The sequence below is a fragment of the Acipenser ruthenus genome, chromosome 11 (genome assembly GCF_902713425.1).
Source record: "Acipenser ruthenus chromosome 11, fAciRut3.2 maternal haplotype, whole genome shotgun sequence".
Lineage (NCBI taxonomy): Eukaryota > Metazoa > Chordata > Actinopteri > Acipenseriformes > Acipenseridae > Acipenser > Acipenser ruthenus.
The window spans coordinates 7,020,756-7,130,469 of NC_081199.1; the positions used below are offsets into that span (position 1 = coordinate 7,020,756).

At 39.4% G+C, this 109,714-nt stretch overlaps 9 protein-coding genes across 17 annotated transcripts; 8 read left to right on the forward strand and 1 right to left on the reverse strand.

Moving 5' to 3' along the window:
- The first annotated feature begins 6,243 nt into the window (after window positions 1-6,243).
- Window positions 6,244-31,011, forward strand: LOC117426123 (stromelysin-3-like). Of its 2 annotated transcripts, none has more exons than XM_059033159.1 (8): window positions 6,244-6,442; window positions 14,390-14,652; window positions 19,370-19,513; window positions 22,466-22,599; window positions 23,044-23,297; window positions 25,019-25,223; window positions 27,787-28,047; window positions 28,554-31,011. In XM_059033159.1, the coding sequence occupies exons 1-8, from the start codon at window positions 6,335-6,337 to the stop codon at window positions 28,682-28,684; spliced, it is 1,500 nt and encodes a 499-aa protein (XP_058889142.1). In that variant the 5' UTR covers window positions 6,244-6,334; the 3' UTR covers window positions 28,685-31,011. The 2 variants fall into 2 exon arrangements, with proteins under 2 accessions (XP_058889142.1, XP_058889143.1); XM_059033160.1 differs by having other exon boundaries at window positions 23,044-23,261.
- A 1,215-nt stretch (window positions 31,012-32,226) lies between these two features.
- On the forward strand, window positions 32,227-37,593 carry LOC117426946 (derlin-2-like). The gene is made up of 7 exons (XM_034924948.2): window positions 32,227-32,451; window positions 33,178-33,243; window positions 33,369-33,442; window positions 34,121-34,214; window positions 34,864-35,059; window positions 35,400-35,490; window positions 36,027-37,593. The coding sequence occupies exons 1-7, from the start codon at window positions 32,362-32,364 to the stop codon at window positions 36,199-36,201; spliced, it is 786 nt and encodes a 261-aa protein (XP_034780839.1). The 5' UTR covers window positions 32,227-32,361; the 3' UTR covers window positions 36,202-37,593.
- Window positions 37,594-37,965: 372 nt separating this feature from the next.
- LOC117426944 (SWI/SNF-related matrix-associated actin-dependent regulator of chromatin subfamily B member 1) lies at window positions 37,966-49,409 on the reverse strand. Of its 4 annotated transcripts, none has more exons than XM_059033161.1 (9): window positions 49,248-49,409; window positions 48,214-48,325; window positions 47,527-47,656; window positions 47,272-47,409; window positions 45,512-45,645; window positions 45,065-45,243; window positions 43,587-43,777; window positions 39,641-39,772; window positions 37,966-38,988 (listed from the first exon to the last, which is right to left on the reverse strand). In XM_059033161.1, the coding sequence occupies exons 1-9, from the start codon at window positions 49,329-49,331 to the stop codon at window positions 38,949-38,951; spliced, it is 1,140 nt and encodes a 379-aa protein (XP_058889144.1). In that variant the 5' UTR covers window positions 49,332-49,409; the 3' UTR covers window positions 37,966-38,948. The 4 variants fall into 4 exon arrangements, with proteins under 4 accessions (XP_058889144.1, XP_058889145.1, XP_058889146.1 ...); XM_059033162.1 differs by having other exon boundaries at window positions 45,518-45,645; window positions 49,248-49,408; XM_059033163.1 differs by having other exon boundaries at window positions 45,077-45,243; window positions 49,248-49,408.
- Window positions 49,410-55,969: 6,560 nt separating this feature from the next.
- slc2a11a (solute carrier family 2 member 11a) lies at window positions 55,970-64,466 on the forward strand. Of its 4 annotated transcripts, none has more exons than XM_059033165.1 (14): window positions 55,970-56,112; window positions 56,343-56,400; window positions 57,240-57,338; window positions 58,054-58,214; window positions 58,545-58,669; window positions 59,498-59,627; window positions 60,149-60,297; window positions 60,393-60,580; window positions 61,062-61,172; window positions 61,577-61,678; window positions 62,085-62,160; window positions 62,254-62,381; window positions 62,907-63,175; window positions 63,725-64,466. In XM_059033165.1, exons 2-13 carry the CDS (start codon window positions 56,359-56,361, stop codon window positions 63,165-63,167), a joined length of 1,572 nt encoding a protein of 523 aa, XP_058889148.1. In that variant the 5' UTR covers window positions 55,970-56,112; window positions 56,343-56,358; the 3' UTR covers window positions 63,168-63,175; window positions 63,725-64,466. The 4 variants fall into 4 exon arrangements, with proteins under 4 accessions (XP_058889148.1, XP_058889150.1, XP_058889147.1 ...); XM_059033167.1 differs by lacking the exon at window positions 63,725-64,466 and adding an exon at window positions 62,744-62,802 and having other exon boundaries at window positions 62,907-63,024; XM_059033164.1 differs by lacking the exon at window positions 63,725-64,466 and having other exon boundaries at window positions 62,907-63,615.
- Window positions 64,467-66,166: 1,700 nt separating this feature from the next.
- Window positions 66,167-72,211, forward strand: LOC117963182 (solute carrier family 2, facilitated glucose transporter member 11-like; the record flags this gene model as incomplete). The annotated part of the gene is made up of 11 exons (XM_059033168.1): window positions 66,167-66,274; window positions 67,027-67,187; window positions 67,671-67,795; window positions 68,196-68,325; window positions 68,684-68,832; window positions 69,055-69,242; window positions 69,567-69,677; window positions 69,815-69,916; window positions 70,183-70,258; window positions 70,441-70,568; window positions 71,176-72,211. Coding segments are annotated over 11 exons (1,482 nt in total), but the record flags the coding sequence as incomplete, so codon positions are not given.
- A 2,220-nt stretch (window positions 72,212-74,431) lies between these two features.
- Window positions 74,432-80,375, forward strand: LOC117428567 (solute carrier family 2, facilitated glucose transporter member 11-like). Its single transcript, XM_059033169.1, has 12 exons — window positions 74,432-74,517; window positions 74,788-74,886; window positions 75,409-75,569; window positions 75,809-75,933; window positions 76,255-76,384; window positions 76,566-76,714; window positions 77,059-77,246; window positions 77,688-77,798; window positions 78,247-78,348; window positions 78,694-78,769; window positions 79,084-79,211; window positions 79,541-80,375. Exons 1-12 carry the CDS (start codon window positions 74,494-74,496, stop codon window positions 79,751-79,753), a joined length of 1,506 nt encoding a protein of 501 aa, XP_058889152.1. The 5' UTR covers window positions 74,432-74,493; the 3' UTR covers window positions 79,754-80,375.
- Window positions 80,376-81,022: 647 nt separating this feature from the next.
- Window positions 81,023-83,308, forward strand: LOC117428476 (macrophage migration inhibitory factor-like). The gene is made up of 3 exons (XM_034047527.3): window positions 81,023-81,266; window positions 81,958-82,130; window positions 83,077-83,308. Exons 1-3 carry the CDS (start codon window positions 81,159-81,161, stop codon window positions 83,141-83,143), a joined length of 348 nt encoding a protein of 115 aa, XP_033903418.2. The 5' UTR covers window positions 81,023-81,158; the 3' UTR covers window positions 83,144-83,308.
- A 122-nt stretch (window positions 83,309-83,430) lies between these two features.
- Window positions 83,431-93,768, forward strand: LOC117962637 (ATP-dependent RNA helicase DDX51-like). Of its 2 annotated transcripts, XM_034043480.3 has the most exons (16): window positions 83,431-84,275; window positions 84,751-85,196; window positions 85,428-85,693; window positions 85,812-85,962; window positions 86,440-86,585; window positions 87,032-87,103; window positions 87,706-87,812; window positions 88,276-88,384; window positions 88,653-88,798; window positions 89,582-89,792; window positions 90,138-90,253; window positions 90,406-90,522; window positions 91,146-91,247; window positions 91,587-91,650; window positions 92,435-92,569; window positions 93,456-93,768. In XM_034043480.3, the coding sequence occupies exons 1-16, from the start codon at window positions 84,253-84,255 to the stop codon at window positions 93,480-93,482; spliced, it is 2,238 nt and encodes a 745-aa protein (XP_033899371.3). In that variant the 5' UTR covers window positions 83,431-84,252; the 3' UTR covers window positions 93,483-93,768. The 2 variants fall into 2 exon arrangements, with proteins under 2 accessions (XP_033899371.3, XP_058889153.1); XM_059033170.1 differs by lacking the exons at window positions 91,146-91,247; window positions 91,587-91,650; window positions 92,435-92,569; window positions 93,456-93,768 and having other exon boundaries at window positions 90,376-90,509.
- A 2,455-nt stretch (window positions 93,769-96,223) lies between these two features.
- On the forward strand, window positions 96,224-101,674 carry LOC117426452 (glutathione S-transferase theta-3-like). Its single transcript, XM_059033171.1, has 5 exons — window positions 96,224-96,441; window positions 97,663-97,750; window positions 98,828-98,978; window positions 100,127-100,303; window positions 101,098-101,674. The coding sequence occupies exons 1-5, from the start codon at window positions 96,330-96,332 to the stop codon at window positions 101,296-101,298; spliced, it is 729 nt and encodes a 242-aa protein (XP_058889154.1). The 5' UTR covers window positions 96,224-96,329; the 3' UTR covers window positions 101,299-101,674.
- Window positions 101,675-109,714: the final 8,040 nt, after the last annotated feature.

Consider the following 109,714-nt stretch of genomic DNA (forward strand, 5'->3'; position numbering starts at 1 on the left):
CTTCACCATCTTTAGAACTACTTACAACACTTACAGTATCTCAACACACTGCACATCGATTTGCACACTTCTGTTTAGATGCTTTCAAGGGGGAGCATTGACTGAAGCTGTTGAAGCACATTACTTTTTTCTTTTCATTTTTTCTTCTTTTCAAAATCTCCTGTTGGAGCTCATGACCTGGGCTGGAATTCCATTTAGTCTTTGCCAAATTATCCCTTTTCAGGCTCCCAACTACATACAGTAAATGTTGATTTGGGATCCCACATCCCTGTATTTCTGGTTTTTAAACCACTATATTTCAGCGTAATCCTCCTAAAACTGTTTACAGTGATACAATGAAGCTATGGGTCAGTCAAGGAAATACAGTGAAAGAGTACAAACTTTCTGCCTATTATCTGTGGTAGCCTGGACACAGGCAACGACATGGTGTAGGTTTGCTGTAAATCTTCAAAGAGCAGCATGGTGTGGGCCCCTTGCAACACTGGCTGTAATAAATACCGCATAGAACAATGGGTTGCCCCAAATGTACTTGGAGATTACACTTGATTCTAGGAGATCTATATACATCATAGCAAGAAGAATTACAACAAGATCAATAAATTAAGTTAAGATTGATTAGTCCCTGTAGTATTAATAGAGGTGCCAAACTTCCCTACATCCTGCTACAAACATCAGATATGAATCCCGTAGCAGGTCAGGCTGATGAAGGGTCCTAGTCCTGGTCTTGCCTATATCAGCAAGTTCTTACGCCAGTGAAAAATAGAAGAGAGCTCTGCCCCTGACAAAGAGACATTTATATGGCAGTAGTTCTGGAGCAATAACTTCAGGAGCAACCTTCAATTTATTCTGAAAATGGGTAAACACATATCAAAACAATTCCGTTTGTGTTTAAAGGAATAAATAAATAAATAGACAACAATACCGTAGAGGCAGGAACAGTTAGTGGTGTTTCTTTGGGCTTTGATACATCCGGCACCTTGCAGGTGGGCATCCATTTGTTTTAATGAGCTGCTGTGAGATCTCATATAGAGAGGAAAACGCTACTTAGAGAACTTGCGCCTGCAAAGCACCATCAGGTGATTCCGTGGCAAGAAGTTTTTTTCCCCACCTGGCTCTTTAAAAACCCATTTCCTGGTTGAGCATTTACTGTATATCCCCTTCTTCCCATCAGTTAGAACTTTAATGTGGTTTTTCCTGCAACAGGAATGTTTCTTTTGAAACCTTGCAATGGGGGGTTATTTAAATCTGCCATTTAATAAGAGGGACTCTTAGCGCCTACGCTTCGCTTTCATTTTCTAATGCTAATTGTCCTGAAATGCCTCTTCAGAGAAGGCTTGGCTGCACACCAGTATCCTTTGTTGTGGCTTTCGCTGCGGAGGTCTTGGTGAGCTGACTGTATAAAGGTGCAGGAGTCCGTTCATGAGGTACAGCTGATAGCTGATAACGTGCTGAAAATCATTTCATTATTTGGTTCCTACTTTGTATACTGCTCTATTAACTTTTTATGAAGTTTGCATTAATTCCGAGTGCTTCTTATTGCAATTACTCAGATATTGTGTTTTTTTTGTGTGTGTGTGTCTGTGTTAAGGTGCTTTGTGGAGTCCAGGAGCTGCCCATCAGTTCTAGTTACTTATCACAGACTTATATTTCCCAGGTTAGTACAACCAAAGTGTCTTTATAGAAGTAAGTGCCATCTCTGTATGGTGCATATATCATGGATGGGACCATCTGAAAGGAAGAATTTTAGAAAAGAACAGTTGTCAGCTTTGAATATTTTATATAAGTATGAAGGGTTACTTTTGATGAAATATGGTAGTTTGATGTTTTTTTAGGGGTATTAATAAACATGTTTTTTTGATCAGAGCTCTTTCCTATAGCCGTAAGCAGTGTCATTTAAATTGGGGTGGGGGGAGTGTAACACACAACTGTATGGGGCACCTATATTGGCCTGACCAGTGTAGTTTCAATGTTCAGCTAACTCGGCAAAGCAGAAAGGAGTGGCGGGTCACTAGTTCAGTGTCTGTTGTCTTCGTTTAGCTACAGGCAATAATTAAAAGATATGCCATACAAATCCTGCCTCCATTCAAACCTCCCAGGATCCTTTCATTTAAAGTAGGGAGCTCTAAAGTTAAGTGCTCAAGAATGGTATTATCCTAAGGTATGATTATTACTGTACTTACTCAAACATTTCAGTGGTTGAAGTTAACATGTAAAGCAGTCATTCGATTATCTGGGTGTGTTGAGGCAACTCAAATCCCAGGAGGAAGGGTTTTGGTTGACTTTTGAAGCTATTTAATGGATAACCTTTTAATAGTTTGCAGTTATCGCTGTGTTCTTGTAGTGGTGAAGCCAGCATTCTTTTCAATGTAATATTCCAGCCTGCTTGTGATCCTGTTAAGCTAAACAGCATGCCTCACATGTATTCTATCATATAGAAAAGCAGCATGTCTCCAATAAAAGTCAGTTCCAGTCAACAGAGCTGGCAAGCTATTCTGCAGAACTGACTTACAAACCAAGTATCCCTGAGGGATCTGAAGATGGGAAATACTGAGGAACAGTCAAGTATCCTGCCATAACAACATAAACAGAGTATTTAGAGCTGAAATTGAAGCCCCTCAACACTTGATGGCACTATTGGTAAATATTGCGATTCCTTTCTGCTTGCAAAAATTCCATTTGGTTTATTCTGAGCTGAGCTGAAAGCTGTTATCACACGGTACTGGAATCATATTAATGTTACCTTTCATACTAGGGTTTGCTGTTTAAATAATATGTAGATGAAGGAATACTATGTCAGTTGCATGTAAAAAAAAACCAATGTGACCCTTATACAGTAAAAGCATAGCAAAGTATAATAAATCCCAGATAAGCATTGTAAAGCTCAGAAAGGTATGGCAAAGCATATAAAAAATATGGCAAGCCACAGTAAACCCTGGTAAATGCATAACATAACCATGGTAAAAGCAAAGGTAAACTGCAAAATCGGCATGCAGATTTTCTGTAATAAACTTCGAAAAGGGGTACATCATATTGCAATGAAGAATGAGGAAATTGACCAACGTTTGCATGCATGCAACCATCTTTTCAATCTCAACAAACTAACCCTTCACAATTCAACACTGCCACGCGTCAAAGTGATTTTACAACACTCGTATTGCAGGGTCATATTCCACTTCATTGAATATAAAGATAAATGGCATGTGTCATAAAAAGCATATGCCTACACTCAAAACGCATTATCAGATAAAAACCTTCGCAGTGCTCTGGGCTATTCGAGAGCCAGATGAAAGTCAAACCCTGCTCATATATCTTTAATACATGACAAGCTGGAACTCTTAACAGATAGGTTATCACATTTTTTATAAAGCAGAAAAGTGCATGTACAGTATACTGTAACTGTTTTGATTATAATATGTAGCATTACATTGAAAAATGAATAGTGTTTCTTTGGAGTATAATTAGTTCTTGGATTGTATGCAGTATATTGCCAAAAGCAACATAGGCGCTGTCTGATCTGTTGTTTCCTTTGGCTCAGATTAACCAGTGAAACTATATCATGAATTAATACAGGAGCTTTAGTTTGCTTTCAAGTCAGCTGTCATAAGTATTAGAGTCATCTTCTATGCATTGACTTTTAATGAAAATGCATAGAAGCTATAAAATAAAATATTAACACAGCAAGAGGAAAATGCATACACAACAGCAGACTCCATTAGCCTCTCATACATTTTGCCCTCACTGCACACTATTCCACATCACAGCATGATTCGGCCCGATTGGTGGTCTGTGCTTCACAGAGGCCCAGATGTGCATGTCAGGACGGGGTTGATGAGGTCAGGATGGAGGTCTTGTGGGGCTGCAGCGTGTCTGACAGGAGCCAGTTTAGCTTTTTATGAGCACAACATTCATTAGCTCCAAAGAAAAAAAAAGCATCGAAAAGTGTAGGCAAGTATGGCAAAGAACAGAGAAGTGTGGTAAAGCACGGTAACATACAGCAAAATGAGAAAGTGGGAGAGTTACATCTTGGAGTCTCCAATAAGGAACACCGTGGCATGCTGACTAATCACATGATTAGACTGGGAATTTTTGCAAATCTTTTATAACTGACTGCTGTAATCGTGGAGTCAGAAGGGTCCCTGGGCATTCTATAAAGAACCACATCCTGACCTGGAAGAACACAGGGTTCTATATAATGGGTTCTAGAACCATTTGATCCAATAGAACCCTTAATAAGGGTTCCAATTGTAGTGCTTCATGTTTAAAACTTTATTAGGTTTCAAATGAAGAATCTGGTTATAGAACCCCTTCTATAGAACCCTCTGTTTGAAATATAAGATGTGTTCTTTGCATAGAAAACAAAAATGGGTCAACACAAACTTGAAAGCTAAAAATCAAAGAGACTCCCCCAGCCAAGCTGAGCTCAGAGGCTAAAGGCAAGTGACTTCGCTGTCAGATTAATGGAAACAACACAAACACTAATTAGATGAATATGAATCTTCTCATCACACTTTCAAACAGCTGTCCTGTAATCTAACATATACTCACATCTACCAGGGACAATAGTGCCTCCAGCAAGATCTGAAAATGCAAAACGAAGACTAGAAGCTTTCTTGGAATTAGATACAGTGCCTTAATACTGAATGGGTGTCAAACCTAACACTGCCGTCGTTAGCAATGTTTCTGGGGATCTGAGGGCACTCAACATCACTTAAAACCCATCCTGCCCAAATTCTCAAATGGAATAAATGAGCTGTTACTGTTTTCTCTTATGAGGCCTCTTTTAGGTGTTTTGGGTGATGGGTTGACACTTAGGCATATTAATGTGTGAGTAATATTTTACATTCTGTGTAGGAGTGTGTGGTTTGAAATTGGTTGAACTTCATCCAATGTACACCCCAGTCTCTGTAGAAACATTTGGTTTCTTTGGAACCCCTATCATGCTTAGTTTGGCATCCTTATCTAAATATGAAGCATGAAATTGTGGCCTCTGTATACACACATTCCATATGAACCCATTATATGTAACAATCTGTTGTCCAGTTCCAGTCCAAATGGACTACTGGTTCTATATAGAACGTCCAGTATAGTAGAATACATGTGCAAAGATCTTCCCGAGTCCCAGGTCAAGATTTTCAAATGATTTTGTTCCGGGGAGAAATTTGAAACATGATCTTGTTTTTCTAAAAGTAAAAGCCAAGTGGAAAAACAGTTTACACATTGGTCCAAAATTGCAAATCTGGCCTCGGGAAACTGTTTTCAATAAAAAAAATATATATATATAATAATCAAACACAACATGACAGGACAAATGACTGACGTCACTGGTGTCTTTGAAAGTTCGGGTTTGAACCCCATTCATTCACGGGAAGTGATCGAGTGGCAAGCCCCACGTCCATTAGGTTTGTTTTTTTATGCTTCGTCTTGCTTCAACGATAAGACTATCCCGTTAAAAAAGAAAAGTAAGAAAACTGTAGCCTACCCTGCATAACTATTGTGCGCTGTGCCATGGAAAACCCCATCCACTCCCGATCCCCCGTCTCTTATCAATTCTCAATGCATTACTCAGCGGTGCTTGAGACAAAGAGTGCCAGCACACAAGACAGTAAATGCAATCACTGCACTCAGTAATTATTGAAGGTTAGCCGCTGGAATGCAATAACCTACACATTCCAAACCATACTTAAAAACAGTGGATATTAGAGTGAAGCAACACAAAGAGATAACTTTGATTGAACGATTAATTTACAATACTTCTGTAAAACCAGCATGTTTTTTTTTTATCGCCTGGGCAATGAACTATTAAAAGTTACTGTACCAAGCAGACCTGTTGTACATAACATTTCTTCCTGTTGTTAGATGCCACAGTACACGTTGGAAGAACACGCAAACTACATTCACAGATAAACCAAGCTAATTCACATTCACAAAATGTCGGAAGAACTTGTGCATAATAATAATAATAATAATAATAATAATAATAATAATAATAATAATAATAATAATAATAATAACCACCTATTTCCAAACTATAATATATATATATATATATATATATATATATATATATATATATATATATATATATATATTTTTTTTTTTTTTTTTAAATAAGCCGTTGTCGTGGAGCAGCAAAGTGTTTCAAAAAAGTCACGTGGCAGCCGAAGTTGTCACTCAGCCCATAAAAAGTGTCATTTGAAGAAAGAGAACAAAGGAATCGCAGACGCTATAAAAGGCTCTTCAGGACATCCCTCTTCAGCTCAGTGGCTCCTAAGCAGGCTTCTCACCCGCATAGTCAGATCGCAGCCAGAGCAGCGCTGCTCACTCGAGTGAAAGGATGAAGGTCTCTGCTCGGCTTCTGTCAAGTGTTTTCGCCTTGCATTTCATTTGCATTCATTCCGTGCCAATACCAGAGTGGAAGAACAGCAGGCACAAAGCACTGCCGGTGAGTGAAAGACAGTATTTCAGAAATCTTTTCCAGTCCCAACAATTCCAGATGCCGCCGCTAACTAGAGTGTTATAGCTTTGCACTAAGTGCATTGTAAAAAGTTATTCAGATAGGAATATGCTTATTTGATCTGGCGTTGTGTTTTATTTCTACATTTTAAATCTATTTTGTAGCATTACGGGAAAAAAAGAACAACTTCTTGCGGTCCTATTTTGTGCACTGATGTCGTTTGTATTAATATTTCTAGCAGGTATTGCTTCAGGGCAATATACTTGTTGTTTTACTTATTCAGCAATCTAAACAGATACATACCTGCTGCAATTGAACTTGGTGTGCAGGGAACTGAAGCAAAATATTTAAGTTGCTGTAATTGGCCACTTGCAAGAATGGACCACTTACATTGGTATTATTATCGTTATGCCAAACATTTCACACATACCACATTCTGACAGAACAAGTAAAAATGATGAAGAAATAACCGGAATGAAAGACTGGTGGTATCAGCTAAGGGTGCAGCACAATGCTAATGACGTGTTATACCGCTGATTAAATGGCTTATTATACTGTACAAAGAGTAAAGTGCTGTGCAATACAAAGGTACTAGGCATTCATATGTTTACTTGTTTTCTTAAAACAAACAAACCTCAACCCTAGCAACAAGTCGCCTATGCCTACAACAAAACTTGCTATTTTGTGCGCACACAGGTTAACGTGTATAATCGTCTATATTTTGGACTCCGCTTGTGATTTTCTTCATCCTGTGTTGGAAATGGGTTGGGGGTGACAGCGGGACAAACATAAGCACAGTATTTAGTAGAGTGTAACTGCTGTTCTCTGGCTGAGATGTCAAAGTTAACATCTCGCCACAAAGACTCTGACAATGACTGAAACGCTTGTGTTTGAGTTTCTTTTAAGCATAACTGTCTCGCTGTTCTCCGCATCACCGTAACCTCATACGATGGGATTAAAACGGGTTTCCTTCTGATGTGTACACGTTAATAGAGGCAAGTGGGTACTGTAATTAGGTTAGCGTGCAGAATAGGGGTTATGTCAGTTCATTCTCTTCAAATAAAACAAACACAAAACTAAATCGTGCAACTTCAGCGTTTTCTTTTTACTTGGAGCTGGGTCTGCTATTAAATCCTCATTCTGTGGTGCAAGTGATTTGTTTGTGAATGCTGACCGGGGATCTGTAGGATGCAGGCAGGGGCATGTTTGCTGAGGTATTTTCTGGAAGATGCATTGAAAGACTTATTTGCTGAAATAAAGATATAGAACAGAACCAGAGGGATTGCTGTCCCTCATCAGGCCAGGGATAATACCTGCAGTTAAAGCTTGTCATTCCAGCAACATCGGATACTCTCTGCTTATTACCTGCGCATGTGCCTCGGGTTATTAAGTAACCAAAGATGGGAAGCAGATATTTTGTGTTGTTGAGCTTTGTTTGCATTATCATGAAATTCAATCCAGAATTGAAATAATCCTCAACCAGCATTTTTCTCAAAGATGGGGCACAAATGCCCCCCTAACAGGTTTGGCCAATAGATAAACAAAACTGTAGTACCACACTGTGGGTTTGATCCATGACCAGCGCATATACTGCAGCCTGCTTTTTTCAAGAGCCTGTAAACCACATGTAATTCACATGTAATATGAGAACCACATGTCAACCACACAGGGACTGCATCAGTAATTAGAATTCTAATTGTACCCTGACAAGGCATGAAGGGTATGTCTCCTGCCACAAGATGTTATGTAAAACAGGTGTCATAAATTGATTTATAGTCATTGAATGATGTAGTGGTTAAGTAATGCCAGTATTTTCAATATATGAACATGTTGTTGAGATTACCTTATCAGAAGTATTGTGTGAAGTGGTAATCCATTTCAGTACCATTGCTCCATATGTACAGCTTTGGCCAAAAGTTTAGCATCACCTAGAATTTTAGGATTGAGACATCATTTAAAAAAAAAAAAAAAAAAAAATTATATGAACATAAATTAGATATTTTATTTAACATTATTGTATAAGTCTACTGGAAGACATAATAGTAGTACAGTATTTTATGTTACATTTCTAAATGTCACATTTTTTAAATTTTGTGTTTTTTCATGGAAAACTCCAAAGCGGTATGTTATTCAATATGTTAATATAACATTATTCAGCAGTTTTCATTTGACTTTATAAAGCAAAATTAGTTAATTCTATAGGGTGATGCAAAACATTTGGCCATAGCTGTAGCACCAATGTGCCAGTGTACTGAATAAGGACCACTTTGCCACAATTATTTGCTCAGCATCCTGCATTCTTGTCATGAAACGTGTGCCACAAAGCAGATAGCCTGTGTGGGGTGGGCGTGTTCTCGATTACATTTACCTAATATGCAAGCGGCATATAACACAATCTCTGCAGGAATGAGGAGAATTTAGCGTTTTGCTGATTAAGATCTGGCTGATTCACAGACTGTGGATGCTGTTTTAACTGTAAACAAAGCCTCCAGTATCTTCCTTATTCCAGCTCTCCACCGGGGTCTGTTTCGAGAGAGATTGGATCAGGTGAGAGGAGTGGCATTGGAAGTGATATCTTGCTGTGTGAGGATTAACAGGTTAACAGGCAGCGCTGGCAGGGGAGCTCCGAGCGAGAGAGATTGGATCAGGTGAGAGAAGTGGCATTGGAAGTGATATCTTGCTGTGTGACGATTAACAGGTTAACAGGAAACGCTGGCAGGGGAGCTCATGCATTAGGAAGGGGTGCTGCATCTCTGGACAAAGGGGACTGAAAGATTTGAGGAAATGCCTTGATTTACATCTTTGTTTGGGGTGTTTTGTGATGATACAAAGAGAAGACAGTCACAGGCGAAACTGAGTTTATTTCCTAAGATAAAGCACTATATCTTCTGTTGTTATTATTATTATTATTATTATTATTATTATTATTATTATTATTATTATTATTATTATTATTATAAATTAGGAAATATTTAATGAGACCACTTTAAGTTTCCCAGACTTCCCAGCTGTAGTTTTCATCATGCAAGGTTTTGCTTTCAAAGTTTTTTAAAAAAAACCCAATATTTAATACTGCATATCTGTTTGATTTCTGGAAATCAAAAACGCAACTATAAACTACACCATTATATTATAATGAGGTGCAAGAATCAAGCATTCATTTCCTTATGCATGTATGGCATTCTTGCTAAGCCAACATTTTGAGTAAATGCTGTGATCTTCAAACTGCTTGGTTCCTTCGAAGACGCCAAGCATACTTCAGACTGATATTGAAATCAAATTGAGTGCAGGGGAGCATTGTTTTAATCTACTCATATAAGAAATGATTTGGAAAGGTTGGGGCTGGATGCTGAATCCACGCAAAGTAGGATAAGTTCCACTGTTCATCATCAAAGAGAGAATTGTGAGGGACTGCCAATAGAGAGGTATTTATACAGGGCCCTTGTGTAGGCATGTTGAATTCACACATGCACAACATTGCTTTTTCATACATTTATAACCACAATATCCAGGCTTCCTGATGGGCTAGACAGCTAACCTGACAAACTTTGATTTATAGGACTGTTTGTGGGTGCTCAGTTGGCAGGTGCTTCCAGCTGCAAGACTGCATAATGTATTGATGTTCCATGAATGAATACTGTTGTCTCAAAAGAACAGACTTTGCTGCAGGTCCACCCCTAACCTCCCCGAAGGAACTGGAGTCTTTAATCATTGAGGAAAGATCACGGTCACTCCGGAACAATCAAACACTTAAGTTGTCACATCATTGCCCTGACCGCGCACCATTAGCCATCAAAGCTTGTGATATCTTCTGTCTTGCTGCTTGTGCCCGAACCTGTTTTGCAACATGCATCTTTTATATATTACAGAGTAAATGATAGAGGTGCATCGCAAATTATTCAGCCATTCGAGGGACTGACAATTTGTGTGTGATATATGAAGCCAGTTTTGTGTCCATGTATCATTCATAATATAATAAGATTCTGTCTGTCGCTTTTAGGTGGCATGCTGTGCACAGTGTATTAAAGTTCACGTAACAACATGCATCCTCAAAGCTACAAAACCCTGGAGTTTATCACCTGGAGGCAGGTGGGGTGGGGCGTCTGTCAGGTAATAAATTCTACTGCAAGAACAAAAGCTGCTCCTCCAGCAGCTCTCCAAGACACCTTGAACTGAAGCACTTTTGTGTCTGCCGAGAAATCCAGTCATAAATTAGACTTCAGATATTCCATGTTGAAGGTAGGAGAGAGGGATACAGTGGCAGTCACTAATTCACCCCTTTACTAATGGTGTAAATCTGACTTATTGATGGAGTAAGACTAATAATAATAATAATAATAATAATAATAATAATAATAATAATAATAATAATAATCAATGCACACAGTTACTGTATGTAAAGTCTTCTTCAAGGATAATCTACAAGAAGGAGTGAGCTGTCGAAGCTAACCAAGCTCACACTTACGTCTTGGTTACTAGTATTAAAGGTCACAAGTTCATCGAGTGTCTGTTTTGAAGAAATTGTTTTAAATCTCCGTACTATACCGCTTCTGGAAAAGCTGCATTTGATTTTCTTATCTTTTTGTAATACAGGAATGTTTGCTTGCATGAAGTTGAAAGCTTGCAGGGAAATTAAGTATTTAGCTTCAGGGTAATGCCAAGGTCAAGTTATTGCTCAAGACTTGAACCATTTGCCGTTCTGCCACTGTGTCTTTATTATTCATGTGCTGTGCAGACCTGACACTGACTGTCATAGCTGAAAGAAGAAGCTAGAAATATCAGCAGCACTGCTGGGAATCCACAGCTTACCTACAGACAGTTGCTGACTCTCAGTCAAGTAAGAAACATAAGAACAAGAAAGTTTACAAACGAGAGGGGGCCATTCGGCCATTCCAGGATCTCATCAAGCAGCTTCTTGAAGGATCCCAGGGGGTCAGCTTCAAGTTCAGTTCAGTAGTGTCAACCATTGAAGCCAGGTAATATATAGGAGATGCTGAGAAATGCCTGTACTGGTGCTTCTTACTAAATAGATGTAGAACTATGGGTTTACAATGTTTCTTTGTTTCTTTTGTCCTTCTGTTTCCTCACTGACACTAATATCAAAATGTCATATGCATCACAGTATGTAGGTAACACAATGTACTTTCTATGGTGTGTAATATAGTAAGAAGATCAAATATCATTAAAGATCAAGTCCAGTTAAGTTTAGAGTAATGCGAAAAGGTATAAAAAAAAGAGCTCTGTACAGTAGCTGGTATGTTCTGAAAAATCTGTCTTACAGATGTGCACGCTGAATATGGCTCTGCGCTCAAATCCAGTGATAAATCTCCATTACAACAACATTGTACTTGCAATGCATGTTAAGCACTGTAGATGAGCTGAGATGATGTCAATAGGAATGACTGTCATGCCTGTATGTACGTGGTGTGTTTGTAATTTGCCAGTGCCCTCTGGGACGACTAGAGATCATTGCAGTCACTGCTAAACAGCTCAAATAAATAAATACAGTACGGTATATTGAAGGCGAAACCCATTTGAGAGCAGTGGTTTCACTCACTTTCCATACTCACATTTTGTGAGACACCATCTCAAGCTGATTGGTTTTAAAAAGAACACATTCTCTTCTGCACTTTTCAACTTTGTTCTTTTAGAATTCAGCAATCCCCTTTTTTTTTCAAGAACTACCGATGAAATACTTTTTTTTGTTCTTGGAGAAATTGTGTAAATGCAGGTGTAATTGTTTGCGCAAATAGGCATATCCTTGTTCTGAACAGTCTTGAAATGCAGTAGATTTAGTGTGTAGACCACAGCATTACCAGCTGTGACATCACAATGAATTGAAACAAAGAGCGTATCAGGACCACACTGCCACATACTGTATGGAACTTCTGCACAGTTCTGCAGTGTGTATTGGAATAGCATTGCAACACCATGTGTATATCAACATGTGTTATACTGTTATCACTGTACTGTACAGTAGTTAACCTTGTTCTACCATTGTCCACCTTTAGTACACCATTGTAGTGCCATTGAAGATAGTTTGGGAAGGCAATGGAACATGCTGTAGTTTAAACCTGTGTAACGTGCTATCTATTAGCTACTGTACCTCTTTATTTTTCATTACTGTGGATGACTCACAGAAATAGTGTTTTCCCTTGACCATGTAATGTAAAACTGTTGCGAAATAAAAATTAAAAATTCCTGTTTTTTTTTCCTAAGTGCACTCCCTCCCTCTTTAAAATCCAGTCCTAATTACTGTGTCTCACATGATACATATTTACTTGACTGTTACAAAAAAACAAAGAAAAGAGCTTTTATGTACAGATGAATTGCTGAGACACCTTCCAGGGGGTGTAGGTTCATGGATTAAAACTGTGAGGCAAGTCAAAACACTTAACAAAGGGGGCAGATCCAGCACTTGTTTGTACAATTCTTTCTGAGCCTGGGCTCTGTGCCATACACAGAGCCGTGGGACCTACTGGAAGACAGTTTTGTAGATGCAAGGCATGGGGTCTGTCTGATTGATCTATACAGTGGCAATCCTCATACTTTACTAGTAAAGACTATAGAGTCTACTGCCAGACGAGGAACAACCCTGTTGTCTGCAGTTCCATAATGTATCGACCCTCTGAAACTCCAGTTGACATAAAAATTCAAATTTTAGAGAGGCTAACTGCCCACAGAGTCTGTACTCTGGACTGTCCCAGTAGAGTTGTCACAACCAAAGAAGAAAGCTTGCTGACCCCCTCTTCCTTCTCTTCTTAAAGCTGCATTATAGTACCTGTTGCTGTGGCTCTTTCTAGTGTGCTCCTCCTCCTCCTCCCCATCTCTTCTCCTTTCGCTCAGTCTCAGTGGCTTGCTATGCTACTGTGCGTACCGCTGTTGAGGCCCAAAGACTGTACCAAACCTCCCACTGTCATGTGAGTGAGGTAGAGTAGAGCGGGCTCTACATCAAGGTCTACCCTCCTTTATGCATGATTGAATGTGTTTATTGGATAGATCTATATGCTTGGGCATTACTGTTTAGAGCTTATGCTACTTGATTTGTCCTGCCCCTGATTGAATCATTTGTTATTTATTTATAACTTTAGGGTTTAACTTGAAGGGCTGATCATCACAGTGGGGTAAATGTATTGGGGGGGGGGGGGGGGGGGGCTTAACTATTGCTAAAAGAAATGGGACATTTTAAACCTTGTGAAGATGCCAAGGTTTTCATGATAAGTAATGTTGTTTCTCTTACATCCACTGTGTAAGTGATTCCCTTTGTGAAACGATGCTAGTCAGCTACTGGAATTGCATTCTCTTCTGAGAGGATACTAAATTACAGCTGTTACATTTTCCACTGGGGAGCGGATATGTGTTGAAAGTCCAACAAAGTTTCCGAAGCTTTACAGATGCTGTACAGTAAACAACAATAAATCAACACTGACTTCACCCGCTCTGGACGCTAAAGTGGATTTTATTCGGTTTGTTTTCTTTCCTAGTCAATTTGCAAAAGTATTTCCTTAAAATTCTGCAAAGGAAATTGACTGTGATAATTAATGCTGGGTTATCAGGGCCTTGCAAGCTCAGCATTGTTGAGGAATTCCAGGGGAAAGCGAGCCAAAAGTATTGTCTTTCAGTAAAACTGTATAAGCACTCTTTGTGTGTTTGTGAAGGAAAATCCAGGTTCTCCGCTCCCTTTCAGCTTTAAGGAGTGCCAAGCAATGTTTTAAAATCCATTATAGAGTCAAGTCTATAGCAAAAATCACACGTTGTAGTTCAGACTCACTCCAGTGATCTAGCTGCATGCAACCAGACCATGTGACCTACAGGTGCATTTGAAATACTGAAGCTAATAGGATAGTTATCCGTGGCTCCTGTAGAGTTGGGCTTTTATAAGAGAAGACTATTGTTGCGTTGAATATTCTGTTTGATTCTCTTGGTTTAACTCAGGGATGGCTGCAGAAGTTTGATTTCTACAATGTGAAGAAAGGAAGCAGGCAGTTCCACACTCAGGACACTGTGAAGGAGGTGTTGACGGGGAACAGCAGCCTTGCTGGTCTACTCCAGCATGGGAACGCCTCTGACTTGTGGAAGCGGCCGCGCTGTGGCGTTCCTGACTACCCCCTACAGAAGGGCATGCATGGCAAGCTGCACCGGCAGAAGAGATTCGTGCTGTTCGGAGGACGCTGGGAGAAGACTGACCTGACTTACAAGTAAACATGTCAGCCTTTTACAGAAACGCTGTTACGCCATATTTGTAAAACCCTATCTAACACCATTCAGTATGTCTTTTTGTCCTCCGCCACAGTGATATAGTGGTGGCGCTCATTCATTTTAAAAGAACTGCTGTATGATATGTCTGCCTGTCTGTCTAACTACACTGTATGTCACACTTACATTTTTTTCTTATCAAATTGTCTAGAGATTTGGTTATGTCATTTTTTTTTAGCACAAGCTTTTGAGAGTCTGGGGTAAATGGAGGAACCTGTCTCTCCGTCCGTATGTTGATCTGCTTGTTCAGGATACAGATAATAACACGGCTGGTATCCTTGAAAACTGTTTTGACTGTTCAAAGAGAGTTTATTCTCAAAACAACTGGTCCTTCTCATGGTCCGCTTTCCATATGTGCTATTCCCAGCCTGTGCTTTTGCTAATCAGTATGATGGTGACAGGTCAGCTTTAATGTGGGGATAGTCTGGAAATGGGCAGCGGCAGCAATAGCAGAACATTTCCACAATGCGCAGCTGGACTGCAGCGAAAGGACAAGGTCACACGGTCCTTGAGTCTGCTCCCATGCTATTAAACACCTGCCCTAGATCAGTGGAACTGGAACTAGCATTTATATAGCGGCTTTCATCCACAAAGGATACAAAAAGCACTTAACAAACACTCATTGCACAGCCACTGAAGTGAAGCCACCTCTGGTGTGGAGGGAACCCAGCCCTCATTCACAGTGTACTTTCCATTTACCTGCCTGTCCTGTGGTGTGCTGGATATCCAGCCAGGCATATGGAAAGTATGGGTTTATTACCACCACAAAGCCCACCCTGGAGAGATCACACTGAAACACACAGCACACTGTCCTGGAGAGGGTGGGACTGTGGGGTTCCAGTTTAAAGGGTCATTGGACACCTCAATCCATCGCTGAAGATTGAAATAGATGATCACAGATTGTAAGTACCACACTATAGAGCTTTTCATTCATTCTTTAAGAAACTACTCAATATGGAGAGCACAGTTTCTTGAAAGAGACCGTTTCTTCAAGTTATTATAATGTTTTTGGCTGCTGCTGACAATATAAAGAGGGGCTGCACACTATGCAGGCATCAAAAGGAGCCAACATAGATTGCTCTCTAATGATTATAGACAGAAAAAAAGGAAAGCAGAGAAATGAAAGAAACATTATGGCTCCATCATGCTGAGCCCTTTTTACAGCCAATGTAATTAATTATTCCACAGTTTAGACCGCCCAGGCTACTGTTGGTTACAGAGAGGACATTTTCTTTATTCTTCTGCCAGAGAGTTGTAAAGATGTGAACCCCAGAAAGGAGCTTGCCCCCAATTTCTTTGTGCTTCCCCTTTCCACAAAAACCCAGTGCAAAAAAGGCATCTCCACTGTGACCTAACTTTTAAAAAACAAATAGGATTCTTAATGTATGCAATTATGTAAGTTTCATATATTTATAAAGGTGGAAGCTTACACAAAATTGAAAGCAAATCGAAATCTTTAACTTTGGCAGAGTTTTTTGTATACAAAACAAAACATGCAACCACACCTCCCACTCGTCCTGTAGACACATCTGCTTGGAAATACCTTTTATTGCACTCAGTCATTCACGTCCCGCTTTATCACTTCTGGTACATTATCAGTCTGGTAAAGCTCACAACTTAGCCCTGGTTTCCAGAATTTGAAAACTGGGAAACTTTTATTTCATGGAAAAGTTATAACACTGCAATGGTTACTTATAAGAACACATACTCCTGCCGTGTCTAGGCTGGTAAGTGGATTGAGGAGCTTGTGGGCTGCTTTTGGGATAAAAGGTTCAGAGAAGCATTTTATATAGGATCTCATTCCGGTCAGAACTGAGTGAAAAGCAAGGAGATACAGAGATGGAATGTTGCAATTGTCTATATCATAAAGAGTCTTGGTAATCTGCTTTACTACAGTACTGACACCTGTATGTTTATTTTACTTGCACATCCTTGTTTTACCTGTGTCTCCATCCTCAACCATTTTCAATTGAAGCCCTCAGTTAATGCAAAGTAACATCTACTGTGCTCATATTGCTGCATAGCATTGTACAGTTCCGGGTTTCACTTTAAGCTTAATTAATTCATACCTGAGCCTAATTAGACATATCGTGGAAGCCATAGGCTTGAGTGTGACAAATTGAGTGTAATGTTAAAGCCTGCATGTTACTTTCATACTATATTTTGAAGTAGATGCAGGCACATTTTTTGAATAAAGAATAAAACATTTGTAATGTTATAAAACTAGAAAGAACCAGTTCAGTTGCAGGTAAAAGCAGTTATTGTACCGTTTAATTAATGTTATTCTTCTCCTAAAAATATCCTTTAACTTAACACTTCCTCGTGTTTATATGTGCTCTTAAATGGCTTTTCTTAAATATATTTGTTTTGTTTAAATATGTGTTTCGGCATTTGCACTTTTTCTTAACAAGTAGTCTGCTCTGTAAAAACAGCCCTGTTCACCAGTGTGGGCCAGGCACTGCCGACTCTGAATAGACCATTGTGTGGGAGAGTAGTTTCATGTGAGTTTTGTTCTGCTGTTGTCAATGAAAGCTCCTTTCTTTGTGCCAGATAGGCTGTTGAAAACAATTCCGACTAAACCACAGGCTCTCGAGATTAATAATTGTGGTGGTAACTGTGTCCCTACATGTATCTCTCTAAAGCACTGCGGTCTCCCAGATTCAGCAACCTGGCATCCTTGTCTGGACTTGCTGGGATTCACAGCAGTATGCGATTTGAGAAGGGAAAGCTGTCCCTGTTGTTTTTCCCCTTGGTAATTATAAAGCTGTCTATAAAACTAGTATGTCAGTAACTCACAAATCCCCTGACACAGTCTTAATTAGAAAATCTGAGAAATCACGAGATCTGAATCTGCACATGTAAGTATGGATGACATCTGAATCCGTGGTGTGTACATGTAAGTATGGATGACATCTGAATCCGCAGTGTGTACATGTAAGTATGGATGACATGCTTTCAGACAGGCATCTTCATATCCCCACAATCCGATTCCAGATACTCCCACAAACTTGGCTGAAAAACTCTCTTTACAAATGTATACGGTTTGCCCTCAATAATTAGCCCCGATGTTTTTAGCTTGAATGCATTCGTACAGACATACTTCCTAAAGGGTCATTACTCTAGACCAGAGTATCTGCTGATCTGTCAGGAATCCTTTCATCATTATCATTATGGTCACCCTCGTTGAGTAATAGCCGGCACTAACCCAGCGCTGCCTCGTATTTACTAAACAAACATGTATTATACAAGGGATCTAATGAGCCTTGAGCTTTTAACTTTTTGAAAATGATAGGCTTGTCTTTAAACACTGTGTTTTGTATAAACGTTTGCCACCTTGACATGTTACTTATAGTGCTATCCAATGCTTTATGAATATGGACCTAGAAGGGCTCAGATTCATAGCGGAAACAAAACCTTTCTTTCTAGTCTTGGGGGCTCTGAATGGCTAAATTGTGTCTGCTAATACAATACCATTACTGTGCAAGGTTGTGTTTCCTTCTGTTTTCTGTAAAGGTTCTATTATAGTATTATATCAGTTAAAGCTGTTCAATTCAGTGTGCTTGACCCTTATTGTATTTAATCCCGGAGAGTCTCGGTGTTTCTCTGCTGTAACCTGCCTGTCTAACTGGGTGGCAGAGGGATTAGTTCCTGCTGAAAAAGCAACAGCTCCTCAACTAAACAGAGGGTACACCTGGGTTTCACAACAGCGGATTATTATTGCCACTGTAATTGAAAAAGCCTTGACCTTGTGAAGCAATTCAACAGACCTGCTTTGGAGCCTGCACTCCGGCAAAACAGGTTTTCGAATAGCACTATTACTATAGTATTGAATAATTTATATTAAACAAGACCCCATAAGTTAGTACCGTATATGACTCCTGCACATACATGTGCAAATCAAATATATCACATTTACATTTTCGGGAATATTTTGGTATGGCATTCCTTAGAATACGTTCTTGAGTGAATCCCAGTGGATAACTGTTTAAGTCATTTCAGGCTACCATGATCTTATCTGTCAAATCATACAGGTCCTGTATACTCTAAGCTCATAGTAAAGCCTGAAGAATCCTTCACTGCTATGCAATGGTATTCTTCTCTGTTATCATGGTACGAAAAGTGTGTAAATGACTCAAATCAAACCAAAAGACAGGATGTCTGTATTAGGACCAGTGATAACCTGAAAACGAAGCCATGTCTTGCCATTCTGTATAGAGACACTTGCTTGATGTGTTGCTTCCCAATCTCTGTATCATAATGGCAAAACACTGTTCTTGTCTGAAGGGTTTTGACACCTGTCAGTCTGTAATAGGAAATGGATAACACGTTAAAACAAATGATCTTGACAATGGCAGCATACGTTGCGCTGCTGGGCAATGGTAACACAGAGACAGCTACAATGATACAAGGCTGCCATTGATAGAATGGTACAGCAGTGGTAATATATTTGGTATGATACTGGTAATCAGTTACACCTACAATATCCATGCTAACATATTAAAATGAAATGTTTGTTTCTCGATTCTATTGTATTTGCATGGGATGTCCTGCCGAGTGTCAATGTACTTTATGTGCTGCTGTGGACAAAGTTCTTCCCTCCCATTACCTCTCACCTCCTATTCGGCAGGCACTAGATGCACACTGTGTTCTGTTTTTTAGGATCATGCGTTTTCCATGGCAGATGAGCAAAGCGAAGGTGCAGCAGATTCTCACGGAGGCCCTGAAGGTTTGGAGTGACGTCACGCCTCTGACTTTCACAGAAATTAGCGAAGGAAGGGCGGACATTATCATTGATTTCACAAGGTAAATAAAAATAAAACCAAGCAGAGTTAGAAGGATGCCATGTGGGAATTAGATTTTACTTAGCAGGGAGAATACTGTAAATGAAACAGGAGCTGAACCATCTGACATGACAGTCTGTGTCCATACAGAACAGTGGCAATGGTTCTTTGGTAAGAGGTGATGGTAACACAAGAGAACTTATGATATTAGCCATTGGTAAACACTGGTTACATTTGTATATTTTGACATGCAGTAGCAATGGAATCCCAAAGGTAGAAACAATACATCCATCCATTGTAGTTCCATGGTACAGATATTGGTATAGAAGTGCTGCTGTATAATCTGTCCTGGATCAGAAATGTAATGCTTTGAAGTTTTAACTTCTTAAGATAACTCCAAGCCAAATATAGTTCCTTGACTTTAAAAAAAAATAAAAACTGCAAAAGCCATCTTATCTGCTTGTTATACAGTAAGTGCAGAGCTTTCAAAGCTGTTTAAATGTAGTGTGTATGCAATTAGCAAATAAAAATGCACCCTTAACAATCAGCTGTGAACGTTATCACCAGTCCGGAGGGGCTTGGTTTCCCTTTATGAAACGGTGATTGCCAGCCATCAATAAAGACACACCCTGGCCCTGGTCCAGCCAGCACACATGAACGGATCCCAGGGGTTCCTAGCGGAGGTATTTCCAGCTTGTGGTCGGCGGTTTTAGACGCAAATAAAGCTACACCTGAGGAGTTCAAGGGTTTAATGGTTTTGGTCAAGACACGGTTGACTTGAGTCATAAACATTCACCCAATGCAATAAACCATGTTGTTAAATTAAAGGTGAAGTACCCAATATAGTATAAAAAAGTAACAACTTTCTTAAAATAAATATCTAAGGAATGTGATCCCTTTACAGAGCTTGGAGGTGTCTATAACCTCTAACAGCTGCAAGTAGTAAAGGAGCCTGCCTTGTTGGCTCACATTCAATTTCACAATTCAGTTCAATTTGAATTATGGTGCTGCTGTCTTTATAGCGCCTTTTACAGAAAGTACCAAGTAACATGTGATAACACAGAAATAAAATGTGATGAAAGTTGATTTCTGTGCTATTTGATAAAAAAGATAAGGATCGGCATGAATAAAATGCAGTGCTAGAGATAGTGGCAAGCCGGTTTCAAGAGGAGAACCACTCCTTGTCACTCCAGGTCTGGATGTGAACAAGGTTCTGTAAATGGGAAGCAAACCCAGCACCCAGCGAACTGGAAAATTAAAAAATCCTTAAACAGATGTGCATTAAGGACTGTACTGTATCTGTTGCCTTCTAGCTAGTTCAGCCCTAATTCTGCCCTAAATTACCATATAAAATTGCAAAAAAACAATATAACCCACCTCCTGGAGCTGGCTTATGTGCATGTGTGCGTGCGTGCGAGCATACCGTGCGCGCTGTATTGTGTGTTGGTCAGTGAAGGCGAATGCCCAGCCTGGCATTAGTGTTTGTGGTTAGTATTGTTTTGTTTAAATCTTTATTTTGGCCCTGTTTGTTTGTTCCATTTTTATTTAATTTTTTTGTTTCTTTAACAGCACTTTAAAACTGCAGCTTTCTGTCTCAGGGTCTAATTCCTGCTGGTAGCCAGCCTGGGTTGTGGTGCTACCCTGTCACAATTACCTACTACGATTTTCTTGTTGTCACTTTAGCCTGAAAAAAACCCTCTTGTCATCCAATGCTTGTTGTACTAGTTTGGTGTACATTTCTTATTTGCCAACTGGAAATAATTGGCATTCTGCCCGCCTTAGCACTCCCCAGTGGTCAGCATTCTCAATATCCAAACCCGCCTCTATCGCTAGAGGTAACAGGTTTAATACTATTTAGATCCTTACAGTCGCCCTCACCCCTGTACAGTATATGAAAAGGCTGCAGCAACTTTCAATCACCTAACAGTCATATCTGAATGCAGTATGATGGACTTCAGTATTTTCCACTACAGTGTGACTTATTTTCCTAAATCCTTTGTGAATTCATTTTTTATATGGGAGGAACAAAAAACATTGGTATGCATAGTTAATGCACAAATTACGATCCCTCAATCACTTGGCACCTACTCCCTGAAGAGTGCCCAGCTTTCTATGTGGTTTTATGAAGATGTCTCTAGACTACTGGCAAGCTGAAAACCGACAAACAGCAGTGTTTTTCTTATTAGTTTTTTTTTCTCTGAAATACCTTTCCACCCGCTCCACGTTAACATAGTTTGGCTGCCTTTGCCTTTGTCAGCAAATGGACAAAGACTGCCGCACGTGTTCTTGCATGCCTGCAGGATGTTGATAACAGAGTCAGAAGTGGATAAGGAGAAACTCACTGCTGCAAAGTATGTATCACCCAGCACTGCTGTTTCATAGCAGGTCACTTACACGACCACCATTGTTTTTCAGCTGATCCCCTGGACCTGTGCCTGCTCTTGGTGAGACTGCATGGTCAATTTCACCTGGAGAGCATTCTGTGATAAAAGCAGCCCAAACGCTTTCAGAGAAACTGTAATTTGTGAAGCCGTGTAATGCATCATTGACTGAAACAGCTTAAAAACAACTGGGAACAGCATCTGATCATATGTGCCTCATGCACTGTGGTTTATAACTCGTTTCCCTTGGGATCAGTCTCACGACTGTGGCGAAACTCACATCACAATTCCCTCTAATTACTAAAGCCTTTGAAAAATTACTGTAGCAGCACTAAGAATATACCAGGTTTAAAAATGTATGACTGATGCCACAATTCAGCATGAATACCTCAACACCAGCGTTGCAAGTTGTATTTAACAACAGTGGATCTAAATCCACCATAATGTAAAGCTCTTTCAGAAGGTGGTCAATAAACACATACAAAATGTATAGGATTAATATGGATCTGTCACTGTTAAATAGACCCAAAAGAGTTTAGAATAATCCAAAACTGTTGGGACATTTCTTTGAGTTAACCCTTCTGTCTTGTCAGGTACTGGCATGGAGACAACCTCCCCTTTGATGGCCCTGGTGGGATTCTGGCCCATGCCTTCTTCCCCAGGACGCATAGGGAAGGAGACGTCCACTTCGACTATGACGAGACCTGGACAGTTGGGAACAACATGGGTAAGTGCAGGGCGGGGGAGCCTTCTGTAATAGGACAGGTCATTATGGTGCCTAGAAATGGAGGTTATTAGAGATCGTGGCTAATCCATTACAGATGATGACACAGCATGGGAAAGTGGCCGAGAAACCCCAAGTGTGTCCAGAAGCAATCCAATGCTAACTTTCATCTTGAACTGGATGAAATCTGACCGGCTTTTAATGGTAAAGGAATAGAAGGCACTTAGGGCCCAGGTAGGTGGTTTTGAACAAAACAATATTCCTTGATCACCAACTATATTTTAATTTTGAAACTTACTGCATATTATAAAGATATATGCGGTGTGTGGTGTGACTGGTACCGTTCCTGTCAGGAATACAAAGTGCCCCTGGAGCTCCTGGTCTGGGGCTGCTGAGCAATGCTTTGGATCTGTGAAAATGACCTCTTCTTCTTCTCTCCTGTGCCAGGTACAGACCTCCTTCAGGTGGCGGCTCACGAGTTTGGCCACGTTCTGGGGCTGCAGCATTCCCTGGAGCCGGGTGCAGTGATGTCACCCTTCTACAGCTTCTCATACCCACTGATGCTGAGCGAGGACGACAAGCGTGGGATCCAGTACCTGTACGGCCTGCCTCCCCACCCGGCCCCGCCCCAAACCACCACTGAGACCAATGAGATCATCCTAGCAGTGAGTACTGACACGTCCACTCAACACTTCAACCAGGTAATCAGTAGATCAGTTCAATTAAATTGAGTCCCCTTTCAGCTTCTGGCAATGAGTTCTTACACAGCTTACAAACAATTCAGATATAATCTATATAGGATTTGAAACAGTCGCAACAGGGATCAGAGATAGCAGCTTAGTCCTATTACTTCAGCTAATGAGGAGATCAGCACAGTCAATTGTACAAGCCCAATGAGATTTACTGTAGCTGAGAAAAAGTGACCACCCTTTGCCTTCAAAACAGGATCAATTCTTTTAGGTACACTTGCAAAGTTTTTGAAGGAACTCGGCAGGTAGGTTGGCCCAAACATCTTGGAGAACTAACCACAGTTCTTCTGTGGATTTAGGCAGCCTCAGTTGCTTCTCTCTCTTTATGTAATCCCAGACAGACTCGATGATGTTGAGATCAGGGCTCTGTGGGGGCCATACCATCACTTCCAGGACTCCTTGTTCTTCTTTACGCTGAAGATAGTTTTTAATGACTTTTGCTGTATGTTTGGGGTCGTTGTCATGCTGCAGAATAAATTTGGGGCCAATCAGATGCCTCCCTGATGGTATTGCATGATGGATAAGTATCTGCCTGTACTTCTCAGCATTGAGGAGACCATTAATTCTGACCAAATCCCCAACTCCATTTGCAGAAATGCAGCCCCAAACTTGCAAGGAACCTCCACCATGCTTCACTGTTGCCTGCAGACACTCATTCGTGTACCGCTGTCCAGCCCTTCGGCGAACAAACTGCCTTCTGCTACAGCCAAATATTTCAAATTTTGACTCATCAGTCCAGAGCACCTGCTGCCATTTTTCTGCACCCCAGTTCCTGTGTTCTCGTGCATAGTTGAGTCGCTTGGCCTTGTTTCCACGTCGGAGGTATGGCTTTTTGGCCGCAAGTCTTCCATGAAGGCCACTTCAGACCAGACTTCTCCGGACAGTAGATGGGTGTACCAGGGTCCCACTGTTTTCTGCCAATTCTGAGCTGATGGCACTGCTGGACATCTTCCGATTGCGAAGGGAAGTAAGCATGATGTGTCTTTCATCTGCTGCAGTAAGTTTCCGTGGCCGACCACTGCGTCTACGGTCCTCAACGTTGCCCGTTTCTTTGTGCTTCTTCAAAAGAGCTTGGACAGCACATCTGGAAACCCCTGTCTGCCTTGAAATTTCTGCCTGGGAGAGACCTTGCTGATGCAGTATAAGTACCTTGTGTCTTGTTGCTGTGCTCAGTCTTGCCATGGTGTATGACTTTTGACAGTAAATTGTCTTCAGCAACCTCACCTTGTTAGCTGAGTTTGGCTGTTCCTCACCCAGTTGTATTCCTCCTACACAGCTGTTTCTGTTTCAGTTAATGATTGTGTTTCAACCTACATATTGAATTGATGATCTTTAGCACCTGTTTGGTATAATTGTTTAATCATACACCTGAATATATGCCTACAAAATCCCTGACTTTGTGCAAGTGTACCTAGAAGAATTGATGCTGTTTTGAAGGCAAAGGGTGGTCACACCAAACATGGATTTGATTTAGATTTTTCTTCTGTTCACTCACTTTGCATTTAGTTAATTGATAAATATAATCTATTAACATGTCTATTTTTGAAAGCATTCTTACTTTACAGCATTTTTTCACACCTGTCTAAAACTTTTGCACAGTACTGTATATATATACTGATGAAACTGCCACCCCACTCATTAATATGGAAAGCGCTCTTTTGCCCTCTCTGCAGCCGGACGCCTGTGAGACTAACTTTGACGCAGTGTCGATGATCCGGGGCGAGCTCTTCTTCTTCAGGTCGCGCTACGTGTGGCGCATCAGGAACGGGCGGCTGCAGGAGGGCTACCCTGCGCTGGCATCGCGTCACTGGAGGGGCATTCCGGAGCACATCGACGCTGCCTTTGAAGACGGGTCTGGGAATATCTGGTTCTTTCAAGGTGGGCGAGGAGGAGGAGGAGGAGTGAGCTTGCAGTGGGTTTAAGGTTGTCTTAGGAGAACAAGATCAGGCTGGTTGTTTCACTTAAGAAATGCGGTACTGTTGAGTGAGGGAAGCTTTCAACAAAACTTGCTTATGTTTATATGAACACTGCAAACCACACAGGACAATAGGACTTATTGGTTTATTTCTTAAAGAAACCAGAGGCATGCCAAGGCTTTGTTACTTTCTTAAACATTTTGTTTTTCTACTTCTTTGTCAAAGCATCACCTGTTGATCTTCCAGCGATTCACTGTAATTTCCTTGCCAGTGATTTTCTTTGAAATTGTACGCATAGTAGGTTGGTTTAGGGTGTTAAAGTGGCATATATGCTTATTTACTTTCATTAGAAAAACAGGGAGGGGAATTGTACAGCTTTTAACCAGGCTTTACACTTCTAAACTTCTACTGTTTGCGCTCTGTGCCAGGCCTTCTCACCCAGGGTGGCCTTATTAAGAACCCATTTTTCAGCTAGACTGAGCCCTTTTAGTCAGTTTAATTGCTATAAGGGATTTTGAGAACTTTACAACCTGGAAACTCAATTCCTGTTTTTCCATATGCAGTAACTTTGAGAAAGAGTCCAGCAGGATCGGATCAGAACACTTCACGTGTTAAACTTTTAACATTGTAAATTGACATAATAATGTTCCCATTCTTGTGCTATGCATTGAGTACAGAGTTGTGTTCCACAGTTTCCCATGCTTCCCATGGTTTATTGTCATACGTGCTCTGTCTTTCAACATGAAGCAAAATTAGTTAATTCTATAGGGTGTATGCAAAACGTTTGGCCATATCTGTGGAGAAGGCCATTTCATTTTAAAATGGTCTGCGATTATTATTATTATTATTATTATTATTATTATTATTATTATTATTATTATTATTATTATTATTATTATTATTATTATTGTTGTTATTATTATTATTATTTGGGGGATAAAACATGCTCCTGTTCTTCCTCTGTTTGACTCGCTTGCAGACTGTGGATCAGTTCTGGTAACAGCTTCTCCTGCTAGAGGGGAAGCATGCTAAGTGAAATCCATGCAGTGTATGGAGCTTCCTTCATGTTCAAGTTGAAGTTCTATGTCTGATACGTTCAGTGTGCCCCTCTGCACCAGGATCACTGTCATCTGGTTCCAATACAGAACTCTACACTGGCCACTGTAACTAATGCATAACCTCTTTAATCTGAAAGTTGCAGTGGGTGCAGGAAGCCTTGCAGATTGATGACATGGCAATGTTATTGTTTAAATCAGGACAGACAACAATGGCAGAACTGATTGGGGGTTAAGGGGTTAAATGGTAGCATTTGTTTCTCATCACTTATATAAGAATACAGGGTTGACAGATCTAACATTGACACTGCACTTGACCTTTAACCAAAGAATAACACGGGCATCAACAAATGCACTGAAACACATTCTCCTCAGTAACACAGTGCTGCTTAATAACTGAGCTTGTCGCCCTCTTCTGGACAAGTGAAGTGTGCCATGTACACTGGGGAAAACAGATCAAGGTAAAGTGATACCAGGGCAGGGTTGAGCAGTTTTAAATTAGTAACTAGCAGATAGAACTTCTTCTTTCAATACACTTCCAATATGACTTTCCTTCAGTCTTAGAACACAATCTATTACATAGCCTTTGGTAATTTGACCAATTAAACTTGCAATGCAAACCTACAGAAATATTTTGTCATTCATGTATGTACAATACTGTATACCAGTTGTATTCTATTTTAATGTTTACTGTTATACTTTGAAATGAGTTGGCATCTCACCCATTGAATTGAATGAAATGGTAAGGGCTGGACGTGAACCACCAAGCATACGGTTCAAAGACAAATGCCTTATATTTAAATATACCATTTTATTTGAAGGTAACACTTGAAAGTAATGCATTCAAATGGAATATCACAGGACTCATATTGGAACAGCATATAGAGTGCGTAGGAAATCATATTGTTAAAAATAAAAAAAAATCCAATTTTTAACTTGGTAGCATTCACACCATTGAGATGTGCATGCTTTGTTCAGCTGGAATAAACTGTACCTGTGTGTGGCTGTGTCTGCTGTCTGGGCAGGTACAGTGAATGGCTGTGGGGCTCCCCTGACCCGGACAGCCAGCTGCACTTCATTAGTGATAGGCATGCCTGGACCTGACACTGTCTTTCCCAGCCTCTAGGGAGGGGGTCTGTCTGGGACCCTCTAGCAGGTTCAGATTTTCTGATTAGCATTTGCTGTTACATCCCCATAGAGGCCAAGGTCATCAAAAAGAGTGTGATTTATAATAAAATTAAATTAAAAAAATTTAGAAGCAAGTTTTTAAATACGTAATTAGGTCAAGGGAACTGAATTGATTGGGGTAGTCTTGATTGTAGTCTTGAAATCTTAAAAGGAGTTGACAACCCTAGCTAATACTTTAGGGCAGCACAGAAACGAGGACCAGAGGACACAGTTGGAAATGAAGTGGAGACTTAGAAGGGGGTGGTTCTCATGTGTTAACTCTTGTTGCTTGTTTGCCCTCAGGTCATAGCTACTGGATCTACGATGGGGAAAGGCAGGTTTCAGGGCCTAACTCGGTGCAAAGCCTGGGGCTGCCGGTCTCCGATATCCAGGCAGCTCTGATGTGGGGCCCCGAGAAGAACAAGAAGATTTACTTATTCAAGAGCAGCAGCTACTGGCGCTTCAACCCTGCCGTGGAGCGTGTGGACGAGGTGTACCCACGCAGCATCCTGGACTGGAGGGGAATCCCCATGGATATCGATGCAGCCTTCCAGGACAGCTATGGTAAACATCTCTCTCCCAGCTTCAGTTTCACCCTCCTCCATTTATCTAGCTTCACAGTTAATACCATGGGCCATGTTCACAAAACATTTACCACCATGCTAAATTAACACATGTTGTTCTGAAAAGAAAACAAACCACTGATGTTAAAAGCGTCAAATAAATCTCTAAGGCTCACAGGTTCATTTAAGAGCTTCAGTTGTTTCTTGCTAGTTCTGTAACATTGCCAGTTTGAATTTTGCTTCTGAATGGTGAAAAGCTTGGCGGGTAAATGCTTTGTGAATATGGCCCTAAACAATTAGAAAGGTCATGAGAGTAAATCATCTTCTTTATAAAAATGTAATGACTGAGTTACTTGGAGGCAAACAATAAGCTATCAGTAGCAAGAAACCACATTTATGTTGGTTAAGAGTCAACTTAGTCCAGAAGACAGATGTTTTGGCTAGTGCCTTCATACTGATAAGTTCTTATCAACTGGTTTCAAAGTATTACCCTTTGTTTCTCTACAGGGTATGCCCACTTTCTTCAGGGCAGCCAGTACTGGAAGTTTGACCCAGTGGCTGTGAAGGCACTAGAGGGATACCCTCGCCTGATTGGACAGGATTTCTTCGGTTGCCGTGGCTCACCTAACAACTACTGATAAGAACATCTCAAGAGATGTCCTGAGAGACTGACATTTTATAACAAATGGGTACTAGTATTAGTCTTTGAATCTTTCCCTAAATGACCTAAAGTGACCTGTTTCATTGGGGGGGCATTGTCAATACTGGATTGAGACCCATCTTATTTGTGACAGGCCAGCACCCAAGGACTGCTTTTCATCTGCTACATCTGGCAATAAGTTACCCTTACTGGTACTTATAAAAAGGGTGAAGCTGATATAACAATACCCTACAACTCAAGGTGCTTAATTCATTTGGAAAAAACATTCATCCTTTTTTAAAAAATCTGTACAACTGCTTAAAATCTTTGAGGCAAAAATAAACACAACATTTTTGTGGAAAGAAAAAAATAAGAAAGAAAGGCACAGAAATACATCTAAAACATATCCCCAAACTTCATTTGAAGCTTGGACATTAACTCTTCCAGCCTCTTTGTTCACTCAGGGAACAAGTTCTCTTTCAGTCATACCTGATTGTAGCCCTCAGACTTCTGCTGTCCTCATAGTCATCTCTCAGGAACCAAAACTGCATTGAACTCAGAGGGCTACAAACTGTCTGGGTACCATAGTCCTGAAAACAGGACTCTGACCCCACAATTAGACTGAAAGGTCCTAGATATAACATGGCAGACCTCAACCCCTGGAGTGGTATATGATACAGCAGTATTACCTTTAGGCTTGCTGCCATTAACTAGGGGCCTATTTTACTCTACAGTACAACTGCCAACCGATTTGGAAAAAATCATGCAGTTATTACAGATATTTTCTAGCAATCAGATGTGATTTAGTAAGGGCATATATATTTTATAATACAGTACTGTACTTTTTATGGCAACTGCAAACAATGCATGTTTTACAAAGTGCTTCTGTGTCCCTTTCTTTACGGTAACATACCTTATTAGCAGTGATGGAAAAAAGAAATGTTGTGACCAAGGCAAAAGCTTAAAAACATTGCCTCCTTTGTATGCAGGGTCTCTTTTAAAGAAACTCTAAATTAAACAGCATACAGTTGAGCAATGAAGGACAGACAGCTGCTGTTGTATTGCAGTATACAGTACATTGTTATCCACCATTAAAGTTAATGATCTTGAAAATAAATTGAATTGTTTAATGGCACGCAAATAAAATAGGGTTCACATTTAATCTGTACAACATCAGGCGCAGGAGTGATCTGCATTCAAATAGCCAAGCATGTAGCTGTACTTCAAATGTCTTTAAATGTCGTCAAAGGACTTCAAATGTAGCAAACATTTTAAAACATGAACTGGATCGTGTGGCCTAAATGCAATGCAATGCTTTTGGTCAGTCCACTGTGATTGTTTACTTGCAAGCATCCCTCACTATTATTAAAGTCTGGAATGGCATCTGAATTATGTAAACACTGTCACTGTAGGGAAATGGAAAGGGTTTAAACAAGCCTACTGTATGTAGTGCTTGTATAGTTACGCAGTACAACTCAACATCATGAGGCGAGGAAGTTGCTATGATACTACATTCATATAAATAATATGTGTAGTAATGGTATTATACATTGGTCTAATTCTTCTTGTTTAGTAAGTGCAGCTCTTGCTGTGATTGAACTCCCTAATAAGGTTCTCCAGAGTGACTGTCTGTTTCTCTTGTTCCTGTGACTGATCCAGTACAGGTGCAAGCATGGCAGAACCCATTGTTACTCAGGTGAGCTCTCTGAGGTCCAGATGCAGGGGAGAGCAGCATTGGAACCATCCCCTGTCCTCAGACCTCTAGAGGTTATTATTAGTGGTACAGTATATCAGTGCTGGACACTGGTCCGTTATTTTCTAAAATGTTTTTGTTTTTGTAACATAAGGCATGGGCCCCTATTCACAATTCATTTATCTCGTGTGTTATTTAAAGACTGATCTTTTTTTAAAAAAAAAAAACGTGTTTCAATAATAAAAAGATTTGTCAAAACAGACTTAAACCATTATTTGAGTAACTCCTGAGTTAACACTTTGTGAAAGGGTCCATGGTGTGATGTCATCATTACTTATATATTTGGGGTACAGTCGCTTGTTTTTGTTTTGTTTTTTAGCACTGGTAGTTTCCTATAGACCCATAGCACATAGTAACACAGTAACTGTGCATTAGTAGTATTCATTCACTGGTATTGTAGCCAAAGATACTCCATAGAAATGTATCTTTGTTGTAACTGAATCATCGGTATGTTTTCCCATGATTTGTTTTTTATAACCAGAACATCATATTTACTATGTAAATAGATACTTCTGTTACATTTTGTACAATATTTTTGTTACAATAAAACCTGCTTTCCCAATACAAATTTGGATTTTCAGTGGTTTTGTATTATTACTATTGGTTTGTTTTGTTTGCTAAATGTTCAGTTAAGTATTGCCCTGGGTTATAATTCACTTACTGACAACATATAGGCTACCTTTATGAGGTCTGAAGTCACAGTACTACGGAGGGTTGTGATATAGAACGATTGTCCAATTCAAGCTACACTGAAGATGCACAGGGGGAGGACAGTTTATTAGGACTACAAGAACAAAAGTAAGAACATCGTCAAATAACTTTATGAAAGGAACAAAAACCCACAGGACAAGTTATGCTTGCAATTAAATCGGATGTAGTCATCAGCTGAGTTGACTTTGGAAGGTGATACAGCAACTGGTACGGAAATCAACAAACACTCTAAAAAGTGTTTACTTCAGTCTTCAATGATCTGCAACCAAAAAACGAAGTACTATAATTCAAGGCACATTAAACGCGCACAAGTTGTATGTTTCTCAGTTTGGTAATGTTACATTACTTTGTTTTTTGGTTGTAGCTTAATAAAACTGACAGGTGCATTATGCTTGTTTTTACATTATTATTATTATTATTATTATTATTATTATTATTATTATTATTACATGAATTTAATGAAGATTAGCGTAAACTCTTTGAAAAAAATGCCACACAGTATCTTGCGAGTTGATGATAAACAGCTGTGGAAGTAACAACTTATCGGAAGGCGGTTACAAAGTATAGTGATGTTGATGGTATCTCAAACATGGAGGGCCACAACAACACAAACGGCGCCTCACTCATAACGCTGGTATTTTAATAAGGGTAAAAACATTTAAAATAAAACTTCTGGTCTCCCAACATTCAAAACGTAAACATCCCTCAATGATTTATTTGCATAACTGACGATTCACCTGGCCAAACACCACAGCTCTCATGTGGTCTACTCCCATTGGTCCGCTGAACACGACGGCGCTTTTTGTATGGCTGACATTTCCTTCACGTGGAGGCTCTTTACAGCTTGGTCCTGCATCTCTGGTCAGGCCCTACCCTTTTTCTTTACTCTGAATGGTCAAAACTTTTATCAATCAATGCACTCACCCCTTAGGTCCTAACATGATTGGTTTAGAGAGAAATAATTGTACGCCCACAATATTTTGTCTTTCTTGTCCACGCGATTGGTTATCTGAGAGCCGAGTTTATTTTTCAATTGGCTCGCTTGACTGCAGTTCATTATTATACCCGCCCTTTGGCTTCTCGTTTGTTATCTGATTGGTTGAAGTACTGAAAGTTGTCGGGTTGTGAATGGCACTGTACTGGGGTCTGCTCCGTTTAAAGGGACCGCAGCAGGCAACTGACCAAAATAATATTATTATCAAGAAAACACCATGGCCCAGAGCTTCACCCAGGAATACCTTCAAATCCCCGCGGTCACCAGGGCGTACACAACGGCCTGCGTACTGACCACAGCCGCCGTGGTAAGAAAGTGAGGGGACGGGGCAGTGACATTTTGATATTGGGAAAATATGACTAATAAAAAATAATAAAGCGTTGCGCATATCTGCTAAATATCGTGTAATGCATGTTGACAATGTATTAGGATTTCGGCGGCTGCTTTAATTTAAGTACTTTATTTGGTATTCATAATTAAAAGCCGCAGACTTTGTTGTAGGTAATAGGCCTAAATGAAAAAAAAAAATAGAAACACATAATTCATGCGATGTAATGCTTACCTGTAAAATAGTTTTCTTTAAACACAGCTTATACAGTGACTTCTTTGTACCTTAAAGTGACGAATTAATAACTAAATGTGTCTTTACGTGACCGAGTCTTCTGCGTGAATTATAAATAGTTTGTTATTGTAAATCTACACAATAGCTACTGTATCGTTTGACAGGGGGGCTTGCTCGCACAAAAAGGAACATTGTCAGTTCATGCCATCCGAAATCTGGCTTCACATTGCATTGTACCAGCGTAGCCAAGGGTTCTAAAGCATTCGAACACTATTATTTGTACTGTGTTTTATACTTGTACCGAATGGCTGCCCCGTGCAGCTGCCAAATGCTTTCCATATTTAAATATTTAAACAAACAGGACTGATTTCAAATCGCTATCCGCTCAGTCCTATTGGCTGATGTAAACGTGGCGTTCTCCGCATGTCATGCTTGTGATCTGATTATCACTTTTGTCTTTTCAAATTTTAGCAACTAGAATTCATCACTCCATTTCAGCTGTACTTCAACCCTGATCTGATTTTTAAAAGATACCAGGTAAGTCTGAAAAGGGTGCAGGTTGCAGAGGCCGCTGCTCAGTTTTCTTCTTGTAAATGGTGTCATGTGTCTTCTTGACTTCTATGTCCAGACCACACACTTCTTCCCCTCTGTTCTTTTTACAGCTATGGCGGCTGATCACCAACTTTCTTTTTTTTGGTCCCCTGGGATTCAGCTTCCTGTTCAACATGATATTTCTGTATCCTTTTTCTTGGCAGTTAATCGATTTCTTCAACAGTGTTTCTATTGATCTATTTGGCCTCAATCATACATTGAAAGAAATTGAGATGATTACCTGTCATCGATTCTGCCTTGCATGAAGTCCAATACATTCATGTTTTATTTCATGCAAGTGTTTTTAAAGATTATTTTCCATCTAATTAGTGACTGATTGATCAAGCAAAGAGCAAAAAGATCCCCTTTAAGTTTTGTGCCCTATCCAACCTCCTCATACACAGCTGGTAGGCTATCTTGCATACTGTTCAATCAATTGCTATTTGATCAGTCCTTAATTCAAGTTTTAAAACACTTTTGCATGAAACAAACATTAATATGTTGGACTTTTGCCAGATGTTTTACATGTGCTCATTTATTAATTATTGTTAAGTCCTTTTAAGGCATAACAAAGTAGTTTTGTTTATAATTTTAATGTAGTTCACGATCTATCTGTTTGTCCTTTCCTTAAACACTAAAAAAGCATAATTTATGAGGATAATGTTTCATTTTATTTAGCAGTAGCTCTAGATCGAGCTTGTGCACATCGCATTTTCATGTCTATATTTGATTATGAGAGTGATTTGCATACAGTAGCTTGCTGTTCCAGCTGGCAGCTCAGCACTTGTAGCTGTATTTTTTCTTTATTACCGACCCTGTGTAGATACCGATATTGCCGAATGCTGGAGGAAGGCTCGTTCAGGGGCAGAACAGCAGACTTCGTCTTCATGTTCCTGTTTGGTGGAGTCCTCATGACAGTATCCTTTAAAGACGTTGTACACTTAAACTTGATTTTTGGGCATTCTGAGTGAACGTGTTTCTACATTCTGGTACCAAACATTGTGCACAGTGTTGTGTGTTATTTATTTCTTGTGCTGGCACGGTGCTAGCAAGTTCCAATGAGAGCTTACCAACACATGTTAGTGAGCACAGCATAATCCAGAATAAATCTGCCCCTCACTAGTTTGAGTAATACTTTTTTATGCTTGCACTTGTCATTCTTATGCTTGCATTTGTCTTGAATAATTATAGTAATGTAATGTTTTTCATTTCCCATTGTTATCTGTACCCTTAGGTTTCGAAACCTGCTTGTTAAGGGAAGCAGAGGGAGTGATGTGTTGTGCAATACTCACACTTTAGTATTCCTTGGCAAGGTTTTGGTGTTTACGTGGACTGTGCAACCAAAAAACAGCAACTGGTAAATGTGTTGGTTATTTTCTTTTACAGAATAAAGACGGGCATCGGAAGGCATAAGTAATTAAGTGTCTGGGCTAACATTGGTCTCGAGCTGTTCAAGACATATTTTCCTCATTTCTTTATCTTTAGAAGCAGACAAAAAAGTTGCAATTCAGATGATACAAAGCAACTGTGCTTGCTGGTTAGCTGCCCTTGACTCTGTTCCCTCAGCTGTTCGGCCTCTTTGCAAGCCTGTTCTTCCTGGGCCAGGCCTTCACCATCATGCTGGTGTACGTGTGGAGCCGCAGGAACCCCTACGTGCGCATGAACTTCTTCGGGCTGCTCAACTTCCAGGCTCCCTTCCTGCCCTGGGTGCTCATGGGCTTCTCACTGCTGCTGGGTAACTCCATCGTCATTGACCTCCTGGGTATGTCGGTCTGCTGCACTGCTGTCTGCAGTTTTAACCTTTCTTTGATTTATTGTAATGTATATAAAACACAAAACACCAGTAATCTCCATTGGTGTCATAGCCATCATCCTTGATTTGACCCAAATTCATTTATTTTTAAATGGATGCACAATTGAGTGCTAAATATATTTTTAAAAAAAAAAGGTTTTAGAGAATCATCAGTGGGATTGTTATAGCATTAAAGGGCAGCAGTATTTAGATCCTACTGTTAAGATCATTCAAATAGACCTCACTGTGAAAGCCAGGAAGCAGTGAAGTATATTGTACTGCAGTTGGTTTAATGTGTCTGTTTTTATAGGAATTGGAGTTGGCCACATTTACTACTTTTTAGAAGATGTGTTCCCAAACCAACCCGGAGGGAAGAAACTGCTGGTCACCCCAGGCATCCTGTGAGTGTTTTTGAAAACGGAGTCAGTCAGCTTCAGTTTAAAGAAGAATTATTATGGCTGCATTATCCAAACAGATTCGTTACAAGGTGGACTGGAGTTCTATCCTAATTCCTCTTGGATGTTGAGACTCTCTAGCAGGCTATTGGCTCTCTTCTGAAGGAATGACAGTGATGATGTTGAGAATAAAAGCAAAAATACAATTTTTAGTTTTGCTCAACTTTTTAAATAAAAATATTTATACACAAATCAAACATTTGCCTGTAGAGATCCCCAAAACATAAGGAATACAAGCTATAAATATTAGTTATAAAATGTAATTAGGTAATGTCTTAATGTGTTGAAAAAATGTCTTGCTTTACTATCGCATATACCCGTTTTCAATTGAAGGTAGAATTTTAAATGTATAAATTACTGTATACCTTTTTGTTCTCTGCAAAGTTCTGCTGTAATCCTGCCCCCCCCTTGTAATTTCAAGTTTCAGTTTAATGAATGAAATAAGCAACTGTATAATGTAGCACTTGCTCTTGGTATTTTAGGAAAGCTATTTTTGATGCCCCGGAGGAGGATCCCAACTACAACCCTCTCCCAGAAGAGCAGCTCGGAGGCCCCACAGAGGGTGCAGGGGAAGAGGGGGAGCAGAGGGCAGACAATGCTGGGGGGCAGGAGCGCCCTCAAGACCAACTGGACCAAAACGAACAGCAGCAGCGATAGGAGGGCCAGCCTCCTAGACTGACCTGCACACTGACAGCATACTGAGCAAGGGGACATTGACAAACTGCTTGGAGACAAATGCACAAATAGCCTACTGCACAGCTAAGTAGAAGACTGTAAGCAGGGGGTGATAGTCCCTGTGCTGTAATGTACCTCTCCTGGTATCACTAGGGGCGACTGGAGAGAGGCAATAGGGCTTCTTGCTGGAAGTGCCAAGCTTTGGGTCGACACGAATTTGAGAATGGGAGGCCAATATAGAGCACTGTGATTGATTGACTCTCTACTCCATTGACGTGGAACAGCAGACCTATTTATTTAATTTAAGTGCTAGATTACCGGTGCCAATTGTGTGAGGTTTTAATCGTTTTCTTGTTTCAGTCTGAGAAACTGTTCCTACCATTAAACTGTGTTCCTCTGTTTTAAACCACAGTTGTATGGGACACCTGTGGAAAAAGTATGGGCTTAAATGTCCTACATTTTTTCTTTTTCATGGAATGGATACCAGTGCACTTACAGCTACAGCTAACCAAGGCCAGACATTGGCAGGCTTGAGAAAGCCAGTGGCAGTGCCAACTTTGCCATCTATGAGAGGTTTCTGCAAACTGAAGTGAGGAGAAGTGTAAGTTTTAGGTATTTAAAATAAATACATTAAAAATAATAATAATGAAAATTATGGAAGAGAATGTGCCCCCACAGAAATGTGTCTTTCTGTTTGGTTAGGCTACCATCGATACATTTGATCCTAAGCATGCAAGACACATTAAATGCAAATGACCTGTATACAGTATTGATCAAAGCTGCATTGTGGTAGAGCACCTTCCCCAATGGGCCAATCCTCTACTTAATTAAGCCAACCTACTGAAGGGGGGGGGTTGAATAATCTGCAAGAGTTACTAACTACCTTTTACAGAATCCCCTTTGGCTAACACAAGTTTTAAACAATTTATAGTTTGTTTAAATGTTCATAATATTTTTTTAAATGCCAAAATTATTGTTGACACCTTCTGTAATGGACAGTTTTTCAGCCAAATGAGAATATTAACATTTGCAAACTATACTTACAGTAGTATGAATGACATTTTTGAATGATTTCCATTTGGTTTAACACAGAGGGTTTGAATGGGTGCAACTGCTTTGTGTGTAACTATTATAACTAAAACGTTTAGACAGAATTTACAGAATATGACATATTCCTTTTCAATACATCTGTTACATTTCTACTTTCATAGCTCATCCTTTGCATTTATGTATTTATTAAACTGTGTGTTACTTGTTGATCCAGTACCCTGCCTCACGGTACATCAGTATTTCAATAAACCCGGAAAAATTGTTTTCACTTCCCATAATTTAATTATTTTGCTTGGTCACAACTTCCACAAACAGGTTCTCAAAGCTCTAATCACTGCTGGACTATGGATTTATTCACAAATGTACCGACTGCCTGAAATTCACCCTTAGCAGACTAGTTATGGTAACCCCCTACAAATACAATCATCCCAGACCACTCTTAGACTTAAGTACAAGTTCAAGAATGTTTTTGGGTAGGTAGAGGTTTCGGGAAACAGTGTGGTTTGCAAAAGTTGTTGCAACAGGGCTCCTGTGATGTTGATAAAGGTGAAGTAGCTGCTGGGAAACAGCCCCTTGGTGTTTAAAGATGACCAGCTAGCCTTTGGTCTTAACTGTCTATTGAATTAATCTGCAATTCCTCAGTATCAGCATGCAACAAGACTGGGCCCAATCAGGACAAAAGCAGTGATTATGAACATGACCTAAAAGCAGGTCTTAATGTGTTTTTCTTTTTGTTTGTTTTTTTTGTTCTAAATCTGCAAGCCTTTAAAATAAAATCTTTTAAAAAACTATATTTCCACTTTTCTTTATCAAGATCCAATAACAACAGGTAGAAAAGGGATGCAGAATACATTATGAAGCATTGCATTGAAACAGTAAGTAAACAGGTTGGATTGATATTTGTTATATGCCCCTACACTTTAAAACTGATGAGTACCCCTTAAAAAGGGTACAGTAGTAAAATGCACATACCATACCAAAGATACAAACACATTGTACTTGTCAGTATTGTGAAAACAGTCACAGTAACCCACCTCCACAGCACGTGCACTGCATCTCGAAATATGACCAATATCAAGTTTATATTTCAAATAATGGCACATACCCATTTTTATAAAAATTGGACATGTGAACCCTTAAGATGTATCTACAAGTGTAACCTACCTGCGTCTCCACCAGGAGATACTGCAAAGTCAAAAATACTGGTCACTTGTAAAACAACCTGTGTATTTATAATATGCAGGGTTAATAGTAAACATTAAGGAGGACCACTGTGTGGTAAGAAAATCACATTAGAAGATGGTCTCCTAATACGATTTTGGGGCATTAATGAATATTTAAAAGGGCCAATAGGGATTAAAAAAAAAAAAAGACATATTTAGCATTCCTTTTATTTAAAAAAAAAAATTACTAAACGTGCCCTCAGCACCTATACAAAAACAATTTAACATCACAATACCAGAACACTTTTCCACACAGGCATTATTTTCTGTGGATCAGTTCCATAGGCGACAAACGAGAGCATCAGTCTTTTACACATACAGCATGGGAGAGGGTCTGTTTCATGGCAGCATCCGATTGGCTAGCAAGTGGAATGTCTGTATTTTAGGCCAATCAGCTTGCAGCGTTTTCCTTTGTTCTCTTCAGAATGGGAATCCAAGAAGATTTGCTGTGTTGATTTACCAGGCTGGGGCAGTGTTGGCGAGACGTCTCATACGCCTAGAGATAAAAACACAAATCCAGTCTCAGTGCCACAAAGCAAATCAAAATACAATTTATGAAATAGAACTGTCTGGTTTTGCTAAGTAAGTGCGATTTATAAAACACAGATCTGATAAAAGACCATGTGATGATGCTTTGCGGTACTCCAAACCATAAAACTCACATAAGAGACTTCTATTCAATTGACCTAAACGGATATAAATACCACTTTTAAAATCATTCAATTGTACGCTTGCAGGCATTTAACATGTTTTTACAGAAAGAAATATTTTACTACATAACTTTGGTTCTCAAATTTGAATTATCCTAATGGTGGTATTTAGACATGTTAAGATGAAGACAAAAGGGTCAATAATACACCCCCAGATCCAGACTTCCACATTCATATGTATATTTCTTTGTGTGGAGCAACAGTCTTGGGTGAAATATACAAATATTGACTGGAGTTCAGGGGAATAGTGTCCCACTATAAAACTTAAGGGTTAAAAAGTTTCATAGTAGGACATACAACCCAAAGCCACTGACTCCTACCTCAAAATGTTAAGGCAGCCCCTACTGTAGGTAAAAATTTAAAGAAACTAATGCGAAGCATAGAAACATTTCAGCGAACGCCTTCATCAGTGTTCTGCTACTGCAATCGCGTTCGTACCTTGTGTTTCTGTCCTGGTCTCTGATCTTCTTCTCCATCTCAGCGTCTGTCAGGGTCTCCAGCAGTGGGCACCACTGGTCTGCGTCCCCAGTGTTTCGAATCGCGATCTCCACCGTCGGCAACGGGTTCTCACTGCAGCACACAAAACAGACATCCTTAAAACTTTCGTACACCATCAAGACTCACAACACAGTGTTGAAGTCCAACACCAGCAATGCCCCTGCTAAACAACACTGGTTTTAAAGCAATGGGTAAATACGGTATGTCAAGCAGCTAACACAGTACCTACATTATGATGTACAATCACGATCCAACTTAAGCATCCCACTTCTAAAGTACTTAATTCTCCTATTATGTAGACCGGATCCCAGAAAAGCATAATATACAAATGAATGCTACAGTTTACAGTGCATTCACAGTATGCTGAATAATGTATAGCACATTTGTAGTTAATGCAGACATTCATTAAATTCTGGCAATCTGTTTCTAAGAATAAGTAGGTCATTATGACCTAGGTTCTGAGACCCTCCAGTACTGTGCTATTGAATGTCTATGCAAAGGTATTTTATCACACTTGGATGACGGGCTCAAAATATATACTGCAAAAAAAAAAAAAGTTTCTTGCATGAACTGCATTTCTGTTAAATAAACAATTTCATTATTTATATAATAAACAGTTCATTGTTCACTTGAACCCGGTAATTAGACCATTAACTGTAGTTTCAGCGCATTTGAGAATTCCTTCTTTATAAGCCAACTGAGACAGAGTGCTAATGGGACTCCAACTTGGCCACAGGTCACAGACAGAATCTGCTATGCTGTTCCAAAGGCACAAGAACTACTTTTTCAGTCTTAAATCAGAAATACATGTTGGATTTCTACACTACATACCACTATAGCACAGCTTCCGTACACCTGCAGAATAGATTGCCGAAAGGTACAGGGAAGCAGGGAGAGATGCACAAACTATTTGTTACTGCTTCTAAAATAAATGATTTGGCACACATTCATTTTTAGCCCTATACAGTCCATTTCTAATTTTAGAATGATACAACTATGAATCTATACAGCAATATGTGTGTATAATAATGCGACTTCATATTGAAGTACAGGTATGTGTTTACTTTTGTTTATTTACTAGATTTTGTATATGTTGAGTTTCCATATAAAACATAATATTTATTTTTGTAGTTTATACGGTATTTATGTTTGAGAAAAAAGTCAGCTTACTTACAAAAACTATTTAGATGTAGAAAATAAAACTATATAAACATAACCCCTGGTTTGGAAGCAAACATTTTTTTTGCACACTTGAGCTATTTTCGGCAGGTTAACTTCCACTGAGAGCTAGAACTCCTGTTTGAGCACTCAGAACACTTTAGATTTCCACATGTTCTGTCTCAGAACTATCGATTCTGCCAGTAAACACTTCTAGCTACTTCATCCAATGACTGCAAAAAAACTGAAAACTAAGAAATGCGGAAATCAACTCTTTAGAAACTATGACCGGTATAAAATTCTGTACAAACAAACTGGAGAAAGGGTGCTCAGCCAAACACACAAAAACCCTTTCAAACAGCAACAAGTTAACAGAATTTAAAAGGGACTTTTTGTAGAAATGTGGTGGTTAGAAGGAATTCATTTCCGTGCGATGTAGTTCCTCAAAACAGTAAAACGATATCTGCAATAAACAGGATGCAGTATAATTATGGATGGAGTTAAAATGAACCTTTATCTTTGTTCTGGAGACCCACTATGTGAGTCACCTCTCTCTCTGTGGTTGTTTTGTCTCAGATGCAAACCCCCTTCTAATGATCTTTGCGTGTCATTTCACCCATGTTATTCAGATCGGTTTCTTTCAACATACTATAATGGGAAAAGAAGAACTTAACCCTTGGATACCCGGAATGCCAGTGTACCATTTCCATTATGATTAGGTTTGTGTGAGAAGAACGCTGGTGGATTTATAATCTGGTAACGGGCTATATCACAACCATATATACCGTATAACGGGAAATTTTGGAGGGGAATTTATTTTGGCTTTATTGGCGGTTTTGAATGGATCGCCAATAATTCTTCCACCAATCAGAGTGTGGCATACAGTGAGTGATCCCGGCCTCTGACAGACTGGTATGCAGCACAGGTTAAAGAAGCAAGGGAAAGAATGTGTCGGATGTCAAAGTGAATATGATAATATGAGAATGGCAGTGTGATGAAGCCAATTTGCTTGAAAAAATTAAAAGCAGACCGGACATTTACATCAATGGATTTAGAAAATCTGGAATTTATGATGCGCTCAGGAACGCCGAGGCAGTGTAAACTGCACCTGCTACTGTGGTACCTGTACGGCTGTTCTTTATGTTAAGCAGTTCTGTGTTATTTTATTTATTTATTTTTTTACAAGGGATTATTTAAGAACTGTAACAGCCAAAATAGTTTACTCAAAAAAGCAAATTTGCTTTGGATTGTTATTGTTAATTCATTGTAGATACTAATATTAAGACACCCACCACGCAGGTATCGCAACGTCCCTAAACAATACGTTAAAATAAATTAGTTCTGCACTGTACAAAACCAATTTGATTTTGCCAGTGCTTGCAAGTCTATTAACTAGTTCTAAATGTAAAGCATTTTTGTTTTGACTTTATTGTTAAAGTTTTCACACATGGCAATACTGCCCTACAATTACTAAATGATATTGTGATCATTCCACTGTGTTGTTAAGTGAACCAGAGCTAAATTTTAAAACAGAGAGTTAGCAAAGGCCTATCGTTTAAGTGTACTGCAGCTACTAATCCTTTCCAGTTACTGGTATCTTAATTAAGGACTATATACCGATAATGTTGTAACTCATTTTTAGAAGGCCTTCTTTGTTGCTCTCCAAGTTGCTGCAGTGACACTGTAGATGCTGTAACGAGTTACTGTAAATGAGACACTGTTTTAGAAGATTTCATTAAGTAAACAAGTATTTGAATGTTTTTGAAAAGTAGAAATACAAAAAACTGGCATTTCTTTGTGAATGTGTTAAGTGAAAAACGCCAATTCAAAAACTGTCCAAATCTACCAAGGTAACAAATCCGGTGAATTTAATACCAGCCAATATTTCCCATTATACATTAAGTGTATAACGGGAAAATAGGTATCAGGCAATAGAGATAAAGCATTCACATTTCTGACTTGACAGTCTATGTAAAAAATTGGGTCCCAACTGTCAACACTTCATACCGGCCATTTGCCGAGTCAAAACCTGAGCATGAATCAACTAGGGTGATCAGATCAGATGGAGCCACTTTGATGTTTTGGTTGGCCTTTCTAAACCCTAACATAACAGATGTGTACAGCTTAAAAACCTTAGTACAAGTAATCTTTCAAGAGGCTGTGACTGGATAGGTATATATATCCAATAAGGTAGGGTGAAGGAAGAGGGTTTGGGGGAATTTAAACCCAGGATGTTCAAACTACCTACTAATAAAATTTAGGAATAAAGATTCTATATGTTAGGACGAGCAAGGCGAAAATCCTTTCTATTTAACACTTGGGTTTAGCTCCAGTAACTGGCCAACCATTACCCCCATTCCCATTTCTTAAGAGTTCACTCGGGTGGTTTAGGACTCCAGTAAATACTCCACTATAATAAAAACAAATTGGGTCTATTGTCAAACACTGATCCAGTAACTTGAAATACGTTTGAAGCTCTCTTTGAAATTAAACAGTGATTCAGTACATAAAAAAGAAAAATACCCTGCAAAGCAGCTGTATAAACATGACTGGAATAGTGAAGCAAAATTCTGTCAAAATATTATTTAGATTATTGTATGCAAGCGGATATCTGTAGAGCAGGAAATCATCACTCCCACGCAGGTTAGGAAAGATTCCCTGCGTTTGCCTCCAGTTCTGACCCCTTATGGAAATGGTCTTGCCGTGAAGCTGAAGTGGGTTTACAAACCTGAAGGCGTAGGTTCTCTGGTGCCAGCTGAGCTGCCCCCGGATGCTGTAGGCGATGGTGGTGACGAACTCTCCCCCCAGGCCCAGCTCGGAGCACAGCTTCAGGGCAAACTTCTCCGGAGAGTTCTCCTTCTCCGACATGTCCCATTCGAACTGGTCCACCAGCGAGATGTTGCCAACGTGGATATTCAGCTACAGAGGAGGAGGAGGAGGAAAGGACAACACATTACAGCTTTTCCAGAGCTTCCTCAGAGAACATGTAAGACATCCTGTATTATAGAACAAAATCAGCTGTTTACTGCAGTCGTCTCTGCTGTTAACTGCAAGTCAATACAGCCTGCCAGCCGTTCACGGCTGAGCATCAACAGTCATGCAGTATACAAGATGCAGTTTTAGGACTTACATTTATTTTATTTTTTTTTATATATTCAGTTTCTTCCAAAATGATATAAGGGGGGGTTTTAATGAAGGGCTGTAATGCAGCAAAAAGCTCAATAATGAAACAAAAAAAGGAGCTGAAAGAAAGTGTTCTTTGTCAAGTCCAATAAACCAATAAACCGACCTTTCAGTCAGTGCCTAAATAAAAAAAAGTTGAGTCAACACAAAGATCTTTTTTTGTCTGTTGCATCTTCCATAGCAGACGCAACTACCCCAGGCAAAATAGATTCAGTTACATGGTTTACCATCAGGAGTTTAAGGATGATTTAATTATGCAATGAAATGTACTGCAGCTTTTTTGATTGCAGTAAAAAAAAACAAAAAAAACAGCCATTCACTAAATTTAGCTCTCAGATCATGCTACTGAAAACATCTAAAATATATGACAACATGTAACATGTGCTCATAAGAGCTGTCTGTGTTACATGCTGTCAGATCATGACTTCACTAATGCAGAGCATGGGAGCATTCTGTTTCCCATATTACACCGGTACACAATTAAAGGTGTGGTCACCAATTACACACACATTATCAGACAGTCTTGTATTGCAGGGGTCTTGATGCTCAAAGTACATGTTTCTTCTTGCTGCTCTTGCTTTGCTGTGAGCAGTGCTGAAATAAAGCTCCTTCATTGCACTGATGGAGTACTTGTGTCAGACTACAAGCAGATCAATACTAATCTAGTACATGCTTAAACCATGCAAAAATGTACCAGAATGCACTATTTGAATCCGTTTTTCAGTGCCCTCTACTACCTTGCAATTAACCCATACTTTAAAACTAATTGAAAACCCTGTGCACTAGCAGTCTGCCATATTAGGTAGAGAATATGGATGTCAAAGTTGGATATTAAAAAAACAACAATCATCCACACGACATCGTAAATCATTTAACTTGTAATCAATTTATACAGCACTTACAATCTTGTAAATTAACTCATGTTTCTGTCCAGGCTGAATGACATTAATTAAATGATTAAATGTGTGAACATCTGTACAGCTTCCTGCAGTGCTGACAGTATCCCTCGACCTGCATTCTTACTCTGTGCTGTACCTTGATGATGACCCGCTGGTCTGCCTGCTCCTCCAGGATGCTGTCTGTGGGGTACGACTCGATCTGCTGCCTGATCGCTGAGGCAATGGCAGGGACGAAGGCCAGGGGGTTCAAATCCAGGTCGTCACACAGAATCTCTGCAAACATTTCAGGAGTCATCAGCTTCTCTGGGGAAGAAAAGACAACTAGGTCAGTTCACTGCACACCCGGTACGACAGGCAGTGAATACACTATTTTTACTGTTTTGCATTTAGTGGCAGAAAATGTATTACAAGTTTGAGCCAATAAACACCACAGTTAAAATTAAGCAGAGAATTAAGGAAACAGGCTTTTAATTGATTGAATGTTTTTTGTATGTTGAATTATTTGTCTAGTAAACAGGAGCAGCCACTTCTTTCTTGCTGCCCAATGTTTTCAGAACTTAACATTACTGACCCCTACCATTCATGTTCCACGTGAAGGCGTCCCTCAGCTTCTGTCCGTCTATCTCCATATCAAGCCGAATCGGAACCAGAACTTCGGACTGGGAGGCATTTTCGTGAATAACCCCTGGGTCATGATCATCAAAACTAAGAGAATTAAAAAAAAAATAATAATATCTTCCAGTGGTGGTAGTGACTGCATTCTTAAAGTGAAACTTTATTGAGAGAATCACAGGATACACCTGTGTACCAACTGTAAAGACCCTAGATTAAAGCATGCTGTCTGTGTCATTGACTTGGCCAGAGGATAAAACAATAACACAGTGAATACAGCTGTGCACCAAACCTTGATTCTAGTTAACATAGCACAAAATGAAGTCAGTCCACCGAGATTAACCTCGTTTATAAAACTGTGTTTCTGTCAACCCATTTGAGAATTTGCTACACTGATGATGAAAGGAGCTTGGGTAACAGAGTTGTTTGTGTTAGAACTCAAAGCTGAGATTGATCTTAAATCCAATGGAATTTGATTCCAAAAAAGAATATATATATGTAAGGAACAACAAAAGAAATACAGACTCTGCATTAAAGTGCTGTGAAAAGAAATCTCTCAATGACTGCAATTCATGCAGGATCTAGATACAGTATCAAAGAAACCTCAAGATAAACTAAGGAATGTCCATACTGGGTTTTATCACAACTGGATGAGCAGTTCTCAGGATATTAGACAACTCTATAGAGTCTTGTTGCCAGGGATGTGCATTTCTGCAAGATCATGATGACAACAGTTTGTTTTACTACCAAAACTGACATACTTGGCATGTTTCTCTAAACCACCAGTCCAACAAAGACCAGAGGGTTGGTCTCCTTCAGAAATGCAGAGTATAGTCTTGACAGAAACCGCAAATGCATTGCTACAAGCCATGAGAAAAGAGTGAGTGATGACTAATAGCAAAACTCCCTGTCCGTGAGCAAATCAGAGGATAACGATTATTCTACTGAGTGTCTCCACACAAAGACTGCTGTGTTGTCTGCTTGAGAGAATAATTAAGATGAAAGCAAGACAAGAGCCCTTCGGAAATAAGCTGAGATTGTGGCGGATAAGCAGAGAAGTGCTTCCCACGTTTATGATTCAGACTTTTCATCCTGAACAACCTGTGAACCTTTAGCTCCACAGATCATTAAAAACAAAGCTTCCATTCTTCCAAAGCTTGGGGCTCCAACTGTAATGACACAGGTGTGTTTCTTTGGACTAAAACTCTCTTAAAAAGTAGGTCTTTGTACTATAGTTTTGCCCCAGCACAGGTACAGACGATGTCATTACATCCAGGTACCTACAGATCTCCTGAATCCAAGGCATCTTGCGAGAAGCGTGTTGACATCATCAATACTGTGCTGGTCAGTGCTGCGTTCTGACATAGCACCATTAGGCCATTCACTATGATATTTATCTAATTAGTGACATCAGCGCAAATATCGTATGCCATGTAAAGAGTCAGAATTTACATCCACTGTAAAATAAATAAATTACATATATTATATGATATATATATATATTACACCAGATTTTTTTTTTTAATTTGTCCTATTTGGAGAGGGGTCTCATTGCAAAGCACTCTGGGATACTTGTTCAAAAAAAGCATTACAGTAGAAACGTGAGTGTGGTGCGGGAGTGAGATGAGATTTTGGCTTCAAAGAAAAACAATAATAGACCTGAATGGAATCAGATCCCATTATCCACATGTGTGCTGTGCTGCACTGCTGTGAGCTCACCAGAGCGGGAAAGTCCTCTTCTTGTCGCGGCCCATGCGGTTCCGGTTGATGGTAGTGGAGCAGGGCACTGCGTCCAGGTGGTGGGAGCTGTTGGGCAGGGTGGGCACCCACTGGCTGTTCCGCTTTGCCTTCTGCTCTCTGAGGGAACAGTGAGGAAAATATTTCAAGCAAGCTAAAACTGGTTTACTTCCTTATCTCTAACACTACAGCTTGCTCTACACCACACGGCACCACATGAAACAATTCAGTTTTTACCTGAGGTAGGCAGGTGGCTCAGTGCTGATGGAAACTGCTTTGTACTTCTCATCGTTTCCCTCCAGAATCTCCTCAACTTCCGAAGCTTTCAGGAGAGTCACGCTGGTCGCCAAAGTCGTGTAACCGTGATCTACAGGAACAATAATAACAATAACAGAGAAGAGTCTTTTTGAAGTGTAAGGATTGTACAGTACCTGGGAATCCACTCGGACTGCATCAACCACTTATCTTTACAGGGTTTCCCAGTATAACCACAGGTAAGTGGTTGATGCGATCATGGGGAAATCCCTAGTGCTAAAATCAACCCTTAATTCAGTAGACAAAGGTATTGTCTAATGACATCATCGATCTTAGTTTACTATCTATTAAAATGAAAACATGCAATAATTACATAAATAATTTTTGCACAGCACTTTAAAGATTAGGAACGTATTCATGATGCCTTGAAATGCATTAAATGATGGGATAAAAAAGTGTTACTGTTAGTCTATAATATTAGTAATAATAATATTACTGTCATCTTGTCCCTTTGTATGGAAACCTTAGTAGCAGCAGGCTCATGGAGAATGGTTAATAAAAGATGTGAACATGATGCAGCTTCAGCACAGCTACACTGGACAGTGCAAACACAGTGTACAGTCCAAGCCTGGACTCTGCTAACCCAAGCCAGCTCCAGTAGAACCTTACCATGTGAGGATGCAACTATCTTCTTTCTTTCTTCAACTGAAGCTAGTCTCCTCCACAGAGAGGGGTACCTCTTATACAGGGAACCCCTGAACATACGCAGGTAGTTTCCTACCTGGGGACGAAGAGACACATCACATTGTGTATGACACAAATACATTAGACAGTACCCGAGGCACCCTCACCAGCATGCACTTCACACAGTACTTGCCATCATGCAATATGTGCAATAGCTGCAGTCTACTAGGGCGGGCAAAGGCAGTGTAAAACATTGGTGTGACAGAATGTTTTGAGAGTTTCAAACATTGGAGTGACTAGAACCAGTAATTAGGATTTCTTATTGCCAGCAAAAAAAAGAGGTATATATATATATATATATATATATATATATATATATAAATATATATATATATATAATTTGCCTTAAGATCAGATCTGTGACATTTGGAGTGGGTGGGGTCTTAAATGTTAGGGACTCTCCTCGCTTCAATGATTCTAAACTCCCAAGCTGATATGAATGGTGCACGTTAATATAAAATAGCTCACTGCTTCGTAGTTGTTTAAAGTCTGCATTACAGTAAACTATCCCACGAAAATGTGTAAATCATATTGAACGAACACAAACAATATATGTTTTTTTCAAGTTAGACACATTTTTTTCAAAAATAAATCCACGTTGTTCGTTGTTGTGTTGTATTATACAGTTAGCTGACAAGTCACAATGTTGTTGTTGTTGTGTTCGGTACTGCGAATACTAGCTGTTTACTATCGAATACTAAAGCATTTCTGGAGTATTATTGTCAAATTAACAGGTTTATTAATTTTTTTACAGAAATATTACACCAGATTTATATTCAAACCCTCTTATTTAAGCAACCCCGGGCATAGACATAATTCATTCAATCCACACAGCACCAACACAATGAAGCCCAGCCTACCCAGTGTGTTTAGACTGCAATAACTGTGTGTTTACAAACGGTAGCGATCAACTAAGCAGATGTTCGGATAACCCAAAGTGAACACTATGAAACACATACCTCTGATCCGATCATATAGAAATCCCCATCTTCTTCTAACTGGAATTTTACCGGTTTCTGGCCAAACGTTTTACTTAACGCCATCTTGGCTGTAACAATGCCCTACACTGCGCATGCGGGTTGAACACTACACAATAAGCATGCGCTCCAGAACAAGAAGACCCTTTTCTAAATTTGGGCATGCGTGATATGAAACGGAAAGCACTTTATTTTATATAGGTTGAGTGGGAAAAAACCGAACGTTTACAGTCCCTGCTGTATTGTATATTAAAATATAGCGTCTTTTTATTTTGTGATTTGGAAAACGTTATCCTTGTGAAAAAAAATCTAAATAAATAACTAAAAAACAAACACAGATTGTTTATTGTCAGCAATTGCTTTTCACGACTACTGTAGCAGATTTTCCATCTGCATGTAGCTTTAGTACACATGCTATACATTTTAGTCCTTTGAACACAGTAACATCTGTCCATTTCTATGCAGTACATAATTATTAGGGGTATTTTTAAATGCCACTGAAAAAAAGTTTCTGCATCCAAAACACTGCAGCAATTTTTTGTAAGGGATTTAAAACTAAAACGCGAGCATAATTTGGCACACCACGCACCTTTGTACAGTCCACTATAATGTAAATAAAGCTCACGGGAAAGCTTGAAAAATACAAACACAGGTAAGGCAACTAAAAGGTGGGCAGTGAGTCAATGGGTGAGATGTGACCCACCGCATCCATGACCCTACTGCATTAAAACTAACATACATTACTGAACAGACTTCCTTTATTTCTCAGTGTTTCCAAATCTTGGACAATATGCTTAAGCAAAAGGTGTGTTCTGTGTATGTAATGTAAACAGTAATTAGAGTGAAACATCTGTGATCAAATGAATTCTTCCTAAACCTATGAAACACTGTAAGCATGTAAGTATATAAGATTATCCTGTACATCTGTCCAGCCCCTGCCTAATCTAATTAGTTATCACTGACTTTAAGACACATCAGCAATCGAGGCTTGATACCAAGTTTCTTCCCTACGAATGGGAGTCAACAACAAAGAAGAAACCACGGTACTGTGCACAGCAGTGAGATCTGTCAAGTATAATGTACTGCAGTACCTCAAACCTGTGGTCATCCCCTCAGGACATGCTGGCCCTTTCCTGCAGAGAGGATGTCGAGGCATAGTTTGTGTCCACAATTAGTATAATCACCCCAACCTGAAAACATCTGGTTCCCTTTTCTGTTTTTATGAGCCTTCATTCAAATATCTGGGAACTTGAAACGCAGAGGGGTTACAAAGTAATGCCCTGTTTATTTCTGACAGTGGATCAAGGGGAGTTCTGTATCTTTAGATCAAGATCCCAATAAGGACTTCTTATATGAATCCACTCATCTGCAGCTGTGGTAATAGGGTTCAGTGTTGAGCTCTTGCAGGGGTTGGACACAATCGTTGGAAACACCTGTAATTGTAATATGTAGCGCCCATGTCATATACAGTACCTCAACTGACATGTATTCTGCTCGGTATAAAATATGCATCTCACTGTTGCACTTCTGTTAAAGTAACAATCGACAATACAGCAGCTCTGAAAGATTCAGATAGAGGGCTACTAGTACTGTATGTGTTCGGTTGGAAGCTGTTTCCAACACTGCCCAAATTACTGAGGTTTCAGGAGTCTCAGAATTGACTGGAGACTTTGTGGCAGGTTTCCACTTTCCACCCTGGACATCCCTGTGTGGTCCAGTGGTTAAAGAAATGGGCTTATAACCAGGAGGTCCCCAGTTCAAATCCTCCCTCAGCCAGGGACTCATTGTGTGACCCTGAGCAAGTCACTTAACCTCCTTGTTCTCTGTCTTTCGGGTGAGACGTAATTGTAAGTGGCTCTGCAGCTGATGCATAGTTCACACACCCTAGTCTCTGTGAGTCGCTAAGTCAGCGTCTGCTAAAATAAACAAATAATGTCAAATAACAGGGTTTGCAAATAGTCTAATACTGATGAATTATCCAATGTAACAAACATTATATTTTCATGCAGTGACCCATCTCTGGATACAAAGTGAAGGATTGCCCTTACCAAATTATCTTCAATGGCCTCCACGATTCAATACCAAGTGGCAATGGTCACATATCTCTCCAGAGTCACTTAAACACATCGCAGACTGGTAACATTGAACCAAATCAGCACTATCCTGTCTGTCAATGGTTGTCTCTATTGACAGAGTTATGGCAGGTGATTGTCATGTTTTGTCTTTATCTCTCCATGTTAGAAATGATAAGCCATGGTAATGAAGAGGGTATTTTCAATGATAAGAAGACAGTAGGTGATACTCTTACAGTATAGATTAAATTCTATAGACTAAAATACCAATTACTAGTCCTGTGTTAAACGTAAAACACCATATAGAGCAAACTACTACCATATCAAGCATTACAAAAAGCACCATTTAATTACCAGAAGTATACTATTATAATGTTTAATGGTACACTAATAACCTCTGGTAGTTAAAGGAAAAAATATATTTTGAGCAGTATGCAATTCTGTGGCAGCTGTAGAACAGTGTTATGCCAACAAAAACAAGAATATTTTACTATGTTGTTATAGAAAATAATCAAACAATAAAAATTGTGTCATTTTCAAAGCCCACTTGGTCATATAACTCCACACTTGGCAGAATTCCCATTGGATGTTATTAAACGTTTGAGTTATTTGTCTCTCTTAAAAGGTACTAAACATTTACATTAAAGAAATTAGATATTTTTTTTTTCTGTAAACTATGACCTCTGTTTAATTTTCACAGAGGAAATAGCAAAGCAGCCTTTCAAAGCAGACGTATGATTAATTATTATAATTTTCAAAAATGGTTGAAAGCTGAACCATGACATACATAGGGCCCTGTCTAACTTGAAAACTGGTCAGTCTTTGATGTGCAGTTAATGTTTCCAGAGACCAGAGACTGGGAAAATAATAAATAGTTAAGCTTTGCCCCCCCCCCCCAGAATGAGAGTCTATATGAAAGGATGTTTGCTTTTATTCTCCACGCTGCAGTTTTGCAATCCCAGTCTTTTAAACATAGTTAAGTCGTGATGTAATGAAGTCTTGTGCCAATTTCAAAAGTCCAAACACTGAGCATGCCCATGTAACTCATGTACAGTGGGACATAATGAAAAAAAACATTCACATACTGTACTTCTACCCATTTGATGAAAAGGGAAGATATTGAAAGTCTGGCTCACCTTGTGAAGGCACGACGCCGTGATGTGTATGTTGGGTCTTAGAGTCAGGGGAGAAAAGGTTCATGTCCTGGTTGTACACAGTTGCAGATCTTTGCTGGAGATCCCAAGAGGGGCTCCAACGATTTGGGGGGGAAGGCGAAATGATCAGGGAGTGTTTTTCTTCACTTTGTAGAGAGATGACTGTGGAGCTCCTGACAGTGAAGAGGCAATTCCTGGGCTGCAGTGAGGGAACATATCGGGACATTCTAAACTGGGACAAATGGGGGTACAATAATCAGGTTTACCAGCTGTCTGATATTGATGAGTTATCCAATTTAAAAAACATTATATGCAGTGGGCCAAGATCTCCAATGGCAGAACATGGGTAGTTACAAGGGTATGAACCATTTTCATATTTTAAAAGATGGGGTGAGATTTATCAAGGTCTTGACACCAAAATGCAATTTCATCCACTTGTGCCCTTGATTAATCTTATTTGTTTTTTGTATCATAACGGTATGAACCAATTCACACTTGCAATCTATTTCAGTACAGTGCAATTCATAGTTCAGCTATTTTCATAACTGTCTCATGATGGACCTACTTTCTTTCTTAGACAAAGTGACAGCAAACTCTACAATTCTATATTCTACTGCAGCCCGATATCTCCTGCTGCCCATTGTTATGAGGTACTTGGTTGAACTGGCCTTAATAACAGGAAATTAGAATCCCAGTATTGCTCTGTAACCCCCACTGCAGACATGAAAGGTAATATCAAGGGTTATATCAGAAAATCAGGATTAATGAGGGATAGCATCTGGAAGCACTTTGCCTAATAACCTGGTTTTGTTTAATCTTTTTAGGTTTTTTACTTTGTTTCAGATTTTTTTTAAAACAAAAAGTAATTGTCGTCCAAGTCACACGCGATCTCTTTTCAAAGTCGGACAGGCCTTGGAGGTAGGAAATTACTAATGATGCAGAAAACAAGGATGATTGATGAATGAATAAATGAGCAAGGGGATGCTGGAGCATCACATGAAATGACCCCTGTGATAGAGAAACTGTCCCACGAAAGTAACCTTTTAAACTCATTGACTAGAATCTATGCTGGACCAGGGAAAGGGTTGTACTTTGGTATCTTAATGCTGTCAGAAGTTGGAAGTCTACTTTGGTTTTGGTGGTGAAAAGTTTGCCACAGTAAAAAGCATAGCAAAGTGTAATAAAGCATAGGTAAGCACTGTAGGTAAGAATAGCAAGGTATGGTAAAGCATATTAATAAACACAGCAAAACAAAGTCATATTTGGTAAATACATAGTATAACCATGGGAAAGGCATGGGAAAACTGCAAAACTACTGTGCTGCTAGTGCTTAAAAGGTTTTGCTGGCACAAACTTTCTTCATCCATTGTATTGAATGTAAGACAAACCCTTGGAAGAACGACAGTATCAGAAGACCACAGTACAGTGATGCTGAAATTCCAGGTTGCTACAATGTCAGCAGTTTATCACACAAAACTGACCCTATAAAATATTGGGGAAGAATGTAGACTGAAAAATAGCACTATGCTATTTAAACAGTTGGCTTAAAAGGCAAGGAGTGATATTATGTTTGTATATGACCTAAGGTAGACTGTGGGACCTATGAGAAATCAATGACAATTATAATGCAGTATGTGTATAATTAAACAGCCTTACTGAAACCTACATTTGGCTTCTAATACAATAGTACAATATCATGCCAGAATGCTGCATTGTAGCAGGCTGCTGCACGTTTCATCTTATTTTCTCCGAATGTCGTTTGGCAGCATCCTTTGAGGTATTTAAAAGCCCTGTGGGGGGAGGGGGGGGGTGAAGGTAGGCAGTGAGTTCCATTCCAATTACTCAACTCAAAAGGGTTCTATTTCAGTAATTATACTATATAAGGCAGCCAGCCATTGACACTACAGGCACTTTCTAGACATTCTGTCATGTGGTGCCTGGTGGGCAGGCAAGCATGGGTGCAGCAGGTTCCACAGCACTTCATAGCCACACTAAGGAAAATAGTGCAATAAAACTGCAATCATGAATTGACTGGAGCTACCAGGACAACATCTTGGAGGCACTACCAGGAGGGCAGGTTATTAACACTATGACCATTGGGTTCACGTTGCTGTTTGAAAGTGGATCGTATACCACGCATAAACACACATACTGTACAGGCTTAACTTGCTGAAAGGAGTCAAATGCTCTCCTTATCCCTGCTGCTCATGCAACTTCAGTAGAGCGGTCTAATCATTTGAAATGCTTGTGGCGCCATCCTGTGGTTCTTACTTGTATTTATTTTTCTCTCGGCTCTGTGCTTCTGGTGTCTGACCCTGCTAAACAGAAAGCAACTAGAACAGTGCTAACCTGAGCAAGCAAGTTGGAAGGACTATGTACAATTTTGTTTAAAATCCATTTGAATTTTAGTCAATAGAAAATGAACACTTAATTTGTAGACCAATAGAGGGGGGGGGGGGGGGGGGGGGGGGGGGGGGGGTTCCATAGCACAGAATACAAGTTAATACATATTGGAAATTGACACTTAAGCTGTACCCACTTAATTTACATTCAGTACAAAACGGTCCCGTTTAGTCAAATATTTTAGAAGAGATTCAGGTAACGTTCAATGTTCTGTTGAAAGCTTTTGCATACTCCAGTAGATTACATTACACAACAGCGTTAAGCATGTAGGGCTAGGCTGTGGGGGGGATAGTGCAGCCCGCAGCACCAGATGTATAATGTAAAAACCAAACCAAAAAAAAAAAAAAAAAGTCTTGTTTAAGATTATGTATAATAATATGCAGCACATTGTGATCACTGCAGTATTTGATACAAGTTATTTCTGATTTAGTACTCGATAGAATATCACATATGCAGATTTAAAACACTTATTTTACCTGCTGGTAAAGTGCAGCAAACCTGCCTTTAGTGCCAACTGGATTTTAGTAAGGTAATTCTCTGCCACCACCTTTATTCAACCGGTAAGGTCCGGTTATGAGATCCTCAAACTCAGGAGGGTAAAAGTTCAAACAATGCACAAAACAGATGTAATTTTAAATTGTTTACATAAAGAAAAGGTACATGATTTCACAGCAATTAGACAGGCTCACTCTTAAAAGATCAATTATTGCACAATGCCAGACTAAATTTGCAAAAAGCCTTCAATAAAGAACCACACAAAAGCCAATAAACACTCCAATATCAACCGCAAATCAATTACGTCATATTATGAAATCGCACACAATTACCAAATCATTTAAGAACTTTGGACTCTGAAACACGACTATTGTGTACAAATTTAAAAAAAACAAAAGGAAAACAGTTGATGGGTTTTTAATACAAGTCGGACACAATTTAGTTTAAAAACACCTATCAATACTGTTTAAACGTCCTGACCCATTAATAACCATTTACAAAACCAAGATACATTACAATTAACAGCTTAAAACAATAAATATACCCTATATCGCAAAGTCCAGTCAACCCAGATCAATTACTGAGCGAGAGACGCAGAACGTCAGTTTGTTGCACTGCCGCCTCCCGTTTCACCAGCCGAAATCCCAACCGCTAATCCCCCGATCCGCAACAGAACCGCTTTCCTTGCCGGTAGCCACTCTCCGTTCCACTCGTGTCGGTCAGGTATTTACAGGTGTTTTTATACCCAGCTCATCTCTCGCTCTCTCTCTCTCAATTAATTTGGGCCGAATGAGCAGAACATACACTTCACCTGTAATGACGGTGCGATCTCACAATTACAGTCCATCACAGAAGTGATGTGCTGTGCTGTGCGTGTAATTTCGGTATTTATTTCGTACAAGATAATGTTTATACATTTTATTTATTTGTTTGTTTATACTTTATTTCCGAAGAACTAATTAATCCATCATGGAGGAAAATGAAATTGAACGGACTCCATCTGGCAAAAAGGTACAGGTATACATTATTTTTAATTTGTTTTAACCCAGCGATGGGGAATTAAAATAGCACTTAACGCCTATACACCTGGAAATGGTAAGAATACGCTAATTGTAATTTAAGGCGTTCAGATTCGAACATTCTTCTGTGCGATATTAAAAGGTCGTTCAAAGTCATATTTCAATGCAATTCATTTCTATTTAGAAAATCTATTTATTTAAGTTCTGTAGTGCTCCAAAATGTGATTTGATCGTATGCGGTCTTAAATGATGGTTACAAAAAAAACAAGTGTTTATTTTATTTTATTTTATTTTATTTTATTAATATGGTTGTCCTACTTAGGCTCCAGTATTTTTTCCCCTGCCTGTCTGCATGCGGCAAAAATGTATGCACTTCCGGCCTCCAGGCGTTTGGAAGAAAGTTCTATTAATAAAAGAGAGAGGGCGCTAAAATGTGCACAAAGTTATAAAACTACAATTAAACTGTAATGTTTCAAAATGAGTTACCGTCTGGGTTGATAGTACAATATCTTTGGTATTACAGTACTAGTTTCTCATTTTAATAACACTGTATTTATTCTTTCCAATAAGTGTGATATTTGAATCGTATTTTGGAGAACCACAGCAGGCACATTGTGGATGCAGTGTTAAATATTGTTAACATTTAAAAGTAGCTGCTAGAAAGAATCAAATTGTACTACCAAGTTTAATGATACAAGTGGTGTAAACTGCATAACTTGAGACTTCTGTAAACCAATGATTACAATGCAATGATTACAAAACTCATGAAATAGATTTTAATTAGTCATAGAATAATCCTGGCTTCTTGTGTTGTCTTCCTTCCTCTCCCAGTTACAAGGCAGGACCCTTGTTATGACAATCTGTGCCGCAGGTATTGGGGGGACCTTCCAGTACGGCTACAGCATTTCCGTCATCAATGCACCGACTATGGTAAGGCAAATATTTACCATCAATAACCAATAGCCTTCTGATAAACCTCCAGCAGCTTAGCTCAGATTACCTTCTGATATTCCAGTATGCAGGGATATTTACCATGAGTATGGAAACACCCCCAGATGTAAGTTACCTCTGCTGACATTAGTTTGCAGTCTCATCTTTGGTAGGGAGGTTTTCAACCTTCAGAAAAGCACATTGGATATTGAGAATTGCATAAACCACGGTGTATGTCAAGAACTTAGATTGCAATATTGAGTATTAAGTATTTTCAATGAATCTGAACCGTATCAGAACCTAATAATAGCATCTTTGAAATAATAGGATGGGACCAGGCCTGTCATTTTAACTCTCTTCACTGTCAAGCATGTTGGAGACTCTCTCTCCCTGTTAGAGATGTTGGTTTTCTCAGTACAGTGCTCCCCCTTTGTAACGCTGAAGTCAGGACCCATCGCTATGAGACTGTGCTATTTGTGTTCCAGTATAATGAGGATGAAAATGCCAGTGCAATAGAATTAAGGGGCAAAATAAGAGCCATGACCATGCCACCTTATAACTGAATCTGATGCATAAAGGGCTGCCTTACAAAGGGGGAGCACTGTCTCTTCTTTTAATGATCTTTGACAACAGCACCGTTTAGATAAACTGAATAGACCACAGTGTGTATGTTCAGCAGTACAGGTTTATTTATTTATTTTTTTTAACGTTGTAGTACATTCAGACATTTATCAATGAAACGTGGCTGGAGCGCACAGGCACGCCTCTGGAGAGTCACCTGATCACCCTGCTTTGGTCCATCATCGTGTCAGTGTACCCGCTGGGGGGCCTGATCGGCGCCTTGATCGCAGGACCGTTGGCAGTCCAATTCGGAAGGTAACGACAGCAACACTGCACTGCATGAAGTATCCATGTCACCAGCCTATACTCCTTACAATGTGTACACATGAGATGATAACCTAGACCCACTCGATATCATGGTAAAAGCTTGTAGTGGAAGCATGAAAAAGTGTAAGCAAGCACTATGCATTGTAAACGCATAGTATTGGAAAGTCACAGTAAACCGCTGCAGCTGCAAACTGCAAAGACAGAGCTGTGCTATTCATCTTGCATGTTGCAATATAATAATGTTATTCAAGATAAAAAGATAATACTGAATGTAAAACAGGTAATATTAAAGAATGCAACGTTGTTTTTGCTTTTCAGAAAGACATCGCTGTTACTGAACAACCTGTTTGTCATTCTCTCTGCGGTGTTGGTGTTGGCAAGCAGAGCTTGCCGCTCATTTGAAATGATTATACTGTCGCGAGTATTTGCTGGAGTCAATGCTGGTACGTGTGCTTCCACACACTCTGCGGCTCCACACATTGACATTTGCAAGCTTATATACAGAACAAGGACTTCCACAGTTTGATCGCTTATACTGGGACATTAATAGAAACATGGGCAGTGGGTAAAGGGCAAAAAACATGTAATGTGTTCAGTGTACAGGACAATATATAATGAAGATAACAGTATCTATTTTGAATAGTTTAAAGGCAGAGAGAAATACAGTCATATTAAGAAGAAACTTACATGACCAGCTGAGATGTTTCATGCTATGTTTCCACCATTACAATTGTTTTATTCCTGTCAGAACATTTGTTTTAGCCCTGGCTTTGAATTAGGGTGCATACTGTAGTGTGTCTCCAGCATGAGAAGATAAAAAGGTCATCTGCCTGCACCTTCTGCTGGACAAAACATAATATAAATACACTCCAAAATGATTAAGCAGTAGACCATTGTGTGCCATATTCACAAAGCATTTACCACCATGCTAACTTTGCACCATTTCTGTTGATGTTAATGAACTAGCAACAGACTGCTGCAGTGCAAGCACGATCCAAGCACGATCCAAGCACGGTCCAAGCACGGTCCAAGCACGGTCCACGCACTGTCCAAGCACGGTCCAAGCACCCTCAGTGATTTTTAGGTTTTAAAACTTTGTGAATATTATTATTATTATTATTATTATTATTATTATTATTATTATTTATTTCTTAGCAGACGCCCTTATCCACCACAATATGGTGAATGTGTCTTGTTCTGTTTTGTTATAAATTAGCTCTACGTGCTTATTTGACTTTTTACAGTAGCTAACCATGAACTATTCAATCCAGGTCTCAGCATGAATGTCCAGCCCATGTACCTGGGAGAAAGCGCTCCGAAAAAACTGCGAGGAGCCGTTTCCATGAGCTCTGCATCCTTCACAGCTTTGGGGATCGTTCTGGGACAGGTCATCGGTCTCAGGTTAGAGGCAGAGGGTATAGCAGCCGTTCTGAATGTGACAACGCTGCTTTTTTCTGCTTTTATAAATATTATGTTTAATTAACCTATTTTTAGACCGTGATGTGCCGTGAAAAAAATATAGCCCAGACCATGAGCTCAAGCGACCCCTGCAAAAAAACAATATGCTTCTAATGAAGTTTACATTAAACCTGGAAGGAATCAAAGTGCTACACAATGAGAGGTTAGGTGGAACCAATTACAAGTGTGTACAATCAGAACCATTGGGAAGATGGTGCTGTTCGACTGGTTAACAATTTACGGTATTTTGCAATGATTAATAACATTGGAGGCAAAACAAAGAGCTGTTTGATCGTAGTGAAAAAGTCGTAATTTGCTTACATTAAGACACAAGCGTTATGTGGAGTACATTTATATTTCTTTAGCCAAATTTAGGTGAATGCATTAGCCTCAACATTTGTCTGCTTGACTCGATTGCTTTTGAGTTTTATCAGAATGCAAGTTTGAATTTCTGCCCATTGCAGGGAGATCCTAGGAAGTGAATGGTGCTGGCCACTCCTGCTGGCTAGCAATGCCATCCCTGGCCTGGTCCAGCTGGTCACCCTGCCCTGGCTCCCAGAGAGCCCACGGTACCTCCTCATTGACAAGAACAACAAGGAAGCCTGTCTGAAGGGTAAGGGAGCCTGCTCTTCTGCGAATTACTGTACATTCACAGGCCCATATACAGCACTTGTACAGCGAGGAACTGATGTTGCATTGTGATTGCAGCGCTGAGGAGGCTGCGAGGCAGTCTGGACCTGAGCGCTGAGATGGATGAGATGCTGGAGGAGCAGGCTGCTGTAAAAGGGGAGAGATCCAAGAGGCCATGGGAGCTGTTTCAGGACCGGTCTGTACGATGGCAGCTGATCACAGTGGTGGTGCTTAGCAGCGCCATGCAGCTCTGTGGGAATGATTCTGTGAGTAGGGCTTGCACATCTCTGCTGTGTGACCTTAGAGGACTCTGAGCCCAGTGGAGTGCATTCATGAGGAACCCTGTCTTGACCTTACTTGATACAGAACTTTCTCCCAAACATTGCACCTGCTGTACAATGTTTAGGTCGACAAGCACCTACGTTTGCAGATAATTAACATTTTACAGACTTTGTTACTGTATTTTTCTAAAGACGCTAATCAGATTTTACCTTGGGCTTAGAAGTTAGCTCTTTTCTGAAACATGTTTTACCTTCTTGTTTAAACATTGTAAGCAAGTGTGATCCAAGCTGAATTTGAAATCTGGCTTTCAAATTCAGCTTGTCTCACACAGCCACATCGGCACATTTCGATTTTGTTTTGAGTCCTGTAAGTGGCTTCTGTCTATGGAGCATGTTATATACCAATGTGTTTTCACACCATTGAGCAGCTACTGTAGCTTACTGACTCTCTCAAATTGTTTTTCAGATGTACTTCTATGCATCCTACGTGTTTCAGGAAGCAGGAATTCCTTATGATAAAATTCAGTACGTTGTCATTGGTACAGGGAGCTGTGAGCTCATAACATCTATAACATGTGTAAGTTAGGCATTCCAAACTTTACTATAAGCTTAATTTGTTAAACCTGAGCCTGTGGCCTGTAGCATTGAGAAAAGATGATTGCATAATAAACTGTGGTATTGCTCGGGGCCTACTGTGCAGTGGAATAGATCCAGTTAACCCCATAGTTTGATGGAAATTATAGCCTAATTGTATTAACCATGTAAAATATAAGCACAGTGGTTATTTTGTAATTCAATAATTCACAAATTCAGTTCATCCACAGTTTGTCCATGTTAGCAGTAAATTGTATTTGGACACTGCACTGCTGTTCCTTTTGCTGAATCTGTTGAATTGTAACACAAACGCTGGCAGAGTCCTTTCCCTTCACCTGGTTACAGCTCAGGCACTTCATTTGTATGCATGTTTCCTGGTTGATTCAGTCCCTGTTTATTGAGAGGCTGGGCAGGAGAATCCTCATCCTGGGCGGCTACATGCTGATGGCACTGTGGGCTGTTGTCTTCATGGTGGCTCTCTCACTCCAGGTACAGTAAAACTGCTTCTTTAAACCTTTGGAAGAACGTGGCAACTTAACAATGCAGCGTCCTATGCAGTATGAAAGATCTGTTTAGCTTCCTTAACAGTAAAGAAGCTGGATGATCTATAACCCCCTAGTGCTGCAAGTTGTAGCAGGAGCATGGCTTTATGGCTCTTAAAATGACAAGGTGCCCAAGAGGTGTCAAGGAAGGAGGAAGCCTATGTCCCTAGTAAACATATTACTGCATGATTTAAGTTAAATCCTAATATCCAGACATTAATAGGAGATTTTAAAACAACTTCTAGCTACTTAATAAAGTGTGCTGGTAAGATAAAAGTGAAACTTTCTTGGCAAAATGGTTAAATTGGCATGTTTGACTTTGATGCATTCTGTTTTGTGTTTCATAATAAAAGGAGAAGATCAGTTGGATGCCTTACATGAGCATGGGGTGTATGTTTGCCTATATCCTCAGTTTTGGAATTGGACCAGGTAGGTCTTTAAATACTGCTTATATAAACGAAGCTGAGGAACACGATATTTAGACAAGCCTGACGAGCTTGCCATTGGTGGTTTTTCTCCCAGCCGGAGTTACTGGAATTTTACCCACTGAGATCTTCGACCAGAACAGCCGTCCTGCTGCGTACATGATCAGCGGCTCTCTCATGTGGTCCATGCTGTTTCTTGTTGGGATGCTCTTCCCTTTTATTGTGGTAAGTGTTGAAAATAAGCAGATCAAGTTCTCCCATCTGTAGGTGCATGTCGCTCCTTGCTAATTTGGATTTGTTTTTCCTTTTGCTTCTAGCAGTAGTGTATTTCTGTGCTGAAACAATATGTATTACAAAAGGATGGGTGCCTTACAGTCTTTGTTTGGGTCCTTGATTTGCACTTCATGAAGTATAAGCTCTAAAAGCTTGCCCACGGCTCTTGTTCGTAGGATAGGAGGCTGTGTGGTCCAGTGGTTAAAGCAAAGGTCTTGTAACCAGGAGGTTCCCAGTTCAAATCCCACCTCAGCCACTGACTCATTGTGTGACCCTGAGCAAGTCACTTAACCTCCTTGTGCTCCGTCTTTCAGGTGAGACGTAATTGTAAGTGACTCTGCAGCTGACGCATAACTCACACACCCTAGTCTCTGTAAGTCGCCTTGGATAAAGGCGTCTGCTAAATAAACAAATAATAATAATAGTAGCATCATGCTCAAAGCATCCACATGCAGTACCTTCTCTTTCTATTTCCAGGGCGGACTGGGCGTGTTCTGTTACGTGCCATTCTGCACGGTCTGCGTTCTGTCCTCCGTCTTCATCGCGTTCTTCCTGCCCGAGACCAAGGGCAAGTCTTTACTGGAAATCAGTGCAGAGTTCGACAAGCGCAACTCCAAAGGAATGGAGCCGCGGAAGGCCCAGTATCAGCTGGGCGAAGTCTCCAGATCCACTGCGCTCTGTGTTGAACCCCTTGAATCAGAAGGAAATCAGGGCCACGCTGCTGGACTGGCACCTTGAGTGCCAGAGTAAGTGCCAATGCTGGATGCATCTACAAAACCAATAACTGCATAATTTTGTACAGTACATATTGTATTAGAACCTCAGTGGCTTTTGCTGTCGATTCCAACAAAAACTTTTGAACTGAAACACAGTACAGTATTTATTATTTAATGATCTAAATGCAAATATTAGGAGACTGATGTTTCTCTGTTTCTGAAAGTGATTTTGTTTTATTTATTCTTCCACATCAAATGAGTGCAATTATAGTGTATATCCTATATGTATAATGAACAAATACCTCAAAAGTTTGTACTCATACAGTATTCCATGCTGGGAAAACAGTAGGAACAAATGCCTTGTGACTAATATGGGTAATCAAACAATAAAACACACTCCTGAAATACAGAATGTATTTCTGCTGCTGAACATTTTTAGGAAATACCTGCAGCTGGTGTGTGTGTGTGTATGTGTGATATATATATATATATATTATATATATATATATATATATATATATATATATATATATATATATATATATATATAAATATATATTTTTTTTTTTCTCAATGCAGGCATCAGCTGAAGATCATTTCTTTTATGGCAGCAGCATTGATGTCATGTACACCACAAAGTAAATGGTTGGATATTTACCTCGTTCCTGGTTCTTAGCAGTGAACTATCTGATCACATGAAACATTTGCACTAGAGACTGTTTAAGTGTTATTAGATTTTATATTCTTTGAACAATATTCATGGTGTTTGCTGAATATATTGTTGACCCCTTGTTAGAATGGAATGCCTGCATATGTGATCAATGCAATATAAGAAGCCACCAAGAATGGTTATTATTCTATGAATCCGCTGGCAGCTGTTTCTCTGGAGGTTCATTATAACAAACTGTAAAGATGAGATATGATGGGCAGAGGAACTCTGCCTAAACGTGTCTGCACAGTTTTTACTCTAAAATGTAACTATCACTGACACTGTTATCTGCTCCGTTACTGAATCGTATTTTGTCATATACTTGCTAGAACCGAAGTCATTGTATTTATCTTGCTCTTAATTGTATTGATACTTGTACTGTGATTCTTGAAATGTATTTTTGTTTACGACTGTAAGTGGCCCTGGACAAGGGCGTCTGCTAAGAAATAAAATAATAATAATAATAATAATAATAATAATAATAATAAACTGCCCCTTATTTAGCTATTGTACATTATAAGAAATATACAGCAGTTGTATTTTTGTTAGTTGTTGTTTCTGCACTTCAAATGCTTGATAATGTAACCAACATATGATTGAAAATAAAAACTGTGGCGCTGTTTCAATTAGTATGACACAAACATCCTCTTTTTTATGATACAATGATGCATGCTGTGCAAACACAACCGTTTATTATCCTAGACGGACATTACATCGCAAAGAAACCTGCAATAATAAAGTAATAGCATGTTAAACCACATAATATTTATGTACTTGGTTTAACGATGAGGTACCTGATGTGAGCTTGCAATTACCCAAGGAGGTCCTTGGATACCCAGGCATTTCTCATAGCAAATATCCAGTTCCAGATGTTCTACTTGTGCCTGCCTCTAGTATTTATACATGACTGCCAGCTTACTTTGCTGGCTTCCAGTGTGTCGATCATTTCATAGTGAAAAGAAACCCTCCGACGCCAGTAGAAGCAATAGGAATGAAAACAGCTTCTATTGCACAGGCAATTGCAAACTAAACTGAAGCTCATTCTGCATCCATTTGGCCTTCCCCGAAGCACTATAGAACCAAGAATGGGTTGAGAAAGCATTAGTTGAAACAAGGTTGAAACACACGCACAAAAGACAAAAAGTTTTCCAAATCATTTTTTCGAGGATTGGTTCCGAGTTGTTTTTTACGTGCTTAGCTTGGGATGTTATGTAAGAATCCCAGTGTGATAAAGTGGTTCTGTTTGTTATCACTATGATTCATTCACCTTTAATCACGTACATACCGTTGTGTTTTTGTAGACCAGATCTGCCTGTAAAAGGCTAAGGGTGACACAACAACGTTTTATTGATGCCTCCACACCGGTTTGTTCTAGTCTGGTTAAGTCATCAGTTAGATGTAACATTTGCATCAGCTTGGTTGTGTAATGGTCAATCTAAAAGTTCATATTATGCCACCCAGTTTAAAATATGTTCTTTGTTGGAGAAGTAATTGTACACAGAGGCTACGTGTATATATTATTTAAGTGTAGTCACTTTCCTGTTTAAGCCATTATTACATAGGTGAAGCTACCTAGTTAAAATGCCCATCGATCCTATTAAATGAAAATCCAGTGGACCACCCGGTCCATGATCCAGCCCCATGAGCAGGCAGTGATCCAAGGGATGACGTTTCCCACTGTGTGACTAAACTGCAGCACTTCATAATAAAGTGCAAAACAGGAGGTAATCCATTTCGGAAAATCAGGTTTTATCCAGCTCCGTCTGGGTATTTAACGTTTGGTAACGTTTGTTACTAATGAACAAGAGGAAGTTAATACAAACATAACTCGCAGCTCAGCAGAAATATTTAACTGAGCATAAACCCTTCATTTCTTTTTAGAGTGATACAGCCCCTCCCCTATCCTATTTGTCAAGATCACCCTATAAAAAGAGCCACCTGATACTGAGTTTGGAGGATTAATCCTGTACCAGGAAGAACAGACCCAATCAAGAGTAAAAATGATCAGCTGGCTGTCAGGGCTGGTAGGATCTTATATTTATCATTTGGTTATATTGGAATCGAAATGACAAAAACAAGGAATGTTGACTGTTTTATCTCCAATTGCTTTGCATGTTAAAGATCTTGCCACGATTACACTGGCTGCAACTTAGCGCGACCAATTTAGGGTTTGGTCACACAAGGTAAACAATACCACCTAAAAGGGGGCCGTGATTTTAGCTGCAGCATTTTGATATTTGGCACATTATTTATACAGAGGAGATCATTACCAGGGCATGTGAAATGTCACTCCCTGGTGAAATTGTCTTTCTCTCTTGCAGCTGCAGAGCTGGATGTTGATGGTGATGGTGATAATTCTGGGACTCGGAGGATCGTTTCAGTGCGGGTTTCAGATTTCTGTCATGAACGCCCCTTCAGATGTAAGTACCAGTCATTTAGTTGGTAAAATAAAACTATTTGTACTGCGGATATTGCTACAAACACAAGGGGGGAGGGGGCTGTCTATCTGAAAAGTATGATTGTGTGACAGCTATGAAGTGTCACCCAATATAAATAAATAGGGGTGTGCCAGTACTCATACTTTCCAAGTAATTGTCTTTGTGAAATGTTAAAGTAAGTATTAATTAAATGGAATAAAACATGTTGATTACTCAACACAAACTGTCTGCTCTAGTGCACTGATAGTGTAAGGATTATTGCCCACATTGTCAAACAGGTAACAGAGCAATAATGATCTATGATGTGGTACAGAAAGAAAAGCCAGAGCACTTGTTATGTTTTGGGGTTTTTTTAATCGCTCTTCCTGCAGTGAAGAAAAGGACAGATCTCAAACCCCAGTGCACTAAAGCGGCCATTTTGAAAAGAGCTTTGAAACAGACTTTAAAGTTAGAAGTGTAAAAAGTTGTCAGGATGTTAACAATGAAAAGAGAAGTTACAGGTACGTTATTTAAACAGCTGTAGCAACAAGTACAGTATTTATTTTATAATATCAATTTTAACCCCAAATTCAGCAATTTAGCCACAATCAAAGAATCCTTTGAACTACCTGTCTCAAAAAACAATAATTTACTTCCTCATTTTATTTTTTAACATTAAACAGTATCAAAATCTAAGAAAATTTTCCCCTTATAAGCTTCTCCAGTATTTTACTATTTAAATCTCCCCTGTGCAGCACATCCAGCGCTTTGTAAACGAGACATGGCTGAAGCGCTATGGCACTCCGATGGCTGAGTCAACTATCAAACTGATCTGGTCCATCATTGTGTCCATCTACAGTATTGGGGCAGTGTTAGGCTCAATCAGCAGTGGGCAGCTCTCAGTCAAATACGGCAGGTAAGAATTTCAGGAATATTGTCGAGCAAACTCCTTTTCTATTACTTTAAATTGTAGTTTTACTGTACTTACCTCTACACATGGCATGCTTTCCACCAACAGCACATTTCATGTACTGTATTGGGTCGTTTCTCAGATTTCTTTATTGTAGGAATTATGGGAGACACAGCGATTGGAAGGGAGTTCCAAAGGCTGCTGGGAGAGGAAGTTGAGCCCTGCTGACAGGATCTCCTAACAGCCTTTGGAACTCCTATCCAATCACTCTGTCTCCTTTGAGTCATGTGTTTATGTGTCTTCAGTAGACAAGCAAATCAGAGAAGGGGCAAACTAAAACAACAGTTCAAGTGAGTGTTGACACGATTCTTTCAAAACTAAGAATATGACAAATGCAAAAAAAAAAAAAAAAAATTACACTATACTACTGAACCATCCTATACTGCCAAACAGGATTTTAATAAAGTCATTCTACCACTTTTCTTACAGAAAAAATTGTTTGCTGCTCAACAACGTTGTAGGTCTGGTGGCTGCAACCTTGGCAGGATTAAGCAGGACGGCCGGGTCGTTTGAGATGATCATACTGGGGAGGTTTCTATACGGATGCAATGTAGGTGTGTATCCTGGATTCCCATTTTAAACCTCATCAGCTTTAAATGTAACCAATCCCACAGTAATCCGATGCTGTGACTGGTGCCTAGCAGAAAGATACAAAATATAATAGTGGCAACACGCCTATTTGGCAAGAAGGGTTCATGAGGGCAGGAAACTTGTATACCCAGAGCTAAAACTACCTTGGAATGTAAACAAACTGGACTGTCAACAAGTCCTCAGGTTAGTATTATCAAGCCCACCTGTCTTTGCAATGTGTCTTTTATAACTTGTTCTACTGCTATATGATGTATAGTGGGACAAGCATGTATTTTTAACAAGCATATATAATATTTGTTAAAACTCTCAATTTATTTCATGTGGTCCCAGTACTAATAGATTGTGTTTTGTGACTGTGTGCAGGTATTGGTCTCAATGTACACTTGATGTATCTGGTTGAAAGCTCTCCAACGGAACTGCGTGGATTCATGTCTCTGAGTAGCTGCGTGTTCATTGGTCTTGGGAAATGCTTGGGCCAGGTTTTCGGACTCAAGTAAATATCACAATCACATTTCTCAGATGTCTTTCATGGCTCCCATGGCAGTATAATGACTACAAGCATAGGGGTTGGATTCAAAATACAGAGCTGCTTTATGAGCTGTTCTATGGTGCTGTTCGATCAAAGCAGATATCAGAGGGTATACAGCCACTGCATAGGGGAATACTGCAGGTGATTTGTTTTATTGAGGTGTGGAGTAAACAAATGGTCCTAGATATTAGCATCCCCAGTACAGGGCACTGTGTATGTGTGTTGGGGGTCGGGAGGCTACCTTGTTAATTCCTTTAAGCATCATTTATGTAACACAAGCTGTGACCTGGTACCAGTAATCTAACAATGACTGTATTTGCAGAGAGTTGCTGGGCGGTGAGGAGATGTGGCCCTACCTGCTGGCGTTCAGTGGCATCCCAGCCCCGCTCCAGCTCGTTGGCTTGTTCTTCTTCCCCGATTCCCCACGATATCTCTTCATAGACAAGGGGAATGAGGAGGGTTGTGTCAGGGGTAAGCCTCACTCCAGAAACGTATACACTCCCTTCCTGGCAGACTCCTCTTCAGCCAACTACGCCAGAGAGAGCTTTGAATCTTGATGCTGCCATCTAGTGAGAGGCGAGGGAAGTGTACAAAATGTAGCAATTGTGCTACTCCCATAGGGTGTAAAAAAACATACAAAAAAACATTTCTCACATGTATTGTATCGTTCCTTTTTTGTGTTCTCTGTCGCAGCTTTAACGCTGCTTTGGGGTAAAAAGGATTTCAAGAAGGAGCTGGAGGACATGGCCAAAGAGAGGGACAAGATGAAGGGTCAGAAGGCCAAGACGGTTTTGGGGGTGCTTCGAAACAGGTCCGTCCGCTGGCAGATGCTGACCCTGGTTTTCCCCTGTGCCGGAGTGCAGCTGTGCGGCATCAACGCAGTAAGTGACCCTGTAGATATAAAACCTGGAATGGCTCAAAGTGCTATGCAGTGGGACTAGTATTTCCATCCTTGAAAACTATTTGTAAAATTGTAAAATTAGCACTACATTTTTTTAAAGGGGGTAGGAAAGGGTTAAATCCAAGTGGTGAGGTACATACTGGATTTATTTTGACTTATTAGAGGTTGATTTGATCCAAGACCCTGCCAGGAGAAGCCAGGCGTAGGCTGGAAATCCCTTAGTGAAGTGCATCTCTGGCACAGACATGTGCTCCACTGTCTGAATAATAGAGCAGGGCCTCAGTTGTGTCTTGTTTCTTTGCAGATCTATTTCTACGCATTTGATATATTCAGTGCAGCTGGGATTCCTGAGGAGCAGATGCACTACATGTCATTAGGGATCGGGCTGACAGAACTCATTTCTATTATACTATGTGTAAGGACATCTTTGAGTGCATGCAGTTTATGCATCATTTTAGGGTTGTTTTACAAACAAATACCTTACAATTATTTTAAGTAGTCCACCTGTTCTTTCTCATAATTGTTATTGTGTTTTTATTGTTTTTTTACCAGTCATTTCTAATAGAACGCATTGGCAGGAAGAAACTGATGGGCATTGGTTATGCTCTCATGGCGACGGTGCTGGGAATTCTGGTTCTAATGCTCTTCTTGAAGGTAATTGTGCTTCAGTGTGTTTATCACAATGTGTCCAAGCTTGACAGCTCGAGAAGAGTCCACCAGATGGTGCTCTTGTTAATAGTTAAGGGCCAGGTTCAATACTATTACTTCCACTTGCCAAATGTTAATTGAAATGTAGAAAACTGATGAAACTGATTGTCAACCAGCAACCACAGAATACCTTTATTACACTGATACAATTCACTTTTATTTCATACAGTGGGTTTTATTATCTTTTTTAAAATTGTATTTATTTTTTTCAGGATCAAGGACACTGGATACCCCATTTCAATGTATTCCTCCTCTACATATTTATCTGTATTTATGGATCAGGACCTTGTGAGTACCATTTAAAATATGTTTTAATAATAATAATAATAATAATAATAATAATAATAATAATAATAATAATAATAATTCAGTATGATCCCTACAACTGCTCTTTTAACATGATAAAAGTCCAATCCGAATGTAGTATTCTGTATGTAAAGCCTGTTTGTTTTTGTCACTCTTCCCCCGAGCCGGAGCATCGATGGCTCTTCCTGCTGACATGTTTACCCAGGCCTGGAGAGCCCCCGCTTACGTCGTCATCGGACTGGGCAACTCACTGGGGCTGTTTCTCGTTGGGATGTGCTTCCCATTCGTTGTGGTACAGAACTCTCTCATCCCAGCTTTTTTTCTTTGACTTTTGCCCCTTTACAGAAGTTCAATCAAATACCTTGGACCAGATTCAACATATTTAAATGGGCAGTGGATCACATTCGGTGCACAGCGCAACGCTAATATGCTTCCCCGCCTCACTTCCCCACAATCAGCCTTTTTCTTTACTGAAACTTGTATGCTGTTGTGATGATATCTAAGCAGGGGCAGCAGTAGAGAATCATACAAAACACAAATGATAGAATATTAAAAAGGTAACAGTTATGTATCAGGATGTAGATGTTAAACTATCCATAATGAAAAGTAATAGAAAACGCCATCATTTTGACTCTGTAAAATAACCTTGTAACTTGGAGATAACATTGCTTGTTATTTAATGTTGACAGTTTAATTTTCCTTTTTGCATTTTGGCTTAAAAACTTTGATGACTTTGACCCCTTTACTGTACCACAGGGATCACCTGTTTTAGTCAGTAGACATCTCCTGCTGTAGATAATGCAAACTATCATCATTTATTTAAAACTTGATCCAGTAGACCTGGCAGGCTGATAGCATCTTGTGGGTATCTCTATAGTTTGTTGTTTCTTCTTTCCCAGGTGCTGATAGGCCAGTTCTGCTTCCTGATCTTCATGATGTACTGTGTCTTAGCAGCTGCCTTCACACTGCTGTTTGTTCCTGAAACCAAGGGAAAAACCATGCTGGAGATCGCGGAGGACTTTAACAAACTGAACTTCAAGGGAAGGAGGAGCAAAGTGGAAGGGATGCAGAAGGAAGACTTTATCATTGCCACAAAGTTGTGAGAGGCTACAAGCTATTATTTATCTTGTGTTTCAGCAGCGGAGACTAGTGCAAGCAAGCACCAGAAATACAGAAGCCTCTGTCACTGTGGAGCTATATACTGGTAGAAAGACAGCCAGCTCCGTCTCAGGAGCTGTCAGTATCAATGCCACCGATGGACCATTGCAGCAGTTTTTGGTGTTTTACACAGGAGACTCCTGCTAATCTGAAGCAGCGGGGACCGGACCCTGCTCAGATTAGGGGTGTGTTTGACATCCCGATTGTAATGTGTACTAAAAATCTTGTGCAGTGTTTGGTTTATACTTACATTTCAGACACTGTAAATGTTGTACATGCTTCTCATAGCATTATGATATTGGAGATTGGTTTCTACAGCTGTGATCAGCATGCATCTACTCTGTTGTATTTGTTTTTTTATTTTGCTGCATTATTTACAACAGTTGTAAAATGTGGCTGTAAATGAGTGTTGTATTTTACATGCTCTGTAAAGAATTGCAAATTGTCATTTAATAGTTGAATGTAGCTATACCTTAAGAGGTGCAATAGCACATGTTTCAAAATTAATAAACCAGTTATGACAGTACTGTATAATATCAATACTAAAATGTTCTACCCTTTATTAGCTTCTATTAGTACAATTTGTCAACTTTTTTATTTCCAGCACAATTTTAATATATTTTTAATACACACTCTAAATCAACAATGTGGGTGCAATGAGAAAAGTGAGTGTCTGAAGTCAATCAGACCTAAATACAATAGACTGAACATGTATAGTACAGGTTTCTTGTAGACACCCACTGATTCCAGAAGTGATGCTTTAGTATTAGTCTTACGAAAGGGGGAAAAAAAGTTGAAATGTCAAAATGTATGTTTTTCAATTAAAAATGTACTTTGTGTTTATGTTTAGGTGTATTTGTACACATAATATTTGTTTCAATAAACTTTCAAGTTGAATATTGTTATTTCATTATTTACTATCTAGAATACTTGTACATACTGTATCTAATTTTCTTGCCTTTTTTTGCCTTTCCAAAAATAACACACATTTCTATTTCAGAAACTAGAAAATTGTAATTTCATTAGCACTATTGATGTAGCAGAAACAATTCTTTCCCAAAATCTGTTGCCGCACCACCTTGAACCTTGTCTTGATACTAAGATTGGGTCTGTTGTGTAATAAAATGTGGAACCACCCAAGGAGATAGGGGGCGCTGTTCTTTTGGTGATGCTTTACTTCATATTCTAAAACACAAGTCAATAAAACTTCCTAAGCTAATACCATCTTAAAGATATTCCTTATAAAAGTGGACCATAGCAAAAGCATAGCCAAGTGTAATAAAGCACAGTGAAAGCATGGTAAAGCATAGTTAAGCATTGTAAAGACCAGTGAGGTATGGTAAAGCATATTAACAAACATGGCTAACCAGGGTAAACTATGTTAAATGCAAACTATAACCATGGGAAAGCATGGGAAAACTTTTATAAGGGATATAACATTGTACTTCTGCAAGTGTAGCAGTAGCATACCTATTGGCTCGCAAACACAGTGGCAAGCAGGCTTCAAGGAAGCTGTGCTCATGCCAATAGAGCACACAGAAGGCTAAAGTACCTATCAATGAGGCAAATGGACACCAAGGTATTATATATTCCTGTTTATTTTAACTTGGCTTGGAGGAAAATGTTGCACACAAGAAATCCCAGCTATAATAAAACATTCCAGTTTAGCCTTTGCACTCAACTTTACTTACTATCCACTCTACTGAGTTAATGTACCTTTATACTGTAGCTACTTAGTGACCAATCCACCCTTTATACCAAGCCAAGTCATCTCACCGTGTAGATTATACCTGTTAATCGTATCCATTCTTAATATACATTTTGCACAAAAAAATATATATTTCTGTATTGTCACCGGACAGTAATCTAATACAAAAATAATATAACGCCAAGGTGTGACTTACATTTGTTTTTTTCACTTTTTTCCATATGTGGAAAAAATAAACAAAGCCACAACAATGGGTAAGACACTGGCCTGGAATGAGGGGTCAGCCAGCTGAGGGACCCTTAGAAAAGGTTACCACGCAATTTCTGCACAGTATCTTTGCAGTTTGACCCTGTTTTTCCCATGATTATACAATGTACTGTTTTTTTTGTTTGTTTTTTTTTTACCCATGTTTATTAATATGCTTTACCATACCTGCTTTCACTATGCTTTATTAACACTTTGCTATGCTTTTATAAGGGGGGGCCCTGACTGATGAGTTAAAGAACCAGATTGAATTAGACCGACCCGAATCTAAATGTTGAATCTATCCGTTCACGTCGATCCGAGTGCCAACCCCATCGGCCAGTGAGAGTCTTGTACCTACGAGTCTGTTCAGCCCTGTGTTCAGCCATAACCAGGTCCATTTCATTCCAGCAGCACTCCCTGCATCAGAATAAACAGCAGCATCTCCATGCATCCATGACAGGCATCTTGCTAATCACAAACACTGCAATACTACAGTGCTCCAGAAATCCACACACCACCTGAAACCTCATCCAGGGAAATTAAGTGGGTCAAAACACCATCACGTTAGAGTCTGAGGCAGTGTGGTCCAGTGGTTAAAGTCCAGGGCTTGTAACCAAAAGGTCTCCGGTTCAAATCCTCTGCCGCTGACTGACTCACTGTGTGACCCTGAGCAAGTCACTTAGCCTCCTTGTGCTCCGTCCTGTTGTAAGCGACTCTGCATATAATGCACAGTTCACAGCCTACCTCTGTAAAGTGCTTTGTGATGGTGGTCCACTATGAAAGGCACTATATAAAGATATTATTAAAATCAAAATATGAAATAGTTAATAAATACTGCACCACTTATTGTTACCTGGAGTCAGAATGACGCAGCTATAAACGATGTAGGCTAATGGCTGATCTAGTTAACAGAGTGTAAACTGTTACGTTTCCTCAGTTTAGGTTTGTGTCATAGTTTCTCAGTAGTGTTGGTGGGGGACAAAGGAGATCTTTAACAGTTTTAAACACCCTCATACAGTGTGCACCTGTGTAACTCCTTGGAGCTGAACTAACTGCAAAGCTGGATTTAAAAACGTAGAAGCAGAACAGTTATCGTGAAGCCACAATGACTCATGCATTGTCAGATCTGGTATGTGCCTCTCCTGTTGTATGGTAAAATATGGGGGAAAAATCAAATACGCAAATTTAGATGCAATTCATCTCCTGCATGTTTTATAATGCTATGCCATTTTTTTTTTTTGTGCTTTTTGTATTACAAATTTGAAAATTTTGACAATTGAAGACACTATCTGCTGTATTGATATTTTTGTTAAACCATATATGAAAAATGTAAAAAAATTATACAAAGTAATAATAACCTTATTATCTTTATCTTTAACCTTATTATCTTTTGCTGCAGTGCCACAGTCCGATGTTAGTCCTGGCCATATTTGTGCTGGGGATCGGTGGGACGTTTCAGTATGGCTTTCAGATATCAGTGCTCAACTCTCCATCTCCTGTGAGTGGGGATCATTCATTCATATTCAGAGACAATGCTGGATCACTTCACGAAGAGATGCAAGCTCCTGCTGTACTTTGGAAAATGTTAAATGATTGTAATGTTACAAAACTTTCAATAAAAACCTGGATGCAGGAAGGAGCAGTTTACCGAATGTATTTTTTTATGTTTAAAAATGGCCTCTGTATCTTTTGTTGATATAAGCATGTAACACATAAATGTCCTTTTTTAAAACTGTAGTGCTGTGGTAAAAAAAAGAAGTGGGTAACTAACCTTTTTGGTATAGCCAGGATTTGCTTATCACAGGAGAGTAGGAGTGAGTAAACGCTGTATTCTTTAAATGAGAAGTGGGTAAACTCTATATTCCCTAAATGAGAAGTGGGTAAACTCAGTTTGCCCGTCTTTACCCTTGACTACACTACTGGTTTGAAAGTCAAGTAGATAAAGATGTTTTTCAATGTCTACACTGGTTTACATGTTGTCATCCTGGCTTTCTAATAGGTGCAATTCTTTTCCCCGCAGTACATCAAGAAGTTCTTGAATGAGACGTGGCTGATGCGCTATGGCGCCGCCCTGGAGGACTGGAAGCTCAATTTAATCTGGTCCTTCATCATTTCTTTGTATGCTGTCGGAGGGCTCATTGGAGCTTTGAACGCAGGGCATCTCGCTGTGAAGTACGGCAGGTATGAGTGTCCATTGCAGTGATCATACTTGATTGGTTGAACATTTTCATATTTTCAGGAGCTACTGTTCTCTAGGATTTTGTGTGAGTCCCTAAACTTATTTACTGTTTTTCCTTAGGAGTTTTAAGACGATACATTTAATTTTAATATGCTGAATAAAAGCCTGCTATATGCTGTTGACTTTTCAAAGAAACAAGTTTCATTGCTGTAAAGTATTGTGTTTTCAATATCTTCTGTAGGAAGAGGTGCCTTCTGTCAAACAATTTTGTCGCCATAGCTGGTGGGGTGATGATGGGGCTGAGTAGAAGGGCTCAGTCTTTCGAGATGATTATGGTGGGGAGATTCCTATACGGAATTAATGCAGGTACACAATGACATTTATCACAGAGGGTACAAGCTGGTCTGGAAGTGTGTGCGCACTGTATTAAGAGGGGGAGCAATGATCTAAAAGGATCTAAATACAGCCATTGTTTTAATCATTAAAATAAGGATGTTGTGAAAACAATGCAGTGGTGATATTTACACTGTTTAGGTCAGTTGGACTGCTGCACCTTTTTAAAAAAAGTAAATATTTGTGCGTATAATACATGTAAGGAAGATGCAGCTTTTATACAGTGTATTTCAGTATCAATGTCGTGTCCTGCCGCTCTGTATCTGCTGTTTTCACTGTCCTGTATCTATGCAGGAATCAGCCTGAATGTTCAAACCATGTATCTGGGGGAGAGCGCCCCCAAGAGGCTGCGTGGGCTCGTCTCCATGACCGTCTCCACCTTCCTGTCCACTGGCAAACTGTCTGGCCAGTTGCTTGGGCTCAAGTAAGTTCACATACTGCACTCTGGGAAGTTTTGCAATGAAAACAAAAAGGGCATGTATTTGTTATTCAGTAACAAGAGTTAAAGAACTCCCTAACTATGCTAATATAGTGTGTGTCAGTAATGTGCCCAGTTTTAAGCAATGCCTCGGTCTACAATGATTTGTCTTTCATTGTTATATCAGTGAAATTCTAGGTTCTGAAGACCTTTGGCCTGTCCTGTTGGCTTTCAGTGTGGTCCCAGCCCTGATTCAGTTAGTCAGCCTGCCTTTCTTTCCAGAGACTCCCCGCTACCTCCTCATAGACAAGGGAGACCAGGTACAGTGTGAGAAAGGTAGGTAAGCCTTACACTCACTGCCGACCAAGAGGGTAGATTTAAAAACCAGGCAATTAAATAAAAGACCATGTACAGATGTTATACTTGAGTAAATTCATGTACAATCTGTAGGAAAAACTTTTTTATTGAACATGTACAGCAGAACCTCAAAGTTATGATGAACCCCACACTTATGAAATGACTGATCAACCAAACACACTGGAGGGCTCCTGTCTACTGTAATAGAAGTGAAGGTCCATTACAATTAAAGAAATCTCTCCGTGCTTCTTTTCTGTTTTCATAATATTCTTCCTCATGTTGATGACTGTGAAAACCAATTGTGTTTTTTTTTTCCATGCCAGCTATACAGCGGCTGTGGGGAAAAGGGGATTACAGATCTGAGATTCATGACATGGTGCTGGAACACGCAGCAATCAAAGGGGAAAAGTCCAAGAGTGTCTTGGAGCTGATCCTGGAAAAGTCGTTGAGATGGCAGCTGCTGACGGTCATTGTCACCTTCACCACCCTGCAGCTCTGTGGCATCAATGCAGTGAGTGCAGCATTGAATCAATGCAGTGAGTGCAGAATTAAATCAGTGCAGTGAGTGCAGTATTGAATCAATGCAGTGAGTGCAGTATTGCCTCTTCAGTTACTAGAACACCTACAGCACATGGAGTTCTCTGCAACATGCCTCTTATTCCACTATGTAGCACACACTTTTAATGTGCTGTTGACCAGTATGGAAGTCACTTCAATGGATATGATGGCGGATCTTACAGACTATGATAGAGGGCTGATAGCAGGCGCTCATTTGAGAAATAATAGCTCCTCCCTCCATCAGCTTATAGAGTTGTCATGTTTAATCAGTCTGGGCAGCCAATGGTAGCCCTATTGATAATGTTATGGCAGGTGTTTTTTTTTCCTCTCCCTATTGGCTGTGTTTGTGAGACTGGTGTAATTCTGATCAGCGAGTTCCTCTCTATTTATCCAGATCTATCTCTACTCGTTTGATGTGTTTCGTGCAGCCGGGATTCCCACACACCAGGTCCGCTACGTGGCTCTGGGAACCGGGCTTTGTGAAATTTTCACCTCATTGTTTTGTGTGAGTATATCAGGCGTTAACGCTGTTACAGTCTGCAACCCTTTAATGGTCACTTTATTTGAATAACCTACATCCTGCTGGAATGAGCCCCAGCTGGATGTTTTAGAGCATTTTACAGCACCATGAGGATTTTACAGCACCAGGAAACCCCCCTAGTTTGCATCAAGCACTTACAGTACCCAGCCAAAATGTAGGCGTCGTTTTAGCAAAATCTGTTTTTATGTGTGACACTTTCATAGCCAATAATCTGATGCTCAAATAGCACTGCATTCAAGGTATTACGAATGCATTCAGGATCTTTATGCCAAAGGATGTGTGAAATCTATGTTAACTACAATGAGGGATACTGCAAAAAAAGCACACTTAATAACCTGCATTATGTATTGCATTTAATATTTATGCTTTTAAAGCTTTGTCTAAGGACAGTGATTTTTCTTTATAAACAAAGGGTCTGCTGATAGAAAGCACAGGAAGAAGAGTTCTTTTATTACGAGGGTACTGGTGCATGGCTTTGGTGTTAGGACTGCTGACAGTTACCATCTTTCTGCAGGTAAGCCCTCTCCCATCCTTTCATTTGTATCTTACTCCCTAATAAATGCAGGTGTCCATTAATATTACAACTAATATCAGGTTGTATTATGCTTTATAGGAATAGTTTCAAGAATACAGGTTTAGTTATGATTTGGCAAGTCAAACCAATTGTCTTTTTTTAATTTTTTCGCTAAAAAATTCACAAAGGATGTTAAAAGGGTGGGGGTGGGGCTGGGGGGTTGTGTTGATCCCCCACCAGTGAGAAGACATCACTGTCCCACTGTGGTCCTCTGTACCTTTTTGGAGCTGCCCCTGATGTATACTGCATGAAGAAAAACATTTATCATGTGTCTTTTTCTCCTAGGACCAACTCATTTGGATGTCTTATTGCAGCATGGCCCTCATATTTGCTTTCATCTTCTTTTTTGGAAGTGGGCCAGGTCTGTTCCCTTTGGTAACCCTTCAAAACACATCACTTAAGAGCAAAATCACATAAGACAACCTGCTGGGTTTCTTCTGGGTGAATGAAAATCTTGTCAGGGACGGATATCTTTTGCATTTCTTCTTGACAGATTGATCAAGCATGCTCAACTGAATGTTTTCTCCCTGGTGTTCAAACATTTCATCAAAATCTACACGTATTGCATGCTGCTTGGGGGGACAATGTTGAACCTACTAACAGAGGGAGTAGAAACTTCTGGGTATTCTGTGTAAGAGAAATCTTCTAGAAGTGTTTCTTTTTCCCCGGTTGCAGCTGGAGTAACAGCCCCACTGCCCGGGGAGATCTTTAATCAGGCCTGCAGGCCCGCTGCCTTCGTCATTGGGGGATCCTTGAACTGGATGGGGCTTTTCATCATAGGAATGATTGTTCCCATTTTAGTGGTAAGGATCTCATCAGAGCTCAGAAGCTGAGTAAGGCTGATCCTAGTAACTGGGTGGGTGATCACCTCCTGGAACACCACACACAGAGCTATCAGCAATGTTGCTAGATAAACCACACTATCGGCAACATGGTAATATTGGACATAATAGGGGTGTAATTCCATTGAGCTGTTCTCCTGACACAATAAAGCAAGAGAGTGAGTGACAAAAGCATTCTCGAACAGTACTACTTTTGAGGCAGTAATAATAATAATAATAATAATAATAATAATAATAATAATAATAATAATAATAATAATAATAATAATAATAATGTATTTTCTTTACAGGATACTTTGGACTACTTATGTTTCATCATATTCCTGGGCTTTTGCTTCTTTTCTGGAGTCTATGTGTGGTTTTATTTTCCTGAAACGAAAGGAAAGACAGTGCTGGAGATAACGGAGGACTTTCAGAAAATGCACTCGAAAACGCAGACTGAAGCAGCAGAGACAGTGGAGAATCACAAAGAGTTGCAGTCTGTCACATCAACCAAGCTCTGATATCACAGACAGTGGGGACACAGGGACTGTACTGTTCAGGGAACGGCATTGTTGCTGTGTACTATAGCATTACTCTAGGGCCACTGGCTTGCCACTCAGCACATGTGCTTTTTGTTTAGATATCCTCTTAGCAGATTCAGGATTTGGACAGCACAGCCCACTCTATTGCAATCTATAAATCGATATAATTAGAGCTCATGTAATTGCCCACAAAGAGTTACGAACCCTACTTGAAACGAAGAATGACAGAGCATCTGCAATGGCTTTAGAAAAGTTTCCACAGTAAATTATTATTTTTTGCAGTTTAACGTGATTTACAGCACTTTGCTGTGTTGATTCCATGATACACTGCAATACACTTGTATACTGTAAGGATGCAAGCAGTAGATTAGGTCACTCTTTAGAATGTGTGCCTGTTCATATTGGGATTGGGGTAAGGGTAAGCATGGGTCATGATTATAGATTATATAGATGTTATAGCTAGAACCTTTTTTTTGTTGCTATCACACTGGAGAAAAGTGAAACCATTTATCATCCTAATAAAGAATCGCAGACCCATGTATCAAAAACATCCTTTAACAGCACACAGAGACTTTCCAACACGCACCTGATCTCATTCAGAACGGCAAATCATTAAAAAATGCAATAATAATAATAATAATAATAAATTGTGAAAAGCTGGTTATGCTTCTTCAATCCAATTGATTTTCTCTTAAATTTTCCCAACTCTTGTAAACTGTTAGTTTTCTATCCCAGCTGGGTTCAGTAAGAAACCAGGTAAAATGTGTTTTCCCATTCGCAACTCATGCTTGTCACCGCAGCGCAACATTGTTGCTGGAATTTTCAGCAGGTTTTGATAAATATGGGTCAAGTCTTATATAAGAATAGGTTAAGAGCTGACCGTTTGACGGCATACCCATCCACCATGCAGTAAACGGATAATGAGCTATTTATGTATATGTGTATATTAAGTTAAAAATAAAATACTGTGACACTAACATAAAACTAGTCATGCATGTAGTTCACGCCATACTCCACTTTACTGTGACTGCCTGGCTGCAGTGCTTGCTTACTTCCCCTGCTAAATCTCAAACTACATTTTTATTTTCTAACAGTTCCACAATGTGGTGCTGTCTGTTTAAATGTAAGCCTCTCGCGAGCATGCGCTGCTGAACAAGCTGGGGCTGAACAAAACCTTGGACGTCACAGAAAAGCTTTGTTCTGCCATTGGTCTGTTAGAGCGGAGGAGAGAAAGCCGCTATCCCGCGGTGCTGCAGACGCACGCACGCACGCACGCACGCACGCAGCGCAGACAGTGCAGACAGTGTGGGGGTGACAGTGGTCCATTTATACTAGTCATTCCACCCGGGTTAAGAGAAGTAGCAAATATCAACCTGCTGCAAACATGCCGATGTTCGTTGTGAAAACCAATGTCAGCAAAGATGCTGTCTCTGCGTCTCTGTTGTCAGAAGCCACACAGGAACTGTCGAAAGCAATGGGGAAACCTGCACAGGTATGTCCTGCAACTCATATGCAATGAAATAACGTTACATGACAAAGGCCAGGTAGTTTGATTACTGTCTCTCTAGATAACAATAATACAGTTAATATGCACAGACTAAAATATTGTAATGCAAAACATTAAGATATATTGGAATATTTTGAATGCAGCGTAACATTGTTGTTGCAGTAAACAAACTAAAATATAGGCTTCCAAATGGAGGTTAAAAAAAGACTATTGTAGGCTCTCTTTATTGGAGCGTAACAGCACAGTACACTGTATACAATAAAATGCATTAGAAGCAGTAAAATAGAACCAATCTTCTTGTAGTAATCTATTCAATGCAGTGCCTAGAAGTCTGACACAGTCGTGCCAGTTTGTCGTTACATAATAGCTTGCCAGACTGCCTCTGTTGTGAGCGAGCGATTCGGACTGTTCGAAAGCAGGGTGATTGACAGCTACAATTATCTGTGCAGCCAAGTAATGGGACATGAGAGACCTGGCGCTGTAAAATAATGCGTAGACGAGTCGATTAATCCCCCCGGGTTTTCAACTATAAAATTGCCAAATACAGTGTGACTACGTATTCGTAGTATCAGTGCTATGCCTCACCCTTTCCAGAATGTTCTTTATTTAATAATTCAGCACGTGCTTGTCAATGGAAGACTTTAGGTGCAGCACAGATAATATTTGTCTTGTGCAGTACATCGCGGTGCACATCGCTACGGATCAGATGATGATGTTTGGAGGAAAGCCCGATCCCTGCGCTCTATGCTCTCTGCACAGCATTGGGAAGATCTCTGGCCAGGAGAACAAGCTGTACTCCAAGCTGCTGTGCGGTCTGATCAACAAGCACCTGGGGATCTCCGTGGACAGGTACAGCACCGCGATCAGCAACCTGCACGCTGCTCTTCACACTCGCGTTTCTTTACCTCTTATTAGTTTATGGACATTGACCTAGATTTTCCACTTGTCCTATTAAGATTAAAATACCCTGTATTTTTAAACATATGTCAGACATACAATATGACAATGAATGAGTAAATATGAAACGAAGGAGTAAATATCTTCAGATTTTTTTTTTAAAACGCTGGCTCTCACTTCTGTAAGGACACTTTGTTTTGCTCTGCAGCTCCAGAACTTAGGTCAAAACATCTTAATACTGAACATAAAAAAAATAAGTAAAAATAATATTTGACTTTGTACAATAAGAACCGCAAAGAGACTAGTTCTTATAAAAATGAAAATATGCTTTGTCTTGATTTATTAACCAGTACTGCTCTCTGTGTTGGTTGAATCTATATCTAGAAGCTTTGATTCTGAAGTCCAAACCTTTACTTAATGATCTATTCAATTAATCTAAATGGTGGCAGAGCTTACGCATTGAAAGAATCTCTGACAGTTTGACTGTCTTTAGTGGATTTTTGTCTTTAAAAGGCAAGATGACAGATTTGGGCCTAATGTCTTTATACAGTGGCAGTATTTAGTATATTGCATGATCTGACCCAGTTCCAGAGTGGCATTTGTTTTGTGAAAAAAATAGGTTACCTGGAAATGCCAAACATTTAAAGAGTTCTAATGGATCTTTACAGCGGGCGCTGTTCGAGTCTGGGGCTTGTGTTGAAATTAAACATTATTTGCAGTTATGCTTGTTCTCATCTTAAAAGAAGGAAACTAATTGGACTCCATTAGAACACTTAAAGTAAACTGGCAATGCCGCTGTCATGTGATTCAGTTATTTACTATGAAGACAATCTGCTCATGTGCTGTAGCGGGTGCATAACTATGTTAGCGCTGTATTTAAAACAGTCTTCTATTTCAGGATCTACATTAATTTTGTTGACATGGACGCAGAAAATGTGGGCTGGAGCAACTCCACTTTTGGTTGAAGGAGTATTACCCTCAGCAGGACCAAGATGACAATCTTTCCTTTAGTGCTTACAGTGGCTGTACCAGAAAATGTTAGTGTGATCATTCCCTGCTTAGAACTGGAGGACTCCAAAGTACACACTGTCTTGCTTGCTTACACATTGAATAAAATAAAAACCAACCGATTCGTTGTCTCTGTGATTTTAATGTTCTTCAGAACTGAGCACACAGATACTGTAGATTATAAAAACCCATACCACATTTATATAATCAAATGTATTGAACTTGTGTTGCAGTGCTCAAAACAATATTTAAATATACTTCAAAGATGATACTTAATCCATATGAAATACTGTACCAGTATTCAGTCACTGAATATTTATATTTTGAGCAATACTCTCAAGAACTAAAAAAAAAAAAGTAGCCTATTGTACTTCCAGCTGTAAGCAAATGTGATTCTCAATAACGTGAAAATATAAAATGGCTGTTAATATAAAACTTTAAGTAACCCTATAATGACCAACTATTTTTGTACTGGAAAAACTTTTGTTTATGTAACAGGTCTACAGAAATAGTGACGGTCTCTTCATATGCAGAAAGTCCACTAGATGGTAGAATTGTGCAACTTACCACCAAATATATTGGCCTGACGTCATCAACCAGCGCCAAAGCACAACATGTGAGGAGTTGATGGTAGCATGGTGTTTATCTGACACATTGTAGGTGAAAAATAAGCAAAGTAATCCTTGGGCTCACACATAGGAGAAGCAGTTGGCTTATATAAATATATTGAAGTTGAAAATGTCTTTTATTGATATAAGATGTTAAGGGTCGTTCCAGAACTGTCGCAGCTAAATGTAAATAAGTAATGGTATAACAAAGTGTATTAATGTTTTTATAATTCTAAAGGATATTCAACTAAATATACATATTTACCACAAAGTCAACAAAAAATCGCACCTCGTCTCGAGCGCTGCCGGTAAATCCGTGATATACAGTATTATCGAAGACACTGCGAAGTTTTGGTCGAGAGATTAATCTGACATTACAAGGCATAATTCAAACGAAGATTGTTTGGTATTAATTTGCTGTATTTACACGGAAGAATTGAATTCGCCAAGCTGTTGAGATGGCCTTGTTTGTCATCAACAGGTAAGCATAATCTTGTTCTAAAATTGTGCAGCAAGCATGGGTGAAAAAAAAAACACTGCGTTTTGCTCATTGTAGTCTGACAAAGGTGATATTTTCAGCATGGCACCACAGGGTAAGACTTTTCTGAAGACTATTTTTAACACTGCAGGGATGACAATAAGACTCAAATTGCATAGCACTTCGATTCATTCGTGGTTTTACTTTGAGTTTAATAAGCCACACCTGTGCTTGTTTCTTATACACTGTGGCTAATCATGCACACAGTAATAAAACCTTATTACCTTGCCTGTACTGTACGCGTCACTACATATTTAACAAAAAATCACTAGGCTCTTTGAAAATGATTTATGCAGTTTTAAATAAGACCCAATTTAGAGGAAATTACAGTCCCTGGGATCACATATTATACCAGCGGCTACTTTTCATCATTCAGTGGGGTATTGGTCCTGATTACAGTATTGATTTGTTTTGTAAGATACCTTGGAGATGAGGAGGCTGCCCAGGAAGATGAAGCCGAGTGTCGCTCGAAAGCCCTGCTGGAGAGGCTGCAGGAGCGAGCAAAGGCCAGGCAGCAGCAGCAGCAGCAACATAGCCAAGAGACCACACCAGGCAGGAAGATAAGAGCAGATACAGACCCTGACCTGAGCGACAAGACAGGGAAGAAGAAGCGAAAACTAGGGGCTCAGAAGGAGACTGAGGAAGAAGAAGGAAATAAGAGGAGTAGGAAAAAGAAAATCAAGTCTCTGCAGGTTGATTCGGACACACCGGAGCAGACAGAGAAACAGGTTAAGAAGGGGGGTGTGGACTCTGCTGGAGAGACGGATCAGACTGAGAAGAGGGTAACTGTGAAGAAAAAAGAAAAAAGGAAAAAGGAAGCAACAAAAACCAGGAGAACAGAAGTGGAGGAGGAAAATGAAACTGGTACCATTGTGTTAAGTTTGTAAAATTAAATGTCTGGCATCAATTTTCAGTTCATAGTAGGTTTACCCTGCTTTTGATGCTGTTCAGAGTGTGTTCCTATTGCAAACTAAAACTGGTCCAAAATGTGTCCCAGATGTGTAAAAATCTAAAGGTTTGAGTTTTTTCCATAATATACTGTTTTTTTATATTATTATTATTTTTATAATCAACCCAAGTTTGTTTTATTTAAAGAACAAGAAGACAACGTAAAAGAGTTGGCTGAAGAAAAGAAAACACCAGCAAATAAACGAAAAAACAGTCAGCAGAAATCCAAGCAAGAGGCGGGTGATCAGAATGTAGAAATGGATACAGGCGGTGAGGAGGAGGATGAGGAAGGAGGGGGCAGTGATGAGGGGGAGAACAGTGAAGAGAAAACCTCTGATCAGAGCACAAAAAAGGTGCCCCCCCAGTCCACACTCACAATCCTGGGAGGCTTTGAAAAGAAAGCTGTGCAGAAGGTATTTCAAATCTTAAAAGTGTAGCTGTGTGATTTAGTGAGCCTGCATAACAACATAAACTGTATATTAAGGATTATAGCTACATTATAATTCAAACTGTCTGTATTTTGCATCACAGGTTCAAAGGGTTCTGCCACAGTGGCTGGCCCAGCCTAATCTAGTCCAGAGGGATATCAAGAAGAACTTGATACCTATCGGAGATGTCCCAGGAATCTGCCCCAAACTCCTGACGAAACTCCAGAGCAATGGGATCCAGCACTTCTTCCCAGGTGGGTGAGGGGGTTGCATGCAGCTCAGAAAATACCACATCCACTCCTGAGGTTCAGGATTTCCCTTGTTTAGGTATGCCGTTGAAATTACCAGGTGCCAGTAGTTAATTGGTTATGTAACTTACAAGTTAGTAAGTTACAAAACACAAAAAAGCAGTGTCAATTTAAAGATTTAGATCAACAGTGCATCAGTATTCGCAGCAGGAGGCACTGTACCCTTGAAAAACTACAGTAGCTGGTAGGAAGTAATGCTCTGGTTAATGTGCAGCTTTCCCACTGTTTTTGCTGAAACTAAGACAAACCTGTGCTTAATTCAAAGAAGTTTAGCATTGAGCCAAATAAGAATCAGGACGATGAGTTCAAGTGTTGGGGTTCTGGCTTAGCTATGATTGCATTTGCATGTGCATGAATCTGTCATTAAAAACCACCTTGCTAAGACACCTCTGAATTTCTGTCATTTGTATCTGTTTGCTGCAGTCCAGGCGGAATTGATCCCAGCTGTTTTGGAAAGTGCGCTGCACGGGCTACTGATTGGCAGGGGTGGCTACAGACCCCGAGACATCTGCGTTTCGGCGCCAACGGGAAGCGGCAAGACTCTGGCTTTTGTCATCCCGGTTGTTCAGGTAGAATGTATTCTGTATTCATGTATGTGGTTGATTTGAGTTGCTTTTAAAGCAAGGCTATTGGGGTGTAACCTCTGTCACCAGATAGCAAGTGTTGCTGACATGCTTTTCAAGAGTAAACGGCTTTAAATTGCAATTGAACACTTTTACTTTAAGGACATGCCTTACCTTTAAACTACACACTGAGTGCAATCAGTCTGAGAGCTCTTGCTCAAATATATCTGTGTATACTTTTGGCTTGCTTCTGGGGAGAGCATTCATGCAGTTGTTTCTGTCCTTGGTTTCCATGTCCGCACCATATTATGCACGGATGCAGTGTTTTGCCAATAACAGAAAATGTAACGAAGGAAACTTGATACACTATAGCTTTGCTGTTAGAAAATATAATTCAAACTATTTTTCTCATCACTTATATCTCAGTGTTGATAATTGTGCCTCTCCTGCAGGCTCTGTTGGAGCGGGTTATCTGTGAGGTGCGGGTTCTAGCAGTGCTGCCAACCAAGGAACTGGCACAGCAGGTATAATACAGTGCAATACAATACAATGCAATACAATACAGTGCAATACAATACAGCACAATAAAATACAGCCAACACTCATGTAGCACCTTTCCTGTCAAGCAGCAATACAATAAGAGTTCTGCCTTTTAACAAAATAATGTAATAATATATATTAAGTACCGAACAGGCTTATATTTAGAGGGACTGCCTGCCTTTTAATGTGTCCTTTATTGTGTGTTCTTTAAGCTACAAAACTTAATGAGCAGGTAATTGAGCAACTGCATTAGTAGTGAACGGGAAAAACTTAAAAACATGCAAGGAAGTTTTGTCTGTTAATTTGAGTTGCCATAAAATATTTGACCTGAAACTTTGCAAGTCACTTACTGTGTTGTAGTTATTGCCAGTGTGGCTTTGGGGTTGGTTGATTGATGCATATTTTACTGAATACATTCAGTCTCTAACTTCAAACATCCATACATAAAATGTTTAGTAATATTACAGGAAACCAGGTAGCATGCCTGGGGAGTGTTGAGTGAGATCTTACGCAGTGTAATACAGCACACGTTGTAAGGCTGCAGTTGTAGAAGCTGTGTGTTTGTGTGACTCTGCTATCTCCACAGGTGTGTAAGGTGTTCCACACGTACAACGATGGGACCGGCTTGAAGGTCGTCATGGTTGCAGGGCAGAAATCTTTCGCTGTGGAGCAGGCCTCCCTCGTCCAGAGCATGTAAGAGAATTTAACTAAATACTCTTAAGAGGTATTTTGACAGCAGTAAAGAAAGACAACCGACACATATGACTTCAAATTGATAATTTCTCGAAAATGTTAGAGGTATCCAAGTGGGTGTTAACAGAAAACGAAAGACGACCAATTAAGGGTTTGGAAATGTTTGAACCAACAACAAAAAAAAGCAATCTGAAGGTGTAGAATAATTTCTGAAATGCATATTCATTTGAGCAGACAAAAACAAGCAATTAGCTGAAGATTCTTGCAGTAGTTATTTATGGCCAAATTCAGACGGATCTGATACATCTCCATATAAAGACCAGTGGAGACGTATTCTGATCAAGAGGGCTCAGTTTGGTTATGCAATGGAAACAAGGGATTAGTCTGTGTACTAGGTTTCTCTGATTGAAGATCAATCTCAGATCATGGAATAAAAATGCTGTCTATCTTTTCACTAATGCAGCACTGGTGGGTGCCGTAGCCTGGCTGATATAGTGGTCGCCACCCCGGGCAGGCTGGTCGATCACATTGATAAAACTCCAGGATTCAGCCTACGACAGCTCCGCTACCTGGTGAGTAAATCCTGCTTTATTACTTGACAAATCAAGAGAAGCTACCGCACCCTGTTTTAAAACGAATACATTATAAATATGTACAAAACACAAAGCAATGTAAGTGTGGTGCTGTAAACCCCTACCTCCCATCTGTTTTGTTCTGTTTGTTTTTTTTAACTAATGTATCACTGTACGTGTCAGCCTTTATCAGCCATTTAAGTTTGCGATGGGAATAGCCACATTAGTGAATGGCTTTTGCTCCTAAGTGATTTAGCTCTTCATACAGATCATAGATGAGGCGGACCGGATGATCGACAGCATGCACCAGGACTGGCTGAACTACGTGGTGAAGGAGGTGTACAGAGCACAGGGAAGCCTGGAGCTCGGCTCGCTCTTCAGGAGGGCAGAGCCTGGCCCTGTCACAGCAGCAAGGTCAGCGTTGGATATGGGTCCTCCCATGGAAACGTGATGCTTGTTATATTGCAGAAGTCCTCAATATCAGACCACTAGAAGCCCAAGAGTATTTGGTGATCAAAGTTGTATTAAAATGGAACCGTCACAATGAGTAATCTTGGGCTTGCCGTTAGTCTGAAATCGATGGCTGATCAGTGTAACGGATGTGCATTTCCATGGAGTGACTCTGTTTATCCCCTCTGTACAGTGGCTTACAGCACCCCATACGATTCGTCTGTAATAGGACTCCAGCAATTAGCAAGGATTACATTGAGGTTTAGTAAATAATGGGAGATGCTACCGTGCCAATTCCGTTAACAGAGTTTAGTAATGTAATCCACGTGAAAACCCCAAAACTAATCCATTGAACTCAGGAAGTGAGATTTCAATCAATCCAGATTACATCATCAAAGGGATTGTTTACTCTTATTAGGTCTGTTTATTCTTTCCTGTTTCTCAGCAGGATTGTATTTTTTTTCACCACATAAATGTTCTTTAACAAACAAGGAAATCAGCCACCTATGTCTTTCAAAGGCTTTTTTTTTTTTGCTGCAGCTGTATTTTGTAATTACACAAGTTTGTTTGATAATTGCAAAAGTTTGGCAATGGCATTGTTTTAACAAGTCTTACAGTGCAAAGACAAAAAAAAAACATATGTCCTTTCTGTGTTCGTATTGGCTGATCATGCATCCCTGTTCTGGAATCTAGAAGGCATGTCAATAGTTGCCCTGACCCCTGTGTTATGCTGTGTTCTCTCCCCAGCCTGTGGCAGCCCCAGATGCCCCTCCAGAAGCTGATGTTCTCTGCCACCCTGACACAGAACCCTGAGAAGCTACAGCAGCTGGGCCTGCACCAGCCTCGCCTCTTCACCTCCGTCCACAGCGAGAAGCAGCGGTCAGGGCAGGGCTTTGAGCCTCACAGGACTGCCTCCGGACAGACCGAGGAGAAGTTCAACTTCCCCCAGGGACTCACTGTGAGCACTCCCAGCCGTCCGATTTCTTTAAATTTGTGTTAACTTCAAAATCGATTTACTGTCTTTAACTGCACAGGGAATCATTGTAATTGATAGTTTTTTAGATCCCAAAACAAATATGCAGAGTTTACATGCTAACATTAATGGGGTTTAGAGGACTCAATGTTCCTGAAACTGTGATCCAAATAACCCCCCAGCCCAGTTCCAGTAGAAAGTAGTTTACATGCACAGTACGTAAAGGATTTGGATATCGATTGATCAGACAGGTAGCTTGAATTGGATTAGATGCATATAAACCATGTAATAGTGTCACTGACTCAGCACCCCTTTCCTCTTGTGTTACAGGAGTACTATGTGCCGTGCAATCTTAACAACAAGCCCCTGATTTTACTGCACTTCCTACTGAGGCTGAAGTTCAACCCTGTGCTGTGCTTCACAAACTCCAGAGAAGCTTCACACAGGTGTGTTAGCCAGCTCTAGTCCCTGCTTGAGGCATGTCAGCCCCTGCTGCAATCATATTTTTAACATAGCAGGAGTGCAACACAGTTTAGTCATCTGTCTTTGTCTTTGTTTGTGTTAATAGGTTACATCTGCATTATTGATTCCTTTGCAGACTGTACCTGCTGGTCCGTTCATACGGGGGAGTGGCGGCGGCTGAGTTCTCATCTCGTCTGAGTCCCAACGAGAGGAAGAAAACGCTGAAGGAGTTTGAGCAGGGCAAAATCCAGCTGTGAGTAGCCCATGTACATGAGAGGATACGAGATGCTTCTAAATGGATCACTCCACCAATTAGTTACAAAAGCATAGTAACACGGTAATAAAGATCTGTGATGTGGTACGGAACAGAAAAGCAGGAGCACTTATGTTTATTTATTTATTTAAATTGCTCTTGCTGCAGTGATTTAGAGGACAGATTTCAAGCCCCAGTGCACTAGAGCAGCCATTTTGGAAAGAGCTTTGAAACAGACTTTAAAGTTAGAAGTGTAAAAAGTTGTCAGGATGTTAACAATGAAAAGAAAAATGACAGGTACGTTATTTAAACAGTTGTAACAGCACGTGGGGACTACATATAACACATATATTTTTCGGAACCCCACTAATTACTCTTTAAGATTAACTGTTTTCCCTCAGCGGACACCTGTAGGTAATCATTTAAAGACATGCAGACTGTGGTGAGACTTATCACTGGTTTTATAACTCCTGTAATAAGTATGATCCATTAAAATGTGCCCGATTGCTTCAGTTGCTAACTGATTGCTCTTACCAGTTTCTAATAGAGATTTTCACTTTAACCTTTTACACTTTTTTTTTGTTTTTACAAGAGACCAAAAAATATTATTTGTCCACAAACAGGTTAATCAGCACAGATGCCACAGCCAGAGGAATTGATGTTGACGGTGTGAAATGTGTTATTAACTACGATGCTCCACAGTTTATCAGGACATATGTTCATCGGTGAGAGCATTGATAATCTTAACACAAACGAGCATGCAATTTCATTAAACCCTTGTAAGCTGTATAATTAAAGTTAGTTGGTTAATAAATCAGCTATTAAGTAGCATATTGGTAATGTTTAGCCTGTTTGTACTGCTTCTCATTTTGGTTGTGTGGGATTTTTTAACCCTTTGGTTATCGCCAAGCAGCAACACATAGCAACAATTTTTGACAACGTGCAACGTACCTTAATGCCAACCTCTGCCTCGTACATTCCCCTTCGCTTACACACCTGGGGATGCATGTTCTTTGTTCTCATTTCTAGTTTTAATAATAGCCCCTTGTGGCTCTGTTTCACAGAGTGGGAAGGACAGCACGTGCAGGGAAGGCTGGGCTGGCCTTCACACTCCTCCTGGGAGTGCAGGTGAGTGCCAGTGCTTTTGAGAATCAGTGAACGTTAAGATCATACGGCACAGGTGCTCACAGAAATGGTCTAATGTCCCCTAGATACGCAGTCTGTTTACAAATCTCATGAAGTGGCACTGTATTCAACATATTTCTGTATGTATTTACACTGGCTGAAGACTGTGTCTCGTGAGAGAAATGTTATTGTGTAAACACAGAAGCTTTTATAATACACGTATCTTACTGTGCGTCTAAGAGTAGAAACTTTGTTTTGAGCTCAGATGCTGTTGGTTCTTCCTGTAACAGCCTTTGAAATTACTAGTCAGAATTACAGTTATGCACACTCAAAAGATTTTTCTTCCTATAACAAGAGAGGATGAAAAATTATCCAAAATGCTGCAGTATCAGCCACAGTTGTTATACTAATGAAATAGTTAGCTAAAATGTTTGTCTGTGTGACTTATTTAGTTGTAGTGCTGCCTCAGATTAATTGAACACACAGGAGGCCATACCCAGGATCACACAGCCTGTGTTCAGAGCCCTGCCTGACATTTCTTTTGCAGCAGTCAAGAGCATCTATGTCAAACGTTCTGTCTGTCATGTTATCTATTGTAATACTAACCAGGGATGGAAATAAGACCCCCATTGCATAGCGGTTTGATCCATTCCTAGTTATACTATGTTTAATCAGACACACTAGTTTCCTATACACTGGGGCTGATCAAGCTCGGAAAAGTTGAAACTGCTATGCAGTAGGAGTCTTATTTCCATCCCTGCTGACAAAGTGCATGCTGTTTCTTCAGGAGAAGAATTTCCTTCAGATGCTGAGGGATGCTGGCAGCCCTGGAGTGCAGAAACAATTAATCAGACATGAAAACCTGAAGCCACTCATTCCACAGTATGAGAATGCCCTCGAGGAGCTCCACAGCATTATTAAGGTAGCTACTGTGCTTGGAGTTTAAAGGCTTCTTGTCATCACATCCAAGAAGATGTAAGAAATGCAACATTTTCTTATGTGGTATTTCTTACTGATTTTATTTTTTTACATCCACTAGAGCAGGGGTTCTCAATTTCGGTCCTGGGGACCCCCTGTGTCTGCTGGTTTTCATTCCAACTGAGCTCTCAGTTACTCAACTAGACCCTTAATTGAACTGATCATTTGCTTAATTAGATCTTTTTTAATTGTTTTCAGCTCTTGAACAGTTGCATAGTTCAAGTTACTTATAAAATGTTATAGCTAACTTGAAATCTACAACTGTTTCGAGCTGAAAACAAGTAAAAAGGTCTAATTCAGCAAGTGATCTGTTCAATTAAGGGTATAGTTAAGTAGTTGAGAGCTGGGTTGGAATGAAAACCAGCAGACACAGGGGGTCCCCAGGACCAGGGTTTGAAGCACTGCCCTGGAGGCAGAGAGGCACAGGCTTATAGTCAGACTCAGATATACCAGCTGTACTTGGAGAGAAGTCATGTTTGAGAACTGGATTGAAGCGATGGGTTTTTTAAGCATATGAATTTTAAAAAGTGGGGTGTGATAACTGAACTAGACAGTTATATACAAAGTGATTCATAACAAGAAGAATACATAACTATTTTAATATGCATATCAAGTTGCTCTATAAGTAACCGTTTGAGTAGTATTATTATTATTACAGGTTTGTATTTACTTTTGACTTGTACTGTAGTTTGATATGCAATCAGACTCCTATGACTAAAACCTACATAATACCTGAGGAATAGCAGAACATGAGCTGCCTGTCTGCGTGATTGCATTCACTGTTCAGTGGTTTCTGATGCTTAAGCGTGCTTTTGTTGTTTTAAAAACAGGAGGAAAGAGCCATGAAGTATACTTGAACACCCCATCAGAAGATCAAGAGTTCAAATATAGAAGAAAAGTAAAAGGTGTTATTCTGTTTGTCGTTTGTTTAATTTGTTATACTGCATACAAAAAAAAATACTGTAGATTTGTATTTTTGTTTTTTTGAATAAAGGTGTCAAACGCAGAAGCAAAAGAAACACTGCTACCGTTCAGTTATATACTGCTCTGATATACACTATTAACGCAAATATTGTAAAAACATTCTCTTTGGTTAAAGGGTTCTTTGAGAACTTAGAATAAACTTCTAACCCTGGACTGAAAGATGTGTTTTTCATTAATCAAAATGGGGCCTATGTTTCTTGCAATAACAATCAGAATATTTGTCATTATTATTTTTGTAGTAAAAAAAAAAACAATTTCCTTTTATAAACTGCAGAATTTTTCACTCTTTTTTTCATACTCAGCTGCCTGAATATGAAAGGGTTTGTTGTTTTATGATATATAATATACAAATTGTGTAACATCACTGTATTGAGACTGCAAGCTCAGCCATCTGTCTTGTGTTTATTTAATGGATAAAAGTGTCCGAGAGCAGGAGTTAACCCTAAATGTAAATCCATAAACCTGCTTTATTGCAGATGAGTTATAGGCATGTTATTATTGTTTTTAATGATGTTAATAAGAGGGTCAATAAATCATGCATGAGGAAAAGATATAGTTAGTGTGGTGTGTTTAGATCATTCACATATACCCCTTTAGCTGAAAGTCAGTTATGAAATGATTAAACCACTCCTAATTGAGTACTGTTAATTACATTCATTAGCTGCCTGTGCCAACTTGTCTAACTAACTCTAAATTCAGGTTATTGAAAGTCATCCTGCCTTGGAAGACCTCCAAGCAACTGTAATGTGCTCCACTATTGATGTTTTTCATAAGATAACAGTGTAAGAAAAGGTCAGCACTCTTTATATGAAATTTGAATATTATCCGCTGTAATTTAATCTTTTAAACCGCAACGCATTTTAAAGCTAGTTTTTAATCACGGGGGACTTGTTCCACATCTTTTTCACATTGCTCTTCTAAACTGTAGATCTCTGAGACTGACATGTTCAATCGCTAGACAAAACAAAAAGATTACTAAAGAGTTGATGTAGGTTAATGTGTTTTTACTTTTTAATCTACCTTTGATTAAAAACGTCATTTGCATCCTACCTAATCCAATACACCTTTTGCTGGATGTTTCTGATCATCTGGAAATGCCTTTACTTTGATAGTCATCTTTTGGTATAATTGGAAGCAGAGTGTCTTCATGCTTGTTGATGTCATTGTTTTAAACCTGGTGCTCTGCAGGACGCTGATCTCCTTCATCCACAACATTCCTGGAGTTGTAGCCAGCTTGGACCTGCTGTGCTTTTTGAGAAATGCTGGCTGCGTACAATCTGTGAAGCATTAAACCCAAATTCCACAGATTTAAACCAGAGCACAGTTATTCTTCCAGACTGTATTTCACTTCCCCAAATTTCACACCAAGATACTGTTTACTAGTTCAGACATCTGGTGAGAGCCAGAGCCAGGAATTCAAGTCAGTTTGTCTTGCAATACAATACTTGCAATGAACAATGCCTCACTTACAATTGAACCTTGGGTTTACATCTCATCCAAAGGACTGAGCACAAGGAGGTTAAGTGACTTGCTTAGGGTCAATCAAAGAGACTTTTACATACAGTGGAGTGGTTTATTGAGCTATATGTGTGTGGTGAATTGTGGGGGGGAGATACTGAATTAGTGGCTTTTGAGACCCTATTTAACCACTGAGCAGGGACAGCACAAGCAGTGACAATGCTCTTCCCTGCATTGGCCCCTTGAGAGACTAATTCCATTCCGTATTGCAAGCAGAGTTTGTTTTTAAGTATTTATCAAATATGGTACAATAAACAGATGTTGGAGAGGTCTTTGGTGTCGAAGGCAGAAAGTTTGTGAAAACAGCAAAGCCTCTCTGGAAGACCACTTCAAAACAAAGACCACTAAATTACAGTCCCGTTTTTCACCTATTGAGGGGTATGTAAAGTCAGTTTCAATATCAAGGCCACATACATTTGTTGTCTGTTTGATCTTTTTAGGTGTCTCGTGAAGTCCCTGGTAAAAGCTTCCTGTAATAATATAAATGAAACTGCGTGAAGAAAATGGGTATATAAAAAACCATATGGAAAGAATTATAGCCTAAGCAAGGAAGACTGCAGTTTCTGTATTGCCTCAGTTAGGCTCAGGCTTGGGTACTGCTTATTTTTTCTGTGTGATCTCTGCTCTGATATGCCATGAGAAAAAGTATGCGGAACACTATTTAACTGCTTAAATTCTGCTTCCTGTTAGTTGTAGGATGGATTTGAGCAACTCCAATCTTGTAGAAAAGCAGTCCAGATGTGAATGTAGAGTTATGTTGAAATGTTAAATTAATGCATTTGTATTTCTCAAAAGTATTTTAAAATCATTAATAAATTGTGTAATCAGCATGACAAATACACGTTAAGAAATTCCTTTCCAGTGGAGAAAAAAAGATACATAATATTTCTGTAAACATTTTGTGTTATGTTTGCTGCATAGTAGGATGTTACGATGTGAATGCTCACATAGCTATATTCTCATAACTACATTTGACTTTTTATGTTCATACATAATTATACGACTTGTGGTTAGACCGCATTGGTTCCTGTTGAACTGGTGTATGTGGGTTTTTAAATTCTCGTATTTAAATATTCTAGAAAGAGGAGGGGCTTGTACAGTTTGTTAACTGTGTGTGTGTGAAAGTGGACGAACTTTTTTTTTTCTTGACTAAACCATTGTTCTCTGCAGTTGTTGAAAAAAAGGTCTATCTTAAATTAAAAATGGTATTGGAACTATATTTAGATCTGTATTCCCAGCCATGCAGGTCTGTTTACATCTTTGCCAAGAAAAACAACATCCCTTTTGAGTTTAAGCAGCTGTCGCTTTCTGAAGGTAAGTTATTTGTGGTTTGTTGTATACTTATTTGTAGTTTGCTGTGATGCTGTCCACACATTCAGATTTCGACTATAGACTTACTTTTAGTAATTGTGTGTGTATATATATATATATATATATATATATATATATATATATATATATATATATATATATATATAGGAACACAATGTGTAATTATTTTGTGAGTTGTGTTTATGTACATATGTACCTAGTTCGTGCATTACTAGAAGTCATTACTTTGCCATATATTTTCACACTTCACGCATATATCCCGTATATATTTTCGTTTGCAGAAATGAGGAAACATTAACGCTTTCCCTCATTGTCATTAACTATTGTTTTGTGTGTGTAGTTGATGTAAAATGTAGTCATTCGCGTACAGTACTTTGCAAAACAAAGGCGTTCATGCAACAGTAATCTCAAATGCATTTGTACAGGTAGTGGTTTTGTAAGCACGCAATGTTGTAAAGAATCATGGTTGTTTTAATTGTTCAGTTCGTGGACCTTACAATACCCTTTATACAAAATAATGGGTGCATTTTGTTGGCCTTTTAACAAAGTAGTTAAACGGAATCGTGTAGGTCTTTAGAATCAATCCGCCTCGTTTTACTATATGCCGCATTCTGTCTGAACAGTATCCTGCTTTTATGCTTATCTGTTTCTGGGTCGCGCCATGCAAATGCAGTGTTATGTAATGTTATACATTAGAAATCTTACTGATTTCAGACTACTGGCAAACCCAAGACGTTTTGATGAGCATGGGTATTAGAATAATCACCACAACACTTTGGAGCTTGCCGTTCTGATAATGACGTATCAATTTCATAGAACTGGATCAAATAATTAGATTTAGACATTATCTTGCGTCCACTATACAGACATACATTGTAGAATATACACTTACAAAAATACATTTGCTTGAAATATGAAAAAACAAATATCATAGGGACTGAACTGTTAAATTGGTCAGTGGTGAAGTCATCCACACACCTAAAGGAAATTGCCAAGTTAAATAACCAAGTAGATTACTTCCTCTTTGACTCGTGGGCGTGATCATAAAGAATTGCTTCAGACACATAGCTCTCTGAGTTAAGGGCTTTGGGGAGTACTCTGGCGGTTCCTTGTAGGGATGGGAAAAGGACATTAATTTAGTGAATTCCTGGCTGTACAGAGGCTTAAAATGACGTTTCTCTATTTGCATGTCCTTTGTTCTAGGTCAGCACTTTAGTGAAGAATTCGGGAAGATTAATCCTCTGAGGAAAGTTCCAGCCATGAAAGATGGCGACTACCAGCTGGCTGAAAGGTATGCCTTGCTAAAAGGCAGACAAACGTTTTATACTCCATAATGCCTGTGGCAAAAAAATAATAGTAATAATAATACAATAGGACTTTGTAGCTCGCTGTGCACGGTTTGAGTGGAGACAGGTGTCTGGGCCAGTGTTGAAGGTTCATGTGATTTGTGCCACTATAGCAGGTCTGTTGCTTGTCACAATAACTTTTTTGGGCCAGTCAGTGGGGCTTCCTTTTCCCAGTGTAATTTCCACGATGTATGGGGGTGACAGAGTTTTGAGACAGTGTGTCATATCTGAGAAATATTAGCCCATGCCCCTGAAAACTGAAAACTGAGATTTAGTTCCACCCAGACTTTAGTACATATAATCTCGGCTGGAAATAAGACTCATATTGCATAGCAGTTTCACCCATTCCAGGTTTTACTAAGAGCTTGATCAGCCACAGTATATAGATAACAAGCTCAGGCGTGTCTTATTACACTCATAGTAAAACCAGTAATAGACCAAACTGCTGTGCAATGGGAGTTTTTTTTTAATTTTTATCCTGTGTAATAAATGTGGAGTTTTAATATTCACAGCACTTATTGTTATTGTCTTTTTTATTTTTGTTGTATTTTTATTTTATGGTAAACAGTATGAGGTTTCCATGGGCGCTATTACCGTCTTTGTATCCTGCCTGCTTGTGTTGTTTAGACAGAATTATATCCTGTATTGTGATTCATACAGTCACACCCATTCAGCCTAGAATAATATGTTAGTGTTGTGAGATATGGCATCAAAAAACGTGTTCATCTTCTTTTGAATTTGGTTGTTGAAACATGCTTTCTTTACCAGACCTTGTACTTGTTCTGTGGCATGCTGTGGTTATTTCACTCATGAGAATGCCTGTAAACATCAGGGCTATTCATCCGTCTTCATTAGTGGAATAACAACATTCCTTCATGAACGTTGATGGCATATCAGCTATATACTGATATTACAGAATGGCAGTCTACCCCAAAAAACGCTGCACATTCTTCTATTTAAAGGAATCTCTCCTATCTCAATGTGAAATGTTTCTTTATTTTTTTTTCTTTATGGTGTTGCAGCATTGCAATCCTGTTGTATATGTGTCGGAAGTTCAAGACCCCAGACCACTGGTACCCTTCAGACCTGCAGAAACAAGCCAAGGTGGATGAGTATCTCTCCTGGCAGCACGCAGCAATCAGAGCCCCTGCCTCAAAGATCTTCTGGTTCAAGGTATGTGAGCGCAGGGGCCTTCATGCCACAGTGCAGAGAAGAATGTTACACATGACCTGCTTGTACAGATATCGATTTTAGTGATCTAATCTGTGCTGGATTAATACTGCCACTTGTCAGATTTATTAACCTCCTTTTTTGCAGACCTTATCCACTGTATTTAAATCACATTTATTAATGTTAGTAAGTGGGTCAGTAAATCGGTTTTCATTTATCTGTTTCTACTTCTAATCTAGTGTGGTGGCTGAATAATGTATGTTTAATTTAGAATTTTAATAAAATGACAGATTAAAGGATTGAGTCTCAAATGAAAGCCTTGGTTATTATCATTTTGTACATAATTGAGAAGCAAAGAGCTTGAGAGTGCTTAAGTGACCTCCATTCACATTACCTAGATGTTTCATATGAGTTTTGTAAAGTCAAGAGGTGTTTTTCTGCTTTCAGAAAAGAGGAGTTAAAGACTGGAGTATACTGAAAATGTGACCCAATGTCTACACTCAAGAGACTGGGTCCACATTCCTATTGGTTTCATTGGGATATAGTTCATCTTGGATTGCTATTGCGAGCAGGTTGACAGCAGAGTAAATATTAGACAGCCTTGAAAATAACCGCTGGCTGATAAGCAGGGTTAACTAAGTTTGCAGCCTCTGTGTTGAAGTGATTTCAATACCAATGTCTGTGCCCATTTCTTAATTTACAGTTCAAAGGTTAATTTGGGGAAAAGACAGGTGCAGTGTGTTTGCTGTACATCAAGAGGTTGGGAATGTTATGCAGCTGTAACATGTGGCCACAGAGACAGCAATCTGTCGAAGTCTGTTAAGGCTCATGTGAAAGTTCGGCTTGCCTATTCGCTGTCAGGAGGGCAGATCAGAACCGGCAGATCAGAAGAGAGGCTGCTTGCAACATACTAGGCACAGTAATGAAACAATACAGTTAAACACACTATTTCCATTGGGGAAGGAGCCTACCTTCCCTTTTTTTCATACAAGCGGGGGGAACAAAAACTTGCTGCCAGCCTGATGTGTTTATGAATCACCCTGGCATGCATACAAAGCCACCCAGCATGCAGCGTGGACTGGCCACTGTCACTGCCAGCCCATGCCATCCTAATATGTGATCGAGGGACCACTCTTGTTTCCCTTATACAGCTGATGATGCCCGTTATAACTGGCAATACCACCCCGCAAGCTAAGATGGATTCCACATTGGAGGAACTGAACACATCGCTGCAGCTGTTTGAGGAGAACTTTCTGCAGGACAAGAACTTTATCGTGGGCCAGGAAATCTCCCTGGCAGACATTGTCGCCATAGTAGAGCTAATGCAGGTAGGTTGTGCTGTGTGAGAGATGAGGCCTGTGGGGAGATGAAGCATTGACTTTGATGTATTTCACAATAGAAATAGTCTCTCGTTGTATTTCAGTTGTAGCTATTTCAGTGAACTTTATATACGGCCCACCTTAGCTTTCCAACTCTTTGGTGTGTCTAAGCTTGGATGTGACTAACTAAGCTCAAAGTAAAACCTGGAATGGCTCAGTCTCCTACAGAATGGGAGTCCTATTTCGTTCACTGTATTTTAAACCGCCTAATCACTTTTACTTGAATTTAACAACACAAAGTGACTAACAGAAAAAAAAAGCCAGCAGTTTTTTTGTTTTTGTTTTGGGGTATGTGAAGAGGATTCTGGCGTATTTAAAATTGTTCCTTTGTAAATCATGAAGTTGAGTAATGTGGGAAATCAGTACAGGAAAACAGACAACCACATCTGGCACTAAAAGTAAGGTGGTTGTTTTTAGTGGTTAATCAGGGGCAAAACGTCCGCGTAAATAGCCACTAGTCTGCTATCACAAGGGAGGGAATGTTATTTATTATAGGTAGTATTAGTCTTGAAGTGATTGAAATGTATTCCTATTAAAGTACATAGAGCTGACAACATTATTCCTGTAAGTCCAACCTAATATGTACTGGCAGCACTACTTCTGTTTTACATGTTCCATTCTAAAACATTTTTTCTTGGTAATTTTTTCAGAAACTATCAATGAATTGTCGTTGAATACATGTCATTCAGATTTGGACATTAAAAACACCTGTCGTTTTGTTTCTGTGTCCCTTCCTAACAAAGCCTCTTGGCTCCGGTCTGGATATCTTCGAAGGCAGGCCGAAGCTGACTGCGTGGCGGGAGCGGGTGAAAGCCAACATCGGAAAGGAGCTCTTTGACGAAGTTCATGAGCTCATATTGAACGCCGGGGATCTGCCCAAGAAAATGGAGCAGTCGGTTATGCTGCCGCATCTCAAAACCAGGCTCCAAAAAATGTTAAATTAAAACCGGACCCTGTTCTGTGTGCACCGTATATGCGCCAGGTTCGGTTTTTATTGTGTAACCAGGATGAGTTGTATTATTTTTTTGGATAAATATAGATACACAAATACCCATATACAAGAAGTTGACGGCATACCAAAGTTGTTTTTTGTACTCTCTCTGTGTGTGTGTATACTACTACTGTATGCAGTGTTCTCCCAGTAACTAGTGTTAATAGTGTGTATGTGTATATATATATATATATATATATATATATTAACATGTTGTACATTGTCGCATATTGACTAGAGTGCAGTGCAGCAGGGTTCCAGCGGGATATTTTCACACATTTGTAACCTGGAAAACTCATGTTTCACAATAAAACTTTATAGAAACAAAAGCTGCCATCAGTGATTTTCTTTTCAGAGTTTCTGTGGTACTGAAACCTCCTCTATAATGGTTTACCACAGTACTTTAGCACTGAGTTTGTGCACTTTCCCCATGCTCATACTATGCATGTATCATAGTTTAGCCTGGGTTGACATGTTTACTGATATGCTTTACCATACCTCCCTATTCTTTCCAATGCCCACCTTTGAGATACTGGAATCATGGAGGTACGACGCTGTATTGTGTGTGAGAGTTGAGTTTTAAAGTCCCGCAGTCATGTATTGCACAACAAATTAATACATTATTTATATAAATGTATCTACCCAATAGATTTCTTTTTATAAATCATTATTCTTGTAAGAAAAATGAAATGTCTGGCCCTGAATATAAGTATTAATAATAGTAAATATGCCAGCTAACCCTCAGCTTGTACGTTGATCTGTGCATTCTTGTAGCAATACCTGTTTCAATACACCCTCCTATCTCTATACCTATCAGCAGCAGCTGTTTTGAATTTGATTCCACTTCAGTGAACACGGTCTGATTTTTAGGTCTGCTGAAATGCTTGTTTATATTCTTGAATAACTATAACACACTCAATACTATTATTATTATTTGTTTATTTAGCAGACGCCTTTATCCAAGGCGACTTACAGAGGCTAGGGTGTGTGAACTATGCGTCAGCTGCAGAGTCACTTACAATTACGTCTCACTCGAAACACGGAGCACAAGGAGGTTAAGTGACTTGCTCAGGGTCACACAATGAGTCAGTGGCTGAGGTGGGATTTGAACCAGGGACCTCCTGGTTACAAGCCCTTTTCTTTAACCACTGGACCACACAGCCTCCTATAAGTATACTACTACATGTAGAGATACCTGAAGAAACTCAGTGCATCCAATGACAAATGCCACTAAATGTCAATGGGCTGTATTTTCAAAGCTTTTACTCCAGTCTTTAATTAACTCCTATTTTGAGGTAAAATGTATGTTCATTTTACAAAACTAGAACCAAACAACTAAGGAATACAATCAGATTTCTCTTAAGCACACTCAAGATGTTTGTTTCTCATTTTGTAACATTCACATGATTTTTTTTCTCCTTTAAAAAAAATAGCAGTGAATTGAAGACTGGAGGGTAACACTTTGAAAATATCGCCCAGTGTCCTTAAATGATTTGTACAGTTTTACTGAACCCTTTGTAGATATTGCCGTACTCCTGCTAGCACTGCTTTAAATGGGCATGCATGAAATCTCCTCTAACAATCTGCTTGCAAGACCATATCCCATTGAGTGAGAGTTCCTTAACTTCTGGCTAAGGATTCCTTCATCATCCAGCACATTTCAATTCAGAGCCTGGTAACTCAGATTGAGAACATCTCTGATAATAATAGAGCTCTTCAACTAAAGAAACAAATGTGTCATCATTTTAAAGCTGCAATTCAAAAGCAAAGCAAATTGATAAAAGTGAGTAAGTGCACACTAGATTCACTTTTGAAAAGCAGTGCGTTCAGCACAAAGACGACAACTTTTAAACAATTCTTCTAACAGGTGAGCAAATCTTAATGGATCTTGTCTTTTTTTATTGCATGTACAGTAAGTTTAGTCATGGAGTAAGTGTTTAAGGTGCAATACATCTTGGCTACATTCATATTTGTACTATGTTATAATTTCCGATGATATGAACTTTGCACTTGCTGGGACAGCCTGAGCTTTTTTCTGACAGTGAGCTAACTTGTGAATTGATGTTTTGCTAAGGTAATGACGCTTGTAATAGTGTGAGAGAAACAGCCATGGTTTGCATGATCCTTTGCAGGTTGCAGCTGGTATTCTGAAGGCTGCTAGCTCTTTATTTGCATATCAAATGATCCATGTACCGTATTTACATACAGTCTTTTGACTGACTGATGAACAGTGGATTCAATTAAAACATCCTCCTGAAGCAACCACATCATTTGTATATGCTATATATATATATATATATATATATATTATTATTTATTTCTTAGCAGACACCCATATCCAGGGGGACTTACAATTGTTACAAGATATCACATTATTTTTACATACAATTACATTTTTTTTTACACATTATTTTTTACATACAATTACCATTTATACAGTTGGGTTTTTACTGGAGCAATCTAGGTAAAGTACCTTGCTCAAGGGCACAGCAGCAGTGTCCCCCACCTGGGATTGAACCCATGACCCTCCGGTCAAGAGTCCAGAGCCCTAACCACTACTACACATCTATATGTGTGTAGATAATTAAAAAATAGTAAAAGGAACACACAGCCACAAATGGTAAAATGCATGAGACTCTCTAGAAGTTGTTTAGTTAAAGCACAAAGTGGTCTAACATTTTCACACAAGAGGGCCTATTGTTTTTATATCACTGATAACTGACCGGAAATTGAAATTCTCCCACCCAGAGGTTTTCATGCAGGTAGGTATATAAAACATATAAATGACTAATCTTGAGGTTCTAATAAATGTGCACACCACTGTGTGTGTGTGTGTGTGTGTGTGTGTATACACATTGTGCTTTTAAAAGTAAAGAGGGATCCTTGATGGCTTTTTGTTACTATCTGGAAATGTCATCCATTTGTCTAATGTAAGTTGACTGTAAGGTTTTTTTTAATTTTTTTATAAGATTCATGTTTGCTGATACAGTATGTTTTATGTTGCTGCATGTGCATCAGCTGCTATTGTATTTAAAATAGATAAGGTTTATGCATGTTTTTTACATTTTAGCCAAATACATGTCTGTTAGACACTAGGCAAATGCTACCCAAATATTAAATAAGAAACATTTACAAAAAACTGACACTGATTTACGTTTTTCAAAATCTACTGTATTTATTTAAAAATAAACCAAATGAGCACAGCTACACACACTCTTCCAAAACATAACTAACCTGTTTACGTGTTCCACACAAATACACAATTCAGCTCACTTATCCAGATTAATTCCACAGAAATACACAGCACATTGCTATTCACCGTTAAAAAAAAGAGAGATTGCTGCAGGGATGGAAATAAGACTCCTATTGCATAGCAGTCTGATCCATTCCTGGTTTCACTAAGATTTTAATTAGATACACCTGAGCCTGTTACTGATCCGCTGTGGCAAATCAAGCTTGTAGTAAAACCTGAAATGGGTGACCTTCTATTCAATAGGAGTCTTATTTCCATCCCTGTTACTGTTTAATATTTTGAAACAAATTCCTGTTGATACTTATGCATTTGTCACCTCGATGAACCTGGTGCTGATCGTTGAATGGAAGCACCCATCACTTTTTCTGAAACATATAATTCCCTCCACATCTTTGTTTTTACAGAGAGTTTTGCGTTTACCTGGCGTGTAGATAATCTTAAGGTAACAAAAACTACTTTCCTATTGAAACGGAATCTCTGACTAAGAAAATCACTGGAATGGTGAAAATCTGTGAATCTAGAAAAGGGCTTAGCCCTGGTACAGATATAATAAATCTAGAATTGGTCATACCAGCTGCATGATAAATATCTGCCATCCAAGTTCTGACACAACAAAGAACGGTCAGTTAGTTTGTTTTCGATATTGAACATTTCTTTGGAAAAATCATTAGGGAGTGGCTGGTGATGGAAACTTAATTATGTTGTGTGTGTGTTTAATGTTTTTATATATTGTGTGCTAAGCTGCTCTAAAGTTCCAATTGCCAGACTAACGTAACACATCTATTTGAAGCTATTCTTAAGAATTATAATATATCTGGTAATATATAAAGGTTCACCAGATGGAGCTGGCTCTTACTACTGTAAAGTAGATGTTACTACTGTAAAGACATTTTGGCTGATCCAGCCTGGATTATATTTGTCTTCATCTGACAACTAGATGTCCTTTGAAGCTTAAGTCCATTTCCCTGCCCTATGTTTTGTTTCCAGAGACCTTCACTTCACAACCACTGTGACATTTTGCTTTTGAAACTGGAGGATATGTTAATGACTCAGAATTTAATATTATTTTAAGAAAACCTATTTGAAATAAACAGTTGACAAAGGGCAGTGAAAATGTTACTGCAGCTGATATTAAAGGAACAGATTTTAAAACTTTAGAGGGGAATTTGAATGTTGTACACCATGTCCTCTGGACATCTGTTTTTATAAAGAGCCCTCAAAACACCAATTAATATTATTATTTTTTTTTATTTTATTGGTTACTATAAGAAATATAGAGAATCCAACAGCACTTCAGCACATGACTAGAGTACTGGAGTAGCAGGAATAGGATCACAGCAAACATTACTACGAAATACAATATATTTTAATCACAGCTCTACAGAACAACCTGCATTTACATTACAAAACAGTCCGATGCAAGACTTTATATGAACCGGGCAACCATGAATATTATAATTACAGGTAATGACCTCCTTTATTACTTTCAGAATTTATACACACACACACACACACATATATATATATATATATATATATATATATATATATATATATATATATATTTTTGTTGTTGTACTAGGTTTAATGAATAGTACTAGCAAGAAACAACCTAGTTGCAGGCAGAAGCTGTTCATTTCTTCTTCTCAGTAGTATCTTGCTCGTTTTCTATTATAAAATATATCTGAATTTTGCATTTGCTACCAAAATCTATGTTGTATACAGTACAACATTGCATTTTTATATGTGTAAAATCTGAACACACCAACAGCCACACACAGTTCTATATTTAAAGATACATTCAATGAAAGAAAAAAAAAAACAACTCCTCAGCTTTACATTAAATGATTTTTACTATTTTTTTTCATTGTAGAAAAATGTATTTGGTAGATTGTTCTATGTAACAATAGCTAAAGCAAATGCTGATTTTGCATACACCTCAATCTCCACCAAATGCATCTTTATATTTACACAAAACAACAGCAATAAGAGTCAGTCAGGAAAATTAAAATATTAATATCAGGCTTAGTTATTACTCATCATATTTTATTTAGCTCAAGCAGACGTTCTAATCAATTTAAGCTCATTTGTACGATTAAATGGACCCCACAGACCAGGCTGCTATTTGCACTGTGTTTTCATGAAAGCAAAATACTCCAGCAATGAGTCAAAACTAGAAAGACAAAAAGATGGACTTAAGAGTCTTGGTCTAGCTTCTCAAAGCTATTTACTCCAATCTGTCATTAGCGCAATTTTTATCTGAAAGAAATAATACAAATATGAATAAGAAACCACTTGAGACTTCTTACAAGTTCCGAAGTTAAATGTCTTAGTTGTATATATCTGATTTGGTAACTTTATTGGGTGTGTTTGTCTGAAATAAATAACATAATGTGCTAATGACGATTCAGAGTAATTAGCTTTGAGACTGTTGCCCTTTATATTAACCTGCTGAGCTGTTTCTCATTAGAAACACTGGGCATTTCATTTTACTTTCACAAAAACAGTGCAAAATGCACACTATAAATAAATAGTGACGAATGCTCTGAATCAATATGGCTTCTCACTTCGGCTCACTCTGCTGCTGTATTTTTCCACAGCAGGACACAGGCATAAGTTTCTCCTTCAGATTCTTGTTAGTGGCCGTCAACAGAACTCCTGTTGCTGCACAGTAGAAGGCCGTATCTAAAAAAAGGGACTCGTCAGACATTTTTTCATCTTTTGCCAGAGTCAAGAAGTAAACGAACACCAGCGTGATGGTGAACAAATACACTACCACCAGGGAAATGATCATTTTGCAGATCAGTAGGTAGGAGTTTCTGCTCTGGAACTCGTTCTGGTTTCTTTTCATTTGCTGGGTGTGTTTGTAGAGATGGACCACAAGCTGGCTGCTGGTGGTCACCATGATTATGAGGGGGATGGGACATAGAAATAACACAAAGATAAAAAAGTAAAGATTGCTGGCAAACTTCTTTGGGAAACTGAAAGCAGGTTTGGTGCATGGCGTGCCCAGGGTGTTGTTGATATTGTAAGTGTTGTTAGCAGTAGCGTTTGCTGGCATTATTGGAATAAGATACAAAAATGGGCAGAACAAGACGAAGCAGAAGAACACAGAGAGGATGAGAGCCCCGTTGACAACCAGCGAGATATTCCTCTTGAGCTTGATGAAGAGAGCGGCTGGTAGGCTGATGATCTTCACACAGTAGAAGACACAAAGCCAAGCAATGGACCAGAAACTTGAAGCGCTGGCACTGAACAAGATGAAGAAGACCACTGGTATGACTCTTCCCATGTCGGTAGTGCAGTAGATTTTAAACTCATACAAATATAGACTGTAAATCGTTGACAAGTCCAAGATCATATTGGAGAGTGAGGTGCATGAAATTATGAATTCAAGTGTCTGATAACTTTTGCTTTTCCTCTGCAGATGGACGGTCATGACAAGATTGAAGAGATTCCACAGCACTCCAAACACCAGCAGAGCTCCGCTGATGAATGTTAGTATTACAGCTCCAGTTGATTGCATTGTGGTTTGTTATTTGTTACCCGCATACAGATTGTGTTAAAAAAAAAAAACACCTGTAAGGTCTAAGCCTCAGCAAGCTCGTGTGGAAGGAAGAAAATCTGTGACTGCTCATGATAATAACTATACAGTGATAATAAAAAGTCATGCAAATACAAGTATCTCAGTCCATTTCACTGGCTCAGCCTAGTTTTTGAGATGCAAGGTAAAAGTAATTAGCTGTGTAATATTTAGTCACTGCTGAGAAACGAGTCAGTAAAACTGATTTACATTTGTTTTGTAATGTATTGAAATGCATTTAAAACAAGCAAATGAGGATTTATGATTTCACTTGCCTTCACTGAAAGAGGGTGAGGTGGCATACTCGGTCAATGCACATCAGTTCTAAAGGCCTGGAACAGAATCTGGCTAAAGTCACAGCAGCGTATAGTTGTCTTAACAAACCCAGCACACAATTCAGCACAGCCGGCACTGGACTGGACACATTTGCAAACCAATTACCTTAATTAAAAGCATGTAGCTGTGCAAAGGTGGCCATCTTGGCTCCAGGCTGTTCTTCCACTCCTGAGCCAAGATGGTCACCAGCCACAAAAACACAGATTTTAACTGTGCAGTGCCTCTGCCCAGTCACAGAGCTGCATCTTCTCTGTGGATGAAAAGAAGAATAGAGAGGCTCAACCCTGCAGCCTTTTAGGCTCAACCAGTCCTTTGCACTCTCAGGGACTGCATGCCCTCATAAGAGCTTCATTAGTATGAGTTACGATGCTGTGTTTTGCCCTGTGGAAATCAGTCCACTAGGAACTGAAACCATCAGGCACTGAGACCACCAGAAGCACCAATATGACAGGATCTTTACTGACCGAAGGGCCTCCCTGGTGCTGGTAGAGAACCAAGGTGCAAAGCTCCTGCTGCTGCAGAGTCAGATACACATTTTTTTCTTTGGCTCTGCTTTGCAGAAAGGGAAAGCCTTGTGGTGCCAATATGAAGTGTTGATTTATCATTACTTTTCATATTTTATTAACAAATGCAGATTATCACAAATGTAATCAATTAAAGATAACTTATGCCAATAATCAATCAATATAATAAATGCCTGATTAAGGCACATTTGTTTACCACAGACCCATGTGCTTTTTGCACTGTGTATTGGTGAAAGTAAAAACACACCAGCCATGATTCAGAACTAGTAAGAGAAAAAGATGGACAATCACCCCGTGTATGCTGCTTGTCCCCACTTTGATGTACTTGCTTCATATTACATCACTTTACTGTCCTTTGCCATTCTCAGTGGTTCTTAAAGCAATCCATGTTGTGTGTGTGTGTGTGTGTGTGTGTGTGTGTAGGAAAATGACACATAATTTAATATATTTATTTTAAGAAAACTTATTTGAAATAAACAGTTGACAAAGGGCAGTGAAAATGTTACTGCAGCTGATATTAAAGGAACAGATTTTAAAACTTTAGAGGGGAAATTGAATTTTGTACACCATGTCCTCTGGACAGCTGTTTTTATAAAGATCCCTCAAAACACCAACTCATATTATTATTATTATTTTTTATTGGTTACTACAAGAAATATAGAGAATCCAACAG

What these genes read in the sequence shown, in the direction of transcription:
- LOC117426123 (XM_059033159.1), top strand. Translation starts at nt 6,335, where the DNA reads ATGAAGGTCTCTGCTCGGCTTCTGTCAAGTGTTTTCGCCTTGCATTTC. An exon ending in GAATATCTGGTTCTTTCAAG is followed by an intron (nt 25,224 to 27,786) that starts GTGGGCGAGGAG and finishes GTTTGCCCTCAG; the next exon opens with GTCATAGCTACTGGATCTAC. An exon ending in AGCCTTCCAGGACAGCTATG is followed by an intron (nt 28,048 to 28,553) that starts GTAAACATCTCT and finishes GTTTCTCTACAG; the next exon opens with GGTATGCCCACTTTCTTCAG.
- LOC117426946 (XM_034924948.2), top strand. Translation starts at nt 32,362, where the DNA reads ATGGCCCAGAGCTTCACCCAGGAATACCTTCAAATCCCCGCGGTCACC. An exon ending in TACTGACCACAGCCGCCGTG is followed by an intron (nt 32,452 to 33,177) that starts GTAAGAAAGTGA and finishes TTCAAATTTTAG; the next exon opens with CAACTAGAATTCATCACTCC. An exon ending in CTGTTCAACATGATATTTCT is followed by an intron (nt 33,443 to 34,120) that starts GTATCCTTTTTC and finishes GACCCTGTGTAG; the next exon opens with ATACCGATATTGCCGAATGC.
- LOC117426944 (XM_059033161.1), bottom strand. Translation starts at nt 49,331, where the DNA reads ATGGCGTTAAGTAAAACGTTTGGCCAGAAACCGGTAAAATTCCAGTTA. An exon ending in TCTATATGATCGGATCAGAG is followed by an intron (nt 48,326 to 49,247) that starts GTATGTGTTTCA and finishes CTTCGTCCCCAG; the next exon opens with GTAGGAAACTACCTGCGTAT. An exon ending in CAGAGAACCTACGCCTTCAG is followed by an intron (nt 39,773 to 43,586) that starts GTTTGTAAACCC and finishes TGTGTGCTGCAG; the next exon opens with TGAGAACCCGTTGCCGACGG.
- slc2a11a (XM_059033165.1), top strand. Translation starts at nt 56,359, where the DNA reads ATGGAGGAAAATGAAATTGAACGGACTCCATCTGGCAAAAAG. An exon ending in ATTTGCTGGAGTCAATGCTG is followed by an intron (nt 58,670 to 59,497) that starts GTACGTGTGCTT and finishes TATTCAATCCAG; the next exon opens with GTCTCAGCATGAATGTCCAG. An exon ending in TCATAACATCTATAACATGT is followed by an intron (nt 61,173 to 61,576) that starts GTAAGTTAGGCA and finishes TGGTTGATTCAG; the next exon opens with TCCCTGTTTATTGAGAGGCT.
- LOC117428567 (XM_059033169.1), top strand. Translation starts at nt 74,494, where the DNA reads ATGACTCATGCATTGTCAGATCTG. An exon ending in CTCATGCATTGTCAGATCTG is followed by an intron (nt 74,518 to 74,787) that starts GTATGTGCCTCT and finishes CTTTTGCTGCAG; the next exon opens with TGCCACAGTCCGATGTTAGT. An exon ending in TTTTCACCTCATTGTTTTGT is followed by an intron (nt 77,799 to 78,246) that starts GTGAGTATATCA and finishes TTATAAACAAAG; the next exon opens with GGTCTGCTGATAGAAAGCAC.
- LOC117428476 (XM_034047527.3), top strand. Translation starts at nt 81,159, where the DNA reads ATGCCGATGTTCGTTGTGAAAACCAATGTCAGCAAAGATGCTGTCTCT. An exon ending in CAATGGGGAAACCTGCACAG is followed by an intron (nt 81,267 to 81,957) that starts GTATGTCCTGCA and finishes TGTCTTGTGCAG; the next exon opens with TACATCGCGGTGCACATCGC. An exon ending in CTGGGGATCTCCGTGGACAG is followed by an intron (nt 82,131 to 83,076) that starts GTACAGCACCGC and finishes CTTCTATTTCAG; the next exon opens with GATCTACATTAATTTTGTTG.
- LOC117962637 (XM_034043480.3), top strand. Translation starts at nt 84,253, where the DNA reads ATGGCCTTGTTTGTCATCAACAG. An exon ending in ATCAGGACATATGTTCATCG is followed by an intron (nt 91,248 to 91,586) that starts GTGAGAGCATTG and finishes TCTGTTTCACAG; the next exon opens with AGTGGGAAGGACAGCACGTG. An exon ending in CACTCCTCCTGGGAGTGCAG is followed by an intron (nt 91,651 to 92,434) that starts GTGAGTGCCAGT and finishes CTGTTTCTTCAG; the next exon opens with GAGAAGAATTTCCTTCAGAT.
- LOC117426452 (XM_059033171.1), top strand. Translation starts at nt 96,330, where the DNA reads ATGGTATTGGAACTATATTTAGATCTGTATTCCCAGCCATGCAGGTCT. An exon ending in GCAGCTGTCGCTTTCTGAAG is followed by an intron (nt 96,442 to 97,662) that starts GTAAGTTATTTG and finishes CCTTTGTTCTAG; the next exon opens with GTCAGCACTTTAGTGAAGAA. An exon ending in GACTACCAGCTGGCTGAAAG is followed by an intron (nt 97,751 to 98,827) that starts GTATGCCTTGCT and finishes ATGGTGTTGCAG; the next exon opens with CATTGCAATCCTGTTGTATA.